The sequence below is a fragment of the Lynx rufus genome, unplaced genomic scaffold (genome assembly GCF_022079265.1).
Source record: "Lynx rufus isolate CCGP_SWC_20201006 ecotype Redwood Valley unplaced genomic scaffold, mLynRuf1.p SCAF_2, whole genome shotgun sequence".
NCBI lineage: Eukaryota > Metazoa > Chordata > Mammalia > Carnivora > Felidae > Lynx > Lynx rufus.
The window spans coordinates 201,834,323-201,944,954 of NW_025814834.1; the positions used below are offsets into that span (position 1 = coordinate 201,834,323).

Consider the following 110,632-nt stretch of genomic DNA (forward strand, 5'->3'; position numbering starts at 1 on the left):
AAGAGGTTTCCTGTTCAGCAGTCCGCTGGTGAGGGGGAAGAGGATCCAGGAGGCAGTTGAGGGGAGCAAAGATGGGGTCCTGAAGTCGAGTCACTGGAGGCTGGATCAGAAGAAAGACGATACCCTGGGCCCCAGTGATGAAACACAACTCTGGACCCCAAATGGGGAGGTGGCAGATGGGGGTGGGTGTCACTGACTGAGGGTGGTGGGTGGAACAGCCTCCCGGTAGCCATCCCAGGGTCACAGGGAAATATATGGCCGCTAGGTCACAGAGGGCTCCTTCCAGCCCAGTTGGGAAGGCACAGTCTCACAGAGGAGGTCCATTGACGCCTGGGTAGTAGAAGGCACAGAGGTCCTCATATCGACAGTGACCCTTTGTGGCAAAGTGTCAGGGCGGTTGGATTTGTCTTCCATAACTTGGGGGCCATCCTTGGGTGGGCAGGTATTTTTGATAAGAGACCAACTTTTGAGCCTTCGAGGATTTCTCTGCTCTTTGTGAAAGCCTCCCCTGGAAGGACCCCCATGGCCTGGTCCAGGAAAAGGAGGTCCAGTATTGGCCCCCCACCAACCACGACCATATGGGCCACATCTGGGGGCTAGGCCCCCCCGAATTGGGCATCTGCCCCGGGGAGGAGGTGGGAGACTCATCAGTGGTGGAATCATTGGTCCCCTTGAGCCTGGAGGACCTCTGTGAAGAGAGTCTTCATTCCTTTCTGTCTGGCTCCTTTCGCTCAACATCGTGTTTGTGAGATTCATCCTGGGTGCCTGTAGCAGGAGTTCGTTCATTTTCATTGCAGTGTAGTATCCCATCGCATGCACACGCAACAACTTATTTATCCATTCTACTGATGGTGGACATGTGGGTGGATCCCAGTGTGGGGCTGACTTGGGGCCACCAGGCTTTCCATTGGCCACGGGGGGAGGGCCCAGAAGGCTGGGTGGTCCTATGGGACTCCCATCCTCCTCGTCTCCAGTCTCTTCCCGCGGGGGCTGCTGCGGTGGCGGCGGCTGCTGCTGACTCTGCCTCTTTCCTTTCGGCATCGTGGTTGAGGCAATGGCTACAGCGGGATTTGGAGGGCAGTGAGGAAGGGCAAAACTGAATTTTAAAAAATGAAAAAAAAACACATAAAATTTTTTAAGAAAAGGAACAGAAACTCTATGCATGTAGAATGTCTAGAATAGGACCTGGCATACAGTAGGTGCTCAATAAAAGGTGATCCCTCTTCCCTTTCTTCTCTCCTTCCTCTGGCAGGGACTCCAGGCTTGGGCATACGCCAGGCCAGGCTGACCTAGCTGTCTCAGAGACAGTATTTGCATTCTTTCTTCCCATTCTGATAAGGCCTAGAGGACTGTCGGGAGCCCTCCACCCCCATCCCCAAATTCTCCATTCCCAGGGAGCCTCAGTCTGCTGGGGCGGGGGACAGGTAAGAGGATAGTCTTCAGTCTGATGGAGACACAGGGCATTCAGAGACGCGAGATACCAGCCCCAGGCCTGACGCTGGATGAGAAACCACAGCATTGTGCCACCTCATTGTACAGGGTGTGCAGCCGGGGGTGTGGACACAGAAGGTAGAAATGTGGGTGCTCGGGCAGGGAGGGTGTCTGGGGCTCTGTCCCATGTTAAGTGAGCTGGGGCCACTCGCCCTTTGGAAGGGGGAGGGTGTCATGTGTAGCAGTTGGAGAAGTTGGCGTAGTCCAGCTGAGACTTGGTGAAGTGACAGCCCAGTAGGTAGCTGAAGCTGTACATAGTAGGACAAACAGGAATTGGCCCCTGAGGGCCTGAGGCCACCCAGAGTTGGCACACACTCTTCCGCCCACCACCTACTGACACCCTCTCGAGCACTGAGCGCTCCTGGCCCCCCGAGGGCCTCAGATCTCACGGGCTGCAGGAGAGTAGGCTCCCCCACCCCAACAGGGTTCCCATACTCGGGAAATAAGTATGCCCTCCCCCATCAGTGCAGAAGGGACTGTGGCTAGACTGCAGAGACCCCTGGAACCAGAAGGGTCTGTGTCCATCAATGCCCCCTACCTCAACTCTTGGGAGAGGGCTGCTGAAGAGGGGAAGGAAGTCCTGCCCAGAGGCAGAGGAATGGTCAAGTTGGCCTGACCCTTATCTGGAAGCCCCAGAGCTCAGGCAGGATTCTGCACTGGGACTGGCTTCTCTTTGGTGTCATTGACTTAGAGTCAACAGCGGACGTTGGCTCCCAGGGCCACGGTCACCAGCATAGCCCATACGTCAGGACTGCTGGTGGCTGAAATGGAGGTGATGGCCTGCCGTGGGAGGAGGCAGGAGAGAGCACGAGCCTGGACTCCCAGGGACGCCCCTGGAATCCTTGGACTACAGACTCAGGGCTAAGGGGCCTCTCCGGACAACCTCAGGGTCACACACCGTCCCCACCACCATACTCGCTCACCTCTGAGACAATCTCGTCGCACCATGTAAAAGAGTCCGGCCCCCTCTGAAGTACCCCTGCTCCCTCAAATAATCGAGCTTCTCCCAGGAGACTTTAGCCTCCTCTGTAATATTCCAGCCTTCCTCTGAGATACTCCAAATCTTCTTCACTTTCCATAATCTTCTCACACCTTGTGAAATAACCCAGCCCTCAGTGAAGTCCTGTAACCCCCACTGTACCAGAGCCCATCATCTCTGAAGTACTCCAGACCCTGCTGTGAGGCTCCAGCTCAACTTTAAAATTTTTCAATGTTTATTTTTTATTTTTGAGAGAGAGAGAGAGAGAGAGAGAGAGAGAGAGAGAGAGAGGCACAGCGTGGGAGCAGGGGAGGGGTGGAGAGAGAGGGAGACACAGAACCCGAAGCAGGCTCCAGGCTCTGAGCTGTCAGCACAGAATCCAACACAGGGCTCGAACTCATGAGCCGTGAGATCATGACCTGAGCTGAAGTCGGGACGCTTAACCGACTGAGCCATCCAGGCGCCCCAACTCCAGCTCAACTTTAAAATGTGTGCCCCAACTTTCATACCCCAGTCCCCCTGAAACATACCAACACGCCTAATACTCTGCACCTCACTTTAGTACTCTAGTCCTCCCTCCCGTTAGAGCTCTCCACCCCTAGTGAAAATCTTGCTGCCCCTTCAGGAACACTCCAGGCCTACTCTGAAACCCAGCACCTCCATAATGCTCTGTCTTGCCCTCAGGGACAGTGGTAGTACTTGAGTCAGCTCCTGCTGGTTCTCACGTCCTCCGGGGCTTCAGACGGCTCCTGGACATCAGTGAAGTCCAACGTCAACACCTCTGGCGGGAGGAATCTGTGAGATGGCTCCACTGCCTTCCCCGCGATGCTCCCAGCCAAGTACTGCCCTCCTCTAGAAACACTCCCCCCCCCCCGCCCCAGGATAAGAGCCCCACTAACCGGAAACATGGTAGTCCTCACAGAAGTTGGGAGCACCTAGGCCCTGGGGTGGCATACCCCTGACCTCCCACGTCAACTTGTCATGAGCCCCCTGGCTGGATCAGCCGCCCAGAGGCAGTCCCACAGTCTCAGACAGCCCCGTACTGTACCAGTTTTCCCACTGTCCTGCTCTGGGACACCTGTCCTGTGGCTCCATGGATCTGTTGATAAATGGGCAGCTGAGCCAAGGCCAAGCTGTCTCTCTGTCCAAGGAGCATACTTCCGGGCCACCAAAGAGCAGAGTTGAGCCCCTGGATTGGGGGGGGGGGCATACCCGCCCTGCCCTGTGTTTGTCCAAGTGCCACCCACCAGGTCGCCCTTATGTGACGGTGAGTATAGGCAGAGCCTGGCAAGTCCCTGACCACAGATGGCTGCATGGGAGGGGATCTCAATTATGGGTTCTGTAAGCAGAAGGTACTAGGTTCCAAACCCGGCTCTTCTGTGTTACTTTTGCCAAATCGCTTTACTTCTCTGAGCTGCAGTGGCTTTACCCTTGCAGCAGAGAAAACCATTATCTTGCCCCTTCCCATTTTGCTTCAAGGCTCAAGCGAGATAGTGGTTATAGAATGAATATTTCTTTTAACAAACGTTTGAGCGCCTACTATGTGCCGGGCCTGCTTTAGACATAGAAAGGATTTATTATTTCTCCCTGCATCAATCACCTTATGAGAATGGAGGGACTAGGGTAAGGAGCGGTGGGAAAGCTTCTAAAACTGATCAGACCCCCCTCCCTGGCTCCTGATGGCTCTTTGTACATCTGGTAAAGGTGCTTTCAAAGCCATCATTTCTTTTACTCCACATTCTGGAAGATAGCTATTACTGTTCTGGTTTTATCGATGTAGAAACTAAAGCCTAGAATTGTTAAATCACTTGCCTAAGACAACACGGTTAGTAACTTGTGGGGCCTGAATGACCCACGCTGCCTTTGACAAGGAAGGAGGTCAGAGGATCACCACACACCCCACAGCCACCCCTGGCTCCTGTGCTGTGCAGAGATGAGTCGGGTCCCTTCCTGGGGGTCCTGGCAGAGGGGCTTCAGCCAGTACCCTCCCTGTCCTCCAGGAGTCCCCAGTTATATACAGGCCAAGAGGACCAGGCAGACTTCAAGCAAGACATCTGGAGATTGAACAGCCCTCATTGGACGTCTTGTCCCACCCTATCCTTGTACAGATCAGGAAACAGAAGGGCAGAGACAGGCACTTTCTCAAGGTCATACAGTGGGTCAGAGGTCCTGCCTCTTAACTAGGGGAAGACGTGCCTGCCCATAAAAGGCCAAGCATGTGAAACGCCCCCTACGGTGCAGACAAGAAATGCTCAAGGTTCAGAGAAGGGAGAAAATACCACCTGCCTAGAAGGCTGAGCCTGGGCAAAAAAAAAAAAAAAAAGAAAAAGAGGAGAGAGGCCACCACATGGGGAGCACCATGGAGCAAAGGCTTGGTGGTGGGACTGGTTGTGCATCCCCATGGAGGCCCACCCCCTGCCCGCATGTGGATTTCCTCCACCTGCTCACTCTGGCGCCTCCTGAGACCAGCCATTCTGCTGCTGAGCTGTCCTGACCGTTGTCGTTCTTCCTCTGCTCTTGAGCTGAAACTCTGCCTGCCTGCCTGAGCCTCCACCCACCAGTCAGAGTTCTGCTTGCTGTCTGGGGCCCACAGAATGGGTGTCATCCCTGGCCCCAGAGCCATTGAGCGGGGGGCTCTATTAGAAGTTTCTCCTGTGGGCAGTCTCCTATTTATCTTTCAGAACCCACTCGGACACTCCCTCCTCTGTGAGGTCATCCCCGTCCCTCAAGCGAAAGTGATTCCTTCTTTCATTCCTGTTTGCCACCAGCGTCTATCAAGCACCTACTAGGTGCCAGGCACTTGCAAGGTGCTGGGTAGACTTAGAGACAAAACTCCTGCCCTACTGGAGCTGGAAATCTAGGAGAGAAAGAGAAAAACATATCAACCACTACTGGCTTTAGCAGGTTTTTCTCCGAAAATATCTAACCAAGGTTCACACACTATATTTGGTAGTGATGTCTCTTTGGTCTCTTTCAGTATAGAACAGTCACCCCCCCACCCTACCCCCCCCCCCGTTTTTTTAATGGCAGCAACTTTTTAAAGTGACCAGTCCAGTGTTCTCATAGGATGTTTCACACTGTAGATGAGTTTGAAGTTCCCCTCATAACGCTGTTTACCTTAGTCCTCTAAGCTCTGTGTATCTTGTACCTGGAAGTCAGGTCGAGAGCAGGGATTGGCAAACTTTCTATAAAGCCAAGTAAATATTTTTGGCTTTGTAGATCATACAGCATCTGTTGCAACTATTCAACTCTCATTGTAATGTGAAAGCAGCCACGCACAATACGAAAGCCCCTGGAGCGTGGCTGTGCTTCAATACAACTTTATTTATGGACACTGAAATTTGGATTTACCCTAATTATCATATGTCAAGCAGTATTATTCTCCCTTCGATTTTTCGAACCACTTAAAAATGCAAAAGTCATTCTCAGCTCAGGGGATGCACAAAAACAGGCAGAGGTCATATATGACCAATAGTTTGCTGACCCCTTGATTGCTTTTAGGTTAAGCTTCTGTAGCAAGAATTATCCACAGTGATGACGCATCCTTAATAGTCATCACCCAAGGAGTCACATGGTGCCAGCTTACTTTAGTTACGAGGCGTCTACCAGACTTCTCCATTAAAAAGGAGAAATCCCTTTTGCAAATCACAGATCGGCTGTGCCGTGCTCCTTCCCAGCACCGTGTTAACTGTCTGTCCCTTAAAACCTTTCACCGGGCATTTTTGGCATCTACAATGCACTGGATTGTGTCCCCCTTCCCCCCAGTTCACACGCAGCAGACTTAATCCCTGTATTTGACTGTATTTGAAGATAGGGCCCTTCTGGGAGTAATTAAAAGTTAAATGAGGTAATAAGGGTGGGGCTGGAATCCGAGCAGACACCAAAGGGTTCACCTTCTCTCTGTCCTGTGAGAATGCACCTGGAAGGTGACTGTCTGCGAGCCGGGAAGAGAGCTCTCACCAGAAGCCAATCCCACCAGACCTTGATCTGGGACCTTCAGCCTACCAAACTGTGAGAGATAGGTTGTTGTTTGAGCCACCCTGCATTTTGTGACGACTGCCCAAGCTGACTCACACATCACTGATGATTCTTTTGCCTAAATTGATTATCTAATTGAGGCTGCAAAATGGGTTTTTTCTAGTTCTCACATCCCTTCTAGTGTATTAGTTGGCACTTTTTTTCTGCAAAGAAAAGCTTTCCTTCATCCGCTAGGAATGAACCGCAGATCCTCCTAAGAAAGCAGGATAGATGCTTAATTCTCTGAGGGAAGATATTTGTTTTGTTTTGTTTTTTTCTTTTTAAATGGGAAATTCTAGAACCTATTTGTATGCTGCAAGGATAATTCTGTGCGGAGGGAGAGATAGATGATGCTTGAGAAGGGGTTACAGAAGGTGGGAGGTATGCAAAAGGTGAGGGCATTTAGAGTACAAGTGAGGAGGGAAGAGGGGGGAAGGTGAAAGACAGAAGAAAGGGCGTGAACTGGTCCTCTGGGCAGATCTATAGGGCCAGCTTATTAGGAAATGCACTGGATGGTTGCCGGGGCTGGCTCATGTCCTTTTGAGCCTGGGAGTTGTGACCCTGCCTGCATAGCAGGTGGTTGTCTCCTCTGTACCCACAGAAGGTGGGTGGTTGGATTGCTGCAGGCTTGGGGACTTCTGGGCAAGTACACTGGGAGGGAAGGGAGGCAAAGCAGAGCACGGTCTTTGCCAAGAAGGATATTGGGACTGACAACAGACACTATCTAGGCTGCTTGAAGGCAGCAGTGAGAACAGGAGGAGAGTGACGGCTAGATGGGAAATGGATGGCAGGTCTCAGCAGGCTTGCTGGACTTTGATTTTTGGTTTTGCTCGGAGTTTTCAGAAATGTTTTAAAGGAAAATGTGAGGGGGGGTTAGAAGGATAGTGGGGGGTTTCAACAGGCCCCTCCTATGGCCTCTGACCTCTCTGCCCCTGTGCCCACCAGTCTCCTGTGCCACATAGAGGTCAAGGACTGGAGCCTGATTCCTATTTGAGACACCAGCACCCAGCCTGGCATAGGGTAGTCACAGGGAAGATCTGAGGTTTGATCGAATGGATGAGTGAATGATAGCAAACACTTTTATGGCACTTACTATGTGCCAACGGCTCATTGATTTTTCCCAAGACTCCTGTAAAGTGGGGTCTACTAGTATCCCCATTTTACGGATGGTGAAACCAAAGCACGGAAAGGTAAAAGAAGTTGTCCAAGGTCATAGAGCTGGGAAGAGGCAGAGTTGGTCCACAAACCAAGTAGTCTGGGCCACAGTCTGTGTCCCTACCACCAGATTATTCTAAATGGGTAAATGAGAGTCCTAGACTCTGTCCATCTGTCCCGAGTGATGCCAGGTATCTCTTGAGATCAGAGTCCTGATCTGGTCAAGAGAGATTCATAGGCGATAAACAATGAACTGAGAAATAAACCATTTCAGATTGTGACAACTGCCATGAGGGAGACAAACTGGGTGTCAAGGGCAAAAATAAGGGGACCCTCCCTGAATGGGGTGGTCAGAGACGGCTTCTCTGAGGAGGGTACTTCAGGTAAAAGATGGAAAGGAGCCAGTACTGTGAAAAGCAAGAAGAGTGTCCTAGGAAGAGGGAACAACATGTGAGAAGGCCCTGAAGCAAAAATTCAATGTATTCTGGCAACCGAGAAGGATCCCAGTGTAGCCGAGGAGGAAGATGGCCCAAGTGGGACTGGAGGGGTGGACAGGGACAAGGTACACAAAGCCTAGGGGGCCGTGGCAAAGCATTTGAATTTTGTTATTCTTTGTTATTGTGGCATTTCATTTTATTCTTATTACTCCAAGCAAACTGGGAGGGAGGACACAGGAGAATTTTAAGCAAGGAACTTATGTGGTCCAATTGGTATTAAAAAAATTTTTTTAATGTTTATTTATTTTTGAGAGTGAGAGAGAGACAGAGTGGGGGGGGGGGGAGGGCAGAGAGAGAGGCAGACACAGAATCCAGAGCAGGCTCCAGGCTCTGCCAGGCTCTGAGCTGTCAGCACAGAGCCCGATGAGGGGCTTGAACTCACGGACCGTGAGATCATGACGTGAACTGAAGATGGACGACCAACTGACTGAGCCACCCAGGTGCCCCTCCAATTTGTATTTTAAAGCATAAACAGGGGGCCTGGCTGGCTCAGTCAGTAGAGCACAGGACTCTTGATCTCAGGGTTGTGAGTTCGAGCCCCATGTTGGGTGTAGGGATTACTTAAATAAATAGACATTTATATTTAATTTTTTTAATATTTATTTTTGAGACAATGCGAGAGACAGAGTGCGAGCAGCAGAGGGGCAGACAGAGGGAGACACAGAATCTGAAGTGGGCTCCAGGCTCTGAGCGGTCAGCCCAGAGCCTGATGCGGGGCTCAAACTCACGAACCGTGAGATCATCACCTGAGCCGAAGTCGGACGCTTCACCGACTGAGCCACTCAGGCGCCCCTAAGTAAACAGACATTTAAAACACATAAAAGCATAAGCAGTTTTGCTCTTCTATTCATTTGCTTATTCAGTCATTGATTCCTGAATTTTTCATTCATTCTTTAATTCCTACCCTCACTTATTTATTTTTCCATTGGGCTTTCATTTGTTCACCTGTTAATTCCTTTGTTCCTTGATGGATTCATGCATTCCTGTGCCCGGAGCACATGTTACCCTGTGCCAGAACTACTCTAGGTGCTGGGAGCATTGATAAGAGTCAGACACTTGCCCTTGGTAGCAGGTGCTGCCAGTGGGGGTGGCAGTCAGAGAAGGCCTCCTGAGGAGCCAGAACTGGACGGATGACAGAGGGAGCCTGATAGATTGGGAATCCCTTAGGGACAGGGACCAGTCTCATTAATCTCTGCGTTCCCTAAGCCTGGTACCTGACAGGCAATAACTAATATTTGTTTGTTTGTTTGTTTGTTAAGCGAATATGTGGACCAATAGCCAGTTAGGTAGCGTTTGCTGTTGGCTGTGAAGCTGCCCAGCCAACGTGAGACCACCGTTCCCAAGTCCCTGTGTCTCTGCCTCCTCCGTTGCTTCCTTCCCATCGCTGCTTTCCCTTTGCTAAGAGAAAAGCATTCTTACCTACATCCCACAATCACACTGGGACGTACCTGAGCGTGTGTGCACAAGCACACTCTCACACACATACACCCACATCATTCACACACATCCCTGCTCGTACATAGAAACACATGTGCCTGCAAAACGTGTCCCAGTTGTTGATTCCAACATTGCAGTCATCGATTTCATTGCCTATAATCACTCACCCAAGCGCGCGCACGCGCGCGCGCACACACACACACACACACACACACACACACACACACACCTGGGCTCACACACCCTCCCTGCCTTCCCACCATATCCTGAACACACCTACTTCACCAAATGGCCCTCCCACACACATCTCCTCCCCAGAAGAGGAGGGGTTTTCCTGGTCCTTGGTTTAAGGCTGAAGAGGTTAACGGTGGGGGGAGGGAGGATTGAACCTCTCCCCCCCCAACCCCGTGTGTGTGTGTGTGTGTGTGTGTGTGTGTGTGTGTGTGTGTGTAGGGGTCAGGGATCCCTCCTACTCAGAAAGGCTGGAACTGAGGGTGACACTCAAGTTTCTCTAAATCTTGGGTGTTTGGGGGAAGCTGACACTCTTCCCTCCCTCAGTGTGGCCTGAGGGCTGATTCCTCTGACAAGCAGTTTCCCAGAAGGGTCCCCGCCCTCCCCACCGCCCTACATCCCTGTGCCCCCAAGTCTCCGGCTCCTGAGATAGGCAAGTCAAGGCGATTGGATCCGCAGTGGCTCCGGTAACAGCAATCTGAAGTCAGCGGGCTGTGGAGAACTTGGGTAAAGCCTGCCTGCATTTGGTCCTCAGTTTACCCAGCTGCAAAAGGGGGTGGGGGGTGGGCTTCAGTGATAGAGAACAGCTGCTTCTTCACCTGGACTCCAATCAGTCTAAAAGAGCAGGTGCTTCTAGGGGGTGAAGAACTTGCTCCTTTGGAGGGGCCAGTGCTAGGGGAGGCTGTGCTACGGGGTCCGGGTCTGGGGGAGGAGCTGGGGAGCAGGGCGAGGGCTGGGAGAGCCGAACCCCGGTAACCCGGGGGAGGCGGGAAGTGGGAGCAGGCGGGCCCGGGATTTGAGGGCCCCTCCCCCCCGGGCAGCCGGCTCGGGGCTGGGGCGGGCCTGTGAGTTCTCCCCGCCGCCGCCGCCGCAGGGCTGCAATAAGAGAAGTCCGAGGCGGCTTCCTCCTCCGGGCCCAGAGCGGGCGGCGGTCTGAGGCCGGCAGCTCCCCAGCTCCCCGCCCCCGCCCCCGCCCCCCACGGCGTCGGCACTCGCGGCTGCTGGGAGCCCGGCTGGCTCTCCCGGGGTCTGTCCGAGGCGGCCTCCCCTGGGACCAGGTAGGCGGCCGTCAGGTGGGGCCGGACGGGCAGCGCGGCGCCCCGCCTCCGACCCGCCCGCGCCCTGGACGAGGCAGGCTGAACTTGAGCAGAGCTGAGCGAGCCGAGGGCCAAAGGGACCTCACCCCCCTCCCAGCCCCCCGGAGAAGGACTTGAGGAGGAAAACTGAGGAGACCTGGAGAAAGAGACTGACAAAATCTAGAGGGGGGGGGGCTGAAGGAATATTGGGGAAAGCAGACCGAAGGGACCCTCTCCCCGCCCCCCCCCAAAATGGTAGGGAAAACGGAGGGAACCTGTAGAGTGAAAGTAATAGAATTTGGAAAGGGGGCTGAGTCAGGGCAGAGGGACTAAGGGGACTCTCCCAACAGGGGCTGGGGGATAAACTGAGGGGACCTTGAAAGTGAGGAACTGGGAAGAAGCTGGAGGGTCTGGAAGCGGGGAACTGGGGGTGGGGGAGGGTGCTGGGAGGACCAGGTGAGAGTTTGCTGGAGGAGGTCAAGGAGAACCGTTTCTGGAGAATGCACAATGTGGGGCACAATTCTGGGGGTCCAGGAAGTCCCCCTATCCCAAATCAGCAGAAGTCGGGGGTGAGGCCTGCAGCCCAGAGGGCGGGGAGGCAGCCGAAATCGCAGCCCCCTAAACTTTCCCGCCCCCGGCACTGGTGGGAGGGTCCCGGACGACTAGGGGACTCCTCCGAGGCGCTAGAGGCGTGGGTCCCGGCTTCCTGGGGAAGTCCCCGCCCTCAGCAGGGATGGGCCCCTCTGGGTGCCCCCTGCTCACCCCCCCCGCCCCCCCCCCCCAGTGGCGGTCTCGGTCCGCGTTCCCCTCGGGATCCGGGAATTGCTGGCAGCCCCGACGGAAATCCTGCTTTTGACCGCGATTGCCCGGAGGGGCTGTCTCCGTAGCAACCAGAGGGTGGAGAGGGAGAGACCAGCGCTTGGCTGCTGTTGGGCGCGTTGCCCACGCAGTCCCCTTTGGTACCCCCTCCGCCCCCATTTTGGGTCCTCAGTCAGGGGCAGGCTTCTGGACAGAGGAGTAAGGCAATGATGCTAAGTGTTCAGACATTCTGGGGTGAGGATCTGCAGTCGGGGGGAACTGAGCCAGACTGGGCTCTTGATTGCTGTCTGACTTTGGGCCAGTTACAGGGCTTCACTGGGCCTCGTTTTCCTCATTTGAATTATGGGGGGCGGGGAATGACCTCTGCCCCCACTCAGCCCCCATCCCCCCATCCATCCCAAGTCCCCAGAATCAGGTGCAGAATGCAGTTTTTGCACAGTGTCCTTAGAGGGGTTATGAATTATTACTGACCTAGGGGGATGCTTTCCTTCACCTTCTCAAAAGCATGGAGGGGGTACGGAAAGCCTGACAGGGTCTCCGGGAGCAGCACACAAGTGACATCTAGTAAATAAATGTTTATGGATCTGTTGAAGCCCCATACTGGGAAAGTGAGCAGGTTTGAGGTTCGGTCCCCCGACCCCTATGATGCCACCCCCAGTGACCCCTGAGCCTTTAGGCATCCTTCCATCTGTGGGGCCGTGGAAAAGCAGGGCTCTGTTCTCACTTTACAGACAGGAAGATGGAGCTTCAGCAGTGAAAGACTGACAGGGCCAGCAGTAGGGATTCGAATCCAGGGCCTCTTGTCCCTGACGTGGTGAAGGAAGTAGCCAGAGCTGAGGCCTCGGTTCCCCCCCTCACTCCTACTAAATCCCCTGCAGCCCTGTGGAGAGGGGAGTGGGTGACTGGGGAATGGTGGAAGATGGTGTGGTGTTCCTGGGCTGCATGGCTCGTTCCTGCTCCCCAGTGGGCCCGAAGCTGTGAGCGAGGTGTCAGGATGTTTGTGAGTATGGTTTGGACTTTGAATGTGCATGAGCCTGTGAGCATACGTGTGGGTGTTAGGGTGTTCTCTACAGCCACCTGGGGCTAATGTGGCAAAGGAAGTGGCCAGACCTTGGGAGGCTGGGTAGGGGGGGACCTCAGAGCTGGGGAAAGAGAAGCCAGGACCCCTTGTGCACCAAGCAGACCAGCAGGCCAGCAGACCCCCTAGTTTAAGGGTTTGGGCTGGTTTAAGGTGGAACCAGGAAGGAGGCTTCCTGTCTGGAAGACAGCATGAACCTGAACCACCCATGGCTCCCATCTCCCCAAAACCTTGAATCCCTAAAGACCCTTATTTTAGAAGCTGGTGGGTGACTTTTCAGCAATAGATGAGAAACTACCATTACCCACACACATGGAGAAAATTCAGCTGACACATTTAGGATCATGTGGAGTAAGAGCAGTATGACAAAGATAGGCCCCCTCCTCCACATCCACCCCCCCCCGCCCCCTCCACCTGGCTCTACCAGGTGATAGAGTCTGACTGAGGTATGTCTTCTTAGGCCCTGGGGGTTCAGAGGTAGGGGGTTGTTAAGGCCTCAAGAAAGGAGGTGTGGGATGGTTAGAGGTTCAATGAGAGCCAAGGCCTCAGTGAAAAAGATGGGGGTTAGTAAGGACCCTGGAGTTCAGTGAGGGGGGGCAGGGCCTTGGCAGGTGAGAGACGGAAGCCTTCAGGAGGGTCAGGTCTTGGTGAGGGGATGGGGTTCAGTGGGGCCAAGACTTGTGTCCTGCCCCTGGCTGGCCCAGAGCCCTGAAGGGTAGCCGGAACTCTTGCAGGATGGTGGTTTCCGGCCGCTGCCCAAAGTCCCAGTTCCCTCTTTCTGAAATCCCCCCCCCCATTTGACTGAACCAGCCCAGCCCTCCCACCTCACCCTGGGAACTTCTCTTTCTTCTCCACCCTTGCCTGCTCCACCTCCCTGGGCCCTGGAGGGGCTTCCTCAAGGGAAAGGAGCGGAAGTGAAAGTTCACTGAGCACCAGCTGTGCGCCTGGTGCTTTCACAGTTGATCCTCAGAAGCAACCCCACGAGGTAGAGATTTATATTCCTATTTTCTAGGCAAAGAAACTACAGCTCAGAGAGGTGAACCAACTTCCCCAATGTCTCGAGCCAGTTGTCAGGCTGTGTAGAATTCAGCTTAAATCTGTTTCCAGGTCCCACTTGGATACTTGGCAGGGGTTGGGGGGGGGTGGGAGGGGTGGGGGGAACAGGACATCCTGTGTCTACATCAAAGCCCTGACATGGCTTGGAGAAGTGTGGACCTCAAGAGAGGGTGGGTGGGCCCGGGGCTCCTGTGTCCAGGAGTAGGGCTAGGCTGGAGGCAGGCTCCCTGCTGCGTGGCCAGCTGCCATATGGCAGGGGTGGTATGTTCAGTTGGCCAGGGGCTAGAAATATGACGTATACGAGTCAGGGACAGCATGACCTCCTGCACAGGCTCTGAAGAATGCAGCCACGGTGTGAACTCAACTCTGGACCTGAATTAATGGTCCTGGCTTTGAATCCCCTGTGTGGCTGTTTGACCTTGAGCAAGTCACTTCCCCCCCTACACACTAGAGGGGGATGAACTGATAAATGGTCTCTGGGGGGCCTTCTAGCTTTGCTGCTTGTGGTTTTCAGCCTCACTTGACCACTGCACATTGGTCAAGAGCCACATCTCTTCAAGCCTTCCGAATAACTGCACGGATGCAAAAACTGAGGCTCAGAGGGGCTTATATCATTCATCCAAGGTCCCAGAGCTAATAACATAAAGAACAGGGACGCCTGGCTTGCTCAGTTGATACAGCATGTGACTCTTGATCTGGGGGTTGTGGGATCAAGCACCATGTTGGGCATAGAGCTTACATTGAAAAAAAAAAAAAAAGCAAAAGAACAGAGTCGGGTAAGGCCACACAGAGGGAGGTGTTGAAGGCAGGAACACCTTGGTCTAGGAATAGACCTCAGCTCTGGTACCCACAACCTGATTTTGACACAGATGTGGCTATAGACACTCCTGTCGACCAGCTGTTTAAGGGGCATACTCATAAACCGACCCGAGTTCCTGCGGTGGCCAGAATGCTTGTGGCCCCTCTCTGAGCTGCTGGCTCCCTTTCTGGTGTTAGCAGGCAGCCAGTTCAGCTCTGAGAAGAGAAAAGCCTGGGTTCAGATTCTACGGCTGTGAAAATCACGACTGTCCGAGAGAACCTGGGCTTCGCCTCTCTGGGCTGTAGTGAGGACTTAGAACGTGTAGCACAGGGCCCAGCACATTGTAGGTGCTCATTAAGGGACACACATTATTGCTTCTACCAGGGCTACAAAATGGAACGGTGCCTACAGTGGAATTAGAGCCAAATCGATTGGGGTTGCATTTTAGTCTCCCTTTACTTACTGTGTAATCTTGAGGAAGTTACTAAACATCTCTGTGACTCAGTTTGCTTATCTGTAAAATGGGGGTAGTAATAAAACCTACTTCCTCAGGTAACCAAATGAGATCATGCATGGGAATTGCTTGGCACAATGCCAGGCGCTGAGTAAGTGTTTAATCAATTGGACATTTTAAAGCATAATCATTATTAGCCAGACTTCGAGGAAGTCAAATACCCTTGGCTTTGCACCAGTTAGGATCTGCGGGAGAGTCCTAGGGGCTGTCCGTATGCAGATACCCAAGCACGGAGGACCCAACCTGCTTCCTCTGCCTCTTTCCCTCTGCCTTGGAATCTTTCGTTCTCGGTCTTTCTCTTCATTCCTACCTTTCGCTTTTTCTGTCTCTGGCTGTCTGTTATCTTTCTATTTCTCATTTCTATCTCTCTTTGTCTCTTTCTTTCTTGCTGTCAGCCGGCTGCTGGAGCCAGCTAGGACTGGCTCTGGGGAGCTGACTGTGTGAGTCTCTTCCCAGCCCAGTGTTCAGGAAGTCACCTCGGCTACTCGAAATCAGCCATGGTGGGAATATTTATACCATGGAAATCAGCAAATGCTACAAATCAGGACCTTTTGTTTTTCCTTTTGAGATCAGTGTACCAGCACACTGCACTGTTTCTGTCTGTGCCTGTCTTTCTCCTTGTCTCTCTGTATCTCTCAGTCTCTGTCTCTGCCTTCTCTTTCTTGGTTTCCCCCATTTCTTTCTTTCCTCTGACAAAGCTTCCTGAGTGAGGGCACATCCAGTGTGGCCCCCTCAATGCCTTGGGCCGTGCAGATGCCAAACCCTTGCCCCGCCCCCTCACCTCACCTCCCCCAAACCCCTTGGCAAACTGGTGCCCAGAGAGCCATGCCTGGCCCTGGGCTTCAGTCCCCATCGGGGAGTTCCAAGTCCTGAGAGCTGTTCCTCATTGCCTGCGCCCTTCACTGTCACGTCTTCCTCAGCCCACACAGCCCTCTGCCTCTTTCTAGAGGCTGACGGTTCCTAAACCACCCCTCCCACCCCATTCTAGTCATGCAGAATTTGGGGCTCCCATTAGGCTGATTTAAAAATGTTGTGGTAGGGGGTACCTGGGTGGCTCAGTCGGTGAAGCATCCAACTTCGGCTCAGGTCATGATCTCAATGTTCGCGAGTTCAAGCCCCACGTCGGGCTCTGTGCTGACAGCTCAGAGCCTGGAGCCTGCTTCAGATTCTGTGTCTCCCTCTCTCTCTGCCCCTACCCTGCTCACACTCTGTCTCTCTCTCTCTCTCTCTCTGTCTCAAAAATAAACATTAAAAATCTTTTTTAAGTTTTCAAAAATAAAATAAAATAAAATAAAATAAAATAAAATAAAATAAAATAAAATAAAATAAAAACGTTGCGGTAGGGCGCCTGGCTGCCTCAGTCAGTGGAGCATGTGACTCTTGATTCCGGGGCTGTAAGTTTGAGCCCCCCATTGGGTGTAGAGCCTCCTTAAAAAAAAAGAATTAAACAAAATAAAAATAAAAATGTTGTGGTAATATTTATCTGGGCATTGTCGGAAGTGGCAACCTTGTATCTATGTGGGGACCCAAGAGGTTGTGCGCGCTCTGTGTGGGTCTGTGACTGGGGAGAGGGGTCTGCAGATCTGTGTCCCTCTGGGGGCTCCGTGCATCTGTGCGTGCTTGCACGATTGGCTGTAATTATCCGTGTCTGTGACCAGGCAACGGAGAGAGGTGGTTCAGATGCTGGAGCCCAATGTCAGGATTCATCCTGTTGTGTGACCTTGGGCCCAAACTCTCTGTGCGTCGGTTGCCTTATTGATATTAGTAGTATCTCGTGGTGGTGTTATGAGAATAAAACGCGGGGATATACGTAAAGTGTTTAACGCGGTGGCTGGTGCATAGTGAGGGCTGTAAACTCTGGGTACGCCGTTCTTGTGGAGAGGCTGTGTGTATGGCTGTGTGCGCGTGCGTAGATGGGTGAGGGCCGGAGGTGTGTGTACGTGGGGAGTGGGTATCCTTGAAGAGGTATGTGTGGAGAAGAGCTCAGAGTCTCTGTGAGGTGCTGTGTGTAGGCGAGGTAATGTGCGCGTCCAAGAATGTGTCAGGAGGGCTGTGTGAATCTGGGCGTAGGCCCCGTGTGCCATTTGAGACGTGTGTGTGTCTTCCTGTGAGAAGACCTCCATTCTCACCCTGCAACCTTTGTCTTCATCTTGTCCCCATCTGTCCCCTCAGTGCCTGAAATCCTTTCCCTCCCTGGGCCCTGGGTGGCCTCACCCTCTACCTGTATTCTCTCCCCAGCTCTGACCAGCCTTCAGTGTCCTGGGGCCTTTCAGACACAGTGGTTGCGCCCCAGGGGAGGGGTCCCGAGGGGAAGATCCGCAGCAATGGCTTAGTGAGCACGGGCTATTTTAGGGCTCTTACCACAGCCCGCCTTCGCAGTTCACCAGATGGGTGTCCCTCCCCTACACACGCAGGAGAACAGTTACGGTGAAGAGTGAGAGGTGCTGGTAGGTCTAGAGTGGGGGTCGGGGCACTGATGTGACAGAGCCATCGGCTAGGCAGCTGGATCTGGTGGAGCCAGGAAGCCTTCCTGGAAGAGGTGAGTGTGCTCAGTAGTAGGAGGGGCAGGATCCAGAGAGAAGAGGAGGAGGCTATCCATAAGGGAACTGGACTTAGGGGTCAAGAAAGGCAAGACGAGGGCACCCGTCACGAAGGTCCTCAGCCCCTCTGGGAGAAATCAGGGTTCACTGGGTTGGCCCCACCCTACAACTGTCCATTCCTCTCACATCTTAGGAAACCGAGCCCTCTCCCCAGCAGTTCCTCTCTAAGTGTTGCAATGGCAGCGTTTCTGGCGGGGCGTGGGGAGCCCTTGCTCAATGATCTGCCGGCCCTGTTGCTCAGAGGACATAGCTACCGGGAAAGCCTTGGCTTGTTTCGGGGCTCCCCAAGGGATCCTGGTGGCCCTGGCTTGTGACCTGGGCCTTTTTTGACGTGGGGGTAGGAACCAGCTCTGGAGGTAGGTGTCCCCCTTCAGTCTGCCACCAGACGTAACCCTGGGGCTGCTGGGGGTTTACGGAGCCCGGGGTGGGCGCGGGGGCATCGTGCAGAGGAAGGGCCAGGGACTGGGGGCCTATGAGTGAGAGAGCACCGCTCGGTAGAAATCCAATGAGAGGGACCAGTCTAGCGCAAAAATATGAGCATCTGACTCCGAGTCTGTCAACCCGAGAGGCAGCCTGTGTGCCTTTGCGCGTGTGCGCGCGTGTGTGTGTGTCCACGCGCGAGAGCTTGGGCTCGTGTGAGAGCTGGTTCGTGTGAGTGTGTTGGTGTTGGCGGGCACGCCCACGCAAGTGTGTGCGGTGGGTGTTGGTGTGTGACTCTGTGCCGGGGCGTGTTACTGTCCGTGTTGGTGAGCCGGTGTGTCAGGTGGATGTGAGTGTGAGAGAGTTGGTGTGGGTGATGTGTCCTGCGTTAGGGTGGATGTGTCAGCTTGCCAGGGGCGGCAGGAAGGAAAATGAAGGCAGAAGTCATGCCGGGACAGAGCCCAGGCCTGGCTTCCCGAAGAGGGCAAATCGGGCAGCTGGCTTCCAAGAACCTTGGCCGAGCCTCCGTCTTCCACGTCCTTCTCTCTCGCCCTCAGGTCTCTGGCCCCTCCCGAGGACCATGCCGCAGCCCCACTGACCCAGGAGTAGGGGCCTGAGGGGTGAGTGGGGAGAGCGGGGACTGAGGGCTTTCAGGGTCAGGAAAAGGGGTGGGGTGGCCTTCCCGAGCCCCACAACCCATCACAGCCCCCTCCTCCTATGTGGGCCCTGTTGCTAGGTAACAGATGGGGGAACCATAAAGAGGCAGCCTGAGAGGCCAGAGGCTGGACCCACAACAGGAAATGGCCTTGATCCCCCTCCGCAGGGAATCTCCAGGTGCAGACACACAGAGCCCTCACACAGGGCTCACACGCAAATACGCCTGGACACGTAGACATGCACATACCCAGAGGGAGACACACATATACACCCAGAGACATCCAGACCTACTTACACACACACACGGACACACACAGACAGGCATATATGCTCCCGCGCAGGGCTCTACACCTGGTCATGACACACAGACACGGAGGCACCTACTCACACAGACCACCTGCATGCACGGAGAGATACACACACACGCACACGCACACACTTGCACAGAAGCACGTACATACGTGTGCAACTGATGAGACATGAACACACCCGGAGCCATCACATGCACAGACACGCGCCCACACTCATACCTGCACAGACACACACTCACAAGAGGCTGCACAAACACATATAGACACACACCCACAAATGTGTGTAGTCACAAATACTTAGAGACGCACAAAAGACGCACATGCACCAGCACTCTGAAGAGTGTCACAAAACCACAACACGTTGATGGAACAGGAGGCAAAAATAAATGAATCAACCCAGCAGCGTCCCAAAGCAGCGCATTGAGGGTATACATTCTCTCTCCGAACAAAGCAGCGGGGAGATAGACCCAAAGGTAGCCCTGCCCCACCTTCACCCCTCACTAGGGGGGGACCCGGAGAGGGGAAACTGCATGCCTGCGTGAGTGTGCGTGTGCACGGGTGCACGCGTGTGTGCATAGGGCAGCACGTCCGGCAGGGGCCCCAGAGTGAGGCATGCCCCATTCTGTAGCAGGGCACCTGGAATGGGCTGTGTGTTCTGCAAGAAGTTGGAGCCGGGGACCAAGGAGGATGTTGGCCTGCAAGGGGACTTCAGGGGCAGTGGGGCTGTGGACCACTACGGCCCTGACCCTACTCAGGCCCGGCCTGTGTCCTCCTTTGTCCATATCCCCAACTACAACAACTTCCCCACTCAGTCCACCAGCACCCCCTTCCTCGATGGGGGCGTCATCAGGGGCATCTCAGGTGAGTCCGGTGGGTGGGAGGCAGGCGCTGCCTGGATCCTGGGAAAACCTGGGGGAAAGGGAGACGTCTTTAGGAGCCTCCAGTGTGACGTGGGAAACACGGCCCGGCTTTCAGAGCACAGTCTGAGAGGGAGAGTGTACAGGCCTACCTTCAGAAACCCAGTTTCAAGGGTAGACATAGCTCTGTTCCCATCTGAGAGAGGGACCCTGATGACGGACCCAAGTGGGAAGTCTTGGCGGGGAAGAGGAGTGGGTGACTTGGGAACTCCCCAGGGCGGGTGGGATGGGCTTGAGGGCATGTGTCCTGAATCCACGCAGAGCCAAGCTGTGAGGCCCAAATCAGAAATCCACTGGACTCCAAAGGCCTTTGGAACCAGTCACTGCAGCAGTGGGGAGGCATAGAGCCTGTGTGAGGAACAGGATTCTGGGGGTGCAGTCACCTTGGAGTCCCCTGTCCCATGCCCTACTCTGCTGAGTAGCCCTGACTCTGCAGGGGCTGGGGTGACCCTGTTCACCGCTCTGTATGACTATGAGGCCCGGACAGAGGATGACCTCACCTTCACCAAGGGTGAGAAGTTCCACATCCTGAATAACACGTAAGTAACCAGGTCCCCCAGCTCAGGACATGGCCTGGGCTGGGAACACGACCCAGATAAGAATCCTACCTGGTCCCTCAGAAACCTCCAGCCTAGTTGGGGACACAGATACACGACAATAACAACTCTGAGTAATTGCTGCTATGTAGGGGGAGCATGGGAACATAGGGGCACAGAAAGAACACTATATGCGGTCTCCAGGATAGTAGTGATCAGGGCAGGCTTCCTGGAGGAGGTGATTGCTAAGGTGAGACTAGAAAAAATGAATAGATGTTGAGGGAAGAGGTGAGAAAAGAGGAAGAGAGAGTGAGAGAGAACGAGAATCCGTGATGACTTCTGGAAACCACCCGGTGGTTCAGTCTAGGTGGATTATAAAGTACGAGGTGTAGAATGGAGAGAGCAGAAGCTAGAGAAGTGGGTGGAAACAGATTCTGCAGTGCTTTTTAAGCCATGTTGAAGAATCTGGATTTTATCCAGAAGGAAATATGCAGTCATTGGGGGTGGTTGAGGATTTTTCAGTGGGTAAGTGACCGAATTAGCTGTCCACTGCCTACCCAAACCCCAGCCCAGCTGAGGAGCCAGAGGAGAATGCCAGGAGTCCTACGTGTCCCCAGACATGTTGCTTCTGTAGGGAGAAGTCTCTGGGGCAGCTGCAGTGGCTGAGGGCAGAGCAGACAAAAGCCCTGGGGTGTGTGTGTGTCCACAGTGAGGGGCTGGCAGGGCTAGTCTCCACCTGACCTTTTGCACGGCCCTGCCTGGCCCCAGGGTGCTCCAGGGGGCCGGGTTGCCACTGACAGCCTGTGTCCTGTGCCTGCAGTGAGGGTGACTGGTGGGAAGCTCGGTCTCTCAGCTCTGGACAAACTGGCTACATTCCCAGCAACTACGTGGCCCCTGTGGACTCCATCCAGGCTGAAGAGTGAGTAGGGTGTGTGTGTGGGGGGGGGGGTGGCTATCCCTATGGACAGGACAGGACCCTGGAGTCCAAGGCCACCTCTGAGCCACAGCCCCACTCTGAGCCTATCTTCTTATTTACAATTCTGTGAGGTCATTTTGTGAATAAGAGAACAGCGATGATAATGACAGTAAACAATATTTATGTAGCACGTACCATGTTCTGGGCCCTCGTCAAAGTGCTTTCTGTCTATTAACAGAGTTAGGAACTAATCTTATCCTGTTTTATGAATGAGGCAACTGAGGCACAGAGAAATCAAATATCCTGCCCAAGTTCACATGGCTAGTAAGTAGGTGGAGTTGGTATTTGAACCCAGATAGTCTGACTGCATTTGCTAAGCATTCTCCATATTGACTCTCCGTGATAACAACAGGACACGCGCTTTAAAAAATTGTAAAACACTGAACAATTGCAAGGGGACACTACTTAGAATTAATTCTGTTAAGGAGGCAGGGGTCGCCTGGGTGGCGCAGTCGGTTAAGCGTCCGACTTCAGCCAGGTCACGATCTCACGGTCCGTGAGTTCGAGCCCCGCGTCAGGCTCTGGGCTGATTGCTCAGAGCCTGGAGCCTGTTTCCGATTCTGTGTCTCCCTCTCTCTCTGCCCCTCCCCAATTCATGCTCTGTCTCTCTCTGTCCCAAAAATAAATAAAAACGTTGAAAAAAAAAATTTTTTTTTTAAATAAAAAAAAAAAGGAGGCAGGGGAGTATCATTCGTGGTGTACCATTATAACCCGAGATGTGATGACAGGTGCTTTACCGACCTTGAGGCATTTAATTCTCACAAGTACACATTTGATATTATTATTGTCCCCATTTTACAGATGAGAAAACTGAGGCTCGTAAAAACTTTTTATCTATGTGCACCTATATATACATATATGGGAAAAGAAAAGATTGGAGAGACCAGGACTTGGTGACTAATTTGACATTGGGTGATGGGGAGTGGGAAGAATCAAGGATGGCCCAAAGTCTTCTTGAGGAACCGAGTGGGTGAGGGTGCCATTTGCTAAAGTGGGGAACATGGGAGCGGGTATAGGTACCTGGGTTCTGGGGGTGGGGGACTCGTTGGGGTGAGATTCGTAGAGAGGAACAGCCAGGTGGAGGACCCTGCCAGGAGTTGGATTAGGCTGTGCTTTGTAGGAGAGGGCCCCCGCCCAGGCCAAGCCAGGCTGCTGAATTAGCCCAGAGGAAGGGGTATCTTTTCCTAGTTGGCATTAAGGCTCTTCGTTTGCTGTGGCCCTTGCAGAGGCACAGCTGGGCCGGGGTGGAAATCTGGGGCTCTTCAGGATGGAGGTGACAATTAAAGCTGCATAGGAGGGTGAAGGAAGAGACGGAGAGTGGGAAAGAGGTTGGCCCTGGGACCCAACTTTGGAGAAAGCTGCCTTAAAGGAGAAGTTGCTGTTGGAAAACCAGGCCAAGCCAAGTCAGAACAGCCAAGAGGGTGGAGGAAAGATTGCAGGAAACAAGAAAGGGAGTGTCAGAGGCTGCCACTGGGTTTGGCAATGGGGGTGACCTTGGTGAGGGATCTCTCTGTGTGAAGAGGGGGGCGAAGGCCAGACAGCAGGGCCTGGTAGGGAGTAGGAGGTGAGGAAGCAGAGACCCAAGTGTGAAGTGCTTTATCAAGTGAAGGGGAGGTGAGAGATATAACAGAATGTTGATGGCAAGTTAGGGCTTAGAACAGTTTTGGGGGGAAGGAAGAAACATGGGCATATGTAGAGGTTGGTGGGATGGAGAGGCTTCATGTGGGGGCTGGCTGGTAGGGGAGAGATGTCTCTGAGCAGAGGGGAGTAGATGGGGCCCAGAGCTCGGGGAGGAGTGAGGCCTCATCTGGGCGAAGTGGTAGGAGTCATGGAGGACAGAACGGGTGATGATGCAGAAGGTAGGAGGTTTGGGGGGTTCACGCTTGTGTCCACACCCTCAAAGCAGTGTCACGAAGCTCTGAGCTCACTCACTACAGTGTCATGGTTAAGAGCAGTGCTGTGGTTAAGAGTGCAGGCTCTTGAGCAGACAGCTTGGGTTCCTATTCTGGCAACACAGCTGAAGAGCGTGTGGCCTTGGGTGAGTTGCTTAACCACTAGGTATCTCAATTTCCTCATCTGTCTAATGGTGTGTGTGTGTGTGTGTGTGTGTGTGTAACAAAAGTACCTACCTCATAATGTTATAAGAATTAAATGGGGGAGCCTGGGTGGCTCAGTCAGTTAAGCGTCCAGCTCTTGGTTTCGGCTCAGGTCATGATCTCACAGTTCGTGGGTTCGAGTCCCACGTCAGGCCCTGTGCTGACAGCTGAGAGCCTGGAGCCTGCTTCGGATTCAGTGTCTCCCTCTCTCTCTGCCCCTCCCCTGCTCGCACTCTGTCTCTCTCACTCTCTCTCAAAAATAAAATGAACATTTTTTAAAAACTGCAGTTTGGGGTGCATCCGGGTGGCTCAGTCGGTTAAGCTTCCAGCTCTTGACTTCATGATCTCAAGGTTCATGGGTTCAAGTCCTATGTCAGGTTCTGCACTGACAGCGCAGAACCTGCTTGGGATTCTGTCTCCTCTCTCTGCCCCTCCCCCACTTGTGTGCTCTGTTTATTTTTTTCTCTCTCAAAATAAATAAAGTTTAAAATTTTCTTTCCAATTGTTTATTTTTGACACAGAGAGACGGGGAGAGAGAGAGGAGGGGGAAGGGGGGCGCGGACAGAGGATGCGAAGCAGGCTCTAAACTCATAGGAGCAAGCCCAATGTAGGGCTTGAACTCATGAACTGTGAGATCATGACTTGAGCTGAAGTCAGACACTCAACTGACTGAGCCACCCACGTGCCCCCGCCAATTTTTTTTTTTTTAAGCTATCATTTGGTCCCAGGAAGAATATCCAAGAGAGAGCAGGAATGCTTGGGCCTGAGGTTGAAGTTGAGACTTAGAAGAACATCCAAATTTAAAATTTTTTATTTTGTTTTTACATTTTTATTTATTTTTGATAGGCAGAGAGAGACAGAGCACAAGTGGGGGAGGGGCAGAGAGAGAGAGGGAGACACAGAATCGGAAGCAGGCTCCAGGCTCCGAGCTGTCAGCGCAGAGCCCGACGCGGGGCTCGAACTCACAAACCGTGAGATCATGACCTGAGCTGAAGTCGACGCTTAACCAACTGAGCCACCCAGGCGCCCCAAGAATATCCAAATTTAAGAATGTGGAGGAAAAGCAGCAGTCAGAAAGAGGGGAAGAAAAGCAGGAGTGGCTGTCGTGTGGAAGTCACAGGAGGAAAGGGTTTGGGGGTAGGGAGGAGTGTGGGAAGAAGGATCTGAGAGATTGCCTGGGTAGTGAGAAAAGAACTAGGCTGGGCAGGTAGACTTATCAGCCAGTCCTATGGACAGATCACTTCCTCTCTCTGAGCCTCAAGTTCCTCATCTGCAAAATGAGCCCCTAGAGGATCAGTAGTGAGATACATTAAGGGACTGGTGGCACCCTGATGAGGTCACGGACGACTGGGGTCCTCGCGATTTTAATTGAAGAGAAACCCAGAGAATGAGGAGAAGCCTAACCTTTATTGGGCACTCCTGTGAGCCAAGAATTCGACATTCCTGTCTCCATGCTCCTCATGACCAGGCTGCAAAGCAGGTGTATGAGCCCCGTTTCATGGGTGAGGAGCTGGAATCTTGGCTCCTGAGGTGGCTTTTCCCCACAGGAGGCCGAGTTGGGGGTTGAACTGGGTGGATCTGCCTCTTTCTGGCCCTTCCCAACAGGTGGTACTTTGGAAAGATCGGGAGGAAAGATGCGGAGAGGCAGCTGCTCTCCCCGGGGAACGCCCGGGGGGCCTTCCTCGTTCGTGAGAGTGAGACTACCAAAGGTAGGATCCTGGGAAGGGGCAACTGGGAAGCCGGGCTATTATGGTGGGGCTAGGAGAAGTGGCGAGAGGCTTGGGTCAAGGCCCAGGGCCCAGACTGGGACAGGGATGGGGGGGCAGAGATAAGACTGGGACCGGGTTCAAGGGATGTGGCCATCCACATTCCTAGTCCTCAGGCATTTGAGCCTCTCAGGCTCCCGGATCAGGAGTGGGGAGGAGAGCAGGCTTGAAGGTGACCCTTTCCCACAGGTGCCTACTCCCTGTCCATCCGAGATTGGGACGAGGCCAGAGGCGACCATGTGAAGCATTACAAAATCCGCAAGCTGGACACGGGTGGCTATTACATCACCACACGGGCCCAGTTCAACTCAGTGCAGGAGCTGGTGCAGCACTACGTTGGTGAGGCTGGCCCTCAGGGCTGGTGTGTGCTTCGGATCCCTGAACCAACCCGCTGAGAATTAGGCCCAGAGAAGGAAAGGGGCTCCCAAAGCAGTAGTGCCTGGGGCAGAACTGGAACCCCAGTTTCTGGGTTTCCAGCCCAGGATCCTGCTCTGTAGGATTCCAGAGGAAACAGGGGTGAGGCTGTCCACGTCCAAAGGGTGCCCCCTAATGTCCGAGCTGGGTAGGAGGCTGAACAGGCCTGACTTGCAGGATGGGCTGATGGGTTGAGAAGAAGCTGGGAATCAATGCTCAGGTTTCTGCTTTGGTTGATTAGGCCAAAGACGAGGTCCATGGAAGGGTGAAGGCCTCATGTCCACATCTTTGTCTGGAATCCCTGACTCCATTTCTACCTGTTAGAATCCCACCTTAACCTTGGAGGCCCAGCTGGAGGCCACCTCCTATGGGAAGGACACCCCCACCCCCACCCCGTCCCTGCAGGGATCATCTCTCCCTCTTGGTGCCACCTCCTTCCTTGGACAGGAACATGTTCACCTACTCAGTGGGTCAGGTTGTCTTCTGCCCCAGCCTGTGACCTCACCTGTGGCCTAGTTCCTTTCCACTGATCTCAGAGGGGGTTGGGGGGAGCCTGGGATGGGATGAGGAATGTGTGGGGCATCCTGGCCTGCCTGTGACCCTCAACACCCCCCACCCCACTCCTCAGAGGTGAACGATGGGCTATGCCACCTGCTCACAGCGGCCTGCACCACCATGAAGCCGCAGACAATGGGCCTGGCCAAGGACGCCTGGGAGATCAGCCGCAGCTCCATCACGCTCCAGCGCCGGCTAGGCACCGGCTGCTTCGGAGACGTGTGGCTGGGTACGCAGGTCCCGAGGTCCCGGGGGCTGGGCGAGGGCTTGGGATGTCGGCGAGCCGGTGCTGACGAACCGCGGCCACCTGGCAGGCATGTGGAATGGCAGCACGAAGGTGGCGGTGAAGACGCTGAAGCCGGGAACCATGTCCCCGAAGGCCTTCCTGGAGGAGGCGCAGATCATGAAGCTGCTGCGGCACGACAAGCTGGTGCAGCTGTACGCCGTGGTGTCGGAGGAGCCCATCTACATCGTGACGGAGTTCATGTGCCACGGTGAGGGGCAGGGTCAGGAGGCGGAGTCTGGGAGGGCGGGATTTGGGAGGAAGTTCAAATAAGGATCTCTAGGGGAGGGTCCTGAGTGGCGATCTGTGACGCGACGGGACAGGGGACTCGGTAGAGTCAGAGAGCGAGGCCGGGATGGGTGAAACCCCGTGAGTGCTGGTAGTGGGGCGGGGCCAAGGTAGACTGGCCGGGGCTGAGGCTAGGTCTGGGGGGGTGGAGCCTCGGCCGCGGTGGGGGGGGGGGGGGGGGGCGGGGAGTGTCAGCTGGTGGGTGGGGCTTGGGCAAGTAAAGACCGAATCTGTGAAGAGGCGGGATCTGGGGCGTGTCTAGGGGTTCGGAGGAGGACGAGAAATGAGCTGTAGGCAGAGTCCGGGTGTCTGTGGGACCTGGGCCTGGGTGAGACCTATGAGGGATTGAGGCACCTGGCAGGATCCTGGGTGGGGACGGATCTAAGTGAGAGGGCTGGGAACGGGGCGGGGCCAAGCGCCGTGGGAAGGGATCTGGACGGGGGCGGGGCCAAGCGAGAGAAGGCTGGCCTGGAACCCGCGGTAGTCTTGCAGCTGATTTTCTGAGTTCCTTTCCTCAGGTAGCTTGCTGGAGTTCCTCAAGGACCAGGAGGGCCAGGGTTTGACACTGCCCCAGTTGGTGGACATGGCAGCCCAGGTAAAAGGCAGCAGCCCTTATCTCAGACTCCACCCCTATTAATTCTCCACAAATCCTTGTGCCCTCGAGCACCTACCCTATCCCTGGAAGTACAACCCCATCCACGGGATCATCTGTGCGACCTGAGGCAGAGCACTGCCCATCTCTGAGCCTCAGTGTCCTCATCTGGAAAGTGGGTTTTTCAAATGATCTCTCACGCAAGCCACACACAAATGTTCCCTTCTATCCATACCTTGGCCCCCCTAGGTAGCTGAGGGCATGGCCTACATGGAGCGCATGAACTATATCCACCGCGACCTGAGGGCAGCCAACATCCTTGTTGGGGAACGGCTGGTGTGCAAGATCGCTGACTTCGGGCTGGCCCGTCTCATTGAGGATAATGAGTACAACCCCCGGCAAGGTGGCCTGTCTCTCCTTACCTTCCAGGAACTCCCTACTATACCGAGGGGCTGCCGCAAGGCCCCACATACACAGGGATTCCCCCCACTCCCAGACTATCCCGGGTACTCCCATCCTGATGTAGTATAAGAGGCAACTCTTGAGTTCAAATCCCAGCTCCTCTACTTACCAGACGAGTGGCCTTGGGCAAGTCACCTAACCTCTGTGAGCTGTTTTTTCTCATCTATAAAATGAAAATATCCAGACAACAGTAAGCCAGCAGATATACACCAGGCACTGCCGTAATTCTCAAGTGAAAGGCAATAGAGTGGAACGATAGGAACTCTGTAACTAGAATGCCCAGGAACGAATCCTAGCCACTTGTAAGCTATGTGATCTGGGCAAGTTACTTAACTACTCAGTGCCTCCTTTTCCAAATCTGTACAATGTGGATAATAATAGTATCTACGTCATAGGTTTTTTGGTGAGGGTTCAGTGAGTTAATGCATGTAAATCACTTTAAAACAGTGCCTGGCAGGGGGGCCTGGCTGGTTCAGATGGAAGAACATGTGACTGTTAATTTCGGGGTCATGAGTTTGAGCCCCATGTTGGATGTAGAGATTACTTAAATAAATAAAAACTTTAAAACAAAACAAAACAAAACAAACAGCGCGGGCATGTAGTAAAGGCCATACAAGTGTTGGCTGTTACTATTAAGAGAATTATTACAATGTTTGTGAAGTACCCAATACTATACTAGATACATAGTAAGTGCTGGCTACATACCAGGTCCTTTCTGTAATGCTCAGAGACCTCTCTCTATTCAGGGCCCCCAATCCTAAACACAACATTCTCTCTCTCTCTCTCTCTCTCTCTCTCTCTCTCTCTTTAAAGTTTATTTAAACAATCTCTTCAACCAACGTGGGGCTCAAACTCATGACCCCGAGATCAAAAGTCGCCTGTTCTTCCAACTGAGCCAGCCAGGCACCCCTGCACGCCATTCTCTTAATTCAGCTGTTCCCAGGGACCCCCTCAATAACTTTCCCTTCTCTCCCAATCTCTCCAGGGGCCAAGTTCCCTATCAAGTGGACAGCCCCCGAGGCTGCTCTCTTTGGCAGATTCACCATCAAGTCAGATGTGTGGTCCTTTGGGATCCTGCTCACTGAACTCATCAGCAAGGGCCGAGTTCCCTACCCAGGTTTGCTGGGGTGGGGAGGTGGAAGGGTGGGTGGTCACGGGAAGGGCTTCCTCCCGGTTGCCTCTTCCGGAGGGGCTAGATCCCCCGACTGACAGAGCCCCACCCTGCAGGCATGAATAACCGGGAAGTGTTGGAACAGGTGGAGCATGGGTACCACATGCCATGCCCTCCGGGCTGCCCAGCGTCCCTGTACGAGGCCATGGAGCAGACCTGGCGTCTGGACCCAGAGGAGAGGCCTACCTTCGAGTACCTGCAATCCTTCCTTGAGGACTACTTCACCTCCACAGAACCCCAGTACCAGCCTGGGGATCAGACATAACCTGTTTGAGCATCCGTCACCTTTCTAGGGTACCCACCAATCCCTTCCAATCCCCAGGGCTCCGGTCCCAAAGCCCCAGGCTTAGAACCCTACAGGGTCCTAGCAGGTCAGAGCAACCTGCTTGCTCTGACACCATCGAGGCCAATCCACTCATTTTAAAGGTGGGGTAAATTGAGGCCTGGAGATCATCCCTCACTCTGGCCCCAAGCACTGTTTCCCCCCTTCCCACTTAGACCCCTACCTCTCAACTCTCTTCCCACCTCTCCTCTAACAGAAATGCTTAGACTTAGTCTAGTTATTTATAAAACTGTATATCCTTTCCCTCATTTTCCTCCTATCCCTGTTTTTTTACCCTGTCATCCCGCCCTGAATTCACCTCCAACTCAATTCTCTTGTGTCTGTATTTTGCAAAGACAGGGAAAGTCTTTCCTGCTGGGTGGACACTGTAGTCCGGGACCGGGGTCCAAGCCCAGGGTGAGGGAGAGGCTTGCTGAGGGCTCACCACCTCTCTGAATCATATGTGTGTTTATTGATTTTGTAAATAAGAAAAGTGATAATATGAATCCTTGAGCCATGAAAATCCCTTCTGTTAGGGCAAACGGTGGCCAGAGGAAGGTGAGTGTGACTGCTTTGGCTGCTGGGAGGAGGGGAAGGCGAGAGAGTGCCCTAACGCCTACTAAACACAAGGAACTCAAAGTGTGTTTTAGGATACCCAAAAGTCCTGATGTTTGTCCCCATGTGAATTTAGGACACGTTGAGAGATGGATAACAGAAGATAGGCAACTGGAGATCAAAATGTCCCCTTCATTACTGAAGTGGCTTTCCATCTGTGTGCCGTGGGTTTGCTAATTCTTTACTTGATTTCAGCAGATACACCATTCATCACAGGCACAAGAGCAGAACCTTAGGCCTCCTCTGACAGGGGCGATGGGGAAGACAGTGGACTCTCTGCAGCTCCCCAAAAAGGCACAGAAGGGAGGGGAAGGGAGAGGTCTGAGAGCCAGTCTAGCTCCTTGGATTTCACTCCAGGCATCTCTGCCTGCTAGGGGATGTTGGAGAGGTTTGAAGGCAGTTTTGTTTGTCACAGTGACTGGGGGGCTCCTACAGGCGTGTAGTGGGCAGGGATTAGGGGTGCTATACAACCCGCCACGCACCTGTGCAGTGAAGAATTGTCCCATGCCCTTGCCGCAGCTTTGAGAGACTCTGGCAGCTGATGTGCCTCCAAGTGGAAACAAAAGGAACAGGGAATAAGGGTTCCCACCTCTCCCATCAGGAAATTGTTGACCCCTAACTTACCGAGGGAAAGGATGGGGGAAAGAGTCTGGGAGCTAGGAACTGCGGCTGCGTCTGGCAAACAGTTACTAAGCATTAACTCTGGGAAGGGCCCTTTGCTAGGCACGACCCCAGGAAAACCAACATGAACAAGACCTGTCTCTGTTCCGGCGGAGATCACAGCCAGACTTGGGAGAAATCATAGTAATAATAATAACTCACTTATTAAGTGTCTGCTGCATGCCAGATGTGTTTACATCCGTCTTTTCATTTAATTCGGTTCTGAGTCTGATGCTATGATTAGCCCCCATTTACAGATGAGGAAACTGAGGCTCAGGGGTTACATGATGTACCAAGTTCACACAGGTGCACGTGACAGGACTGGGACTTGAACTCGGGTCTCATACCAAGGCCCATGATCTTTCTAGACTCTGGGCTTTGGGAAGTGATCTTATCCGCCCCAGGTAGGTATTTGGAGGCTCCTCCTCCCTCTAGATATCGGTAGAAAGATTCCCTGGAAATGCCCCCAGGTTGAGTGTCCTAAGAAAAGGGGACAAGGTGGCCAATGCAGATTGAGAGTTCCTCGTGCTCAGCCCTGTGCTAGGGACTGCTGAATGGGAGCAGTAAGATGGAGAGAGGCCAAGTGGCTGCTGAGAGGTGGTCACAGGGGCAGGACACTTAGCTCTGCACACTCAAACTCGGGCCATGGCTTCCTGAGAGCCAGTCTCTGGCTGACTAAACTCACAAGGGCCTGACGCACAAGCTGGAGGCCCAGTGATTCTGCCTGTCCTGGAGTAAGCAGATAAGAGCCCAGCTTTGCAACTTCAGTGCCTGGTGTGAATCTTGCCTCCACCACTCACTAGCTTTGTGACTTGGGCCAAGTTATTAATCTCTCCAAGCCTCAATCTCCTCACCTGTGAAATGGCAATAAAATGCCCAACTCACGTTAGTTCTCTTTGTCGCTACCATTTACGAATTATTTATTCTACACCAGGCGTCCTGCTAAGTGCGTGCTGTCATCTGATCCTCACGGCACCCCATGAGGAGGAGGCTATTGATCTTCTTCATTTTACTGATAAGGAAACTGAGGCACGGTGGAGTAAATACTTTTAAGTAGTTGAGTGGGGGCTTGAACCAGATCCTCTGACCCCAAAATTAGCGTTCGTAGCCTCAACAGTCTTCTCCTAGGACCAGAATACTCTTGTCTATCCAATGGGGCTATGCCTGGTACCTGGACACCCATTTAGTTTCAGTGAAGGCCCAGCAGGGTAGTGAACCTCCTGGAGTTTACCAGGCCCTCACTGCTCCTCAGCAGAGACCAGAGCTACCTGAGCCTGGAATCCCTGTATCTGCTGGTTCCCTGTGCCTCCCTCTGCTTCAGCCGAATGAATTCTCCTTTGCACCCCCTTTTCTGTGCATCCTTCTGTTCCCTTCAGATAGAGCACAATGCAATTGATTAGGCCTCTGTTTTCTCAATTTCAATCACATCCTCGCCCTGCCTCCCTGAGATTACAGGCGGGTCACCTTGATTGCGGGTTTCCACCGTTCACAAAACTCTTCAGTCGTTTACAAAACCATCTCTCGCCTCATTCACTCCCCCACCTGGCTCCTCTCCTCCGTGATGCTGTGTGGATTTTACTGGCTTAAGACTCAGAGGGCAATTTTATTTCCAAGTTCATGGTGGGGGAGGAGGACACCTAATTGACTAATGCCGGGTGTTTCACATGCATCATCTAATCTGATCCTCACCACGAGGTCGAGTGTGTTTATTCCCATTTTACAAAAGAGGAAATGAAGACTCCGAGTGGCTACAGCACTTGCCCAAGGTCATACAGCTGGATGGTAGAGTCAGGATTTGAGCCTTTTGACTTAAAATCTCATGCATCCTACTGTGTCATTCCCTGATTTCATGGGGCAGCATGGAAACGTATAATACTAACCCACAGTCAACTTCAGGGAGGGCATGGTGCAGCTAGGAGTCTGGAGTAACCCCACATATGCTGAGGATTATGTTCATAACAGAACTAAGTCATTTATTAATTTTGCAGACATTTACTGATGTCTCCTGTAGGCTGGTCTTGTCCAGGAGGCAGAACAGTAAATAATTACAACACTTAGGGGCAAGGTCAGTCTGGAGGCCAAGGGAGACTTCTTTGAGGATGTGAACGAGAAATCTGCTTGATGAAGCAGCCAGAGGGTGAGATCATGTCCCATGGAGGGAACAGCATGTGCAAAGGTTCAGAGGTATGGTAGAGCAAGGCCAAGTCAGGCAAGTGCAAGTAATTATGTATGGGAGGATTGAGGGTGCAGATGAGGCAGGCAGAAGAAGGTTGGAAGATCAGAGGCAAAAGGTAGGAGGGTCAGAAATCCAGAGGTATGGCCCCTGAGTTGTGAAGAGAAGCCAGAGCAGAAATCTGGGGGGGTGGCCAGGACTTACTGGGGGTGAGTGTATCCTCGATCCTATTGTTCCAGGACTGAGCTGAGTGGACTCACTATCTACTCCAGTAGTTCTCTCCCACGCCCTATTTTACACACACACACACACACACACACACACACACACACACACACACACCCCGCAGCGCCAGGTTTGTCCTGCAGTGATGTCCATACTCCCTCTCGTGTCCACTCTGGGTACTACACCTAGAGCTCCAGGAAACTTTCCCCTGGGATGGGGAGACTAGGTCCCTTCAGGACCTTCCCACCACAGGATGGGAAACAAATCACAGTTCTTGCTCTCAGAGAGCTCACAGTTTAATGATAGATGAATGGGACATACCCAGGCTGAAAATGGCAATAAAGAATGCATGGGAGAATAGTTAGGACTCAGTTGGACAGGGAGAGGTCTGGAAGGCTTCTCAGTGGAGGTGTTGCTTTGCCAGACACTTGAAAAAGGAGCGAAAGTTTGCTTGGCAAAGAAGAAAGAGAAGGGCATTCTAGACTCGACAGAATTAAGTGAGCTCAGAGGCAGGAAATGGGACCGTGCAGGGAGTTACAATTAGGGAGGTGTGACTAGAGTGTAAATTTTCAGGGGCATTAGTAGCTAAAGATGAAGATAGCCAGGTAGGCAGTGGTCATGTCTGCCAGGTGCTCAGGCTAGGATTCTAAGCCTTGGGCAATGGAACACCACAGGATTTTGAGCAGGGGAGTAACAAAGATTCGCTGTTCAGAATGAACCCTTTGGCGACCAATGCAGAGGAAGGAATGGGGGGGGGGGGGGTGCGGCAGGGGAAGAGCCAGAAGAGGGATATCCCTTCGGACACAAAGAACTACACCAGGTCACACTAATAGGAGACGACATAGCTTTGAGCAGGTCTGTGAACTGTACGTATCAATACATGTGATGTCACTTACAGACATGTCAGTGGGATCCCAGGCTGAGCACCCACGAACAATTCCATAGTGATGTACACTCAGACGCATAACTCAGGTACACAAGCCCAAGGGAAACCAAGGACACACATTAACCTCCAGACATAGGCTGACAGTGACACACACACACACACACACACACACACATGCACGTGCACGCAGTGTGGCTGTCAAGGACCCTACCCTGCCCCCTTCTGTGTCCCCCCCCCCCTCCCCCCAGCGTCCTTCATCACCTCCAGCAGGAACAAAGCTGACCTTTGCCCTCTGGCCTCTGGCCTCTCCTCCCACACCCCCTGCCCAGAGGGAGGAGCTGTTTGAAGTCTGGACTGCAGCTGGGGTTTCCTGTTGCCTGGAGGAATGTGGGAGGACTTGCAGGGGGTGGGGCTAGCCTAGGAGGAGGGATAATGGGGGCCTGGGGGCCTTAGTTCCCACTGTACCATGATAGGCGGGGCTTCCTGCTTCCATGGTCTCTTGGGCCCCGCTCTGAGCTGTTCCCATCCTGGGGAGGGGAAGACCAAGGCCATAATGGGCCTCTTGATCCTGGATCTGTGGCTCAGAGACTTAGAACAGTCCCTCAATCTCTCTTGGACTCAGTTTCTCCTTCTGTGGACTGGGCTGAACCACCCTCTAACAAGCCACACCTCCCTTGAGGTGAGCTCCAAGTCTGAGGCTAGGCCCAGAACTTCTGTCATCAGGGAAGGCAGTGCCCATCCCTACCCAAGGCTCATTTCACGCTGCCCTTCCCATGAGCCCCAACAACCAAGGGCCTGGCTCCAGACTGCTGTGACCTCTCATTTATTGTCGTTATTATTATCATGACTCAATCCCTCAGCATGCCCTTGTCAGTTTTCAAAGCGAATTCTTGTGCCCAGTAAATCTCCCTGGCTGTGCCGGGAAGACAGGGAAGGAATTACTCTTCCATTTTACACATGTGGTAACTGAGACTCAGAGAGGTTAAGGACACGCAAGTAGAAGCAGAAGCAGAACCAGATCTGTCTGGTTCCTATTCCCACATGGCCTCCAAACTGTCTTGCCACATGGTTTTAGCCCTAGACTCTCCCCTCTACTTCCTAGGGTCTAGGTATACCACCTACTGCGTACATTAAAACAGAAGTGGTTGTAGTGAGCTGAGCCCAGAAAGGGATGATGCAGACTCTTCCAGAACCTGGGTCCTCTTCTTCACATCTGCCTTCTTGGGGGGGGGGGAGGGAGCTTACAGCTCCCCTGCCCAGCCAGTAGTGACCATGACACTATTTCAGAGGACTGGGTAGCCCCTTTTAGACTGCCGCTACTGGAGCAGGCGTGGAGATTAGACACTAGGTGGCAGCAGCAGCCCACAGGAAGAATCAGTTTGAGTTTGTCTGGGAAGACCCCCCCCACCCCCACCCCCCCAACACCGCACGAGATTTAGAGAAGCTCCAAGAGAAACACTAGCCTCCAAATGACTGGAAAACCTGGTAATGCTCGGTTTCCAGTGATGTTCAATACCTTAGGTGCTAATAGTACCCACCCTCTCTGGGGAGGGGACAGCCTGAAGCAGCCTGGGGTGGAAGGTGCATGCTTGGAGACACAACGGAACTTCAATTCCTCTCTGCCATGGCCTGCCCAGCTGATCTTCCCCTCTGCACCTCGTCATTAAACCTCTCATGTCTTTCGCGAATTCCCCTTCATCTCAATCTACCTGGGGTTTCTCATCTCCCCTAAACCATCCGGTACTACCCCACCCAACTTCCTCCCAACACTTGATTCAGACAGGGTGGGATCTTCAGCTCTGTGGCAAAGCCTAGTGAGTAAGGATGGTGGGGGGGGGCGGCAGGTGTAAAAGAAAGGGAAACCTGAGCCTCTTCCACCCTCCCAATGCTAAAGTCGCTCCCATGGGGGACCAGCTAGAGCAAGATGCAAAAAAGCCTCATCTACTTGTGATAACTTTAGAATCAGGCTTTGGACCTGCAAAGAGCCCCTAACAACTTAAACCACTGCTTTCATTAATATCTGACCTTATAATACTTCCCATTCAATGAATAAATCTTTGAACCCAAGGCTTGCCTGCAAAGAGGAGCTGCTCCCAAATGGGGGCCTCTCCAGCTGGCCATGCCAGCCCCATGATGCCAGATCAATAGGTGCACTGTTTAGAGTCCTAGGTCTGTCTCATTGCCGTTGCCCTCCCCACCCTCCCCCATCAAAGGGCCAATAGAGAGTGGCCCCCAGAACCCCCTTCTTTTGCCCTCTGGGGGTTTCAGACTGTCCTAAAGAGGTGTAGGGAAGGTGGTGACAGGGAGCTACAGTTGGTGAAATGTCACCACCTGCCTTTGTCACACGCTGGCCATCACACGGCAGGGCCAAAGGAGGAGTCAGAAACAGGTGGGCCAAGGACAAAGGCACTGCTGGAGGAACTTCAGACATGGAGCAAGACAGACAAAGCCAGCAGACACAGGGCAAAGGAATGTCAGACACACAGATGAAATGGGACTCGCAGAGTACCAGTCAGGGCTGATGTTGGTAGATACTGAGGACAGGACAGTGATCCTGCATTATTCATTTTGGTGTCCCCTGTGAGCCCTGCATATCTCAGTTAACATGTGTTGAATTAAAGTACCGAGGGAGGATACACAGATGCTGGGAATGAAGGTCAGACAGAGACCTGGGAGTCACAACTCCCTGTCATGGCCCAGAGATTAAGAAGTGGGCTTTGGGATCAGACAATTCCTGCCTGGTCTGGCTGGGCTCTACCAGTTCCAAATGAGGGGACCCGAGCCTCACTGCTCTCATCCCTAAAGTGGAAATGGTAACAGCACCATTTCACCAGGTCCTTTTGGGACTGAAGGGTCCTGCTGTGTCCAGTAAATGGCAGCAGCAGCAGCAGCAGTTTTCCTTCCTGGGCTGTCCAGCTACTTCCCCTTGGTAACCAGGCCCAGGCAGGGCACATTCCCATCTGTGGGGATAGGCCCGGCAGGGGGCCCAGAGCTAGGGGCTGGATAACAGATGTGACCTGAAGAGGAGGTAGGTGAAAGTGCTGAACCCAGCCCCCTGGCCGCAGCAGGGGTTCTGAACTGTTGAATGCGAATCTTGCTTCCTGAAAAAACCAAAATGCTCAGTAGAATTCAGGAAGGGGGGAGGGGTGCCATTTGTTGATTATCCAGGACTTTGGTGCCCTGGCCGCCCTTGGACTTCTAGGAAAACTAGGAGGTGGAGGGGCTAAACCCAGAGCTCAGAGTTTGGGACGGGGGTCCCTGAATGAGGAGGAAGCAGTGGTGGGCTTTGAGGTTTCTGGAGCAGCCCTCCCGTCAAAAACCGTTGTGCTTTACTCAATAGGAAACCTTTTCAGAGACGAAGAACGTCCTCAGACTCAGAAAGCGAGTCCTCCCCTCTCTCTTTTCCGTCTATCATTTAATTGGGGCGCCCCAGAAAGTCGCAGGCCCTTTGGCTAATCCCTTGATTCCCTATTCGACTCATTCCATTCTCAGACCCCGCCCCTTCGCTCCCACCCGCAACCTTCGCTCGAGCCAGAGCCTCCCGCGGAGAACAAGGAACGTGGGAAACATCCCTAATCCTTGGGGAGAACCAGCACCCTTGGTAAACGAGGACGCACCCCCGCCAGAAGGGCCCGCGCGCTGTCCCCGCGGGCCCAGGGCCGCGCCGTCGGAGCAGCCGGCGCGGCCCCGCCCGCCCCGCTCGCCGAGCGGCCGGGGTGGGGACTACAAGTCCCGGCGTGCCGCGCGCGCGCTCCCCCCTGGGGTTCCGGATGGTGAGCGGCGAAGGTAAGGCGAGCTCGCAGAGGCAGCGGCGGCGGCGGCGGAGACGGAGAGAGGCAGGCAGGCAGGGCGAGGGCGAGAGACGGAGGGAGGGAGCGAGCGAGGCAGACCAGACAGACAGACAGGCGGGCGGGCGGGCGGGCGGGCAGAGCGAGCCACCCGCCAGGCTGCGCTCAGCCCCGCTCGCAGCGGAGAGAGCAGAAGGCAGGAGGAGGGAGGGGAGGAGGAGGAGGGAGGGAGAGAGGGAATCCAGCTACCACCACCCAAAGCCAGCGTCTGCTTTCTGTCCTCATTTCCTTTTCCCACCCAGCTCGGAAAGCAGAGAAAGGCAGAGAGAGCGAGAGATAGAGACAGTCAGAGAGACAGACAGACAGCCAGAGAGCGGGAGGGAGGAGGGCGGAGGAGGAGGAGCAGGAGGAGGACTACGCGGGGCGCGTTCCCTCCCAGGTTTGCAATGGGGGGGTGGGGGCGGGGGTGTCCAGGGCTGTGAGAGTGTGTGCGCGGCGGGGGGAGCGAGGGGGGCACAGAGAGCGAAGGAGTGATCGAGGTGGGGGGGGGCGCCGCGGGAGCGGGGGGCCGTGTCCAGCGGAGTTAGCGGCGGAGAATGTGAGCCGAGACGCGAGCCATGCTGTCAGCAACGGCGGGCGGCTCAGGGCTCCTCCACGACTCCTCTCCCCAGCAGCCGGGCTCCCGCGTCGCTGCCGCCGCCGGAAGACAGACGCCCCCCAAAGCCCCTCGCCTGGCTCGGACCCACGGAGCCGGCAGCCCAGCACTCCGGTGAGTGGCGCCTCCTCCCCAGCCCTAGACCCCGCTGGGGACCGGCCGGCCGGGCTCTTTTGTGCAGCGCACCGGGGGGGGGGGGGCCCGCGCCCCCTCCGCGCGCCCCGGTCCGGTCCGCGGGACCCGGTGGCTGCGGTGCCCGCGGTGCGATCGGTCTTTGTTTCCACCGGGGCCCGCGGCTCGGCTGGGCTCGGCTCGAAGCCTGGCAGGCAGCGCCGGGAAGGGGGAGGGGGAGGTGGACGAGAAGGGGGGGTGGGGAGGGGGGGTTCTCGGGTTTCCTGGCCGCCCCGCAGCTCCCCCGGCTCGGGGGCGAGGTGCGCGCCCAGCGCTGCCGCGCGCCCCCTCCTCCTTCCTCCTCCCTCGGTCTTTGGATTTAAAACTGCAATTTGCTCTCCAGCTTGCTGAGAATGTGGGGGGGGGGAATGAAGGGGGGACCGTGGGAGCGGAGAACAAGGCTGGATTTTAGGAACGGCGCTGGGAAAGGGGGAGACTGCGGAGGGAGGAGCCCCTCCCCTCCAACCCCCAAATCCCAAGGTTCCGCTGGTGCTCTGGGAGTTGAGGGGCGGGGACCTAATGACCCGGAGGGGGTGTGGGGCGGAGGAGGGATTTGGGGGTGGCCAGGGCCGGAGGGGTTGGGCCGCATGCCCGGTTACCTGGCGAACAAAGTCGGCTCACTTTTGCATAAATAAATAAATAATAGCCTATCAATGCGTTTCCTCTGGGGCTCTGATTGAATCGGGCCCCCTCTTCCCCAGGGGGTGGGGTGCTGAGTGACAGCTGTCAGCCCCCTGGGCCCGAAGCTGGGGGTGAATTGCTGAATCCCTGTGCCTTTTGGCTGAGTGCGCCTTCTCCTGCTGGGTCCTGGTCCCCGGGCAGAGCCAGAGGGGCAGGGGGCTGGCTCTGAGTCTAGGAAATAACCTTGTTTCCTGTTCTACAGGAAAAGGGACAGCAACCCAGAGTTTGGGGGCTGGGGATGAGGACTGATGAGAGCTGGAGGGGTTCCCTAGCAGCCTGACCCCCCCAGCCTCCTGCCAGGCAAAGGGGCCAGCTGAGGGAGGAAGGATGTGGGCCTTGCTGGCCGGAGGCGGGAGCTGGGGCTGTCCCTGAGGCGGGCAGCGGGCACAGAGCGGGAGGAGGGAGAGAGAAAGAGAGAGAGAGAGAAGCGGGGGCGGGAATTCTCTACCGCAGACCCTGGGGGCCAGGGCCAGATGTGGAGGGGTGGGGAGTCCCCCCTCCCTCCTAGCTTGGGGGCCCTGGGGCTGGGCTGGGAGGGGCTGAGCCTGGTGCCCTCGGTTCTGCACCAGTGCCTGACTGGCAGGGCCAGCTGAATTTGGGCCCAGGCGTCACCCTGGGAGGCAGGGCCAGGCTGCACCAGCCTGGTCCCTGAGCACAAGGAGGGACCCTTGGGGGGCCTGTGCCTGTCTGGCTGGGCAGGCGTTTCCCGCCGGACCAGTTGGTGTCAGGCGGGACTTGGCCCCAGCTCCCTGGGCAGAGCTCAGGGTGTGAGGACAAGCTTTGCCTCCGGGTCAGGGTGGCCACATTTTGTCCGCTGCTGCTGCTGCTGCTGCTGGCGGGGCGGGGGCATGTGCCCGGGCCTGGGCAGAGTCCTGCCAGGAGTATTTGGGGTGTTTCTATTGTTGGCTTGTTCCTGTTCCTTGTGGCCCCGTGTGTGTGTGTGTGTGTGTGTGTGTGTGTGTGTGTGTGTGTGTAACTGTGTGAGCTGGGGCTTTTAAGTGAAAGATTACCAGTCTGTCCATCCCCCCCCCCACCCTTGGCTTGGAGGCTGGGTTGTGGTGGTGAGCTGTGGGGGGACCCCCCAGGTGGCATGTGCACGCTGCTTGCCATCTCCTTCCTTTGAGCAGATGTATATTTATTTTTATAGCAATGGAAAATCAAACTGGATAGTAAGTTGAATTCATTTTTTTTCTCCTGCTGTGTCAATAGTTGGAATAACCCCCAGAGACTGGTGAACTTCTTGCCCCAGAGCTCTTACCCTTCAGAGGTTACAGAGATCCGTGAGGGTATGAGCTTAGGGGGACCAGTGGGCCCCAGTCCAAACCAGTGACTCTTGTTTCTCTTGGTCTGGCACTGGGGCGGGTGTGGGGTGGGCAGGTGTCGCCCCCTCCCCAAACATCCCCTCTATTCCCCAGGGTGTTGTCTGGCCTCACAGTCACCTCCTTGGTCAGTGCCTAAGCTGTGCCCAAGCCCTCGGGGACATTCTCCTGGTGGGCTCCCTCCTCCTGCCTGGGCTCCGGGCCCACGTGCTGATATTTATTTTCTGTAGTAAAATCCATTTTTAATGCCGTTACTTTTGAAATAATATAGAGAGAAACAAATGTGATGTGTTTAAGTTGCCCTCTGTGAGTTTTTAATGTGATCTATGGCTGAGGTAGTGATGGAAGGAGCTGTTGGGCTTGGAGAAATTTGGTGTCATAAAGAAAAAGAGCTTGCTGTTTATTACGGTTGCTGGGCTGGGGGGTCTGGAACAGGGTCGGGGGGCAGGGAGCCCCACACCCCCAGGTGCTCTGGATGGACAGTGCTACGTCTCAGTTTGGCAGTATGTGTGGTCCATGGTTATTTTGCATTGCTTCCCAGCCCTTGACTGGGACTTGGATGAGGGGGCTTGGGAGTTGGGGGGCTGTTTCCCCCATTCCACCTGCTTAGATCTTGGCAGGGAGGCTTCTGGACGCCCTGCTGAGCTAAGTGGAGGTGTACTGTTGGGAGGTTGGCCTTGGACCCTACAGGAGATTAAGGGATGGGATCTCCACCTGAGGTTGTGGCTATTCTGCAGGCTGGAGGGGCCAAATGTACCTGGCTGGCAACTTGTGGGAAGGGGTGGGGGTGGGGGGGTTGCTGCTGCTGTGGATTCGCAGAGCCCTAGAGGGACATTGCTGGTTCTCAGATCAGTCTAGAGCATTGACTTTGAGCCACTCCCTCCACTTGCTTCTGTTCCCAGTTGGATAGGGGCTTTCTCCAGGCAAACCTGATCTCCCTTATTTCCCTCCAAACCCCCAACGTCCCACCCCCAGGCCAACTTTTTTGTTTGTTTGTGGAATACAGAGCTCTGCGTCTCATGCCAGTCACCCTAGACCAGGGGGTGCCATGCCATGCCTTCATACCAGATGACCAGACTCTTCTGGTCTGGTTGAGTGAGGTCAAGCAGACTCACTATTATGGGATGGAGCCCAGCCCTGTCTCTGGGTCCCCTGGGTCTCTTGGGACAGCTCTGGAGAGGGTGAAGCCAGGATGGGGACTGCAGGAGGGTGGAAGGATAACATTGTTGCTAATGCCAGCATGTGCCCCCCCCCCCCGCCCCAGGGAGAGAGCTGGGGGAGGGGAGTGGGGGGAGCAGAGAGACCCGGACTGCCACATGCCAGGTGGAGAGAGGGAAAGATGGTGGCAGAAGCCAGCGATGAGGGGGTGAGAGAGCAAACAGGCAAGGAGAAGAGCCAGTATCACAGCCCCTGGAGGTGGGGCCCAGGGGACCAAGAAGGCCTAGGCACGTGCTGTTCCCGACCCTACAGCCTGAAATGATGAGGCGTTGTTTTTGGAGGAGAGACAAGCAAATGTCTCTGGGAAGAGGGAGGAGGACAGGTGGAATAGGAAGAGAGGGAAAGACTCTCACAGGAGGAGGGAGAATAGGGAGACAGGGGATTCCAGGGGTCACTTGACTAATGGTCGTGCCCAGGGCAGCGGCTCCTCTCTGCCTTTTCCAAATGTCTGGGAACAGAGCAGAGCTATTCTTTGGACCTGGGGGCGGGGCCTGAAGCAGGTACAATGCCCCACAGGTTGTGCACACACTCTAGGCCAGGAGGCACGTGGGGTTTTAAAGGCAGGGACCATTAGGGTTCTAGAGACGTCAGGGGCATCATCAGTTGGACCCCCTCCCCCAACCTTGTTTGACAGGAGAAAACCAAGTCTAGAGAAGGGAGCCATTTGCCCAGGGTCACAAATACTCAGCAGTGCCAGGCCTGGGACCTAGGCTCTTTGCACTCTACCACTCTGTAGTTAGAGAATAGGAACAGCTGCAGGGGGCCTCCTGGGTGCAGTGGGGGACTGGAGCCCGGAGAGAGGAGCAGGCGGGCACCCTTGTGGCCAGAGCCCCCCCAGGGGAGGGGGAGGCGCCGCTGCCGGGAGAGAGAGGGAGGGAGGGGAGAGAGGAGGGGAAACAGTGAGTCAGGCTTCCAAGAGCTGAGGATGAGAGAGCCAGAGCTGGGAGGGAGAGGGCAGGGAGGACTGCTCAGAAGCTCAGAGAGGGAGGGGGCCCAGCCGGGGGCAAGGAGAGCTCTAGAGGGAGGGAGCCAGCCTCTGGCCCTGGCCCAGCGGTAGGGCTATGCGGAGGGAGCAGCCAATATGGACTTTGCTTGTGGTAGGTCAGCGTCCCTTTCTTTCCCTAGGATTCCACGCCAAGGTCTCAGGAGGAATAACTGTGTTCTCCCCTCCCTTCCTCAGTTTCCCCATCCCCTGTGAGCCTGTGGGATTTGGACTATTCTTGGAGAGGGAGTAGGGGGCACAGAGCCAACTAGGAGGGTCCTGAGGGATGGATGTCACTTCTAGCTCCTGACCATGAGCTGGAGGTACTCTGGGAGCCTGTCACTGTCCCTCTTAAGTCCTCTGAGTTACCAAGTGGAGGTGTGGGGGTGCAGGCCAGGAATGCTGGGGTACACTGTGTGTGTGTGTGAGAGAGAGAGAGAGCGAGAGAGAGAGAAAGGATGAGGTGCTGGTCTGGCAATGGTAGGTGAGCTTCCCGGGGCCTCTCAGGATGGCCAGTGCCTAGACAGGATCACAGTGCCCACATGCCTAGAACCAACCTCCACTTGAGGAGGGGGAGATACTGCTATATTCCCCCTATATCCCTATGGGTCAAAGGCTCTAGAGAAGCTGGGAGGTGGGAATAACCCCTGTGGGAGCCAGTGAGAATTGCCTGTGCAGCCCTGCATGCCTAGAGCTGAGACCAGAACTAGAACCATCCCCAGGGACTGCCTGGAAGAGAGGAGGGAAGGACCCCCCCTCCCACCCAGCTGACAAGAAGCTGTGGCTCTTAGCCCCTCCTTCTCCCAAGACCTAGCACCCCCCCCCCAACCCCTCCTTCCTGGATCCCAGCATCTCTGCCATTGGCTAGAGGACAAGAAAGGTGGGCACTGAGGATCCCTCTCCTGCCTGGCCCCACTTTGGTAGAGGGGTTGGTGAAGTGAGGGTAAAGTGAGGCCCTCTGCCTCCCCCCTTACATACACATACACACACTCAGCTGCAGTGAGGCCCCGCTTTCTCTCCCCTTTCTGCTCTGGGGTCCTTGGCCTGGGAGCCCAGAGGAGGGGCTGCTTCTGCAGCTGGCTAGCCCCGAACTCCCAGCTCAGCCCAGCTGCTACTGAAGCTTCCAGAAGCTGCAGCTCTGCATCCCCTCCCCACCCCTGAGCCAGGAGAGGCCTTTGCTGACCTGGGGGAGGGTACCTTGGGAAGCGAGTGGGCACCCTTAGAAGGACTAACACAGACAACCAGACAGATGGGTGGTGGAACAGATGGACAGAGACACCCACGCACAGGCAGACGGAGAGAGACGGACAGATGGACCAGGACAGGGAGAGACGGACAGACAGAGGTGCTGGCAGAGAGAGGAGGAGTCTGAAAAATGGAAGGGCCTGGGGAGAGACAAACAGACAGAGAGACTGAGACGTGGAGACACAGAGATACCAGAAGGGAGATGAGGTGACTGAGATAGGAGGAGGAGAGACATGGGGAGAGAATGAGAGACAGGAAGAGATAAAGAAAGGGGGAAACCCAGACGGAGAGAAAGAGAGAGGGGAGAGGCGGAGAGGCTTGAGGCTACAGACCACAAACAGGGATTTGATGAGAATCTGGAAGGTGTTTTCTCCTGCTTCCCTCCCCAAACCCTTGGGCCAGCCAAGTCTCCATTCCTTCCACCCCCGGCTCAGTTTCCAGCTGCTAAAGAGGTCAGAGAGAAAGAGAGAGAACAAGAAAGAGAGAAGCACGCAGAGACCCCCTCCTCCCTGCTGTTTTTGTGGGGGAAGGAGTTGCTGGAGCAGTTTCCCCAGCTCTGACCCCTATCCCAGGGTGGACACCCCTCTTGTGTCAGAAAACATCACACTCACCACTCACTGGGTGTGCATCTCCTTGTGTAAATGCACCCCCATACTCATATGTGTACACACACGCACACACACACACACACACACACACACACACACACACACTTTGTGACATATGAATCTCACCCTTGCACTCACCCCACGTCTCAGAAACGTAACTGGGGAATTCATGCCTGTGCTTCCTTACCCATATAGGCAGTGACATACATGCCTCGTCATGGGATGTCAGGACATTGACACGCACACACATGCAGTCACACTCTCACCCATATACAGTGGCACTCATACCGGAGCAGAGGGAGGGCTCTTTCTGGAGGTGAAGATCAGTGTTCGCAGGTGTCTGGGTGGGGGGGTGGTATGCCCTCCCCGTCCTTCCCAGCTGGCAGGGTGGGGAGGCTGGCGGCCCTCTCAGCCACTGGGAGTCTTCCTAGGGAGTTGGCTGGTGGGTTGGGTGGTGTCAAAGAGCTGTCTGAAAGTTGGTCAGGGTGAGTGTGCGCACGTACACACACATGGGCACATGTGTATAGGTACAAGATGGCAAGTATCTGTTGTGTGTGTGAGAGAGGAGCGCGTGTGAGGTGGGAGATGTGGGTGCGACGGGGAGATCCAAGGTGCGTGGACTCTGTGGGTGTATGTGTGATAGCTACTTGGCAGGTATGTACATGCGCATGTATGTATATGTGACAGGTGCGAAACCTGGTTTCGCAGAGTGGGAGTGTACCTAGTGGGTGTAGGGACTTGTAGCACTTGTACGTGAGGGTACAGGGCCCTGGGGGTGAGCTACATGTATGTGAGGGTGCAGTGTTATGCAGATGTGAAGGTGCGGGGGTGTAGGGGGGTGTAGGCAGTATGCACAGGGGTAGCTGCCTGTGTGAGGCTGTGAGCTTGCAGCCAGGGCTGGAGGGCTGTTTTCCAAGGCCAGGACGCCGCTTGAACAGAGGCCATCAGCATGAACACATGCAAAGGGGCTCCAAGGCTCACAGTTGGGCACTGACCCACACAGACGCACAAGGACAGACATACCCGCCCCTGTCCTCCCTCTTCCTCTCTCCTGGCGTCAGTGGTTTTCAAAGGAGCCTCCATGAGGACTGTTTGCTGTGCAGTTCCCCCCACCCCCCAGCCTGTGCCTCTTCAAACACAGTGATGCCCTCCAGGCAGCTTTGTGGAGGCTCCTGCCTCAACCATCTGAAGGCAGATGGGTGGGTTGAGATCCGCTGCTGCCCCCCAGGGAGCGAGGAGGCGGCTCTGCTCCTCTGGCCTGGGCACAGGCTGAGACAGATGGACAACCCCCCCCCGTACCCCCACTCTGTTCTCCACACCCCCGCACAGGGTCTGGGGGTGGGCAGGCATCCCCGCCCCCAGAAGAGGGGTTCTCGCAGGCAGTTCTGAGCAGAGGTTAGGACTCTGCCCGTCATCTCCCCGGAGGGACACCTGTCCTCCTGCAGCCCCATCATGTGTCTGAGCACAGGGACCCAACTATAGCCCCCAACACCTGAATATACAGCTGCCCCTCCCTTACTCACAGCTCCAACGCCCCTGAATACACAACTGCCCCACCTATAACACGGCCCCAACACTTCCACAAACATACACCTCTCCACATAATCTACTTTTCTGACATCCAGCTGCCCCATATACACACACAGCCCCGTCATGCCCCCAAACACACAACTGCCACCCACCTCCCCACAGAGACACATAGATACAGCCCTAGCAGTGAACCCAAACCCAGGTTGTTATGATCCCCAGCGTACTCCCAAACACCCAAGACCCAACACCCACACACTTAGCAACTCCCTCTTTAAACCGGCACCTGCCCAGATCCCCCCAGAACCCTGCTGCAGCCCTAATACCTTCGGCTTCCTCAAACTCTCAGAGCAGCAACACCTCACCGGACACATACACAGACTCCTTGCAGCCCTAATGTTTCCCCCACCTGCAGCCCAGCACCTCCCCAAACACACCAATCCAATCCCTACACCTTTCCAAACACACAACTTCCCCCCACCCACATCACATATACGCACACTGCCCACTCAACACACAAGGACGCTCCTTGCAGCCACACCATTTACCTCAGACGCGCAGACATGGTTTGAGTTCTAGTATACTTCTAAACAGATGATGTCCCCCCAGCTTCTCGTACCTTCGCAGGCATGCACATACACGCATACTCCCCATAGACCCAGCACCCCAACAGGCAGTCCTCTGTATATCCCCAGTAAGCCCCAGCTCCAGTCCTTTCCTCAGCCATCCAGGGGCCCAGGGACAGCCCTACACCTCTCCAGGCACACATAGCAGCAGCTTGGTGACAGCCCATTCACCCCCCCAGGAGCCCACAAGCGGCTCTTCCCTGCCCTGTCGCATACCCCACCTCAGTTGCTCTGCAGCCCTCACTCCCAGCCCCAAACATGCCCCGCCCCCAGCACTCTCCATCACGGCTCCCCCCCCCCAACCTCTGCTCTGGGGGGCCCCCTCCCCCAGACACCCTCCCAGACAGCTTCAGTCAGCCCTGCACACACCCTTGCTCACTCTTGTGCGCTCTCCCTCCTCTGCTGTCCAGCACCCCCCTCCTCCAACTTCCCGGGGCCTCCTCTGCCTGGGGAGGCACCTCCGCCTCCCTCACTGCCCCAGGCCTTTCATTCCTGGACAGTGAGCCTGTACATCTGTTTCAAAGCTGCCCCACCCGAGACCCTGGGCTCTGGACACCTTGGCCTGGGCTTTGGGGGCTTGGGGCCTCTTTGGGGGCTCTTGGCACCTGGTCACCCTGGTCTCACAGCCAAGAACTCTGAGTACCCAGCTTTGCCCTGGATCCGGCATATATGTTGTGGGGGGGGGTGCAGGGGGATTTACCCCCAGTCTGCACAATCTCAGGTGCTTGCCAACCCCCCACCTTGGCTTACCTGAGAGGGACATTGGGCCTGGGGCTTCAGGGAGAGAGATGGGTGAGGTGTTGGCTTGACATACTCCCTGCCCCCCCCACCTTCATTGCCCCCCCCCCCAGATCTGGCTTCGGGGCTTGGTCTCCCTGGGAGTCAGTTCCGACAGTGAAGGTTACTTTACTAGATGCATGATTTTAAACGGAATCTCCACCATCTGTTCCACCCCCTAATTACAGATGCACAGAATCCGCCTCAGAGGGCAGCGTGAGGGGAGTGATTTAGAGGCTGAGCTGCTTCTGCCTGCATTAGGGCTGGGGAGACTTGGGGGGGGTGCTCTGGGTATTGCTCACAGCCCCCCCCCCCACAACATCCCATGTCTTTCCCAGGGGCCCCTCATGCCTCTTCTCTTGCTGGGGAAAGGCTCATAGAAAGTTTCCCCCGACCCCCAAGACCTGAAAGAGGAAGCAACTGCAATACTGAGGGAGGGGTCCCCAAGACATTGCCTGCGTCCCAGGCCCCAAGTCCTGGGATGCAGGCTCCATTAGAGCCTTAAAAAATTCAGTGGATCGATCTCCTGCCTGCCTCTTTGCCCTGGGGAGCCACAGACTCTGGCCTGGCCCAGCTGTCTGCCCACCCCAGGGGTAGCAGGGGATTGGTGAGGTAGAAGGGGGGGTCAGAGCAGAGGTGGGGGCAACTAGGTTCTGGCAGCAGAGGACGTGGGCAGACATGCCAAGACCCATCAGGTGTGTTTGCACGCATGTGCCCATCCGCCTTGGTGCAACTAGAAAGCCTGATTCCCAGCTTGAGCCATGCTCTGTGGGGCTGGACCAGCACTGGGGGTCGGAGGGGATGGGCCAGGGCCTGGGCCTCAGGGTTCTGAGAGGCGCTGGACTGTATACACTCTGAGGACTGGACCACCTCCGCCCATAGGTGCCAGGGACCTGGCCCCCAGCCTGCTTGGTGGTGGCAGTGGCGGGCACACTGCGGTAGACGCCGGAGCATTCACTGCGGGGAGAAAGGGAGCGAGGTTGGGCTGGAGGAATTTTAAAGATTGCTGCAGGCAGGAGGGTCTCTGGAACCCCGTGGAGCGGGCAGTCATGCAGAAGTAATCCTATCGCTGCCTGCCTGGAGGAGTGGAGGGGAGAGGGGGCAGGGAGGGAAAGGATGGAGCTGCTGCCCCTTTCCCACCTCAGCCTCTGCCCCAGCCAGCTGTGGAGGGCGCCAGGGACCCCCGGGGTCTTCCCTGAGGAGGCACCTGGTCTTCTCCATTCCACTGTGGCATGTGCCCCCTGGAGGGGCAGCGCCCCAGCTGTTGCTCAGCTCCAAGCTCCGGGTATTATAAATAATGCAGCTCAGAGGTGGGGGCCGGCTCAGCCCCCGGTCACCTTGGGTCACCCACTGTGGCGTCTCCAGCTGGCAGTCTTGTGGCAGAGCCCCTCTCCCTTCCAGCCTGCTCCTCCTCTTTTGCTGTGTGAGCTTGGGCCAGAGGCCCAGCCTCTCTGGGCCGGGGCCGTGGAAGAACCCAGAAAGCCCTGTCCTTTTGTCCCACCCCCTAGCCCTCACAGGTTAACTAGCAGCTGGCTCAGCCAATCCAGGCTGGAGATGGCTGTCCTGCTCTACAGGGGCCTTACCCATTCTGGCTCCTCCATTTTGCAGATGGAGTAACCGAGTCCAGAGAGGGAAGGATGGCCAAGGCCAGCCAGCTGATGAACCCCTCCTTCCTGCCCCATTCTGCTGTCACTCAGGCTCTTCTCAGCTTCAGCTCAGCTAAGAGCAGGGCCTGGGGGGTGGGGTGGGCGGGGGATGTTTGGGAAAGTGGTTGCGGCTGAGAGGTTGCCATGGCGATGCTGCAGGATGCCGAGCTGAAGTGGGGGTCCTACAGGGTCTCTGGGGCCCCCAGCTCCACACCCCTGTGGTCTTCTCCCCATCTTCTGTCCCCCACCCAGATGCCTGTCAGGCAGCTTCGGTGACAGGCTGGGTGGGTGACAGGTGGTGCAGGTGATGGGCTGGGTGGGTGACGAGCTGGGTGGGTGACAGGTGGTGCGGGTGCGAGGCAGGCAGGTGACAAGCTGGGTGGTGACGGGCCCTGCTGATGACAGGCAGGGGGTGTGGTTGGCGAGGATGCTGTCTCCTGGCTGGTGGCCTGTTGCAGCCCCCCACCCTCATGCGTGTGCACACACATAGACTCTGGGCGCAGAGCTTGGGGCTAAGATACTAATGAGGCTTATTACGTGTGGAGGGGCAGGTGCCCAGGCTCACTAATGAGAGGCCTTTAACAAATAGGGGAGGCAGCTGGGGGCTGCGAGGAATTTGGCTGGCCCTCCAGAGCTGAGGCCCTCGGGGTCCCAAACTGGCTGGAGGACGAGCCATCCTCCAGCCAGATTGGGACCCCTCCTCCCCTACCCTCTGACTGCTTGGGTTTATGCTAGTATTACCGCAATCATGATAGTTAGCCATTGTTCAAGCTTTTGCTACACTGCACCAAACCCTGAGGTGCATCTTCTCATTTCCACTCAACAGTTCAAGGAGGGAGGCACTGTTACGCACTTTGCAGATGAGGAAACTGAGGCTGCAAGAAGGCAAGGGACTTAAACATAGTTTCTGGCGCAGCTGGAATTTTAATTCAGGTCTTCCTGTCCCGAGACCATGCCCTTAACCACCCCATCAGTAACACTTCAGTAGAACTCTTGGTCCAGACTCAAGACCCTTTTCCAAGGCCTCAGTTTCACTCTTCTGGAAAACGGATGCCTGGTGGAGGGGTGATCACCATAAGCTTCTCAGCTGTGACTTGAACGGCTTTCAGGGATTCCTCCAGGTAGCTGCCCCATACTCACCCCATGTGGCCCAGATGTTGGACTAGAGAGAGGGCAGGGCTAAATGTTGAGGGAACTGAGCTGAAGAGGGGACACCTGGGATATGTGAGCCACTTCCTGCATTGTGCGGTGTGGAGGCTGAGGCCTGGAGAGCAGCAACCGCCCAAGGTCACACACCCAGTGAGCTGTAGGGCCCCAAGGGATCCCAGGTCTCCTGGCCTGTTGAAAGGGCGGGGCTGGGTGTGGTGCCTTGGCTGGGAGGCTACCTCCTCCTGGGCCCCACCCACCAGCCTTTGCTTCTTCCCTGGAGTCTGTGAGCCCCCAGCAACTGGGAGGGTGTAGGGGACTGTCGGCTGCCTCTTTAGGGCCATGCCCCCTCCCAATCAATCTGGGTCCCTGGTGTCAGTTGAGCCCCTCCCTTTAGAACCCATTGGGGTGGAAACTCCCTAGCAACAGCTGATCGATGGGTTAGGGCCCTGACATTGGCCTGGGGCCACAGCATGACCCTGGAGGGACCAGGCTGGGGCTGGGGGCTTGGAGGGGAATTTAAGGGAGAAGAATTAGGCTCATAAATCTTGGAGCAACTCACTTCTCCTCCTCCTCGACCTTAATCTCTTACCAAACCTGCTCTCCAGCTGCGCATCCAAGGCTGGGGGTTTAGGGAATCCACCTTCTCATTCCCCTTACCCTCCAACTGATGCTCAGCCCCTCCTGACATTGTACCCCCTATAGGGAAGAGAGTGGCAGCCACTGCTGTTGGACAAAATTAGGATCTTGTGTCTCCAGACTACTGCATTTGGCCTCTGATTCATAGGGGTAGGTAGGGCAGAGAGCTTCAGTGCCTCAGTTTCCCCAGCCTTGAGTTTGAAATCCTCTCTTGATGCCTGTCCGCTCAATCAGGAAGGAGCATTAAGTCCAAGAGGGATCTCACAGCTGCAGGACACATGGCCCTGTCCTCAGAAGCCCCAGTCTGAGATGAGAAGCACAGCCCTGGCCTTGGGAGCCCTCAAACCCAGAGGTGAGGTCTAGAACCCAGGCTGGGCCTCTGCCAAGGTTCAGGTGGGGAGTGGGTGCTGCTGAACGGCTTTCTGAAGCAAAGGCTGAGGCTAGGGGGAGGCCAGAGGAAGGGTGATGGTTCGCCTAGAGGCCTGGAGAGCCATCTTTGGTTGGGGGTTGTGGGGGGGGGGAGCCTGGAAGTGTCTGGCTTTCCCACAGGCCTGGGCAGCAGTAAGCTGAAGTTCTGGGGCCCTCCTGGCTCCCCAGGGAACCCACTGCTGCCTGGCCCTGGGGACCCAGGCGTCCTGGCGGGTGAGGGCGGGTCTCCAGCAGGCGCCCTGCCAAACCCCGCAGCCTGCTCACCAGGAATCTTGTTGCTGAGAGATGGAAAATCCCGGCCCGGCCTGCAGCTCATCCCTCCCCTCCGGGAGGAGGAGGGGCCCAAAGATTCCTTCCTGCATTCCCCCTCCCATTTGGGGCAGGGCTCTCCTTGGTAGTGGGTGGGGCTGGGGGGCCCAGGACAGGCCTCTAAGGCTCTGGGTCACATGTCCTGGAGCCCAGCCCAGCCCGCAGTGGGCACCAGGGCACTCTGGAGGCAGAATGGGCCTGGTGCGGATGAGGAGGGGTGGGGGTGGGGTACTGAAGCCAGAGGGGGCCTGGATGGGGGCTGAGCCCGGCCCCGGCCCCACGGGCTCCCCCAGGGCGGAGGGTGAAGAGTTGGTTCTCTCCTTGGACAGGAAGACGAATGATCCCATTATGGGAGCGTGATTTTATTCCACGTGTCACGGAGTCTGAGATTAACTTGCTCACCAGTCTGTGACAAACCCCTCACACCCTCACACCCAACACACACACACACACACACACACACACGCACAGAGACACACATATCCTTGGTCTTACAACGCACATCCCACAGGCACAGATAAACGTTTCCACAATACAACACACAGCACCAGTCCCACGGAGGTACAAGGAAACACTCACATCTAGACACACAGCCTCAAAAGCACAACATTCCCTCACTCACACCAAGGCCACATAGACCCACAGCTACAAACAGGCAGTCCGGGGGGACGCCGGCAGCCCTACTTGGACAGGCACAGATCAAGGACACACAGTGCCCCGTAGACACAGATACACTTAGACACACACAAACCCAGACACAGTCATGCGGACAGGCATAGACCAACAGGCACACACACTGAGACAAAGGCCCAGATACATACAGAGACAAAGACAGGCACAGACACACAGCCGGCAGTGCACACACAAGCACAGGCGTGCATACCCGGACACAGACAAAGACAAATAAATGCCCAGAGGTTTTGCTGTGGACAGATGTAAGGAGCACGCACATCTGGGCCTCCTCGGCCTCCCTGCCTGGGGACATAGTAATCTGGCGCCTGTGGCTCCGGGGAGAACTCTGAGGAATCTCTCAGAGCCCCCCACCCTGGGCCCAGGGCCAGCCCCCACCTCTGGCACAGGGCCCATGGCCGAGGCTATGGAAGCCACACCCTCAGTAGAGCTGCGACATCTCTTACCTTACCCTGCCTGTTGGACACACACAGGCACACCGTCTCCCCCTGCGCATGCTTACAGCACCCCGCCCCCCCGCCATGCCCACACAGAGTTTCTCACTCACCCCCCCCCTTAGAGGGCCCCTTCTTGCTCCTTGTCTTTCTCCGTCACCTTCCCCCCCGCCACCCCAAGCACACAGGCACGACCTCGAGCACCTACACCCACAGCCCTGTGACACACACCCTCACCTTTTCTCGCACAGACCCACACGAACCCAGCGCACAGGCTCTCTTTCACGGGCACCTTCCCCTTCCCACACAGACCCCCCCCCCAGGCCCATATACGTGCGCTCCTTGACATCCCCCACCCTCTCTCTCACAGACTCATTCACAAATGCAGCACACACACCCGCTCCCCGACATGCATCCTCGCCACTTTCTCACATGCGTGCGCGCGCGCGCACACACTTTCAGAGCCTCCCTCACACCATCGCTTTCCTTCCTCTGTCTCTCACAAACATTCCCTCTGCCAAGAGTGTAGCTCTGCCGCAGAGCAGCCCCTGACAGTATTTGTCACTGTTCTCCACCGCGTCCTTGGCCTGCCTGGCCTCAGTCCCTTCCCCTCCACCTCCAGCCCTGTACGCTGTGGCCTGGTACTCTTCTGTCATTTCTCTGTTGAGCCAACACGTATATACGGAGCGTCGTTCAACAAATGTTGATTGAGCATGGATTATTGGCTAAGCACTGGGGACACGGGGGACACAGGCCCTTCCCTCATAGAGCTCTCAGTTTTGTGACCAGTTTGTTGCTTATCTCACCTGATGAGATTTTAAGGTAACCCTGGGTCCTGTATGTTGAGGGATGTGTAGGAATTCACAAGAGGAAACATATGGGGAAGGTGTTCCACACAGAGGGAACAGCATATGCAAAGCCTGGAAATAAATCAAGGTATGGTATGGTATGGTAGGCACATGGGGTGATGTTGAGAAGAGACGCTGCATAGAAGGCAGAAGCCAGATGTCACAGAGTTTAGCTGCTGTGATCACAGATTTGGATTTTGTCTAGTGAGCCACAAGGAGTCATGGGAAGTCTTTAGCGACAAAGTAAGGTAGGAAGATACCGGAGGCAGGGAGGCTAGTCGAGAGGCTTACGTGGTACAGATGGGAGATGATGGTGGTCTGATGTAGAAGAGGCAAGTGGAATGGAAGAGGAGGCTCATTTAGGAGCAAGGACCTGTGGCATTCCCCATTCTTTCCTGCGTGACCTCAGGAAAGTCACACAACCTCTAAGCTGGGTCCATCATGCGAGAGTGGGACAGTACAGGACCTGGGCTTGTAGTAAATGTTCAATCAGTGATAGCCATTGTTGTCATTAACAGTAGGGCACGGGGACATCGGATGAAGAGCACTGAGCCCCTCCTGAGTGCTGGGTACTCTGCCAGGGCTGGGGCCCAGAGGTGAGGTGGTCTGCAGCTCTGGGTAGCCCAAGCACCTGGTAACCACGGCTCACGCAGACAAGATAGGGCTGAACGTGGGGATGCGGGAGAAGCACCCTGGAAGATTAAAGGAGGATGAGGCAGCACCCGTCAGGGCTCTGGGAGGCTCACGAAGGAGCTGGCATTGAGCCAGACCCTAAAGAGGCTGGTTGAACTTGGGCAGGCAGAGGTGGAGGGAGGGGCTTCAGATAAAGGGAACCATGTGGACAATAGCCGCATGTTGGCCTTGGGCAGGCCAAGGAGTCTAATCTGGCTGTTGTGCGGGACACAGACTGGGGAGTCTTGGGATGGGATTATGGAGGAGGGGCCAGGTGACCAGCGGCCTGGCAAAGGGCTGGTCAGCATGGGGTTGAGCCGCACTCTAGAAACCTGATTTGTTGGTGGTGACACGGAATGTGGTCATTAGAGACTGTGCTCCAGGTTCTGCTGCGAAGCCATTGGGTGACCTCAAACAAATACTGTGCCCTCCTTAGTGTCAATTTCCCCATCTGTGTGATGAGGTGATTAGTCTTGAGTAGGAGGGAATTCTGGTATCATGTCCTAGGGTTTGGTCTAGCCAACTTTGCAGGGCATCATCTGGCCTAGAATTCTGGGCCTCAGCAGTGCTTTCTTCCTGAGCATTCTGAGCAAAAAAGAAAGCAACAAAATGAGGGGTTCCCCAGAGACAGATTTGGGGCCTTCTGAGTGAGGGGCCAGGAGCTCAACATGGAAAAGAGGCATCTTTGCCAGGATCAGACTCCAAGTCCCAGAGGTAACCCAGGAGAGAAGGCCAAGGTCCCTCTTCCCTCCTGCCCTGACCCTTGTAGTGGTAGATGTGGGCCATGTGCCCAGGAGGGCACAGTGCCCAATCCCTGGCCCAAGGGGTGTCAGGACCCTTCCTGCCCACTCAGGGAGGAGCAGGGCTGGAATTCCGGAATGTGGCTCTGGGCTTGGAGTCCCCTGGGGGCGAGGAGCCAGGAGGCCCATCTGGGGGGGTGGGGTGGTGGCAGGTAAATGCCTGTGGGCTCCACCATTGATATTTGGGGTTGCCAGGAGTTGTGGTATAAGGCAGGTTCTGGTGACCCCCCAGCTGCCCTGGATCCTAGCTGCAAAGGGCCCTTTAAGCATCTCACCTGTGAGGTGGGGCTGGTAGAGAATTAATTTCCTGTACTATTTTAATTTTGCTGTATTTAATTTGCTGTTTATTTTAATTAATTAACGGCGGTAATCGTCTATCATAACTTGCTGCTGCTGGCTCCTCTTCGGAGGGGTGGAAGGCCAGGCCAGGTGATTGCTGAGTCAGCTATGGGGGAGAGGGAGAGCCCTGGGGGTATGTTCCTTTTTGTCTTTGCCCTTCTCAACCCAGGGTCTTCTCTACTCTCCCTGGCTCTCCTCCAAAAGCCCCCCCCCACCCCACCCCCACACTCCTCACTTGTGATGCCTCCTACTCCTCTCTCCCCAGGTTGGCCTCAGGGCTTCATGTGAAGTAAAGAGAGGCCAAGGCCCCTGCCTATGCCCCAGTAAATATATTTTAATGTCAGAGGGTGGTGGTTTAGAGGGTAGGGAGCTTGGCATGCAACCCAAGCAGTACTTAGAGACTGGCTTAGGAAACTTTCAAAGTGGAGGTCTGCTTTTTGAATGGCAGCCCCCTTCCCCACTCCAGTGCCCAAAGAGCACACACATTTGTGTGGTCAGGCCTATAGGACCGTAGCGTGTCCACCCACCTGCAAACACATCCACAGCATGTTTTCAGTTATTAGTTAATCTCTAGGATGGACCTCCCTTGTAGGGATGAGGAAATGAAGCCCAGAAAGGCTAAGTGACTTGCCCAAGGTCACACAGCAACTAAGAGAATCAGGGCCCGGATTCTGGTTGTCATCCCTCTGGCTGCGTAGAAAGAGTTAACAGGGGGAGGGAGGGGAAGGGAAGTGGCTTGGGGATTAGGGTAGGGGGGATTAGGTCAGAAGACTGATGGAGCCAGGAAATGGGGTCCTCTGGCTTTGGAGGATGTGGGGAGAGCAGTGGGTTCTTGCCACAGGGGGCTTCCCGAGGTGTGAGGTCTCTGCCACCTGTTTCCATTTCCCTGTGTGTCTTCAGTTGTCTGTTTGGAACTGGGGTTTGCTTTGTCACTTGCACTGTACCATACCAGGGGGGCCCTTCCATGGCTAGGTGGAGCCCTACTTTTATTTAGCAAACACTTACACAGCATTTCCCATATTCCAGGTACTCTTCTAGCTTTATAAATGGATATTCATTTCATCATTAAAGCAGCCCTATGATGATCATCCTTGTTTTATATATCAGAAAACAGGCTTCGAGGGGCACCTGGGTGACCCAGTCGATTAAGCATCCAACTCTTGATCTCGACTCAAGTCATGATCTCGTGGTTCCTAAGTTCGAGCCCTGCATCAGGCTCTGTGCTGATGATGCAGAGCCTACTTGGGATTCTGTCTCTCCTTCTCTCTGCCCACCCCCCACTTGTGCACCTGTGTGCGCGCTCTCTCTCTCTCTCTCTCTCTCTCTCTCTCAAAATAAATAAATATAAGAAAATTTTTTAAAAAAGAAAACAGGCTTTGAAAGGTTAAGTAACTTGCCCAGGGTCCCATAGCTAGTACCTGGTGGACAGCTTTTGCATTTGGAACTCTGGGATCCAGAGTCCTTGTTCTGAACTACCATACTCCCCTCCCCTCTTAATGCTGTAGGTGGGAGATGGGAGCCCTGAATTCCCTGGAGATGTGGCATCTTTGGGGCGTCTCTAGTCTAAGTTGAAAGGGAGATCTGGCCCCACCCTCGCCAACCCCAAGTCTGCTAAGGCAGACAGATCCCACAAATCAAGACAAATCCCCCTGTGGGGGAAGCAGTCAGAGCATCAGGTGGGCCTGGCTGGAAGGCACAGGTCAACAATTAGGAAGCCTTGGGTGGAGCCTGGATTGGGCTGCAGTGCTGGCCATGGTGGGGGTGGGGGGGAGGATTGGGGGGACAATTAAGGTGGGCCTCAGACTGTGCCCTCAGAGAGCTTGCTGTCTGGGAAAACAAGGCAGATGTGTCTGAACAGTTACCAATAGTTGTATAAGACAACAGGAGAAAAATATCACAGAGCATGATGCAGACAAAAAGAGTTTGAGCTTTGGACCCATGTAACTAACCTTAGTTACTTGACTCCTTTCTAAGCCTCAGTTTCCTCACTTGTCAAGGGGAAATAAAAATGGCACTGACTCTATAGGGTTTTATGAGGTTCAAAGGAGATAAAGTGTGAAGGGTGCTCTGGACCAGGGGCTCAGTGAACATCCATCTGTAGATGCTGAGAGCCAATCTCTGGAGAAGGAAAGGGTCCCACCCCTGGGGCTGGTATTGGAGCAGATCAGGATGGGAACGGTAAGGATGAGGAGGGTAATGAGAATCTCACTTTTGGAGTCAGGCTGCTTGAGTTTAAATCCCAAACATGACGAGTTGCTTACCCTCTCTGGGCCTTGATTTTCCTATCTGTAAAATGGTATTATAATAGTGTTTCCCACCCCCCACAGGGTATTATGAGGATTAAACTAGTTAATTCACTTATTCAGTAAGCAATATTGAGTACCTGCTAGGTACCAAATATATTGCTACTCACTGCAGATAATAAGTGGTCAATACATGTTAGCAATCTTATTATCATTATTCATATTGGGGGTGGCTATTCAGGGAGGAGGCAGAGGCTGAGGCTTTTAGAATGGAGTTGAGTGACACAATAAAATGTTGTAGAAGTAACCGCAGGCTGATATTTATTGAGTGCTTACTATGTGCCAGGCACATTAGCTCAGGTACTTGTATTATCTCCGTTTTGCAGATAGGAAACAAGTTCAAAGAGGTGTAGTGACATGCCCAGAGAAACACAGCTTGTAAGGGGTAGAGCTGGAGATTGAGAGACTCAAAAGCCAGGCTGTTAAATCACAAAGCTATAAACCTGCTTAAGAGATGTTGTAGGGTGGGGGCAGTGATCCAGCAGAGGAAGGAGGGGGAGACCTTGCCAGGAGAGGGACAGAAGTGGGCAAGGCCTCCAAATTCAGGAAGCAATGAGGGAATGGACCAAGTCAGTATATGCTCCCCCAGTGGTTTTCCCCGTCAGTAAACAAGGTATGAGCTCAGGGTAGGGAGCAAGTGAAGACTGGAAGAGGTCATCTTGAGAAATGGGCACAATTGAAAACGATGGGGAGCCAGCTCATTCCAGGCATAGGCCACAGTATCAGCAAAGGCCCAGAGGTGAGAATGAGAAGAATGGTTTAGGGCTGAGAAGTGGAGGAAATGGCTAAGAGAGGTCAGAATGAGGGTTGGGAGGACTGGTGGCCTCAGGGGCCTAGGGAGAGTGACAGCCCCAGGGAAATAGGGAGGGTGACAGATTCAAGAGGCTTAGCTAATATAGAAATAGAAATAACCCCCCGTCTGGACAGGAAATAGAGCATAGTGATCAAGAGGGCAGGCTCTGGAGGCAAATCCTAGCCAGGCTGCGATCAGAGCAAGTTGCTTGAGGCCTCATTTTCAAAGTGAGGAGTAATGCCGGTACCCACCTAAGATGGGACAATCAGTGAGAAGGGATTAGCACAGGGCCTGGCACACGGTAAGCACTCGATTCATTCATTCATTCCCCAACTACCAGGTGCACATTTAGTGTCAGGTACTTTCCTAGGACGCACAGCAGAGAACAAAGTAGAGAAAAACCCCCGCCCTCAAGGAGCTTACATTTAGAGGGTGAAACAGTTAACACCAAAATAAAGTAAAGTACATGGTGTGTTAGATGTTGATGAGTGTCAAGGAGAAAAATGAAACAGGGAAAGGGCTTGGGGAAGGCCAGGGTTGCAGGGTTAAGTAAACTTATAAATGGAGATTATTATTAGTATTATTTGTATAGCGGGTTTTAGTAGAAAAAGCACCTTCCAGTTTATAAGGTGTTTTTCCTTCATGAGAATCACTCAAGGTGTAGGTGTTGCTGTCCCCCTTTTGTAGATGAGGACACTGAGGCTCGAAGAGAAGAATCTGACCCAGGAGTCACAATTGTGAGGATAGTGCTGGCTCCCTAGGACTCCGGGTGACAAGAGAGTGTTATTCCCAAGAGTCTGGAGGACAGAAGGAGAGAAGGGTTAATGGGGGAGGATATGGGCAGTGGCCAGTGACCAGGGATGGAGCTGAACTGGAGAGCAGGGGCAGAGGCCTGCTTCCTGGAGCCAGAGATACATACAGTCAGCATACCCCAGCATGGCCTGATCAGGGTGAGTTCAGAGAGTGGCTGGACCCAGGGGCAGCCCTGAGGGCAGAGCGGGGGCAGCAGGCTGGGCCTGAGACACTGTGTGATTGAGCAAAGGGGCAGAATCTGTCCAGAACTGAGTGAGTGTGTGGGTGGTATGGAGACTGTGGGGAGGGGGAAAGAGGAGAGGAAGAAGTTAGCTCCACTGACCAGACAAGAGGCCACAACGAGGAAGGAGGTTGGCGGGGGCCAGAGCTGGCTGTGAAGGCTCTTGAATGTCAGGCTAAAGACCTCAGCAGCAGTAGGGAGCCATTACAGGTTTTGGAGCAGGGACATTGTGTCACGAGAATGACACTGAAGAAGACAAATGTGGCACTAGGCAGAGGAGGTTCAGTGGAGGCATTTTGGAGGTGGGGAGCCCACTGGGGGACTGTCATAGCTGAGCAAGAAAGAAATGGCGAGGTCAGGTTGGAGAAACAGCTTGGACTAGTGGAAAGAGGGACCTGGGAGATGAATTCCTGACCGCTAGCTTTGGGTCTGCCTCACATTTTCTTTCTTACTTTATTATTATTATTATTATTATTATTTTTTTTTTTTTTTTTTTTTTTTTTTTTTTGCCTCACATTTTCTGAGGGGCCCTGGGCTAGTCCTTTCCCATCTATTTCCCCATTTGGATTGAACTAAAGACTCCCCACCCCCTCTCTTTTTTTCTTTTTCCCTAAACATTTGAGCAAAGGATCCATTTTGAGAAGATGATGGAACTTCTCTTGAGAAAAATACAAAAAAAAATTTTCGGTTACAATGTTGGGAGGTTTACAGATCTGCCAAAGTCCATCCATGGAACCAAATTAAGTGATCAATAGTAATAAAAATAGCAGGTAGCATTACATGCTTATTACAGGCCAGGGGCTTGGCAGAGTGGTATACATCATGATCTTGTGAAGTCTGTTCAACAACCCTGTGAGGTAGGTACCGTTATTATTATTCTGTTTTACAGATGGGGAAACTGAGGAAGCCTAGAGAGGTGGAGTGATTTGCCCAAAGTCAAAGCTGGAATTGGAGCCTGGGTCTGTCAGCTCGAGAGCCCAAGATCATCACCGCTAAAATTAAGGCTAGGATTCTAGTATGGAGGACGGGGACATGGCAGGGAGGGGTCAGATGTGGGAGGATTTTCAAAGAAAGCTGTGGAAACGCACAGCTAGAGGTGAACTGTGGAAAAGGATAGTGGTACCACTCAGTCCCGAGGTGATAGGTGGTTGGAAGCGAGGAGCTAGAGATGAAGACTCCATTTGAAGCTCCCTGGTCTAGCTTCTGGGGGGGGCTGGGGGAGGGTACCTGTCCCACATGACTCCCAGGTAAGTGACTTGCTCTGGAGACTGCTGGGAAGAAGTAGGGTATGGGGCTGCTCTGTCTTCTAGGTCAGATTATACTCTGCCCCCCTGGCAAGAGAGGACTTACTCCTGACTCTTTGACTCAGCCTCCAGTGCGATCTCTGGTATCTACCCTCCCTTCCCATTCCCAAGGCCATTAGGAAGGGCCAGTGGGCTTTGATCCCTCTAGGGGAGCTCGGAAGTGGAGACACCCTTTCCATCCCAGAAAAGAGTATTGGGGCCCATCTCCTGAGATGAGAGTGGAATCTGGACCCAAGCAGCATGTGGTGCATGTTAGGCTCTGGTTTAGACCCTGGTCAGCAGTACCATCTGGAAGGAGGTAATCTAGATTAGACTAGGGCATAGCCTTAGGCTGGAATCTAGATTTATGGTGGGTTGGACTTGGCCATCTAGAACAGAGGTTGGCAAACCTTCTGTAAAGAGTTCGATAATACAAATTTTAGGCTATAGACCATTGGGTGTTGGTCATGACTACTCAACTCTGCCATTGTACCTTGAAAGCAGTCATAGACAATGCATAAATGAATGAGCATGGCTGTGTTCCCATCAAACTTGAGTTATAAAAACAGATAGCGGGTTGGATTTGGCTCTTGGGCCATAGTTTGCCAACTCTTGATCTAGAACCTCATTCTTCCTAAGGATGTCTAGATCTTAAATGTTACTAGACAGTGATCTAAGCAAATAAGGTTGTGGCCTCAGGCTATCAGGCCGGTTAACATGGAAAACAGTCCATACCACACTCTTGCTGGGATCTAGATATTGAAAATTGGTGAACAAGACATGTGTTAGACAGTGGTTTAAAGCAGACTAAGCCGTAATCTCTGGCTGAGCCTAGATTCACAGAAAGCTGGGGTGGGGTGGTGTGGGGTGGTGAGATTTAGACCAACACGTAAGGTTGTGGTCAGAATATAGGGAAGTGGGTGAGCTAAAGCCACACAGATATTGATCTAGAGCAGGCAAAGTCTTGGCCCTAAGCCAGAGTACCATATGATCTAGAACAACACTGTCCAATAGAAATGTAATGGGAGCCATACATGTAATCTAAATTTTCTAGTAGTCACATTAAACAAAATTAAAAGCGATAAATGAATTGATGTTAATAATGTATTTCATGTAACCCAATATACCCAAAACCTTACCGTTTTAACATACAATCATTATAAAATAGTTTCCTTTTTTTCTTCTTCTTCGTATTTAGGCTTCCAAACCTGATGCATATTCTGTGCTTACGACATATCTTAATTCCAACTAGCCACGTTCCCAGTGCTCAAGTTAGTTTCCACCATATTGGGCAGCACAGGTTTAGAAATGGGCTTTTCTTTGGGACCAGGATCCAGAGGAGTCATGAGCCAGAATGATCTGGAGTGAATAGAGTTGGACACGCCAGGGGTTATACTCTTAGCGGACTTGAAGTGGATGTAGACTGGCTCACCCTAGGGGAGCATTTAGCCTCTGGGTTGGGAGTTGGGAGGGGGTCCCTCCTTTGCAGTCCTGACCAAGTGGCCTCCAGCTCTTCCCTCCCTCATCCCAGAGTCACCTCCGACTCTGGAGTCTGGTCTGGCCTGGCAGGTGGGGGTGGGGCAGGGTAGCAGCTGGACCCTTGAGGGAGCAGGAGCTCCACCCCTCCAAGCCAGCTGCTGCCAGCCTTCCTGGACTGACTGTGTGGAAACAGGGGGCCCAGAGACAGAAATAAACTGCCAGGTTTCCGGGGCGGAGTGGGGGGCCTGCCAGCCTTTGTGCTTCCTTGCTGGAGGGAGGGGGGGGGCAGGAAGCAACTCCATGCCCTGTCCCAGGCTGTTACCCCTCTGTGCCATCTCCCCTCACCCCCAGGTGCCTTCACTCCCATGGCTCTGAGGCTAGGCTAAGTCTAGAATTTGGTGGGTTAGTGAACCCTGTGGGCCCAGGAGCCTGGGTCAGACCCTTGGGAACCAAGGGTGATCCCCAGGGCCCTAGACAAAGCTTTGTGGCCATGGGGATAGTGCCTATGTGCTCATTTCTAGGACTCCATCCCAGGGAAACCTGCTAGCTACCCCAGGGCAGAAGCTGAACAGATTCAGAGGGTTGCCGTGGGGTATTAGACTAGGAATTGGAAGATCTGCATTGGATGCTCACCTCTGCCACTAACTGGCCAAAGGCAACTTTGGCAAATCACACGTTGAGCCTGTTTCCTTCCCTCTAAGAAGGGTGTTTGTCCTGCTGATCTCAGGGCACTGTACTTCAATAGTTAACTCAGACTCTGGAGCCAAAGTTTATCTGACTCTGGCCTCTGCCATTGTGTGAACTTTAGCAGGTCACTTAACCTTCCTGAGCCTCAGTTTCTTCATCAGCAAAAAGGGGATATTACCTACTTTATGGGATCCTTATAATGAAGTGAGTTAATACATGCAGGGCAAGTACTCAGTGTTGGCTATTACCATTGGGTAGTTGATAAGTTCAGTTGAGTTGTAAGTGAAAATACATTATTCACATGCAAGGGGTTCTTCCCCTGAAAAGAGTTCTCTCGGACCCCCCTCATTTTATAAATGGAAAAACTGAGGCCCTCAAAAGGGAAGGTGTTTTGCCCAGAGAGGCACACAGCAAGTAAAACCTTTATTTGGTACCCACCATATAAAGCCAGGTAGCACATCCCCAATTTACAGGTAAGGAAATCGAGGCCGATGATTGGCCACTGGTGCACAGTGGCGCTATCCAGTGAGGCCTGAGTCCGCCGCTGGGGAGGGAGTGCCCAGGCCATCCGTGCTCACCCGAGGAGGGGCGTACAGGTAGCGGGCGCCCTGGAGCCGCCGCCCGAGCCAGGCGCGCTATTAATAATCCCGCCGCTCCGCCCGCCCGAGAGCGCAGGTCCGGACCGCCGCCGGGCGCCTCCCGGGCCTGGGCCGGGGCCTGAGCCCGAGCCGGATCGCGGCGGCCCTCCCCTTCCCCCGCCACGTGACACCCCCCCCCCCCGACTCCGCGGGCAGCCGAGGGCCCGGGCTGGCGGAGGGCGGGCCGGGGGCCAGGAAAAAGCCGAAAACACCGAGGCTGGGCCGCTCCCCTCCCGCTCAAAATAGCCCCCGGCCGGGGCTGCCACGCATTCCGCCGGGCCCGGGGCGCGGGAAGGGGCGGCCGGCCCGGCCCCCGCCCGGCCCGACGTGGCTGCCTCGCCGGGTTGGGGGGGGGGGGCGAGGGCGGGCCGCGCGGCCGGCCGGCATGTGGCTCTCCTTCGGGGAGCCTTGGCAGCCCGGACTGCGCGCTGCGCCGGGATGATGGAGAGCTTCTGGAATTTCCTGCAGCTGGAGAGCGCGGCCGGCCGGGGGAGCGGGCTGAGCGCGCGGCTCGGGAAGGGGCGCCTCGAAGCCCGACCCTAGGGGGCGCCTCCGCGGCGAGGGCCGTGGGGGGACATCTCTTTACCCGCCCCCAGGCCGCTGGAGTGGAGGGCGGCACACCTCCCCTCCCCCCGCCGCTCTTCGCGGGTCTGGCGGGGGTCCAGTCCCGCCCCTCCCGGCCTGGGCGGCGGAGAGGGGCCAGGTGCAGGCAACGCCCCTCCCCCAGCCGCCTGGTTTCCCTCTCGGCCCGTCACCTCCTCCAGGAGTCAGAAGCTCCACGGCCTCATCTGGGAGGGGGGTGGGGGGGTGGCAGGGATCAGGGGGCAGCGCCGGCCTGCCAGGTAGCCGGAGAGGCGGCGGCGGCGGCGGCGGGAAAACTCGGAGGCGGACTGTTCCGGCCCGAGAACTGCTGGGCCTACGGACCAGAGCCTCCTGCTCGAGCAAGAGGAGCCCCAGGGCTTCTAGGAGGGAGGCGAGGCCGTCTTCTCCCAACACCCCCCCCCCGCCACTCCCCTCACCCCCCCGCAACTGCCGAGCGGGTGGGGGGGCGGACGTGCCGGAAAAATCCTGGACAGTTTTCTGGACGTTGGCGGCAGCTTTCTTTGGGGGCAGCTCTGCACCTTGCAGGTCCTGAAGTCCAGAAAAGGGCTCCGGGAGGGAGGGGGTTCCTTTTACAGGAGCCCTGAGATCCAGGGGAGTAGGTAAGTGACCTCTCAGGGCTCACTTTTGGAAGGGGGAGGGAAAGAGGTCTACCTTGCCCTTTGTGGGGGAGGGGAAGGGATGCTTTCCCACACTTTGCTAGTTCCAATACCATTTGGCGCTCTGCAAACTGTTGAACCGTTTGGCAACTCAGGCGCCTCCCTTGCCTGGGGTGGACTACCTCTCCCCTTGCCAAGGGTCCCTGTTCAACTTCCATTTCCTGCCCCAGCCCAGCACACCCTCACCACGTTAAACAAAAGCAGTGGAGGTGGGTACAGTTGGAATCCCTCCTCTGCTACCCACTGGTTGTGTGACCTTGAGCTAGTCCCTTCACTCCTTAGTCCCTTTGCTCATCTGAAAAACTAGATAATAGTAGGTAGGCCATGGCCTTGTGGAGCTTCAAGTTGCACAATGTTTAAAGCAATTACCACAGTGTCTGCACGTAGTAAGGACAGGAAATAAAGGGCACCTGTGTAACATAGGGTCTCATTCAGAGCCCTTAAAGTATTTGAATCCCCTTCCCCTCCAACAACCCTGTGAACTTTGGCTTCCCAAGGTAAGTAGTGCCTCTCAAGCTGGGGAGGGTGGAAAGATGTTGGTTTTACTGGGTGTTCATTTATTCGTTGAACACATAGTTAACGTTCTCAGCTAGCTCCAGACTAGGGAAGAGACATTGAATTTGTGCTGGGGACTGGCCACCAAACTTTGTTAAAGCTGCAAGGGCCGTTAGAAGTCCTTCCTGCTAAGCTAGCTCTTAGTACAGATGGAGGAACTGAGGCCCACAGAGGGGGCCAGGTCTCTTCATAATACTCCTTCTAATGTTCCTTGGGAGTGGGAGTGGGGGCTGGCAGGGAGCTCTGGGCCAGGGGAAGCTGGGCAGCCCCTGGCCTGGCTCCCTGGGGTATGGCCTAGGCAGTCTGAGAGTCTGGTGGAATCCTGCTTTCCTTTCCCTCCCATCACCGCGCTGACCTTTCACTCCACCTCTGCTAGAGTGGGTGGGGGTGGAACCCAGATACCCAGATTCAAATTAAGATCCCTTTTGGCTCCCCCTCAGCCCAGGATGTTGGGCCTGGGCCTGTGTCAATTCCCACCCTTCCCTCCCCCCCATGACCCCCTCCCCCCCCTCCAGCTCTCCCTGTTTCCTGTTGGATTGGCCTTCCTTATGTACTGGAAGGAACTCAAGGCTCCATTTGTTGTCTGTGTGAACTTGAGCAAACTATGTGCCTCTGTGAGCCTCAGTTTGCTTTTCTGCAAAATGGAGTGGACATAAAAGCTACCTAGCAGAACACCTCTTTCAGGAGCATCCCAGAGGCTTTCTGGCAGAGGTTCATTTAAATAATAAAAGTCAGAGATTCCCTAGAATGTACTTTCAAGGCCAGCAATGGGGAACAGAGCCTTTCTTTACCTGTGGTTTGGGGAAGCAGCTTGGGGGGTGGGGGTGCCAGGGGCCCTGGGATAAGAAGTGGGGTGGGGATGAATGTCCACCAGACCATTTTGGCATAGTCCAGATTCGAGCAAATTTATGTGGCCCAGATTCCAGGGCTGCCAGGTGTCCGTGTCTTTGAACCCAACTGCTGGGCAGTTCTCATAAGCTCCTCTCTAGGACTGTAGACGCCCTCTCCTGACTAATCCAGCCCCACCTCCTTCCGCCTCAGGGAAGTCCTCCTGGGCTTCCTGTACCCCCTCAATTTCTCTCCAACCCATAGAGAGCTCTCCGTGAGGGACTGAAGAGAGAGGGACCAGTAGCCACAGTTGGGCTCTGTGACTTCGGGCAGGCCACTTCCCCTCTCTGGGCCTTCATTTCCTCCTGCATAGCAGAGGAGGCTGGATTAGTGACTCCCTAAGGCACCTTCCAGCTCTGACAGGCTCCGAGACTCTGTTGACTGATGTATCCTAGGAGATAGGAGCACACAGAACCCAGTCAGATGGGAGATTCCTGTGGAGGTATCCCCACCTCCAGAAGACTGGAGTGCCTCCCTTCCCTACACACATTGCTCAGGGACACTGGCAGAGATTGTGGTGGGCGGAGGGGGCATGGCACCCAAGCGAGTGGTACTGCTGATTCCCAGGGTGTCTCTTGTCAGTAGAGAGGCCTGTGCCTAAGAACAAGAGCTTGTGTCAGTCGGGGCTGTGAGACCGCTTGCTTCTAGGGGAAGGGAATGTGTGTGTCAGTGACCAGTCAGCCTCTAGGGAATGGGGGGTGCGGTGCACGAGGCAGCTAGCTTGTGGGATGGTGTGTCCGGAAGAGCGATCGAAGGGGCCGTATATTGGGGTGTGTGCAAGGCAAGAAAGCTGGCGGTGGCAAAGAAAGAAACCTAGATGAACCAGAGAGCGAAGCTCTGGGTTCGGGCAGACAGCGCGGGGAGCCTCCAGCCCTACTGGGAAGTGACGGAAGATTCAGCACAGTCTGACACAGTACGGTCTTGCCTGTGCCTAGGTTAGTCGGCTTGTTTACAGGTGTTGAGCTGAACCGCACTGTTCGGGATTGCAGTTGTCATGTTCTGTTGTAGGGGTTTCGTCAAGGTTTCCTGAACAGTGAGTGTCTGGCTGTTTTGAGGGGTGTGTGTACGGGACTGTGTTTATTGTAAGGCAGTGAGCAGCTCCTGTCCATTTGGGGTGCTTATCAGATTGTACGAGAGGCATCGGTTCTGGCTGTTAGAAAGCCTTAGGCTACATTAGGGAGATTGCCTGGCTGTAAAGGAAGGTGTTTTCAAGCTGTGAGCGAATCCTGGCCGCGTTTTGGGTGCCTCTTTCCCCTCCATCTCTTCGGGGAGGGAGGTCTCCTGTCTTAATCAGTGCCTCCGCAGGTAGGCAAGCAGGCGGTTGCTAGCCTGCTCACACTTGCAGTAATTTTACCACGGTGCCTAAGTCAGGAACAGGCGTGAATTGACCTTTTAACCCCTTCCCCGCCACAGGATTAGACTCTGTTTCCTGTTCAATCTCCTCCAGAACCAGTTCCATCCCGCCTGGGGGGCCCCCCCAAGGAGCGGATAAGCAACCCCCCATCTCTCCTCTCCTCCCTCCCCTGTGGAGCCTTGGGGGGGGGGGGCCTGAGGGCCAGGCTGGTGCAGGGTCTGGCAGGAGCTGAGGGCCCAGGCGGGAGCGATAAATATTGAAGAGGAGGGATTTCGGTGTGGGCTGGAGCAGCTGCAGTGGTTCGAGTGTCACACTATCTCTCCCCAGGTTTACTGACCCATTTCCATTCACGCGGCTGCCGGTTTCCTAGCAACGGCAACAGTCCCCCCAGAACAGGCGGAGTGTGTGTCTGCCATTAGCGACTGCCGCAACTGTGTCAAGGTTACCCCGCTCCCTGCAAACCCACCCCGGCGGGTTTGTTTTCTGCCAGCGCCTGGCACACACAGTGCCAGCCAGGGAGGGGGAGGGGAGGGGGCTGGGGGCCAGCCCAGGGGCTTGGGTGGGGGTGGGGGGCCCCCCCAAGGAGGAGCTGCAGTTCCCGGTCCAGTGGGAGCCAACTTGGACTGAGGCCGAAGCAGCTGCCCCCCCCTCCTTGGCTGGTGGAATTCCTGAGCCCGAGGGGAGCAGGGGGCGGGGCTGTCCCTCAGCCCTGACCCCCGAGATTCCAGAGCCTGGGGGGAGGGGTGTGGGCCGAGGGGCCTCCGGGAAGCCTGCCTGATCTGACCCCACCTGGCTTGTTCTGCTCCTGCCCTGGCTTCCTCCCACTCCTGCGCAGCAACATGCTCTTCTCTGCTCACAGCTCTTTGTCCCAACCTCTGTGCCTGCTCTCCCCCCCCTCAGACTCCCCAGGGCAGGGTTGTATTTCTCCCATCAGACTAGGGGCTCCTGAGGTTGGGGTTCATGATTTGTTCTTTCCTTCTCCTCAGTACCAGCTCCTGACTGTTTTTCCAAATGTCATGGGAGATGAGATTAAACAGTTGGGGTGGCAAAGGATAATTTTTCTTAACAGGGACTAGCAGGGCAAATGCCCTCATTCCACCTCCTCAGTGAAGTCAATTCTGCTTGCAATCCCCAGGCCCCCCGGCACCCCCATCCCCCAAGTGCAGAACTCCAAGTTCTGCGCCACTTAAATGGGAGTGGCCATAGGAAATAAAGTTACCTCTCTTTTTCACCCTAAAAGCCTGGCTGCAAAGGGTTAAAGCAGCTGCACCCCCCCCCCCACCTTGCCTTGGTATGTGAGCTCCCCCAGGCTGGGGGGATGGGAGGAGGATGGGGGGGGGGGTCTGTCGCCTTATAGCCACTCATGTGGTCAGCTCAGACCTGACCAGTCACATTCCTGCCCAGGAGGACTGGGGCTTGAGGTGGAGGGGCAGGGGCCTGGAGGGGGCTGGGTTGGTAGGAATGGAGAGGGGGTACCAAGAAGCTGGAGCAAGGGGCTGCTGGGAACATGGAAGCATTATGCCACATAAACCCCAGAAAGCCTGAATCAATCTACCCTCCATTCCTCTGGGCCTCGGTCTCCCTGTCTTTCTTCCCAGTTTGCACCTGCCAAAACATTCCCGTGATCCACATAGCTGTGATACAGGTACAGACCTGGTCCCACTTCTAAACAAAGAGAAGAGTGTGGCAGAAGCAGTTTCTGACATGCAGAGCGGCACAGAGACTTGTGGGTAGCCTCCAGTGTGACTTTCCGGTGCTTGGAGGAGGTCGGCTGGGTTTTTGGCTGGGTCAGAGGCTCTGAGATCTAGGGTACAGAGCAGGCTGTGCTAGACAGTAGAAAGAGGCCTGGGCGGAGCCCCAGAAAGCCTGGTTCTTTGCCCGGCCCTGTGCTTGACTCCTCATGGCCTCAGTCTCCCCATCTGAGGGGCTTAGGCCTGTGGTCTCTAAAAGTCCTCCTGTCCTATAAGTCAGTGGCTCTGGGTTAGGGATGAGGAGTGGGGGGCAATGGTCTGGAGGGATGTGGGAAGCTGCCAGCTCAAGGGGGAGTTTGCAACGCGATCCCAGAGCGAAAATAGCCCAGGTCATTTTCAGCTGCTTAGGCTGAGGGAGGTATCTGATCCTGGCAGGGCAGGGCAGCTTGGGCAGGGGGCAGGGAGGAGCATTCTGTAAAGCTCTCTGGGAAACCGGACCCCAGGATGGGAGGGTGGGGAAAGGTTGGCAAGCCCAGCCGGGCTTCCTGAGACCCTCTGGGTCCTGGTAGCACCCCCACCCCCAACCCCACCCCCACAATGAAAAGACTAGGAATGCAGAGGGTTAACCGGAGGTGAGGGTTGCACTCCGGGCCCCCTTTGGGTCCTGGCCTGGATGAGGTGAAAGGTCAGCCCCAAGGAGTCCAGGCACAGCTGGGGAAAGAGTAACCCGATCCTTCTCCCTAGCTGGCTCAGGGGATCACAGAGCCGCCTCCCCCAGGAAAGGTGCTTTGACATCCCCAGGAAGGAGTTTGTTTCTACTTGTTCTCAGCAGGGGTTGGGGGCTAAGGGAGGATCTTGGCCCAAGGGGTCTGGGAGAGCTGCAGGCCTGGTGCCCCAGCCAGTATGGCAGTGCTTTGTCATCCCGGGGTCAGGGGAGGTGGAGGTGAGCCTGCTGGAAAGGTTAGAGGTAGCCTGTTCTGGCCCTGCTCTCACTCTCTGCCCCATTTATAATGACTGACGGCCAACCTTGGAGATGCAAAGCTTAGAGGCTCTTCCCCCTCAGCACACGTACACTGTCTGATGAGTGAGAGAAACCGCCTGATACTAGACTGTGACATTGACATGTGTTTGGGGTGGAGAATTACACCTTGACTCAGATTGTTTTGCCGTCCGCGGTTGTGTGTGTGGTGGGGTGTTAGAATGTAAGGTGGTATGATTGGTAGAGACAATACACAGAAGAACACGGGCTCTAAAGTCAAGTTTGACTTGGGTTCAAATCCTTGCTTCTGCCTTACGTGAGCTAGTAAACCTAAACCTCAGTTTCCCCACCCACAAAATGAGACTAATACCACTCCCCACAAAAGGTCATTGTAAGGATGGGCACAGAATAAGGGCTCAGTAAAAAGTAACCTTAATGGGCTTGACCGTCTGCTAAGGTGACCCTGTTGAAGCTCCTGGTCTGACTCTAGGGCCGGAAAGAGTTGGTGAGCTACAGATGGTCTGAGAGAGAGGGGAATTATGAGGATGTGACTGCATCAGTGTCCCCAGAGCTGTGTGTGTGGCTGTGGGAGTATCCAGGTCACTTGGGGTGGGATGGTGTGAAACGAATGGTGTTGAGCCTGTGGCAAAAGGCGGTTGGGGCAAGGTTCTTAAAGGTGACCTCTTGGGTTGGCGACAGCCCCCCTACTCCCCACCCTGGCAGGCTTTGTGCAGCAATGTGTGGGTGTAGCTGTCCCTGGAGTGTGGCTGTAGGTATGTTTGAGAAGGCGCAGGCATCCCAAGAAAGAACAAGTCGCCTTTTGTACGCATCCAGCCCCAGGCTGGGCTGGGCCCTCTCTGGGGGATCCCCTGTTTCCGCGCCCAGCTCCCCGCCCACGGACAGCGCCCCAGCCCCGCCCGCCACCTGATGAGGGGTGGCCAGGTGGTCTGAGCGCCCCCTCCCGGGGACCGCACTTCTGGCCTTGGGCAGGGGTCTGGGGCTTTCGGGCTGGGGGAGTGCCCGAAACCCTGACCCCGCCTCTCGTGACATCACTCCAGGTGCTACCAATCTCCAGGAGCCCTGCCCACGCCCTCCGCCCCCACTCCAGGCACCAATCTCTTGCTATCCGGAGGCTCGGTGGGTGGAGAAGGAGGCAGGGCCTGGCGTGTGGGGCTGGGAGACCACAGAGGGCCTCCTCCTTCCTGCTCTGGGAGGGGCTGAACATGCGACCCTGAGACCTTGGAGCTCAGCTCCCTTTGAAGGAGCTCACAAGACCTCTCACAGGGAGCACTCTACCTTGCTCACCTATCCAAATCTTACCAGCTACCACCTTCTGCAGGAAGCCTTCCAGAACCGGCCTCGCCCTCCCCCGTCTTTTTTCTGATTACCTCCCCCCTTTTAGCGACTCTCTGTAATAACGGGATACCAGTATACCACTAACTAGCTGTAGTCCACTGATCAGTTTACTGCGTACCAAACTGCTCTGTGTTTTTCATGGAGTATCTTACCTGATGGATCTCAGATTGTTTTCTACTTTGTATTATGAGCCTTTCCCACCCACTGGATTGGGAGTTCCTCTGGGCAGGGGCTCCAGACACAGCCTGGCTCAGCATAGGCACTACTAGATGTTCAGGATGGATGATAGATGAAGCAGGCTGCAGAGGGAGAGGACCCTGTCAAAAGTCACGCAGAAAGTAGGTAGAACAACCAAAGCTAGAAATGGGGTTTCTTGGCCCCACTCGGGTTTTTGGTTCTGGTGTGTGACTGAGTCAGGAGTTGCACAGAAAGATGCCATAGACCTTCCTTTTTGCTATAGGAGGGCCTTTGTCTACCCTCCAAAGATCAGAAGAGCCCAGAGTCTGATCTCTGCAATCTATACACCTTGTACCAGGATCCCTGACTTCTGGGAGGCTGAGGTGGAGATGCTGGGGGAGCAGGGAGGGGTTTTGCAGGCCAAATGGGCAGTTCAGGGCTGTATTGTGGGCCCAGTAGTTGGGGGGGGGGGGTACTGGTTCTGGGGACATAAAGATTTAGCTTGCAGGTGGGAGGTTCCAAGTTGGGAGGAGTGTTGGGAGCCAAAGTATGTGGGGGTTCAGTGCAAGAGAGGCAGAGATTATGCTGGGCCAGCAATCCCAGCACCAAGCTGGCCCAGTGGAATGCTGGGAGGCCCGGGGGATGGGGCCAGGCAGCCAAGGTGTCTCCGGTGGCACAGAAGCAGTTAAGAGCTGCCTCAGCCCGTTCCTTCAGACAATTAGTGACATCTCGCTTGACAACACCACACTGAGCCGATGCAGACCTCAGCCCCCCTCCCAGCCCCCCCACGGCCGCTTCAGCTGTTTATTCTTGGGCTTTAACAATTGGGATTCTGACTTGGAGGAGCGGGCGCCCCGCGCTGCCCTCTGACCCTCCGTCGCCTTGGCAACTGGAGCCCGGTAGGCCTGGGCTCTGCGTTAGGATTACAGATCCTGAATTCACAATCTTGCTGCTCCCCTGCAAGCAAAAACAGCAGCAGCAGCATGCGGGATCTTCAGCTAGACTGGAGGGGATGGAGCCAGAGGGTCCCCAGGGGCTAGCCTGAGGCCCGGGTGGGAACCTGGGATGCCCACAGGCGACCTGTAGAGCCGTGCCCCACTGGCAGCCTCCGTGGGGTGGAGCAGGGCCCAGAGCCCTCCTCAGCCCCAACCTCTCCCATCCTCTGTCTGGAAACTTTCTTCCTGGTAGAGCCCCGAGGGCAGGGGCGAGGCTTCTTCATCGCCCCCCCCCCCCTTCTTTTCCCCTCAGTCAGCCCCCTACCATGCCCAGAACTCCAAGTGCCAGCCGACTGTGCCCCTGCAGTGCCTGCAGCCATGGCAACAGCCCCCCCCTCACCAGCTCTGCTCCTTCCTTCCCCCCCACCGCCCCCCCATCAGCCAACTGCCCCAGCTGAAACCGGAGCCGATGCATCTGTGAGCCTCATGCCCAGACCCACATTCCATTTCTGTCCTCTGTCCCCCCCAGCTCTGGCGACGACATCTCCCCCCTCCTCATGCCCCCTCCCTCCTCACTCTGTGCTGTCCCCCCTCACACACATACACTCTATCACTTAGGGTCTCCCCCCTTCTTCCCGCCCCATTCTCTGTGTCTCACCCTCTCCGACTGTCTCTCTTGGTCTCTGGGTGTGTCAATCCCTGTCTGTCTCCAGCTCCCTGTGGTGTCCTTAGTTCTCTGTGCCTTGCCCTGTCTGTGGCAGGCTCCTTCTCCATCTCTTCCCCTCTGTGTGGATCTTGCGCTCCCTTTCTCTCTCTCTCTCTCTCTCTCTCTCTCTCTGTCTTTGTCTCTGCCTCATCCTGCCTGTCTCTCTGTGTCTTTGTCTTTTTCTTCCTCCTCTGTCCCTCTCTTCTGAGTTCTCTCTTGCTGTGTTCCTTCCTCCAGCATCCTGTCCTCTGTCTCTCTCATCCCCTCCCTGCCCCGTCTCCTTCTCTTTAAGCATCATTCTGCCCTGTGTCTTTTGCCCCCGTGCTCTTCCTCTTTCTCTCTCTTCCTGAATCTGATTCCTTACTTCGTTTTGCCCTCCCTCTTCTCTTCTTCTGACTCTCTCCTCTAATTACATAGATTTCTTTCAAGTAGTCTTCCTCTATTTTCCATTTGGTCATTTCCCTCATGGCCCCTGGGTTGGAACAGGGATGGGCCCCCCCCCAAGAGTCACCCCAAAGGAGTCCCCTTTCAAATAGGGGCCAGATGCGCTGGTACCTTGTTGGGCATCTATAGTTGAATCTGAGGTGGGGAAGGGAGGTTCTAAGGTCAGAGAGCCTATAGGAGATGGGGTGCCAGATGCCAAGAGTGCCAGCCTTTCCAGGCTTTAAGAGCACAGACTCCATCCATCTAGTCTACCTTCTACCAGTCCAGGCCAGGGCAGAGAGTAGTTCCAGGGGCTGAGCTGGCCCAAGAATCCCCCTGGCTATAAGAACTCAAAGAAGAGCATGTCTGGGCCTCACCAACTCCTGGGATTGGTTTCCTCCCCTGCTATAATGATGGCTGTCTCCGACTGTGCCTCAGTTTCCCCCAGTGGCACAAGGGTACTACCCTAGCTCTATTTCTGACTTCTTTAAAGTACTTTGGGTTCCTGGAACAAAGTTAAAGCTATGCAGAACAGGGAAGGGTTAGAGTAACTTCTGCCCCCTTGCTTATCGACACCACGGGGACTCCAGCACAGAGGAATCTGTCTCAGGGTAGGGGTAGAATAAGGGTCTGGTCATCTTAAGTATGAGTAGGGGACCGTGCCCCACCCCACCGCCCCACCCCCAGGACTACCAGCCCCTGCTGTCAAGCCCTCTCTCCCAGTCTGGGCAGTGGCCTCTAGCCCTCTTTCCCACTCACTGTCCCTCTTCAAGGAATGAGCTTGGAATCATGGGAAACAGGCCCTGGGTTGGGGGTGCCAGGCCTCCAGGGCCTAGCCCTTGCCTCTGGGTGTGATGGGACCTGGTCAGGCAGACAGTTCTAGGACCCTGAGGTCTGGGCACTACTCACAAGGGGCCAGGCGGGGGAGTAGGGGTGCCTGGGGGAGGCGGGTTGCACGCAAGGCATGCTGGGCCCCCTCGGTGGGTGGGTGGGGGGGAACAAAGCTGGCATCGAGGCCTCAGCTAAAATTAGCCGCTTCCCTGCGCGGGAGCGAGCATGCCTGCCAGCCGCCCAGATCGCCGCTGCCTCGGCAGGCCATCTGTCGCCACGTTTTGCTCAGTCCCCCAGGGCTCCCCCAGCTCCAGCCATCCCCAGGGGCTAGAGGGACTCTGCTCTGAGACTGTCCCTGGCCAGGGCTCTGGGCTCTGCTGCTGTCATGCTGTGTGACCTCAGGCTAGGCCTGTCCCTCTCTGGGCTCCTGGACAACAAGCAGACTCTGCACACTGACATCCCAGACACCCCAGTCCTTCTAAGCACCAGATCCAGGCGCTGGTCATAGGCTGGTTTGTGGGCTGCCTCCTCCCTTAGATCTGGCCCTCTGGTCCAGTGTTTGAAGATGAGCCAAGTGGGGTTTAGGGTAAAGGTCGGGATGTATAGCAGACTCCTGTCAGTTTCCTTGGTCTTGACGCTAGGGCAGCTCTGTGGCCAACAGCACCCCAACAGCCTCCCCTTCCTCCCACCCAACTCATTATTGACCTCCAAGCAGTCTTAACAGAAACAGCTCCAGGTGGGAAACTGGGGCTGGAGACTGAGTTCAGCTGCTACGAACTTGCTCCATGGCTTGGACAAGTCTCTTACCCTCTCTCTTAGTCTATTTTCCCCCCTCGGTAAGAAGCTCCCATTTTTTGAGCACCTGCCCGCTTCATATCACATTGTCTTGTGAGGCTGACATTACCATCCCCGCTTTACAGCTGAAGAAACTGAGGTACAGAAAGCTGAGGTTCCTTGTGAGGAAGCCGTGGAGTCAGGGACCAGACTGCTGTGTCCTCCTTCCCATGGCCCCCAGTGCTCTGCTTGCTGGTCTCCAGCCTCAGCTTCTTTCTGGCCCTTCCCTCGCTGCTGCCCCTTCCCCCTCCCCAAAAGCCATAGAGACCGAGCTGCTGCTCCAAGGTCACTCAGCTTGGCCTGGGAGGAGCTCAGACTTGAACCCAGGCCCCTTGGCTCCTGGCCTCCCTCACTCTCTGGCCAGCGGGCTGGGCCTGTTCCCCGGGTGAGTCATGCCCCTGGACTTTGGCCTCCTTGTCAGGCTCTGTGGCCTGAATTTGGAGAGGGGGCCTTCATAAGGACTAGGGGCTCCGTGCAGGTCTGAAGCTGTCATCACACTCCCTCCTCAGTCCTGGGCCCTAAGGACATGGTAATAGCCTCTAATCCACCTCCCCACCACCCATCTCTGAGAAGTCTTAACAGGAACGGCTAGCTCCTCAGGCCTCAGCAATAGCTGTCCCTCCACCACTCATGCTGCCCCCTTCCAGGATCACTACATTCAATTAGAAATGGGGCAGGGGTGGCAGCTTGGGGAGGTGGCATTTCCAGGTCGTCCGTGTGGCCAGGCAGCTTCCTTCCCAGCACTCCTCTACCGCAGCGCCAGGCAGACAGGTTACCCAGGAGGGAGGCCACAGCGCCTCCCCTCCTGGTGTCCAGGGACCAAGGTCACGCCCAGAGCCCTGTGCGCCTCCACCTCCTCCTGGGGCCAGTGGTGTTTATCACTGGGGCAACATGCGGCTGTGCCCGGCTCTGGCAGTGCTGGGGTGACATTCATGCCCTGTGAGCTGTGACGCCTCTGCAGGCAGAGGACAGCACCACCCAGGCTGGCGACAGTGATGGGGGAGCAGTGGGGGTGGGTTGTCACCTGTTCTGAAGCAGTAAGGGGGTGATATGTTGTGTGCCCCTCCAGCAGTCTGAAGGGAGGACTCATGGGGAAAGGGTGAGGTTGTGGGCAGGGGTCCTCTATACCTTCCTCACACCTGGGAGGTAAGGCGTGTGTGTGTGTGTGTGTGTGTGTGTGTGTGTGTGTGTGAGAGAGAGAGAGAGAGAGAGAGAGAGAGAGAGAGAGGTTCTCTGCATTTCACATCCCATCGTGGGTGTAGGAGTGCCTGGCTGCATGTTAGTTACACCATTGTGAGGGTGACAACCTGTGTCCCTATCTCCTGTTGTCTGGGGGTATCAGATGTGCCCATCTCACACTTTGGGCAAAGTGACAGGTTATGTACTTCGCTCATCCTGTTAGGCGGGTAGTTACCAACCCATACGCCTGTCTCTGACTGTTGGGTATGTGTGAGATGTCACCATGTGCCCATCTCATGCTGTTGTGGGGAGTGACATGTGTGATTATCTCATGCTGTTGGGAGGTTGTCAGTAACTTGGGAGCTTGTCTCTCACCCTAAAGAGACAACATGTTGCCCAGTGGTAGGGGGCCCACAGTTGGCGGGGCCTTCCCGTGTAGACCACAGGACCCCAAAGGGCTGGCCAGGGGAAGCATTCAGAGCCGTGAGCACAGGGACAAGTGTGAGGGCGGCGGGGGGGGGGGGGGTGTCTGAGTCCCACATGACCTGCCTTCTGACCCATGTGCCAACCCTTGGGACTATTTCCCAGAAGGAAGGACCCAGTGTTTTTCAGACGATGTGGCAAGCGGCCTCTGGGGCTGGGACAGAGGTGACTGGGGAGGTGGGGCACCAGGCAGGGTTGGCGTGGGGGTCTGTGTCCCTGCAGGCGTGGGGGGACCCCAGTCCCTGCCTCTTCTGCCCCTGAAACTGTTAAACTAATTAAGGCTGTGGAGCCGCAGGATTAATCGGGGCAGCTCAGCGCGGGCCGGGAGCTCAGGTAGTCGATTAGTGCGCCGCGGAGGATATTGGATTTCTGAACCGCAAGTCAGCACTATTCGGCCTGTTATCTCGCCGAGGCTCGAGGGTCAGGAGGCGGGAGGCTCCGGGCGTGCTGGCCGCCCCCACCCAGCCAGCTCTCAGCGTCCACTCCCCCTGCCCACACGCCACCGGGGCCATCTCCGGTGCCCTCACCCAGTCCCTCTCTGGGTGTGCCCTGCATCTCGCCCCGCTGTCACCCTCCCAGTCCCTTGACCAGTGCTGATCTCCCTTCTCTGTCCCTCCTGGTCTCACTCACACTCTGTGCCTGGGGACACCCACTCCCGGGCCTCTGACCTGCGTCTCCACCTTCCCGTCCACTGTGGCTGTCCCCCACCCTCTGAGCCCCTCCCCATCACCAGTCTCTGCGTCTCTGGCTTTTGTGTTCTTGTGTGCCTGTCACGCAGTTTCTGTCTGTCACTGCCTGTCTGTCTCTCATGTCTCTCTGTCTCAGTTTCTCTCCCTCTGTGTGTCTGTGTATCATTCTCTGTCCCTCTCTGTCTTTTCCTTTCCCTCTGGGGTTCAGTCTCCCTCTCTTTCTCTCTCCCACTCCTTCTCCCTCTCTCTCTCTCTTCCTTTCTCTCTCTCTCTCTCTCTCTCTCTTGTGTGGTCTCGGCTGGTGTCTGCAACCAGAACAAATCTCCCCCAGCCAACACCCCCTGAACAAGGAGGCCAGAGCAGCTAATGGGAAACATGTGATTCTGCCTTGCGCCTGGAGCACCGTGAAGGGAGCCTTAGTCCCAGCTCAGCCCCCCTGCCCCCCCTCCTGCATTCCCCCCACCACACTGCCCCCCTCCCAGCATCTCCCCCAGCCTGTGCGGGCACAGTTGCAAGATCCCCAGTTATTCCCATTTCAGGGGGTGTGGGGGGGAGCTGGCATTTATCAGTTGGGGAGTATCAGGTTGTGGAGGGGCTGGGAGCAGCTTTGCTCCTTAGGTCCCTCTAGCCCGCAGGGCCAGGCAGACCCCATGCAGACTTCTTACCACCCCCCCCCCCAACCACCACCACCATATGTAGAAGAACAGGGCCAAGATGAGCTGAGCTGTGGGGGCCTGGATGGGGGACAGCCAGTCCACCCCCACTGGAGGGCTCTGGGGCCACCCAGATTTCCATCTTTTCCGCCCTCCTGGGCCTCTGGAGAGCTGCAGAGGTGGGGGCTCCCAGAGGGCTTGGGAGCTGCCGGGCTGCATTTATGTGCCCACCCAACCACGGGGAAAGGGGGGATGGACCAGAGGAGGGAGGCTCTGGCAGGTTGGAATTCTCCTTCTCTGCCTGTGGATAAATTGTCCCTAATCCAGGCTTGGGGAGTTGTCTGGCTCCTACAGAGAGAGAGAGAGAGAGAGAGAGAGAGAGAGAGAGAGAGAAGGCAGCAGATAGGAGGGAGGAGGGAAGCAGGCACACAAACACAGTGACACAGACACACACTGTTTCACAAAGGGTCTCACATGCAATGCACATGCACACAGACACGCACCGAGGAGTTACACAAAGGTACTGCACAAACACTGAGGCACTATTGTGCTGACAGGCACACCATGGCACACAGACCTTCACACACATGTTGACACTGACACATAGCTATTTTGGCACACACATACAGTGATATGGCACAAGGACCCACTGACACACACACAGGCACCCAGTGACGAGGTTACACAACACACACGAGTGGACACATGCACCAGCGCATCCTGACCCACAGTAAAACAGACCCACGGGGACACTGTGACCAGACACACTGTCACACCATGACCCTGAAAGCCCAGAAAAAGGCAGAGGTAGGAGGGAGGTAACACTGATCCACAGTGACACCAGTGCCCGCAGTCACAGGCCTCGAGATTGGAAACCTGCAGGGACAGCAGAAGATCAGCCAAGCGCACCCCCCCACACACACACACACATCCAGAGAGCTCTGAGACACCCCCCGCCCCCCACACACACATCCAGAGAGCTCTGAGACAGGCAGAAGCCGGTTCAGCTCCTGACACAGCGCGATGCAGAGAGCCAGGCAGAGCATGTGCACACACACACAGGCACACTCAAACCCAACCACAGCTGGGGTCAGGGTGCTCGCACAAAGACAGACACACATTTCTATGTCCTCATAGGCATGCAAACAGGCTCAGCTGGACACACAAACAAAGCTGAATAGAGCCGGATCAACACAGCCACATGTATAACTGAAGATACTGAACCCAGGTACACATCAGCCTTTCACACGTGCGCACGCACGCGCGCGCGCACACACACACACACACACACACACGGCTAACCACACAGACTATAACTGAGCAAACCTAGGATCCTCTGCATGTACACTCTTAAACACATATGTATACACACAGACATTTAGAAACACACAGAGGCCAAAAAGACCCAGGAGCCCACATACAGGTGTATTTACCCAGACAGCTGAACATTCACAAACGTTCATTTACACAGGCACGATCTCTACCACACATACAAATTCCCAGGCAACCAGAACCTGTAAGCAGTCCATGAGGCCTGGTTCCCAGACCCCCTCTGGGCTCCAGTACAGACCTCGGGGAGGCAGACAAATGGGCAGGAAGCAGGAGGGTGGTGAGAAGGGCCATGGTTATTAAAGAAAACAAGAGACCTAACCAAGTTGCTGATGGAGAAGAGTACACGCCAGCTGCATATACACCCCGCGTGGAAATCTGCATTCACCATCACTTTGAACAGCAATTCTCACACCTGCATTATAAGTAAGCTGTTAGCAATATACAGTTTCCCCAAAGCATTCCTCCCCATTCATAAGATCTCCCCATTTTGTAGATGAGAAAACCAAGAGCCAGAGAGGGTAATTGACTTGTCCGTGATCATATGGTGAGGGTTGAGCCAAGGACTGTGACTCCCAAAGGTCAGGTTCTTTCCACCGTAGCATGTGTGTTCATGTTCATGCATGTGGGTACCTACATATCCAATGATACTGTTTCCCAGTAGGAACCTGGGGTTTCAAGAGACAGGCTTGCCGTTCCCCAGCGAAATGAGATTGTACCTGATTCCACTTTTTGCAAGAGTGGACCCCATCCAGGACAGCCTCCTGGTCCCTCTAGCTGGCTCATCCTGTGACTGTGCTCATGCCTGGGGTGTTGTGTTTGCTTCCACAGATGGGAGCTTGCCTACCTGTCTACCCATTGGCCTGGACCCCAGAGCCTGCCCAGCTAAGTGCGTGCAGAGGGCCCCGGTTTCGGGGCAACTCTCAGGCTGCCGCAGGGACTACCCTGGAATCACTGGTGAAGACAGGCCTTTCCTGCTGAGTCGGACCTTGTCTGCATAGCCTGCTCAGGTAACAGTGTACAGGGAAGCCAGGTCTTTGCCTGGGCCACCACCAGGAAGTGGGGATCAGGGGGGACTTATTTCCCAGTTTTAGCAGGAATTCCACCCCCCAACCCCCAGCTTAGGCCAAAAAGAGGCCCTGGATAGAATCAAAATATATTAATTAACCCAACTTACTCAAAACTCCCCCATTATCCAGAAAGGGCAACTGAGGCCCGTGGACATACAGCAAGTCCCCACGAGTCCTGCCTCCTAGTCCGGGGACTCTTCCCGACACTTTGTTGACATGAGAGAACTGGGAAGAGAAAGGGGTTGTGACAATGACCAGAACGCAGGGCAGAGATGGAAACCAGAGTGCCTGATGTATGCAGCTGAACTCCCCCCACCCCCCAACCCTACTGGAGTTTGTGGAAGCAGAGAGCTGGGAGGCCAAGGTGAGGTGCTGGGAGGACCGGGGTCGTTCAAGTATGCTAGGTTACCCTCATAAGATGAGGCGGGGTGGGGGTACTGCCTGACTCCCTGCTTCTGGCCCAGTTTAGCCCACCCAGGCTCTAGAGCCACAGAGGCCAGGTGGGGCTGCCCTGCCCTGCAGAGGCAACTCCCTGAACTGACACATGAAGCCTCCGGGGTTCCAGGAAGCTCCCTAGAGCCCGGCCTGCCTGGGGACTCCACCCAACTTCCAAAAGAGCATTCCTGGGGCCTGAGGTCTGGGGGTGGGGCCTCCTGGGATGGTAAGGGTGGGAGGTGTGGCTATGGGAGGATGCAGGGCTGTGTGTACCCAACTGTAAATGCACAGGGCGTCTTGTGTGCCAGCACTCAGGCTGTGTGCAAACAGGTGTGTGTAGGGCTCTGTCCTTGGGTACACAGGGTTCTGTATACAGGAGCTAAATAAGTGGACTGGGCTAAGGGACGTGCGAGGGCTCGGTATGTACTACATTGGAGAGGTGAGTGTGCAGGATCCAGAGTGTATACTGGGTAGCTGCGGGGATGCTGCAGTGTTGTGTGGACCACACTGGATGGTGTATGTGTGCCGGGCGCTGGAGGGGTGTCTAGACAAGAATCTGACACACTGGGGTGATAATGTGGGCACACTGGGATGGTGTGGAACGTGCACACAGGATCTCTCCCGCATGTCCCTGGGGAAGCTTGTGTTCAGGGTTCTGGGTGTACACTTGAGGGTGGTGTGTGCATGTGGCTCCATTTGTGCTTTGGAGGTGGGCTGGGCAGGCCTTCAGCTGAGCCGGGCTCAGCAGTGCCCAGCCTTGTGGCCAAATCGCTGAAGTCACTTCCTTTCCAGCAGCAACTTTCCAGGAGGAGGAGTTCTTCAGACCTGGGCGGGGAGGGGGGGGGTGGAACAAGGAGCTCTCAGGGGAAGGAGGTGGGCGGGGGTGAGAGGCTGCGGGGAGGGCCTGGTGGGGCTGGAGGAGGGGTGTCCTCCGGGAGACAGAAGGAAAGACTAGGACAGGAGTCTGGAAGGGCCAAGGGCAGAAGGGGATGGGGGTGGAGCAGGGCGGGAAGCACAGTCCCTGGGTGACCTCGGAGGGAGGAAGGGAGGGCCGCCCGGCAGGGTGACCCTCAGGTTCAGCCAGAGCTGGCGGTGGTGCCCGCAACACCTGGCACCCAGGGCAGGGGGCTGGCAGGGGGCGGAGTCTAGGGAAGACCTGCTTGCCAGGTGCCCTGCTCTGGGCAGGAAGGGGGTGGGCGAGGGCTGCACAAAGGAGCTCTGTGTGGCTGGGGGTAGGGTGGGGTGGGGTGTGCTATACCGTGGGGGGGCCCTGATGACTCCAGGAGGCCAGGCAGGACTTGCTTCCCCTTGGGGGCATCAGTGGCTCTAAGGGGACACCTAGTGGCAAGGGAGGGTAGTGCATTTGGATGACTGAGGTGGGAGGGGGTAGAGTAGAAGGCAAAAAATTAGAACTGGTGATGAGGATTGGGACTGTTGGAGTAGGATGCAGGGGAGGGGGCTCACTCTCTGGACAGTGTAGAAGTTTGTATCAGAGGAGCTCAACAAACCTAAATTCAGACCCCAGCCCTTCCGTGTCCTGGCTGTTTATCCTCAAGGGCATTACTTAACCTCTCTGTGCCTTTATTTAAATGCCAAATAAGTGATGGCTGCCGTTATTATTTTCATCATTATTCTTCTTAGTAGGATTTTGGGCTGGAGTCTGGTAGGAAGAGAATCTTTAGGCACCGTTGGGTAGGTGAGAGGGGGCTAAAGGAGATTGAGAGGGGGGCTGCATATCCTGGGGGATAAAGGCCCCAAGGGAGGTGATGGGGAAGGGCCCACAGCAGTAGCAATAGCCCCTTTGATACAGTGTTTTCCCTCTGAGGACATCCCTGGGCCTTCAATCCAGGCTGGGAGGGAAATGGTGTTGGGGGGGTGGGGGAGGAGTGTGCCGGCTGGAGAGAGGGTCATGAGGCCGGAAGTGAGAGCTGGGGCTGGCAGCCTGGCTCCCCTGGGGAGGCTGTGGGTGGGGGAGGGGGAGGCGGGCTGGGGAAGGGGTGGGGTGGTCACAGCCGCAGCGGGGGAGGGTGGGGCTGGGGACTCAAGGATGTGGGCTGGCGCTTCCCGGCACTGTGCACAGCAGGTTGGGGCCCCCAGCCCCCCTCCCAGCCTGTTGGTGTCCCCACGGGCAGGCTCAGACACACTGACCCAGAAGCAGACTGTCAGACAGAAGGACCCTTTTGACTTTGTTCACAGACATGGGATAGGTGGTGCCCTTGGGAGGGGTCCAAGAAAATGGCTGCCTGGGTGTGGTGAGGAGGGGAGCCAGCTGCTTCCCTCAGATCCTGGAGGCTGCAAGAGAGAGCAGTGGACAGAGTCAGGAGGTCTGGCAGGAGGACATGCCCAAAGGTCCTCACGGGTGGGTGGAACAGAAGCAACCACTGGAGAGGAGGTTTTCTCTTTTGCCAAGATCACACCCTTGGGCCCCAAGTGGGAGGTCTCCAGAGCAGGGAGGTTTGGTGAGTCCCACCCTCAGGAAGGGAGACATCTCAAAGACTCTCAGGGAGCCATGGGTCAACCATACTGTTGGAAATAGGACTTGGAGATTCCACAGTCTGAGCCCCTTCCCTCCTTTGTGAGGTTCTTACCCACAATCCTGCCTTCAAGACCAACAGTTGAGAGAGCCTGGCCTGGGAGGGGCCAGTCCACAGTCTACCACCAGTCATGGGAGAGAGTAGGACCCTGAGTGATGGAGTAGGCAGGGCAGGGAGGCGCAGCTGTGGCCTGGGAATTGCAAAGAGAAAAGGGACAGTGGACAGAGGGATGTTTTCTGTCTGGCTGGATAGGCGACAGAAGGGCTCTCTCCGTGCTCTTTTGTGGCCTTGGGCAAAGTCCCTTTCCCTCTTTGGATCTCAGTTTCCTCATCTGTAAAATGGGAAGAGCACAAGGTGGCACTAGAACAGGGTACCCATGGGGGAGCTGATTAAAAATACAGATTCCCAGATGTCCCTTCAGACCCGTGAGTCAGACTCCCCTGGACCAGGGCCTGGGTATCTGGAATGTTACACAGCTCCCCAGGCCCAGGGTTTGGAAGCCAAATGGCTTGGCGATTTTAAGGTTCCTCCCAGCCTTAAATTAGACCACAGCTCTAGAAGAAGGAGTGGCTGAAGGAAAGTTGCAGGAGCTTGGAGGGGAAGGAGACTTCGGACTTAGGGCAGAATTAGGAATCCTGCCACTTAAGCAGCTATGTGACATCAGGCAAGTTCTGCAACCACCACTCTGAGCCTGTTTCCTCTGTAACACAGGGGTCGTAAACCATGGCTCCTGGGTTGCTGGGAAGATTCCATGGGTCATATGTGTGGAAGTGCTTTGTAGATTGCAAATCGCTGCCCACCGCAGGGGAGTGAAAGAATGTTCCTTTCCACACCATCCTGTCCCTGAGTTGGCTCTGCAGTGTTCCCGTGGGATGATAGCACTGGGCAGCAGCTGGTAGGAGTCTACATGTGTCTGTGGGGGGTCGACCCACGGGATCAGGTCAGAGCCAAACATCAAGGAGTGATCGGGGTCCACCTTTTAAGACCCTTCCCGTGGTCAGGGCCCTGAGTCTTCAGGCTCCCTTGGGAGTCAGACACGCCTGGATTTAAATCCCAGCTCTGCCCTGACCAGCTCAGGGAGTCAGTCAGTAAATATTTACGTAGCATCCAAAGCCCAGGCCCTGAGGTCAGGGGATACCGTGGTAAACAAGACGCATACAGTCCCTGCCCGTGAAGGGCCCACGCTCTGGGGGGAGACAACACCAAAAAGCCAGTCATACAAGTAATTGTTTGCAGTTGTGATAAATACTATGAAGGGGATGTGGAGACAACTCTGAGACTAGGTAGCAGGGGCCAGACTGTGGCCAGAGGTGCGTGGGGCCGGTGGAGGGTCAGAGAGGGTCTGTCTGATAAAGGTGAGAGAGGGGTCAGACAATGGCCCTTTCCACATTCTTGTCTCTCACCCTCACTCCGCACCCTTCCTGGGTTCCACTTTTGGTCTGGAGAGGGGCGAGAGAGAACTACATGGAAAAAGGCCGGGCTCATTGCTCTGTGTACCTCGTTCATTCATTCATAAGAAATAGTAAATATTTTTTGAAGCATGTCTGTGGGCCACGTGCTGATCCGGGTGTTGGATTGGAAGTGCCTTCGTGGTTCTCACCACCTTCCAGTAGATGGTTTCCTCACCTGTAAAAGAGGGGATGATAGTCACACTGATCTCAGGTTTGCAGGGGGCTTAGATGAGATCACCCACAAAAAGTGCTTATTAGCCCATCGTCTGGCAACAGAGAAAGTATCCCCAGAGTGTGAGCTTTTATTGTTGTTGACTCCCTGGTATGATTGTTAAACCTCTGACCTGAGGCACTCTTCGCTTTTTCTTTGCAGCTCTTATCCCAGTAATAATTAAATCAGTTATGATTATGTGATCACTGTTTGTCTACCCGGTCTTTGTGCAAAGTAGGCACTCCGTAAATAATGAGTATATGAATGAATGATGTGACTTCATCTCTGAGCCTCCATTTCTTCATCTGCAAAATGGGGTTATTAATAGCCCCTACCTCACAGGATTTGTATGAAGAATTAAATGAAACGATGCCTGGACAGCTTCCAGCCCAGCGCCTGGCGCGCAGTAGGTGCTCACTAAACCTGAGCTGCGGTGGTCCTTTCCAGGCGCTGTCCACGCCCCGAGGCCTGGGCTCAGGCCGAAGCTGCTCCCCAGCACCCCCAGCTGACAGCCAGCAACCGGCAGAGCCCCCAGGCACGGGGGCCCTCTCTCTCCCAGGTCAGCCGGGTGTGTGCACTGGAGGGAGCACCGAGGGAGCCGGGGGTGGTGTGCGGAGAAGACTGGGCCAGCGGGCAGCGGTTGGGCTGTGGCCACCAGACCATTCAGATCCTCTGTTGCCTGTCTTGTTGTCCACAGAGATCTCCAGTGTGACAGCCCAGGCGGCAGAGCCGAGGGTGAGTGGCCAGGCTTCTCCTGGAGTCCTGAGGATGGGGGCAAGAGGGAAGAGGTCATGCCCTTGATAGGATTTCCTGGCCCTCTGCGTAAGTTTGATCTGGAGTGGCCGCCCCAGTCTGCCGATGGGCTTCCCTCTCAAAGGCAGGCATCCTCTTCTCCCTGAGCCCATAGCCAGCGTCTGGAAGTGGGTGAGCTGTTACTTGGTAGAACTGGGACCCCTGAGGGGTTCATGGTGCATGGGGTAGTTTGGGAAGGGCTGGGAGTCAACGGGACGTTGGGCTTGAAGGGACTCATGGGAGAGATGCAGGGGTTCACTGAGGACGTGGGAAGCTGAGAAGGTCTTGGGCATTGAGTGAGGGCTCTCTTGCCTGTCCTGCCCGGCAGGTCTTGGTCCCGGCTTCTCGCACCCTCATGTCAGCCCCGGCCCCGCCCGGCGGCCCGCGGAGGACAAGGTCAGGATGCGTGTGAAGCCCCAGGGCCTGGTGGTGACTTCCAGTGCCGTGTGCAGCTCTCCTGACTACCTCCGGGAGCCCAAGTACTACCCCGGCGGCCCCCCTACCCCACGGCCCTTGCTTCCTACCCGGCCCCCTGCCAGCCCACCCGACAAGGCCTTCGCCCACACCTTCTCCGAGAACCCACGCCCACCCCCACGCCGGGACCCCAGCACCCGGCGCCCACCAGTCCTTGCCAAGGGGGACGACCCGCTGCCCCCAAGGGCGGCCCGTCCCGTCTCACAGGCCCGCTGCCCCACACCCGCGGGAGACGGCAACAGCTCCCGACGTCGCTGGGACAACGGGCGGGTGAACCTGCGTCCAGTGGTGCAGCTGATTGACATCATGAAGGACCTGACGCGACTCTCCCAAGACCTGCAGCATAGCGGTGTGCACCTGGACTGCGGTGGCCTCCGACTCAGCCGCCCACCTGCCCCGCCCCCTGGTGACCTTCAGTACAGCTTCTTCTCCTCACCCAGCCTGGCCAACAGCATCCGCAGCCCTGAGGAGCGGGCCACCCCCCATGCTAAGTCCGAGAGGCCCAGCCACCCACTCTATGAGCCTGAGCCCGAGCCTAGGGACAGCCCCCAGCCTGGTCAAGGCCATAGTCCCGGAGCCACGGCCGCGGCCACCGGTCTGCCCCCAGAGCCTGAGCCAGACGGCCCTGATTACTCAGAACTTGCTGACGCCGACATCCTTAGCGAGCTGGCCTCCCTAACTTGCCCCGAGGCCCAGCTGCTGGAGGCCCAGGCCCTCGAGCCACCATCTCCTGAGCCAGAGCCTCAGCTCCTGGACCCCCAGCCCCGCTTCCTGGACCCACAGGCTCTAGAGCCGCTCGGGGAAGCTTTGGAGCTGCCACCCCTGCAACCTCTTGCTGATCCTCTGGGGCTGCCAGGCCTGGCTCTCCAGGCCCTGGATACCCTGCCCGACTCCCTGGAGTCGCAGCTGCTTGACCCTCAGGCACTTGACCCCCTGCCCAAGTTGCTTGATGTCCCTGGCCGCCGTCTGGAGCCTCAGCAGCCCCTGGGGCCCTGCCCACTGGCTGAGCCCTTGCGCCTGGACTTGTGCTCACCCCACGGCCCCCATGGGCCTGAGGGTCACCCCAAGTACGCCTTGCGGCGCACTGATAGGCCAAAGATCCTGTGTCGCCGGCGGAAAGCTGGACGGGGACGCAAGGCAGACGCTGGACCAGAGGGCCGCCTGCTGCCCCTGCCTATGCCCACAGGGCTGGCAGCTGCCCTGGCCGAGCCCCCGCCGCCGCCACCTCCACCACCTCCTGCCCTGCCGGGCCCAGGCCCGGTCCCAGAGCTGGAGCCAGAATCTTCCCAGACTCCAGTAGCCCCTACCCGCAAAGGCAAGTGCCGGGGTGTGCGGCGCATGGTGGTGAAGATGGCCAAAATCCCTGTATCACTGGGGCGGCGGAACAAGACCACATACAAGGTGTCATCCTTGAGCAGCAGCCTCAGTGTGGAGGGCAAGGAGCTGGGCCTGCGCGTGTCAGCCGAGCCCACCCCGCTGCTGAAGATGAAGAACAATGGACGGAACGTGGTGGTGGTCTTCCCGCCCGGGGAGATGCCCATTATTCTTAAGCGTAAACGCGGCCGCCCTCCTAAGAACCTGCTTCTGGGTCCCGGCAAGCCCAAGGAGCCAGCGGTGGTAGCGGCTGAAGCGGCCACCGTGGCAGCGGCCACCATGGCCATGCCAGAGGTGAAGAAACGGCGGCGGCGGAAGCAGAAGCTGGCATCTCCCCAGCCATCCTACGCAGCAGACGCCAATGACAGTAAGGCCGAGTACTCTGACGTCCTCGCCAAGCTGGCCTTCCTGAACCGCCAGAGCCAGTGCGCTGGGCGGTGCTCACCCCCCCGCTGCTGGACACCCAGCGAGCCCGAGTCGGTACACCAGGCACCCGACACCCAGAGCATCTCCCACTTCCTGCACCGTGTGCAGGGCTTCCGACGGCGTGGTGGTAAAGCAGGCGGTTTTGGTGGCCGGGGTGGGGGCCATGCAGCCAAGGCAGCCCGATGCTCCTTCAGTGACTTCTTCGAGGGCATCGGCAAGAAAAAGAAAGTGGTGGCAGTGACAGCTGCTGGCGTTGGGGGTCCCAGCCTCACCGAATTGGGGCACCCACGCAAACGGGGCCGGGGGGAGGTGGACGCCATGACTGGGAAGCCCAAGCGCAAGAGGCGGTCCCGGAAGAACGGGACTCTGTTCCCAGAACAGGTGCCTAGTGGCCCAGGCTTTGGGGAGGCAGGCGCCGAGTGGGCCGGGGACAAGGGTGGCGGCTGGGCCCCTCACCATGGGCACCCAGGCGGGCAAGCCGGCCGAAACTGTGGGTTCCAGGGGACCGAGGCCCAGGCCTTTGCCTCCACTGGACTAGAGAGCGGGGCTTCAGGCCGCGGCAGCTACTACAGCACAGGTGCACCTGCGGGTCAGACCGAGCTCAGCCAGGAGCGCCAAAACCTCTTCACCGGCTATTTTCGCTCACTGCTCGATTCGGATGACTCCTCCGACCTCTTAGACTTTGCCCTCTCAGCCTCTCGCCCCGAGTCCCGGAAGGCATCAGGCACCTACGCAGGGCCCCCCACCAGCACCCTGCCCTCCCAGCGGGGCCTGGCCACCTTCCCCAGCCGGGGAGCCAAGGCCAGCCCAGTGGCTGTGGGCAGCAGCGGGGCTGGTGCGGACCCCTCCTTCCAGCCCGTCTTGCCCTCTCGCCAGACCTTCCCACCAGGCCGGGCAGCGAGCTATGGGATAACTCCGGCCACTTCAGACTGCCGGGCAGCCGAGACCTTCCCGAAACTGGCTCCCCCACCTTCAGCTGTGGCCCGCTCACCTACCACCCACCCACCCACCAACACCTACCCACCCCAGTATGGCGGCTACGGGGCTGGACAAAGCGTTTTTGCCCCGGCTAAGCCCTTTACGGGCCAGGACTGTGCTAACAGCAAGGACTGCAGCTTCGCCTACGGCAGCGGCAACAGCCTGCCTGCCTCTCCCAGCAGCGCCCACAGCGCCGGCTACGCCCCACCGCCTACTGGTGGCCCCTGCCTGCCACCCAGCAAGGCCTCCTTCTTCAACAGCTCTGAGGGGGCCCCCTTCTCTGGCTCAGCCCCCACACCCCTGCGCTGTGACAGCCGGGCCAGCACCGTCTCACCCGGCGGCTACATGGTACCCAAGGGCACCACCGCCTCTGCCACCTCTGCTGCCTCTGCCGCCTCCTCCTCCTCCTCCTCCTTCCAGCCCTCGCCTGAAAACTGTCGGCAGTTTGCGGGGGCTTCTCAGTGGCCTTTCCGGCAGGGCTATGGAGGCCTGGACTGGGCCTCGGAGGCCTTCAGTCAGCTCTACAATCCCGGTTTCGACTGCCACGTCAGCGAGCCCAACGTGATCCTGGACATCTCCAACTACACGCCGCAGAAGGTGAAGCAGCAGACGGCCGTGTCCGAGACCTTCTCCGAATCATCCTCCGACAGCACCCAGTTCAATCAACCGGTCGGCGGCGGTTTTCGGCGTGCCAACAGCGAGGCCTCGAGCAGCGAGGGCCAGTCGAGCCTGTCCAGCCTGGAGAAACTAATGATGGACTGGAATGAGGCGTCCTCTGCCCCCGGCTACAACTGGAACCAGAGCGTCCTCTTCCAGAGCAGCTCCAAGCCGGGCCGAGGACGGCGGAAGAAGGTGGACCTGTTCGAGGCCTCACATCTGGGCTTTCCATCGTCCGCCTCGGCCACTGCCTCAGGCTACCCGTCCAAACGGAGCACCGGGCCCCGGCAACCACGAGGTGGACGGGGTGGTGGGGCCTGCTCAGCCAAGAAGGAGCGAGGCGGTGCAGCAGCCAAAGCCAAGTTCATCCCCAAGCCGCAGCCAGTCAACCCCCTGTTCCAGGACAGCCCGGACCTTGGCCTGGACTACTACAGTGGAGACAGCAGCATGTCGCCACTGCCGTCCCAGTCAAGGGCCTTTGGTGTGGGTGAGCGAGACCCTTGTGACTTCATGGGACCCTACTCCATGAACCCGTCCACCCCTTCTGACGGCACCTTCGGCCAAGGCTTCCACTGCGACTCGCCCAGCCTGGGTGCTCCTGAGTTAGACGGCAAGCATTTCCCGCCTCTGGCCCACCCACCCACGGTGTTTGATGCTGGCCTGCAGAAGGCGTACTCACCCACCTGCTCACCCACACTGGGCTTCAAGGAGGAGCTGCGGCCGCCACCCACAAAGCTGGCTGCCTGCGAGCCCCTCAAGCATGGGCTCCAGGGGGCCAGCCTGGGCCACGCAGCTGCAGCCCAGGCCCATCTTAGCTGTCGGGACCTGCCACTGGGCCAGCCCCACTATGACTCCCCCAGCTGCAAGGGCACAGCTTACTGGTACCCGCCAGGCTCAGCTGCCCGCAGCCCGCCCTATGAAGGGAAGGTGGGTACGGGGCTGCTGGCTGACTTCCTGGGCAGGACGGAGGCCGCGTGCCTCAGTGCCCCACACCTGGCTAGCCCGCCGGCCACGCCCAAGGCCGACAAGGAGCCACTGGAGATGGCCCGGCCGCCTGGCCCACCCCGTGGCCCCGCTGCTGCCGCTGCTGGCTATGGCTGCCCACTCCTTAGTGACTTGACCCTGTCCCCTGTGCCGAGGGACTCGCTGCTGCCCCTGCAGGATACCGCCTACAGGTATCCAGGCTTTATGCCGCAGGCGCATCCCGGCCTGGGTGGGGGCCCCAAGAGCGGCTTCCTGGGGCCCATGGCGGAACCTCACCCTGAGGACACATTCACCGTCACCTCCCTGTAGTGCCAACTGAAGTGCCGACTGGACCTCGAGGTTTTGTTCCTGGGTGAGTCTGGGGATGCGGGTGGAGTGGGCGGAGGCCTGGGGGGTGGGAAGGATGAGGACGTTAGAGCTTGGACAAGGGGAAGAGGTGCAGTGATGAGCAGGAAGGATTTAAGGACAAGCTCAGGGACCCGATAATAGGAAGTTGGGATTCAGGAAGGAGTCTGGGATTAGGTGTTGGGGACGGTCTTCAGGAAGGGATGGGGTGCTTAGGTGGGGAACCCAGCAAGAGGCTTGGACGTTGAGTTACTGAAATGGTTGGAGAACCCTGGACTGGATGTGGCCATCTGGTTTGGTTCATCAAATGTTTATCTTCCTTGTCCAGGCCAGCTCCTAGGCGGGCACTGCCTGAGTCCCAGGAAATACCTACCACTTGACCTCTCGCAAGGGAGGGCATGTGCAGGGCCCTGTGGGAGATGAGCGAAAGGTGAAGCAGGGTGATAATTAACTGCCAGGGCCCATCCAGGGTACGGCCCCTGCCAGCCTCCCACACTTCTCTAGGAGCTTCATTTAGTCCGAGATGCAGTCTGGCAGGGGTCAGGCCGGGGGTGTGGTCACTATGTCCTGGTCACGCTCTGCGAGGGCTTTTTACAGAATGGCCTGAAGTGTCTTTCCTGGTCCCTCGGGGTGCACCCAGAGATTATTTGTCAATATCTTCGACCTGAGGTGGGCTCAGAGTGGTCAGAGGCAGGTGGGCTAGGGATCCAGGAGTGGAGAAAGGTTGCTGGGATCCTGCTGTGCCTGACCACCCGCACCCAGTGGGTCTATCCCCGGGCAGGATATTTCCTGACCAGTCCCTTTCCGGAAGCCGAATGCTCTTCCAAGAGTTCTGCTAAATTTCGCTAGATGTTTAGGCACCGTGTCCTCATTAGGTGGAGTCAAAAATTTTAGTATTCTTAAGATTTTGTTTAAGAAAAGGAAAATAAACGAGGGGGAAATGCCTCCAAAATGGTAAAAAGAGACAGGGTTGGAAGAGTCATTTTCTTGAAGCACAACCAGCTCCAGAAAGACAGCCACAGCTGGTCCATCAGATCTTCACTGTTTGGACAACAGACCCGTCACCAAAGTGGCTCAGATGTGGTAGGTGGTCGGGAAGGGGACTGGGGGCCTGTCTCAGCCCTTCACCCTCCACCTCTGCTGCCACCGCAGCCTCCTGGGAGTGTCTCTTCCTGGAGGAGGAATAGCAGGGCTCCTGGAAAGTCCCATCCCTGCTCTGGGGAGGCCATTCAAGGCCAGGGTGACTCAGGGTCCTGAAGTTGTGTCAGTGGAAACTTATTATTCCCTTTCTGCCTGACCCCACGTCCCTTGGTGCCCAGAGGTGGCAAAGGGCAGCACGTGGGAGTCAGGCGGCCTGGAGAAGGACCGTTCCCCAATTGGCCATCAACTTGCTGTATGCCCTTGACCACGCTTTTACTCCCTCCAGCTCTGGGCCTCTGTTTCCCCATCTGTTCAAGAAATTTGACTTTGATCATCTTTTAGGTGTTCCAACTCTGCATGGCATAGACAGTGGACCAACCTTTTTTTTTTTTTTTTTTTTTTTTTTTTTTGGCAGCATAGTTTCCTCCTAATGAAGCCAGGCCAAGATTAAAATGGCCTTCCATTCCCCATGCGTCTCACTGCAAGCAGCAGTGCTGCAGATCTGAAGCAGGCCAGGGAGAAGCTGCTTAGGGTTTAAAATGTCAAACTCTTGATCCTTCTCACTGGAGGGGAGATGTCTCACGGATAATCCAGAAATGTGAAATAATCCAAAAACCGTTCCTCCTGGGCTCTGGGTGGGAAAATAAATGAATGTGGGGGCTGGGTGTTTGAGCAGGTCACAGCTCAGTGAGATACATAATGGAGCCATCCAGTGAGGCCTGAACACAGGAGGAACTGGGATGCCATCCAGCCCCACATTCTGGCCACGCTCCCTACTCAGGGCTGGGAGTTGACAGCACTGTCCTCAGACTGATGCATTCAGTTGCTCCAGAGACATCTGTCCAGCACCCACTGTGACCCAGGCATGGGGGCTGGGGGGGCACCACAGTGAACACCACAGAGGAGGTCCTGGTCCTCAGGGGGCTTCCAGTTTAGAAAGAAGGACATTTGATAATCATTTGGTAACGATTGCTGTACAAAGGACTGCAAAAGAGGAAAAGGTAGGAGGCCGTGGGAGCCTGCAGCAGGCTGACCAGATCCTGAAGCTGATGCCTGAAGGGGCATCAGCTAGACAGGGAGTGGGAAGAACATTCTGGGCAGGGGAAACAGCGATGGGTAAAGCCCTGGGGTAGGAAGGAGCTCAGATTTGAAAAACTGATAGGAGAACAGTAACACTGACTGAGCAGGCAGGGCAGGCAGGGCATTGGAAGGAGTTTGAACTATATTCCAAGACCAGTGGGAACCATTGAGGAGTTCTCCGCCAGAAGGCTCCCCCCACCTCAGCCCCGCACCCCCCCCCCCCCACCGAGCAAGTATCAGAAGTAGTGGTTCAGCTCAGCCTCACATCTTGAGCCCCTCGATGCCCGTCCCAGTACCAGGCATAGGGGAAGCAAAGCAGACACGGCTCCTGTCCTCAGAGCTCAGCATCTACCCCAGGAAGCTAAAACCAGTACCTGGTGGAAAGTGGCAGGTGCCCAGACGTAGGGAGAAACAAAGCTTATGTACCAGGAAGGTGGGTGTTAGGGTCAGAATTCATCTTTCAGAACTTCTGGTAAAAAAGGGACACATATCTGTGCTGGGGCCTTCATGCAATGCTGCCTCGCTGACCCTTCACAGCAGGCCAGGAAATGGTTGCACCCTCCCCCTGGCACCCCATCAGAGAATCGAGGAAGCAGGTGCAGCTCTGAACCTTGCCAGGGTATCCACAGTTAGTGAATGGTGTAGTCAGGATTTGAACTCAGTATTGCTTCCCCAGAACCTGGGTACCCTGCCATGCCACTCCCCCTCCAGCCCATGCCACTGACTCACCATCCACCAAATGACAGATTGGACACTCCCTACAAATGTTTCTGGGTCTGACATTTTAAATGGATTTTGAGGTTCTATGGAAGCATTTGAACTTGACCTTGAAAAATAGGCAGGATTTGGACAGCCAGAGACTTGGGGGGGGAGGTGGGGAGGGCATTCCAGGCAGAGGGAACTGTGGGCAAGGGGAGGTCACACCCCACTGTGAGTTAGAAGAGGAAAGCTCAGGGGAGCCAGAGTTGGAAATGTGGGACCCCCTTGGTCAGAGAACTGAGCTGGTGGGACAGAGAGGGAAGGGGTAGGGGGTGGGGAGCGCTTGGGCCCCATCTCCAGTCCCTTAGATGGAAAGCAGAGCCAGGGAGCCTGACTCCACACTGGGCCCTCATGACTGAAGATCAGCCCTACCTAGACCCTGGGGATGGGGATGGGATCAGGAAGGGCCCTCGAAGGTGCTCAGGAATGTCAAGTCTCCCTGTCCTCCCTATTCCCTCTCAGGCCTGGACCTGAGGCCAAGAGAAATGTCACAGGTCTTCCAAGGTTACACCAGCCTGGGGCCTGACCAGAGCAGGAAGCAGTTTCCAACCAAGGCCACTAAGCCAGCCAGGGTCAGGAGGCATGCCCGGACCTGGGCCAGGCCCCGGCTGTTCTGTGCTTTGTCTCTCTGTGTCTTGAAACCTCAAGAGGTCGCTTGATCTTGCCTCCGGCTCTGAGCAAGAAGCCCTCACGTCTGGGGTCAGCCATCTCTCCCCGGCCTCTTGCGAGCTCTTTTTCACACTGTCCTCCCTCCCATCCTATTTCTTGCCTCTCGCACAGCCATTTTCAGGCCAGGCCTTCTCATTCTGAGCCCTCATTTCCTGGAAATATAATCTCTCTGTGAACATGCCCTCTCATGCTCCTCCTCCCCCATTTCCCCACATCCCTGTGGACCCGGAAGAACCTGAGGGGGTGAGGCCCTGAAATGGGAGGATCGTGGCAAGGAGCATGCGTGTAGGTGCAGACCAGCCTCCGTGCAGGGCCTGGTTCCATCCCTTACCAGTTATGTGACCTGGTGAGTCACATCACCTTGCTGCATATCTTGTAGAATTCATGAGATTACCCCTGAAGCCCTTAGCCCGGTCCCTGGCACACAATAGGCACGTAGCCAGTGGTTGGTAAATGCGTGGATAAATGCCTCCCACCTTCTGAATTCTGTCACCCAGTCTATGTGACACACACACACACCTCTGACCCTTTCCTCCTTGCTCCGGACTTTGTAGCCAGGCTTCCTTCACCTGCTGTCCCTGCTGTCTCCTAGGAAGGATTTTGTATCTAGTGTGGGTTTGGGGCCTTTGGTGGGAGGCTGTGAAACAAACACCGCCTAGTTTTTGGCCGATTCGTCCCTGGAGAGGGGAGTGGTGCAGAGACAAGGTAAGTCACAGGCTCCCCCCCAAGGCCTCTGAAGCCTGATGGGCAACGGGACCCAGACTTCTAAATGACCCAGGTCAGCTAGACACGCTTCCCATGCGGTTCTTCGCACCAGTCCCCTCTCTCAGTGCAGATCATCTGAAAAAGATAGCCTTGTGACTTTGTAATACATCGTGGTTTTTTTTTCTCCCAGCAGATTTTCCATCTTTGTCATCATGACTTTTGCTGCCATAGTGCCCTCTATGCTAGAGGGCAAGGGGACGTAGGTTAATTCTGTGTTCAGCACACACGAGCCAGCCACACCTGCCCTGGGCCAGGTATTGCATCTGGTGCTGAGGATACCACTGAACGAGACAAGCAATGTCCTGCCCTCATGGAGTTTACAGCCTATAAACAGGTGTTCATTGAAAGCCTCCATGTGGGCATCACTCTCCAGGGCAAGGACTGAAACAGTCCCACCGGATATACCAGGGGCCGCCCTCCTGAACCCTGAGCAGGGCGAGCAGCAAGAGCTTCCTGGAGGCAGAAAATGGGTCTTGAACAAATTTCAGGCTCCAGAAGCTGTAGCCTTGGGTCAGTGCAACCAGTGCCTGCCACATCTCTGCCCTAAGTCCTGCCCCCAGCCCGAGTGCATTCTCCCCTTTGTGGCCACCAAAGTGCTTGCTCAGCATTTCTGGATGCATGGTGTCTGGAGCCCCCTCCCCGCCAAATATTTACTGGATGAATTAATTCAAGTACATTTGCTCCTGTGACTCCGTTGCTTAACATCTTTTGATTGCATCCTCTCCACTCTTACAAAATAAAGGCCCAGCTACCTAGCCTGGTATTCCAGGTAGTCAGGTCTTTTTCGTCTCTGACCCCCTCACACACTCTCCCTTTCCAGCCCTAGAATGTGGAATTAGGAGGGAGCTTTCCGGGGCAGCCTTTCCCCAGGGTACCCTGTGCCTTTCCTCTGGCTGTCCCTGGCCTGGGCTGCCCTTTCCTGCCTACCATCCATCTCCCACCTGTCAGTTCCTATCTTTCATTCAGACATCACCTCCTCCAAGAAGTGTTCCAGGATCCTTCCCAGGCGCACTTAATCTCTAGCCTTTTATGCATCCATGACAGCCCTTCCTGGGAATGTCCTCCTTATCACGTCCTCATCGGCTCCTTTAGACTGGCTGCTTGTCTCTGTGCATGTTCCCTGCCTTCCCTGATGTCTCATCGTGCCTGGGACATTGTTTTTTGCCTTGAGTCAAAGAGGAGCATGTACAAAGCAAAACAAAACAAAAACCAAAGAGGAGCATGTAGACCATAGAGAATTGAGAGAGGGAAAGGTGAGCACTGGGAGTCGGTAGGAGACCATCTCTCTCCCCCTTGCTGTCCTCACATAGGTTCCTAAGATGGGGCAGGGGAGGGGTGTATGAATAAACCAGTCTGAACTCTGCAGGCTAACTAGGTTTTTGGAGTTCTCCAAGTACAACCCCACCCAGTTTACAGACAGGGAGGGGGACTCGCCCAAAGACACAACAGCCACCCTAGCAGGAAGCATGGAATGACAGAGCCAGGAGGGGCCCTTGGGGATCACTCGGTCACGTGCCCAACATATACACATCGCTAGTGCCCGCCTGCGGAGTCACCTCTGACCAGGAAGGCAGAGAGTACGGGTGTTGGGTATAGAGCCTCCTAGGACTGGTAAGCAGTGTGCAGCAGCGAGGTGGGAGATACACACAAGCTTGGTGGGTGACCATGGATACGAACCCTATTTGGTCCCCATAGCCTCCCCCTCTATGCCCAGCAGTAGAGGAAGTGGGGAAAGATCCCTAAGGAGAGAATGGCTGGCAGAGCCAGAATTTAAGGAGTGCCTATGGTCACTAGTGGACACAGATTTTGAAAAAAATGTTCTGGAGTGGGGAGGAGAGCCACACCCACACCCTATAGCCAGTCCATCCCGCCAGACTGTCTCCCATCTGGCAAGTGTGGTCTGAGCCCCAGGGAAGCAGTATCCTCTCTACATTTGAGGGACTCACAGGCCTGACTTTGCCTGAAGATGTCAGAGGGGTTGCCTTTGGGCAACTGTGGTTTGCCTCTAACCCCTTTTCTTTGGGGCCTGAAGATCTCTTCCATTACCTATTCAACCCCCAATTTTACATAGAAACTGAAGCCCAGAGAGGGAAAGGGCTTGCCCTGGGTCACACAGCAAATCAGTCTCTCAAACTTCCATGCATTCTGTGTGCCTTCTGCTCCACTGCCTTGTTTGGTGTTGAGACCCCCTCCTGGAGGGCAGAGACCAGAAGGGGGGGGTTAGACCAGGGCTCACAGCCTGGCAGTTAGTTCGTGTGAATACATGTCTGCTGGTTGCTTAAACGAAAACACAAAACATGTGCTCCTTTGCGGGGAAGAGCAGCTGGACAGCCTGATATCTGCATGATCTGCAGCACTGTGAATCCCTGCTCTGCTATCCCTCCATGCTCCCAGTGCCAGCCCCTACTGACCGGCAGAGACCATTTCATGCCTTGGCACCTCGGACTCCAGTAAAACTGCTGGAGCGCGAGGACTCAGTGGAACGTGGTTCTGCAGTTGTTCAGTATGGAGGCACTAAAAGGTTAAGTCTCATGAACAATGGCTGGTGTCCTGGGGCGCCAGGTGCATGCTGGCACTGGGGATGTAGAGGCACCACACACAGGTCTCTGCCCTGGAGGAGCGTGGAAGGGAATGACAAGTGCACCAGTAGCTATGGTAACAGGGTGGTCTAAGGAGGCGTCCTGGAGATGTGCAAGACCTGAGCTGGACCTTGACATGCTGATTGGACTTACACTGGTCGTCGCTCTGGCATTGGGTCGGCACATATTCTTGACGCCGGCATGTGCTGGGCGCTGCGCTCAGCAGTGAGTTGAAGAGCCATAGTCCCTCCTGCCAAAGCTGGGTTGGGTGCCCCCCTCTGTGCTCCCTGAACCCCCACCCCCACCCCCACCAACGGCTGCCTTTAGCACAGCCCCCATCTCCCGACATTTGTAAATTGCCTGCTTTGGGGGTCGGCTTTGCTTCAGTGTCTGCTCTGCTCTGCTCTGCTCAGATCTGTCTCCTCTGCCTTGTCCCCAGTGCCCAGCACAGGGCCGCCTGGCATGGCAGCATTCGTTTTGTTTTGTAGAAGTCAGGGTTCTACATGGCTACAGCATCCTCCCTTCTCCTCGCTCAGGAACCTCTGGTTTTGATTCTCTCCCCATCCCCCAGATTCTGGCCCATTCCCGAAAGCTGGGGAGGGCAGAGGGAGGAGGAAGGTGAGACAGCGAGGGCTGAGCCGAGGGGTGAGAAAGCCTCCCTGCTGCCTGGCCGCCGGCACCACGGGAATGGTTCTGGCAGGAGCTGCCTGCTGGGCTGAGATCACCATGGAGACCTGGCTTGGAGAGGGTCACTGGCAGTGGCTAAGGGCCGGAGGGGGCGGGGGTGACAGGGATTTGTGCAGAGGCTCCCAGCCTGCCCCGGGGCCCTTAGGGGGAGCAGAGAAGACTGGGGTTTGGTATGGTCCACTTGCTGAGTGGTTTGGAGCAGCTGGTCCTGAATCTCCCCCTCACTTGTCACCCCAGCACACTATACCCGTCTCCCCAACGGCGGTTCCTCAGCTTGCCAGCTGTTCCTCAACTGCAGCAAGGCTGCCCTACAGATAGGTACCCCCAGGCCCCAGCTGAACCCACCCGTTCCCCCAGATACAGTAGTCCTGTGCCCTCGTGGATGCCCTGCTTATCCCTACAGCTGTTCCTGTTTGTCACCCTAACTGGAGAACTGACATCCATTCCCAGCAGCATCCCCTGCCCCAAGAGCTGCTCTCCCACCGTTCACCCTAGTTCTAACACAGCTGCCCCCTGACAGGCGCACCCCGTCCCCCTGCGGCTGATCCACCACCCTCCCTCACTGCAGGGGACCTGACGGCTTCACGGGCTGCAGCTCCTGCCCTTCCCCTCCCGCCTCTGCTTGCTGCCTGCCTGGGTGATACACCGGGATGGGGGCTGCCCCAGCCTTGTGAGAGCCCACCTGGCTCCCCTGGCCCTGGGGGGAGTCCTGGCAAGTCCAGCCTCAGGACAAAAGTCTTCCCCAGGGCCGACTGCCCAGCAGACAGCAGCCGAGGCTGAGCAGAATTTAAATGTGGCCCTGTTGCGAAGGGAAGCCAAGAAAGGACAAGGGAGGAAAGGCTTTCTGTGGCCGCCTGTTTCCTGCAGGGGTGGGGGAGGGAGGACGGCCCGCTGAGGGGTCTTAGAAGGCAGTTTTAGAACCCCCCACCCCTTATTTCTGATGGGATGGGTCACTCACCAAGTGTGGGATGGGAATTTCAGGGCTCTGCGAGGAGGCCCCCAGAACTCAGAAAGTGCCAGGCTAACGACTGCCGGTCTTGAGAATAACCCAGCCCATCCCTGTCCCTCTGGGCATCTTCCCACTTAGCCCCAGCAAAACCTTGGGTTCTGAATGGGAAAGTCTGGAGAAGGGGTACTTCAGACCTCCAATGTCTAGTGATGGTAGAGACTGGGAACTTGGGAGTTTCTGAGCCTCAGGAGGGCGAGGGGTACAGCCAAACACTGATGGTATTGTGCTGGGCAATTTCTTTATTCCTTTATTCAGACAGACTTCCTCCTCACCTCGAGCCTCTGTGAGGAACAGAATAGCATTGGGGGGGGGTGCTGAGAAAGGGTTGGAATTAGAAGAAACGAAAGTGCACGGGTGTGCAGTTCACACCTGTGCTGTGCTCAAGCCCCGTCTTCCCCACCGTGTCCTTCCTCAGAACAATTCCTAAACTCATTGTTGGACGAGGAAACTGAGGCTTGGGGCACCTAGCTGGCCCAGGTCCCAGGAAAATAATAACGACTTGTAATTAGGATCCTTTATTATGTTTTATGTACCAGGGTTAATCTACCTTAAACCACTGAATCCTCCCAGCAAACACATGGGCTGGTTTCATTATCCCCTTTTTTACAGATGAGCAAACTGAGGCTCCTAGAGATTCACCGACTTGCTCAACGTTATAGAGCTATCCGGTAGTAGTGCTAGCATTTGAACTTGGTTGTGTCTGACTCAGGAGCCCAAGTTCTTAACCAACTGCACTGCCTGGAGCCCTGACTCCTCTCCTTTACCTCTCAGTGGTACGGGCCTTAGATATGAACCTATTTTACAGATGGGGAAACTGAGTTCAGAGAAGGCCAGAAGCAGTCATTGTCGCCGGGGCGGTGGGGGCGGGGGTACTCTTTGGAGTTTTCTGGGAGAAGGAACGATGTCATTAGCTTCTCCCAGGATGCTGGTAGGAAGTGGGTGGGGGGTCCCACTCTTAACATCCCTGTTCTCAGAATTCCATGTCTGTGCCTACAGCTGACTTCTGCCTCTTTTGTGTTTCTTTGCAGCTTTCAGAAAACCAACGCCAAGACCCCTCCCAGCGTCCACATTGTCCTCCGGCAGGAGCGCCTGCCCCTCTGCCTCCCGCCCCACCCCCCCGGTACCCCTTGCACTCCCACATCCCCCCACCTCTCCCTGCCCATCTCCTCCACGCAGAAGCCGAAGGTGAGCCCTTTCTGCACAAAACCAGCAATTGTAAATACTTTTTAAAAATGTACAAAACTTAAAAACAAAACACAGTTTTAGAAAAAGACAAAAAAAAAAGAGAGAGAGAGAGAGAGCGAGCGTGTGCAAGAGGTTGCGAGCGGGGCCCCGAGGTGTCCAGAGCCCCTGCAAGTATGCACTGAGAAATTTATCTACAGGTCGTTTGACAAAAATGAACAATATCCTATTTATTGTATATACTGTTTTATTATAAATCGTGGATTGTATATTGCATTCTGTAAACCTGCTGTGGTCCCGTGGTGTGCAAATTCGCATGGTAGGGGGGAGGGAGAAGAACCTCTTGCGGGAGCTTTTTTTTTTTCTTTCTTTCTTATTTTTCACTCTTTTGGGTTTTCTCTTCTGTTGTTGTTGTTGTTTTCTGTTTTGGCAGGACACACCCAAAGATCCAAGTTTGTATTAAAAAGAAATGAAAAAAAGCAAAAAAAAAAAAAAAAAAAAAGCCACCTTGTGTCTTGTGAAAGGGGGTGAGTGAGGGTGGATGGAATTGGAAGAGGCGTGGCCGCGTTTTGTCAGGCACTGGTTCCCCAAAGTTGAAATACCTTCATGTGTCCCCTCCCTCTGAGTTCTCCCTTCTGCCTGGGATCAGAGTCAGCTTTGCATCTGGGAACCGCCCCCAGACCCCACTCCCGGATTACCGCCCAGGCCCTGGGTCTCCCTTGCCCCTGGGGTTCCCCAGCCAGCTCCATAGGGCTTCGTGGTCCCTGGTCCATGCATTATGTCCCAGATCCAGGCATTCTGCCTGGTCTTGGTCCTGGGTCTCCCCTGATCCTGAGACCTGTATTCTGTCCCATGCATCAGGACCCCAAAGTACAGGGATGCTTGCCTCTAGGATCCCGTGTTCTCCCCCCAAGTCCTAGGTTTCCTCTCCCTGATGGATCCCTGTTATGAATCAGGTCTTGGGTCTCTCTGCTTCTGGACCCTTTCATTCCATCCTAGATCCCAGGCCTCCTGACTCTAGTCCCTTCATTTGTACTATGTCACCCCAGCCTTTGGGCCCTACAGTTCTACCCTGGTTCAGGGACACCTGTCTTTGAGATACACATTCCATCCTAAACCCAAGAACCCTTGTGGGACACACCCCTTCCCCACAAAGACTGGAGTACGCTTGCTTGCGTATCTCCCATTCACCCCAGGTCTTGGGTCTCCTTGGTCTCCGGGCCCCCCATTTTGCCCCAACACACCTGCATTTGCACACCTGTGCAAATTCCAAAGTTTGACTAAGCCAGTAACCCTGATACTTTTTTTTTTTTTAAGTTTATTTATTTTGAGAGATACAGAGACAGTGTGAGCAGGGGACAGGCAGAGAGGGAGGGAGAGAGAGAGAGAGCGAGAATCCCAAGCAGGCTCCATGCTGCCAGTGCAAAGCCAGATGCAGGGCTTGAACTCAGGAAACTGTGAGATCACGACCTGAGCCAAAACCAAGAGTTGGACACTCAACCAACTGAGCCCCCCAGGCACCCCAACCCTGATATTTCTGCCTTTCTCTCTCCACCCTGAACCCCAAATCCCAGGTCTGTTTCCTCCCAGCTTTTATAAATTTTGTATAAAGAAAACCCATTTCTGGCCTATTTCTGGTGGGCCTGGAAAGGCTAAATTGTTCCCCACTCCCTGACTTTGGGGAGCACTTGGCTGTCCTTGACCGCTTTGGGCTGCCTGGTCTTTAGCAGACCGCTTTTCCCATGGATCCACTTCACGCTGAAGTTCTGTGGAACGTGGCTCTCTGTGTGTCTCCCGCTGAAGATCAAGGAGATCCCAAGGGATGGGCTCCAAATGGCCCAACCCGCAAGGCTCAGGTCTTGAGAGAGTCTGAGGAACCCTTGGTGTGAGGGGGAGAGAGACCCCCCAGCTTCTGGGGACGCCTGTCTGGAGGAGGAGGCCAGAGGATTCAGATGGGGCAGGTAAAACAGTCCCCTAAAAAAAAAAAGTCCCCTAAAACGGCAGCCTCTGTGCTGGATGTGAGGTTTAGCCACCCACCAAGCCCCCTCTAAGCATCCATAAAACTCAGAAGAAGACACTGTCGCCTCACTGCACGGCGAGGCGAAGGCAGCAACACTGAGCTCAAGGCTACATTCCAGTATGGCGCTGCAAATGGGGGCAGGGAGCAGTAAGACCCAGTAGGAGCCTGGAAGGGGGTCTTTGTTACCTGAGGAGTAAACAGCACGTGCAAAGGCCTGGGAGGTGGGGGCGGGGCAGGCAGAAGCCACACATCTTAGGTCGTTTTGGAGCAGACGCTGTGTGTGGAGGGGAGAGGACAGGGAGAGGGCTTTGACAAGGTCACTCTGGAGCCCGGTGGAGGCTCTTTGGAGTAGGTGGCATGGATGGAACCAGTGGGGGAGGCGAGAGAAGCTTGTTTTCAGCCCCACGAATTGCCTGCAGGGAGAAAATAAGTGTGTTCAGTGCTGCTGAGAAAGCAGAAGAAGCTTGGGAACGCTGTCCAGGTGGGGCTGGCTTGGGAGAGGTTGGGGGAGGGGGCTGAGGGCTGGGGGGCGGGGTACGGAGGGTGCCCAGAGGAGTTTCGGTGAGGTAAGGGGGCAGTAGGGAGAATTCAGTGGAAGGGACTGGGGGCTCTACTTGAAATGGGGAGGGAGGGCAGTGAAGGCTTGTGTGCCCAGGAATTGGTGGGGGTGGGGAGGGAAGACCCAGGAAGGAAATGGAAGTTTAGGGAGGTGATTATAGCCCAGGAGGGGGCTCATTAACTTGAAGAGGGTTTTGGAGAAAGGATGGGGATTCACTGCCAAGAATAGAGCTACGGTTTCTGGGATGGGAGGGAGACTTGGAGAGCAAGCTCCTGGAAAGTGAAAGTGGGGGGCGACGTGAGAATGGGAGCACAGGGAGGGAAAGGGTCTCAGTCTTGAGGTTTAGTAAGGGGTGAGGAGGGCAGAGGTGTATTTTGGAGAGCAGACTCGGGAGATCTGCCAGGGCCAAGGGCCCGGCCTTTGGGATGGAAGTCTCTCCGACCCCGTCCAGGTGGGTAGGGCAGGGATGGGGGTCACCCTATTTTAATCTGTTCTTTTCAGAAATTTTGGCCTCACCACAGTCACAGCCCTGCACCTGATTCCAGAAAGCATCAAGGCAATGCGGCTCAAAGATGTTTGGGGGTCAGCACTGTTGTTGGATACTTCCCTGAAGTTTGTGTTCCTCAAAACAATCCTTGAGGTAGAGAATTTACTCGCCTCATTTATAGATGAGAAAATAGGTTCGAGACAGAGAGTAAGTGACTTGTCCAAGACCACATGAGAAGTGGGCAGAAGTAGTGTGTCTCAGAGCCCTTGGTCTTGTCTTTTCTTTTCTTTTCTTTTCTTTTCTTTTCTTTTCTTTTCTTTTCTTTTCTTTTCTTTTCTTTCTTTTCTTTTAGTCCTTGGTCTTCCATAACAATTTAAATTAAGAAAAAAATCTTGCTTGAAAAATTCACTCAAGGGACACCTGGGTGGCTCAGTTGGTTAAGCATCCGACTTCGACTCAGGTCTTGATCTCACAGTTCACGGGTTCCTGCCCTGAGTCGGGCTGTGTGCTAAGGGCTTGGAGCCTGGAGCCTGCTTCAGATTCTGTCTCCCTCTCTCTGCCCCTCCCCCATCCATGCTCTGTTTCTGTCTCAAAAATAAACATAAAGAAAAAATTTTTTAATTCAAAGTCTAAATAAATATAGGAAATGATTTATGTACCAGGTACTGTTCTAAACTCTATATATAAAATTCATTCCATGTCCACAACAATTCTATGACAAGGCTTTATTGTAATGATTATTATCCTGTTTTATAGAAGGAACCTCAAGTGCAGAGAGGTAAAGACCACTCAGTGAGTAAATAGTAATCCCAGAGTTCAAACCCAAGTAATCTGGTTTGGGAGTCAGCTTCGATGTACTGTTAAAAGTGAAAACCCACTCTACCCACATCCCTGGTAATAACCTATGTGTCAACATTTTCAGGTCCATTCATCTAGATCAATGTTTCTCAGCCCAGAAAGTCTGATTTCATTGGGCTGGATGGGTCCTGGGTAATGGGATTTTTAAAAGCTACCCTGGTGATTCTAATGTGCAAAGTTCAGAATCTCTAATCCAGCTATTGTGCTGAGTGTTTACACACAAGTACCCACCTGTGTGCACACACCTATATATATATTTTTTTAATGTTTATTTTATTTTTGAGAGAGAGAGAGACAGACAGACAGAGTGCGAGCCGGGGAGGGGCAGAGAGAGAGGGAGACACAGAATCCGAAGCAGGCTCCAGGCTCCGAGCTGTCAGCACAGAGCCCGACAGGGGGCTCGAACACACGAACTGTGAGATCATGACCTGAGCCGAAGTCGGACGCCCACCCGACTGAGCCAGCCAGGCGCCCCTGCACACACCTATAGTTAATGTGTTGTCCTAGGTGTTCGTAAGATGTACACATCTTATGTACACATAAGAAGAAGATGTGTACATCTTATGTACACATAAAAAGTATGTGTACACTGTGGTATCCATTAGTGTTTTTCACTGAGTGGCTGTAAATTACTATGGGTTTTCTGAGTGACTGTTAGAGACACTGTAAACACATTCATTCAACAAATATTTCTTAAGCACCTACAAGATTCCAGGCAATGGCCTAGGCATTTGGGGATATAACAGTGAACAAAACAGATGGGGTCTCTGCCTTTGAGTGCATAGTCTGTTGGAATTGACAGATTTGGTCTTATGTCTTTGCCTGTCTGTGGCAGGGGGGTAGCTGCCCTTGGAGGTTGCTGAAGGGTGAATGGCTGGCTGGGAGAGCTTAGGAAGGTGAGATTTGCTAGTTGGCTGTGTGCATGGTGGCCTTTCTAGCCCTACGTGCAAATATGTTAGAGAAGGAGACATAGGGCATGTTTCTGGGTTTGAATGAGTGTGGCTGGCTGTGTGGCATGTGTGTAAGGATGTGCATGATCTGGGCCTGTGAAAATGTAGGCAACAGCACGAAGAGAGCATGATAGGGAAGGCTGCGTGCAAGGTAGGCAGGCACCAGCCCAGGACTGCACACAGGTGGTGGCACATGCACACACACGCGCATACAGCCAGCAGCTGCAAGAAGGAGGCTGGTTTCCAGTCCCGGGGCACAGACTCCCAGGACCCGGAGAACTCTGCTTTGGGTATGTGGAGGAGGCACAGCTGGGGCTGGAAAGTCTAGAGTGGGAGGGAGGGAGGCTGGGGAGCCACATCCTTGATCTCTGGTCTGTTTCAGCAGTTCCGGACTTGGTGCTCTGGGTCTTTGTGTGACTCTGGGTCTCCCTCTCTCTGATGTCTGGATATTGGCATCATTCTCCCTCTTCTGGGTCTTGGGCTCTGAGGCTGATCACATGACTCTGGGTCACCACCTCTCCAGCCTACTTGGCTCTCTGTGTCCCCTCTCTAAGTCTGTCTCTGCCTCCCTGTCTGACTCTGTCTCCGTGTCCTTCCTTGTCCTTGCCAGGTGGGGGGAGGGGGTCCAGTGCTCAGGGAGCAGGTGTCAGCTCACTCAGGCAGCAGGGAGTGAAGCCAAGGAGGGCACAGAGCCAGCAGCCCCTGGACACACAGCCACACTCCAGGACACACTCAGGGCGCTCACAGGAATGCACAATGACATACATGGAGAGATGGGTTCTCAGGGACATACATACAGGTGCACAATTCAACACACAGCTAAGCCCAGAAACACAAGGATGCCAGACAAGATCATATGCAGATAGCAAGGGATCACGCACACACACACACACACACACGCACAGGCAAATACTTATTCAGGCACACACCAGAACAGTCCCATGCACATCTGGGACATTCTTCCAGAGAAAAACCCAGAGCCACGGGCACACAAACGGATACAAACACACACACACTTTCAGGCATGTGCAGGCACACAGGCTCAAAGATAACAAACACGATCACACGCTCGTACACAGATGTACAAAGACACAAGTACACTCAGTTACACCTGGGCTATCATACACCCAGTGCCACATACGTTCGAGATAGGGAGGTAAATGAGCACGGAGAGGCAAATACCCTCAAGGACAACCAGAGACGGAGGCACAACAGGCACACTGAGGGACACACCCAGGCACAGGCAAGAACATCCTCAGGTACATACAACCCCCCCTCGGGGGCTCACTCCGGAGCACCTGGGGACACGCCCACAGGCGGCCGGAGCCTGCGGGGACTGGGGGGGGGGGGGGCGGAGGAAGCAGGGCGGCCTCAGCGCACCTGGCGCCCAGGGCTCGAGCCCCCAGGCGCCCGGAGCGTGCGTGCCCGTGCGTGCGTGCGTGCGTGCCCGCCCGTGCGCGCCGCCACCTGTGGGAGGAGAGGTGCGCTCTGCGCCCGGGGCTGCCCGGCTGGCGCGGCGCGGGGGGAGCGGTTGCCATGGCGCGCAGAGCGCGGCCGCATACTAATGGAGAGGCCACGGGCGCTGCCCCCTTGCCGGCCCGGCTCCCTCCTCCCGCTCCTTCCTTCAGGCACTACGAAGTCACCCCGCTGGCGCCCCCCCCCCCCACTCAAAGGGCCGGAGACCTGGGGGCTCTCGGGAGGCCCCGGGCTCCGGGACCCTCGCCTCCCCCAGTGCCCCAGAGAAGGCCCAGGCCGGGTGCAAAGAGGGCCGAGGGAAGGCCTGGGGGGCTGCCCTGCCTGGGTGCGGGCACCGAAGGGGCACGGGAGCTGGGAGCGCAGGTGCCGCCTTGGAATGGGGGTGGCTATCCTGGGAGGGTGGGAAATAAAAGGGGGAACGTAACCCTTTTGTTGCCCGAGCGCCCCCCCCCCCAGTCTGTCTTCCCCAGGCTTGACTGGGGAGGGGGAGGAGACTTGACCAATTCTTGTACAATCCACACCCCTCTCTCTATCTGCTTCCAGCATCTCTCCGGTTTTGGCCTGACCTACAGGGGAGGGAGGGCGCATCACTTCACCGCCACTCCAGTTCTGCCCAGAGTCTGACTGGTGATGTGGCGGTGTGCACTGAGGACTGAGGGGAAGGGGGCAGTGGCACCGGAATGGTTAACACCTCCCCGTTACCTCCATCCCAGTCCTAGAGTCCCCCTTTCGTACAACCTTAACCCCTACCCTCTTAGCCCCACTGTTTTAATTGGCTTGGAGGGGCACGGGCGGTACCCTGGGGTGGGGGGGTGGGGAGCCAACAGAGGGTTTGCAGGTAGAGACGGTGGGAGGGGGGGCCTAATGGGGGGGAGCCAGGCGGTTGCCTAGCAACCCCACAGCTGTCTGTTGACCTAGAAGAAGCTGCGCTGTCTTGACACAGCTGGTGTTTACATGTAACCGAGGCTCTGGCTTAGCGCTTGCTTGGAGGAAAGCTGAGGCAGGGCCCTTGTGGCAGCCTGGCCCCGGCCCCCGGCTGTGGTGGGCTCCGTGCCTGCCTGCCCTCTCTGCTTCAGCTCCCACCTCAAGTCCAAAAGGAGAGAGAGTGGGAGGGCAGATCTCAGAGCTGGAGGCTTTGGATCTGGGGAAAGTTGATGGACACACACACACACACACACACACACTCAACCTGAGGCCTTTAACACAGCAATGGTGGGAGAGACTAAGAAAGGGACAGGGGAGCGGGTGCCGAGTTTATGCACAGATTTCAACCCACGCACAAGAACACCAACATTCACAGGGACACACGAACGTTACGGACCCACAAAATCAAACTGACCTGGGCACACGCACACATAGGCACAGACGTGGCCATTGACATGATGGCATCCAGACAGACACACAGTAACACAGTAATCAAATGACTGAAACCCTGACACGACACGCAGACATCTTGATACAGAGGATAAACAGGCGCTGACCGTCTGACAGAGACACAAACACACTGACGCATATACAGAAACCCCCACGTGTTAACACCAGCACCTCTCACGTTAACACAGTTTATTCCAGCTGGAGTTTGCGGGTCTACATTATGACCCACGTACAGAGTCACCCGCATGCACACAGAGAAACCCACGACTCCCCAACCCCTTATTGATTGCCCGAGGCAGACAGCCACTGACATAGTCAAAGACACACCCAGGAGCCCAACGTGTGAGGAGGCACAGGTCGCTGAAAGACCACGGGCCCTGACATGTCCCACCCGCACCCACACAAATACCTGTAGCACAAACACATGCCGGCCTAGGGTGTGGGCAGAGCTGAGACTCCTCCCGGCCCACAGCCCGAGTATCAGCAGATGTGCCTTGGGGTCAGAGAGCCCTAGAGGCGCCAGGCCCAGGGCCAGATGAACCCATACGTCCTGTGCTGTGCACCTGACCCTCAGCTCTAGGGAGAAAACCGCCAGCTCTTTTGCCGGAAGCCCCCAGACGGAAGGAAGAGATCCAGCTCACCCCCAGGAGTCCCTGTCTGAAGCTCTGTCCTCTGGAGCCCCTGGACTGACAAAAGAGGCACTGTCCTGTTCAGATGAGCCCCAGTCTGATGGAGGCCATATTGCCCTCCCAGGCGGCTCTGGACACCACGAACACACACACACACACACACACACACACACACACACACACACTAGCATGTGGCAGCTCCTGGGGGGTTCTCGAGGGCTTCCTGATAGAGGTGAGCCCGGGGCCTGGCTTTGGAGCCCAAGAAGTGGGGGAGGGAGTGTGCTGAGGAGGGCCTCCCTGTCTTACCCCATACCCCGCCCCTCATCCAGCAGTTCCTCCTCCCCCCAGGGCCCAAGGGGCCTGCTGGGGCCCCACAGCCCCATCAGCCCAAGCAGTGAGCAGAGGAGGAGAGCGGATATTTTTAGCTTCTCTGCCACTGACATTTCGCAGCAGGCGACCTGGGGTGAAGCTGAGTGAGTGCTGAAGGCTGGGAGAAGCCGACTGCGCCTTCCCGCCCC

At 55.6% G+C, this 110,632-nt stretch overlaps 2 protein-coding genes and 1 pseudogene across 7 annotated transcripts; 2 read left to right on the forward strand and 1 right to left on the reverse strand.

The window, feature by feature from the left end:
* Window positions 1-307: 307 nt before the first annotated feature.
* LOC124516608 (proline-rich protein 3-like) lies at window positions 308-1,041 on the reverse strand (annotated as a pseudogene).
* A 9,720-nt stretch (window positions 1,042-10,761) lies between these two features.
* On the forward strand, window positions 10,762-30,021 carry FGR (FGR proto-oncogene, Src family tyrosine kinase). 4 transcript variants are annotated; one of them, XM_047085692.1, is made up of 13 exons: window positions 10,762-10,865; window positions 18,727-18,789; window positions 19,766-19,998; window positions 20,491-20,593; window positions 21,411-21,509; window positions 25,268-25,371; window positions 25,618-25,767; window positions 26,471-26,626; window positions 26,712-26,891; window positions 27,487-27,563; window positions 27,810-27,963; window positions 29,008-29,139; window positions 29,250-30,021. In XM_047085692.1, exons 3-13 carry the CDS (start codon window positions 19,779-19,781, stop codon window positions 29,456-29,458), a joined length of 1,584 nt encoding a protein of 527 aa, XP_046941648.1. In that variant the 5' UTR covers window positions 10,762-10,865; window positions 18,727-18,789; window positions 19,766-19,778; the 3' UTR covers window positions 29,459-30,021. The 4 variants fall into 4 exon arrangements, with proteins under 4 accessions (XP_046941648.1, XP_046941650.1, XP_046941651.1 ...); XM_047085694.1 differs by having other exon boundaries at window positions 19,769-19,998; XM_047085695.1 differs by lacking the exon at window positions 10,762-10,865 and adding an exon at window positions 16,557-18,105 and having other exon boundaries at window positions 19,769-19,998.
* Window positions 30,022-38,105: 8,084 nt separating this feature from the next.
* On the forward strand, window positions 38,106-102,472 carry AHDC1 (AT-hook DNA binding motif containing 1). Of its 3 annotated transcripts, none has more exons than XM_047084631.1 (7): window positions 38,106-38,301; window positions 38,534-38,631; window positions 80,992-81,170; window positions 86,309-86,420; window positions 86,559-86,596; window positions 86,982-91,898; window positions 101,608-102,472. In XM_047084631.1, exon 6 carries the CDS (start codon window positions 87,056-87,058, stop codon window positions 91,853-91,855), a length of 4,800 nt encoding a protein of 1,599 aa, XP_046940587.1. In that variant the 5' UTR covers window positions 38,106-38,301; window positions 38,534-38,631; window positions 80,992-81,170; window positions 86,309-86,420; window positions 86,559-86,596; window positions 86,982-87,055; the 3' UTR covers window positions 91,856-91,898; window positions 101,608-102,472. The 3 variants fall into 3 exon arrangements, with proteins under 3 accessions (XP_046940587.1, XP_046940588.1, XP_046940589.1); XM_047084632.1 differs by having other exon boundaries at window positions 38,537-38,631; XM_047084633.1 differs by lacking the exon at window positions 38,106-38,301 and having other exon boundaries at window positions 38,485-38,631; window positions 86,024-86,420.
* Window positions 102,473-110,632: the final 8,160 nt, after the last annotated feature.

Coding starts and splice junctions, on each gene's coding strand:
- FGR (XM_047085692.1), top strand. CDS start 19,779: ATGGGCTGTGTGTTCTGCAAGAAGTTGGAGCCGGGGACCAAGGAGGAT. Junction 26,627..26,711: donor CTTCGGAGACGTGTGGCTGG/GTACGCAGGTCC, acceptor GCCACCTGGCAG/GCATGTGGAATGGCAGCACG. Junction 29,140..29,249: donor GGGCCGAGTTCCCTACCCAG/GTTTGCTGGGGT, acceptor CCCACCCTGCAG/GCATGAATAACCGGGAAGTG.
- AHDC1 (XM_047084631.1), top strand. CDS start 87,056: ATGCGTGTGAAGCCCCAGGGCCTGGTGGTGACTTCCAGTGCCGTGTGC.